The sequence below is a fragment of the Stegostoma tigrinum genome, chromosome 7, assembly GCF_030684315.1.
Source record: "Stegostoma tigrinum isolate sSteTig4 chromosome 7, sSteTig4.hap1, whole genome shotgun sequence".
NCBI lineage: Eukaryota > Metazoa > Chordata > Chondrichthyes > Orectolobiformes > Stegostomatidae > Stegostoma > Stegostoma tigrinum.
In genome coordinates this window covers 46027890-46172068 of record NC_081360.1, presented here as the reverse complement: position 1 = coordinate 46172068, position 144179 = coordinate 46027890, and the positions used below count along the sequence as shown (strand labels likewise).

Below are 144179 nucleotides of genomic sequence, written 5' to 3'. Positions count from 1 at the left end.
TTGGTTATTGTTACTTTAAACATGCCTATCACGAACGCCAACGCCGAAAAACGCTTCAGAACGTTGTTTTGTCAGTACATCACCCACTCGCCAAGGAATGTAAAATGTTGACTTTCCAATCCAACGGGAGAAAAAGGACATTCTTATAAAACAATTTTATGTAAGCCGGAGACCAGCTGAGTAGTATTACAAAAAAGAAATATAATGATGCATTTTAACTGGGGTTTAATGTTTGCTAATCCCAAGCATTTCGTACATGTGAGCACAGCAAAAATAGCAAATACTATGCTTACTAATTTGCCCATAGCAGATTACAGAAAGAGCAGCTTTTAAGTTTTAAACGCCAAATAACTCACTGTCGTTGCTCTTAAATGCGGGAAGTTCATAAATCACTGCAGCTGTGCTCGGGGAGAATCCGCGAGATGTTACTTCGAAAATGTTTAAATCATTGGCTTGTGGGTGTTTATGAAATTAACAAATAACATTTAAACAGGGAGCCATTTGTAAACAGGATCGGCTGATCCAGACGGAGAAAGGGCGATGCTACTTGTTCAGAGTGCAAAAAAAACATTCCAAACCATTTCAAATAGCCCAAAAACGGGGAGGGGTGGAGTTGCAAAAAGTTTACATTATCTGTTTATATGCATGTTAAAATCCAGGGACTGTCTGAAAGTGATCCTGTTCTACTTGGCACTGGGCCTCACTGCCAGCTCCTACTGTCCAGGGTGCTGTTCAGGCCACAGCTTGTATTCATTCTTCCACACCGTAGAGCCTTGCGATGATTGTCACATTTCCAAAGATTAATTGATTTGTCGTTTATTACTCCACGCTACACATATGTAGGCAGAAATCTAGAATTGAGTGTTCTTTTCTTCTCAGGACTAAAACCACCCACCAAGTGATGCAGAATGTTTTGTAACAGTACAGTACACTTGCTATCTTCTAGAAATGACTTTGCATTACTTTACAGTATAAACATGGCCTGGAGACCGCAGGGAAATGCTGCCTACACCTTTATATATTTTATTTCAGAATCATTCAGAAAGCCAGTGCTATTTTCCACCCCTGTCATTGGTTAAGGCGATCATGTGACGATAAAATCAGCCTCATCTCAACATCGTGTCTGTGTATTCAATAGACATAGTTTAATAATAGCACGGTCCCTCAGCGTTTGTAATCAGTACATTTTATAAATATACATTTTCAAAGAAACTATCAAATAAGCAATTTTCTACCGATTCTGCCCGGGCAGAAATGAACAACGGGTTTGAGAGAGAGGTTGGTTTTATCAATAGTGAACCATCGCTTGCCGAGTGTCTGACATCCTTTCCTCCTGTTGGCGAGACATTTCAAAGTTCATCAATCAAGAACTCGACGCTTTCACATTCGACACTGATTCCTCCTCCTTTTGAGCAGAGCTTCAGAAGCTTGGACCATGGTAACACAAAACAAAATGAGAAAACGCACACTTCAAAAAGCATTGGTCGGGCCACGTTAGGAGACAAACCTCTGGAATATCCGTGGATGAGAGAAAAGAAAAGCCACAAGAAAAAAACTGTCCAAGCAACGGGATCATTCTCATCTTGTTCTTCTAATGAAGGTCAGGTCCATCATATGTTTCCTTACTTTTTTGGGGAGGGGGAGCGGGGATGGTGGTCATGTTTGGTGAGCAGCGTTTTTTTTTATATAAAGGATTATATTTGAAGCAGTAATAAACGATTCGTTGACTGAAAGATGTCAGGCCTGAAAAATGCCAAAAAACTCCAACTATATTCAAAATGTAAACAGTGTCTGCTGGAGCCTACAGAACTCTTAGTATTCTGTGAGTATCAATGACCTGCACATCAGCAAATTCCAGACATCTGTATCTGTTTTCTGCTGCCCTACTGGGCCATTTTCTGCTGGAAGCCTTTTGTGTCTAGGAGGCGGCCATTTTATGTTCCTGGATTATTCGCAAAGATTTGTGATAACTTATCGAAACTTTCCCCTCCTCACTACAGAAAATGAAGAGCTTAATGAGCCGGACAACGGGAGTCCTTTTGACAGCTCCAGGAGACTACGAACCACTTACACAAACACTCAGTTGTTGGAGCTGGAAAAGGAATTTCATTATAATCGCTACCTTTGTAGACCACGGAGGGTAGAAATCGCAGCTCTTCTCGATCTAACAGAAAGGCAAGTCAAAGTCTGGTTTCAGAACAGACGCATGAAACACAAAAGACAAACTCGATTCAAACAAAGCCAAAACGCCGATTCAAAGCGCCATTTTCCTAACAGTGTTAATCAGAGTGGGTTTTCCACAAGAAGCTTTGCTGAGACACCTGTAAATAAAACTTTGCATTCGTTAGAGAGTGACAAAAATGCTGAGCCATATCTTAGCGATTCTGCTCATCAAGATACATTAAGCGATATCAGCAGTGACCTGTTCAGTGTTATTGGCACTTCTCTGATCTGCACTGAGGAAACCCATAGTCATTACTTCCCACAGAGCTCAGATGAAACTGACTCCCTGCTACCTATGCTGAAAAACTGCTCGGCTGGAACGAGTCCTAGCAGTCCAGAGAGTTTCAGCATCCCATCTCTGGAGGATTTAGACAAAATTACAATCGAATCACGTTTAGATCTAATAGAAGAATTACCTCAACTGTCTTTGTTGGAAAACGAGGACACACTAGTTGTTCCATCCAACCTGTTTGACGTTATAAGTGACAATTTTAACTCAAACGATTTTCAAGAATTGCAGTTTTAGATCGACATCCCCTTCACGCACACATAAGTCTGTTGATATTCTTTAACACCGATATTTGTAAGAGCTGTATTACTAAAATGGAAAGTCATGGCACATGCCTACTGATCCTAAACTTTAAGGATCTCCCACTCGTGTCTGCATTCTGTTATGTAACCAATGTAACAAGTCCTGAGAAATTCCATGAAATGCAAAAAATAAAGTATTTTCAGTATTTTATTTTAAATAAGGTGAATATTTCAAGTATCTGCAATTTTTCAAAAACTGGAGTCCGTTTGTCTTTACAATACATTTTATAAGATAGCTTTGTGTAAGGATAAGAATTAACGTGGAAATATGCAAGTAAAAGTAAACATCCGGGCACTGCTGATTGCTCTCAATTTAATGGTTGAATTGCCTTCGTCCAAAGTTCCAATCAGCAATATTCCTAGAAAATAAAACAAAAAGATAATCAGCAACCAAACAACATAAGTGATAATAGTGATAACTGAATAAAACCGATTGCTCATGTCAAAATATAATTATTTCTATGGAGATATTGGTCGTTAAGGAAAATGCATTATTAAGTTATAGATCATCTTCCACGATTTCCCAATAACGCCCGTAACTATTTAATGTTTTAAGAAAATAGTTTTGAAAAACAATAAGATTACATTCCTCAATCTACACCATAGATTTTATTTAAATTTAAACACTGAAATAAATTGAAATATTTAATTAGTTGATATGGAAATCGAAAGGGAGGCCAACAGGGCTGATTATTCACACACGGAAAAATCAAGTTGATCATTATTCAGAAGCTCAGTCATTACAGAATGAGAAGAAACTGGTGCTGATCACAGGTCCACCATGGATGTGGTAATTCGGCAGTGGTATAAACCCGTGAAAGACGCCATTTTGTTCGGTCGAGTCAAATCTGGGAGCTGAATAGATCAATGCGTTGATATTTTATTTCGGAGAACTGTAAGGAAGAAAATATCTATACTTATGGCGTTCGAATAAGGACAGGTTGGCGAGCCCTCTGATATTATAACCACATCGTAAAACATAACAACTCGAGTAAAGGCCGCTTGAAATAAGCATATTTGCTATTTGATTCTCCTTGGATTTTATTTAGAGGTTCACAATAGGTTATCACTAGTTGTGCAATATAATTAAGACCCAAAACAATTCAACTACATTTTGATAGGATATCTGGGTAAAATTGTCAGGTGCCGGAGGATATTTAAGAACAAGCACACATTGGTGGAAGATTTAGTAATATTTAGTTTATATTTACAAGATGGCATGTACTTCATCATGGAGAAAGATCCGAATGAGTAAATAACTAACTGTAGCAACTGAATACAGTTCAGTGTAATATGTTGCAGCAGATCTATCCTACTAAACAATTGGCTGCAATTTGATCTAAAAGTTCTTTTATTTTTAAACCACTTAGAAATCGAATTCACGGTGCGATGAAATCTGTTGAGCATGTTATTGCCTATAAATGACATATAGAAAAGAAATAAAATGCATCACAATTTAACCCAGAAATTCACAAGTTACTGCGAAGGCAAGATGCAACTTATCTTCCTGTTTCATTAAAGGGAATACGTATGCTTTTCAACCGTTTACTTAAGTCTATTTGCAGCATCAGGAAACAAAGAATAACACTCTATTTTGAAAGAAGTATCTCTGAATCGTTCACACACCTACGCAATTTGTGTTAGCAGGTTTTTGTTGATTGTGACAGACAAAGATGTGCATCAAAACGCCCACGTTCCATATTTGTAATGCCCAATAAATATTTAATTTTTGAAGTTCTTGCTTTATCTACTTTATTTTCAGAGAAAATAGCGTAGTGCGAACATTAAGTGTCTGCTTTGTTAACAGGAGACAAGACAGCGCGCTTAATGTTTAAAGGCTAGAAGAGTCCTCACGAGGTTGTTTCGTATTTCAAGATTTGCTGTCGCAATATTAAAGTTCCAAAGTTTGTATTAGGTTCGGTTATTTATACGGAGACCTTAAATGCATGTTAGTTCGTATTTTCGCTCGGATAGTATCATTGGAATTATACGTCCAGAGTATTTTGATTTAAATTTGTGTAAGAAAAATCCAGGTCTCGCTTTGAATGCTGTACCAAAAATAAGGAACGATTTTCTATTCAGCTATTTATACTAGTCGGACTCCTTGCAGCTTCACCTCTGCATTCTAAGACCGGTCAATCAAGTTATAAGCTCATGTAGTTCTTTCTGAAACTTCATGTGTTGTATCATGGTGCCATTATAGCGAGGTCATGCCTTCCCGATTCAATCATAATAACAAGTAATATTTGACCCTGCATAAATTATGACGTTCATGGCATTTCTATTAATACCAAAATATTACACGTTTTCCAAATATTTGAAACATTTAGCCCTAAAGGAAGGGTGGGTTTTGTGTTTGTTGTTTCTAGTAATAACCAGCAGCTCTCCAGGAACACTTGAGTAAAGGATCACGTGGTAGCAAGATCAGTCATCACATTTCATGTTTATGTGAACAACTGCCTGATATATTTACAGCCAATATTTCCGTTCATTTTGCAAAAGTGATAGCTGCAAAGGTACATTTGTAAATAAAAAGGAAAGCTCATTTGGAATTTGAAACAACGCACTAACAAACAGGGAGTTTTGCTGGAAGACTTGCAGCTCTGTCTGGATGCATAGCTGTCAGTGGGGTATTGTTAAGAGTTCATCAATCATGAAATCTGCACTTTTCCCTCGACAGCAGTTCCTCCCTCTTTAAAGCAAGCCAAGGCCAGCTGGGATCCCTCCAACAACCGCTGCCAAGGCGGACAAATGCAAAAGCGAATCACACACCAGTCTAATCACACCACAGACGATACCTCCTGTATGACTAACCTTCGAGAAATCTGGAGTCTAACAGCGATCCCTCGTTACTGCTCGTTAAAGAGGGTAAAACATTTCAAGGGCACCAGAAATCTTGGCTCAGCTGTGAATGCTATGTGTGCTTAAAATATTGTCACGTCTGACTGCATTTGTGGTATTGGGTCATCTACGTTAACCTTTTAAAACATGTCACTAATAGATGTGTTTTCATAGGAATCCCTAATGTATAAAACCTTGTACGTTATATTTTATTTACAACCCCATTTTTACTCTGGTCGATCCACAGACCAGTTAATGGAGAGCTAATCTAGTTGCTTGCACAGTAGGCCCAGTGCAATATCTATATTTTTTGAATGTACGTCTGTGCCGTTGCTCGACAACGGTTCAGCCTTCTTTACGAATTTAGAACGGCTAACATCACCTACCCCAAAACAAATGCAGAAACGGCAGGCAGTTCAAAACAATCTTGACATTCGCGTCCAGTTTTGAAAAATTGCAAAACAGCCCCGGTACTCTTCTCAACATTTGATTTTGAGTCCGACCCTGTCACTTGCAGAGATCGAAGGCCATCGTCATCACCAACATTACTGAGGACCACCACCCGCGCTTCACCTCCCCCAACCGTCCCCTAGGTCCTGGTCAACATACTACAGGGCTAAAATAGAAACTGACCTTATGAAAAGTCAGGTTCCAAGCAGGATAGTGTGCAAAACTTCACATATAGATAGTGCACAAATTGCTGCATTAAATAGCCCTGAGAAACTACAGGCTAATCCCAGCGTCTATTTGTAAGACATTTGCCGCAGAATCTTAGGCCAGGTATTGCTAGCACAGCCAGGTCCAGTTTTGCTCCAGATTCTTGATGATCTAACATGTAAATCTATGACGTTTTACTGATGTGAGTATAAGAAAGTATCGTACTGTATAAATGCAGAAATAAATACCTTCTGATTTGGGAATAGTTCCTCACTCTACTGCAATGACTCCACACATTCTGCTAAAGCAAGTCGGCAATATTCTTTTGACCTTTACACAAGGCCATCTTCAATCATACACCCCCTCCCCAACAATTTAAACCAGATCATCTACTTTTAGAGCTGATTGCACCTCGAAGAATAGTCGAGTGCTTACAGAAGTTATCACATATACGAATGAGACACTGTCCATTCTTTTCGAAAACATTTTTGTGCGATGAACTTAATTCACTATTAAATTACTAAATAATCAGTTAAATGACACGGAAGTATTGCGTAAAACTGTCAAAAGACAACAATTTTCTAATCAACTTCTTTCATTAGTTCAACGTGGAGCACTTGAAACTTCAGAAGAGGTTTTGGAAACTGAAGTGGGTTGATTTTGCATTTATAAATTCTACGTAAGCAAACACAGCGAGAATTCATAAAGCGTTGTAATTTTCCGATTACAAACTATAACGTGTTAAATATGTAAGTTCGCATACGGAAAGAATCATCTCGACGTTTTCTTTATTCGTTTAGTAATTTTATGTTCTGCTGCTAGGCGGATTGTTTAAGATTGCGACACTAGCAAAATGAATAGGTATTTCATGGACTTTACTATTCCAGGCAGTAGCTCAGTTAAGTGCCCACTAATAATTAATATCATATTTGGAAGGAATTCATTACATACCAATAGTTATAACAAAGTTTTATACTTTCTGCTAATTTCTACTGTTAAGAAATCTAGCAAGTAGGGCTCGATATCAGTCAACAGCGATTAAACAAAAACATAATTCGTGCAATGACCAGTTTTTAAAATATATTGCTTTTAACACGTTATTCGAAAAAAAATAAAATTTATAATCCTGCACATATCTTTTAAAGTAAAAACTGCAAAGTTATGTGAACAAAATAAGACAAATGAAGTCAATGAGAATGCACGATGCATATGCTGGGAATGGTCTATGCAGGAATTTGGTCATTTGCAAATCCCATGGCAACTGTATGCTTTCAAAGCCTTTAAACTCACTTCCCCCTGAATTATACATAACACAGCTTTTCAAGATCAGATTAAAACTGCTGATCGCAAAATGAACGAGACAGGTTTTGATAAGATGCACCGGAACAACTCGAGCAACAGAAAAGCAACTGGAACGTAATTTTTCAAACTCTCTCTAAGATTTAATTGCGAGGAAAGCAGAGTGCAATCTCAAATTGATACTCACTTAAAATAAAGCAGAAGGACAAGTGTTCAATTGTAGATACACGGACAGATAGATAGTGTTAATCAAAAAGATGGACAAAACAGACCTGTTATGGTGTAGGGAGATGGGTTTTACGTTCCGAATGTGAAATACCGAATATATATATACACACATTTCCAGTCCTTTCTCTGAGTGAAGAAACTTTTTTTCAAACAACTCTAATTCTATGTTTTACCAAATGAATGAGTTAATGACACGGCACCTAACAAGCTGTTGATATGAATTAGACTGCACACTGCCCCTGGCGATTAAACAGAGCAAGTCATCATGTGCTAAATGCACTCACATCAACTGACACTTGAGTTAGAGCTTCGTTAGTGAGTGTTCTGATACGTAAATGAATGAGTCAAATGCTATCGCGGAAATATACAGGAAAATATTCAGGAACACATTAGCCAAACAACTTAAATATTTAGGTTTATTTGTAGATTTCCCGGAACACTTGCAATTGTTCAGATCGGGACCTCATTTATCGGGCATTGCATTTTGGCCCTAATGAAAGTGACATGTTGCAGTTCATATGATTACACGATTTAACTTTATTCTGCAGTATGTCCATAAGGATGTATATAGTAGGACAAATGACAATCCAGAATGGGCGACATCTAACACTGGGCGGTGAAATAAACAATTCAATCATTAACACGTCTTACCTTTTGTGTCAGTCCTTTTTCTTAAAAATATTGATTCCTGATGTAAATATATTTATAGTATTTTACAATGTTCAGTGTTATTAACGACAATTGACAGCTTGCTGATCGTTAATGAAGGAAGTTCTGTAGTCTGCGTTGTCTAGTTGTTTAAACAGCGTTCAATGGGCCTATGCTAGGATTTGTAAAGCCACGAGTACGCGAGTTAGACAATTGTACTTCAGATCTCTATTCAACACTTCGAACTTTTACCGATATCATAAACGTCATTTAATGTAACTGTGTTCTTCAAGGACCTGATTATTATGTCAGTTACTATGATTTTAGAGAGAAAATAGCACCTAACAAAAGAAACAAGGCCGTTTGCTGGCGGTGCATTCTAAACTGTACACCAAGGGACAGAGGCAGTGCAATACCATAAACTCAACTTCAGAAACCATTGAAACACTCATTTGCTTTACTATTTTCATAGACTTTTCGTTCTTGTTTTCCCGGTGCTGTAACTATAGTGGTTAATTCCTTGGAGCCAAGGACATGCAATCCCCTGTCACAATTGTACCCTGCTTTAGTGATCGCTGTAACGTAAACTAGCGAAGTCTATTGACAGAAGACGGCGTGCTTCACTGTAAACGCCACGATCACGCAACTGAAGCCTATCATTATTCTGCAGCGGTTACACTTCGCCCACACAAACGAGTGTCTTACCTTAGGACCGGCTATGGGAGATCGTCCGCTGAAAAAGTAAGGCTAGTGAACGCCTCTGCGGTCTGTGCTGATGATGTGATCTCAATGGAAGGTGAGCATTGAAGAGTCCACTCCTCTCGGTGGATCAGCAAGGAACTACGGACGCCATGGCATCGCTCCGGTGACGGCCGCTCTGATTGGGTGGCTGGAACCACGTGCTTGTCTTGCTCTATATTAGGAATATTTACTTCCTTTGCGGAGGAAGTGAAAGATCTGCTATGGTGATCAGGGATAGACAGCAATCAGCTAGAGCTAAGCATCTAATTCTGCTGTAGCACATCATTGGAAGAATGAACTCTTACTTAGAATACATTCCCAGTTCAGACATTCTGACGTTTTCTCCGAAGTTCTGCCACAGTAATTCTCCAGCAGTCTCCCTGCAGCAGTGCTCCGGACAAGGTCGGTATGTTTCAACTGAGTCAGTAGACGATCCATCTCCCACCCAACATCACCCTCATCCATCGATGCCTGCTACTCTCGAACTTTCCTATGACTCCTTTCCATCTGCAGATATTCACTTCTTATCTCAGAGTAACGTCGCCTATGACTTTCCTTGTGCCGTTAACCAGGATCAGGATGACACTGGGGAAATGCTCCCATACATCACCTCTGTTTACTCAGGAAGCGCGTCTTTTCCGCTCACTGCGCGCCAACACGAATACAACAATGTCTTTGTTGAGCAGGAAAAACATCAAACCTATGGCAAGGAATTCCAAAACTCTTACCCTGTACGTGATCAGAGTCTATCGACGTCTCAGAGCAGCTACCAAAGGTCGGAATCTTCCACAGGGCGGAGGATCGCTGCAGCAAATACCTTTGAATGGATGAAAGTGAAGCGAAATCCTCCAAAAGCAGGTCAGTAATCTTGCAAACCTAGAACTGAAGGTGCAAACGAAATCTATACGCCTTCTAAAGTTCTCCAAACAGCAATTTTGTATTAATCCTTTCATAGACAGAAACTCGCAATGTTAATAAGTGACCTGCAAGTGTAAACTACTGTTTAAATAATTTCACCTAATGTCTTTCCATTCTCAATTTTATGATCCCTATTAAATGTGTTTGGGCAATAACATGGATAATATCGATGCCACTTTCAGGGTGTGTGTGAGAGTAATGCTGTGAGGAGAATAAGCTAACCAACTTCTCTGTGCTCTCCCAACAGAAGATAGAGCCTAACTATTGTGTGCCTTTTTGTAGCTAAAGCAACTGACTATGGGATCACCAGCTCACCCAGCACCGCCCGTACAAACTTTACCACCAAACAGTTGACCGAACTGGAGAAGGAATTTCATTTTAATAAATACTTGACACGAGCCAGACGGGTGGAAATCGCGAATGTACTACAACTTAGTGAAACCCAGGTGAAGATCTGGTTCCAGAACAGGAGGATGAAACAAAAGAAAAGGGAGAGAGAAGGCTTTCTTGCCAATTTGGCTACTGTGAACTCTTCTCAGAATTCACCTTCTACAGAAAGTTCGGATAAATCGGACACCATCTCTCCCCTGCCTTCCCCATCAACAAAGAGTGCATCAGAAAATCTAAACTTTGTTGAACCGAAGCAAATGCTTTCAGGAATTGGGCCTTAACTTTCAACATACTTTTGGCCGAAAATGTTGGAATCGTTTAGCACCTGACCAAAGTTTTCACCTTTATTCTATTACAATACCGGCAGGTGATGCAGACTGGGTTGTTTGTCTATATTGGTTTGAGGTGATTAAGGTCTGTAAAAATATTAAACTAAGCTCAAGGGTTTGGCCAAAGTTTTCACTTTGACATGCAATGTGTATCAACACAATTGGCATTAACAGTTACGTGCAAAGGCGGAACACAATCTGTCACTCAACTAGTGTGAAAAGACTTTCTTTTCTTAATACGTTTGCACAGCCTTTATAAAGTCTCAAGAAAAGCAAGGTTCCCCACAATGCACCAGGTTTCCCTCATATGCTGCCTTGCTGAGATTTCTATTTGCGCAAAGGAAATTGTTTACATGGACTGTATTTTTTATTGATTTATGTGTGATGACATTGACGAATGTAATGTAGCATGTTCGACATAGCTCCTCAATGAGAGGAGTTTGCACAATTATGCCTCAGGTTGAAAGGTTGCGTTTGCTGCAATGTAACACTGTGCCTATGTAGCATTCTTTCACTGGTAAATATGTTACTTAGCTACTCTACCTCCGTGTTACTTACCATTGTGTATTAAAGACTGGTTATGTTGTATTCAGCTGTATAATGATCTAATTTAATTTTTTTAATTTAATCTCTTAAATGTTGGCCAGTTTCAGTAATTTTGATTGTACGATACAATGTCCAATGGTAGGAATGTGTAAAAGCTTGGAATAAAATATATCAGAATATATGAATCACTCGGAAATCTCTCGCATTTTCTGTACAGAAATTGGACTCAGGAGTTTGGTCAGGATATTTGCTTTGATCTGGAACGTGGATCAGGACACATTTATCTGTGCAGTGCAAAGGTGAACCAAAGTGGTTGACTCAACCAGTGTAAAGTCAGCTTCATAGACTGGTGCAGAAGACAAGCAAGAAGGACACTTCCTGTTTTCGGTTTACTCTTGATTATTCTCTATCATTTTAGTTCAATCAACAATAATTTTACGATTCTATGATTTTATGATTCCTGTCATCAATGTACAGTTGATTGTCTAAAATCGAAATGAGGGACTTCAATTTTTATCTTTTATTGTCATTTTTTGTTACTTCTGTTAAATCAAAAATAATGTTTGAAGAATATACTTAGCGTCAGGTCTCCTCTCCGGAGCCAGGAAGAATGGGCCTTTACATTATTAACGAGTTATAATGAGTCCATTTGGAATACACATCTTTACTCAGCAACTTTCTACAAAATGATCGATACGAGAGGCAAAACATTCATTCAGCTTCCTAATCAGTTGAACAAAAGATGTTCGTATTCGAGAGGTGTGTGCTCAGTGTTGAATTGTTTTGCAACTATAGCTAACGAGCTAAATCTTAAACATAACGTTTGGGGCATAAACATGAAGTACCTCTTATTGGCCTTGGACAAGGTAATGAATCACACTGTGATGGTGTTGCAATTGACTTTAGGAAACAAATGAGAATCTATATAATTCCATAAAGACAACCAAAATACACCAACGGCTGTTCAATCATAAACATCGCGATTATACAATGTGTCAAAATTGCAATACCAGTTAAAAATGACTTCCCATATTAAAACTATAACAGTTGTTTTTGAACGATCATTCCTTCTGATGACTTTCAATATTGCAATAATATCTCTAGTTTACAAACTAACTGAGAGCTGAACGTGGTGATTTATGTACTGATTTAAGACTTGACTAATGTTGAATTTAGCACAGCGATTTAATCAGCCAAATGAACTTTTGCTTCGCATCACCCTGATTGTTTAGTTCTTACTTACAATAGTAATATAACAATTTCACGCAAACATTTATTGAGTAAATGGCTGTGAAAAGAAATGGCAAAAGACCATACTTGTAAAGTATTGAGTTCGGGATTCCTCAAAGTGGTCTGCAGTTAGACAGCAGAATAAAACGATAAAAGTCAACCATGTTTTAAAATATGTATATTGCGTAAAAACGAGCTTTACATAGCATCGTTACGAACAATACAAATAAAATATATATCTTCAGGCTACTTGTTGTTTTTACGAAAAAAGCATTCTTTTTGTAAGGCAGGGAAAGGGCACCACTAATGATAGAAGACGAACCGCTTGAATCTTGATAATCGCTTGGGTTTAGACGTTTGCTTTTCTGCTTTTATGTATCACTACAAACTGGAGAATCACAATGCAGAATGTCAGCACATATTTCAGATCAACTTCAAGTTGTAGAACTCACCAAAGGAGAGCAACTCAAATGATCATGCCGATATTTTTCTCTCAAACGTTTGTGCCATTTGGTCCTAACAACTTAGTGTTAATTACTGTTCCACTAAAACAACACACAGCACTCGCCGAGAAGCGGTAGTTCAAAGAATTGCTGAAGTCGTAAAATTTACAATGGTCTCCTTGGGAATCAGCTCGGATATCTTTGATATGGAATCCACGATTCTTTGATGGTGGCGTGCAGAGGACAACGTACTCCACTGTGCCTAGAGAGAGAAAGAAGTGTTTTATTTAAAACCTAATTGCACATGATGTTTATTTTGTTTTTAGATAGTGACACATACTTCACGCAAGCCAGGAGACCGGTTTAAAAACTGGACATTTTCGAGAGTATGAATAAGTAATGCTAGGTTACGCCTTGGGAAATGGCACATCCTGGTGCGATTGCATGTTATAAACTTGCAGGTCTTTTGTCTTGTCCCTTGCTGTTAGGCGCCTATTGTTCGCTTTTATGTTATCATACCTCTGATCCCAGTAGTGATTATTCCCCAAAGCCCCTAAAGACGTGGGGGGATGCCAGGGATTTTATTATCACAATACAAAAACTGTTCGTAACTGTGACTGTTTTGTAAGGGTCACAATAGTCGTTTGCACTTGTTTGATATCCAGTTTTACTTCTGCCCTGAGCGGAAGGACTATTCAATATTTACTCTGCCTGAAAGGGGTTGTGGAAGGGTGAGCCATGGCAGGCATCCCACCGATCCCACCCCCCAGCACCAGGTTCACTGAAAGTTCATGAGAGAAACCAAAACGATTAGATCGATGCTTCGTGTCCTGCCATTTCTATTGAGATCAACATATTAGCAAAAATGTTTCAATATCAAGCATGAAATAACCGTATGAGTTTTTCACAACAATTGGCTTTAACTGTTTGAAGTAATAAACTAAGGCAATACACACATCTTGTGTTCAGATGGTATTAAAGTTCAAAGTTCATTGTAGCACTGCATGCATGAATACTTAATGTTTCTTTATGATTGACGAACAATTAATATGCCACAAAACCTACGCTGTTCATGGCAAATAATAAGGAGGCGCCACTTACGGGCATTGGCTGATACCCGTTATATAGTTTTATTTGTTCTTTATAACATTTTTAAAGCATACATATTTAAAAATTAACTAAGTTGGTTGATAGATCAACTTCTACGTTTTCTTTATGGAATAATAAAAATATATACGTGTATGATATGTGTTGAAGCAGGAAACATATCCTTTTTGTTTGACTTCAGTGACATTTTTACCCGGTGTTGCATAGAAAGCATGCTGCGGAAAATGAAGTTCTACCCTCCAGACTGTAAAAGCATTCGTAAAATCATTCGATGGCAGAATTCTCCGTTTTGTTTAAAATGCGCCAGTTTACCGGAGAAATCTCTAACGAATATCACCATCAGCTGGGCCTTTCGAGTGCTTCCAGCTTGTTCGAATAGGCCGTTATGATGCAGAGTGGTAGCGTTTCATTGGCCCTCTCCTGATTTAACACGCGGCTTATCCACATGCTGAATGTTGACGAGTAACGTTTGTCTCTGTTTATTTTGTTATTTATTTACATTGTAGCTGTCACCGGATTAAGGCACTCTTTGAATAATTCGTTATTGCATCGTGCTCCCAAGCGAGCACTTCCACGTACATTCACATTAAGTAAATTCAGAAAACCGGAAATTCAACTTCTTGACACAAAATCAAATGATAAACTAGTAAGTGTTCGAGAAATTATATAATTAAATAGGTTAAAAACTGACGTGTACGCTTTCAATCCTGATAGCAAACTGAGAAATTCCAATCCCACCAATTCCGCGTTACCTATCACACCAGTCTGTAGGCTACAGTTGATGACAAGACAGAATGAAAGCATTTCATCATCTTGTTTTACATCATACAAATGTATCGAATCGCAGTGCCTAGCACGGTGTTAGTTCACAGTTATACAACGTAAAAGATGCAAAGAGAACTGCTCTTGATACGACGCTTATTATCACCGATCATTCCCCTTTTCAACACAGTAGTCACCTTGTGTTTATAATAGAACTGACAACGGAACTGTTGACACCATCAACATGTTGTGGTTCGTGCATTTATTGGTTTTACAATGACTAGATTGACAATTGTCCAATTTCAATGTTTCCAGACCATTTCAGTTAATTTAACAGTTTGCTTTAGACTAGCTGCTCCGTCTTTGGCATCGCTTCTTCAAGTAAAAAATGTCAACCAATAAGTAGCTAGAAGTGAACTTTCACCAATTAACTCGATATCAATTAATTTCAAATGAAGTTGTGCCAGACTTTAGCCAGTTAGGTTTATGAAAGAGATTCTGCAAGCAGAACGTGTCCTCAATCTATACTTGATCAGAAAAATCAGAAATCCGCTACTGCACATTGTCACATTAACGCTGTTCCTTATGAAACCATTTTCGTCCATGTGTTTCGTCAAGTCACTCCATTTCGCCCTTTGAAACATGCGTTCGTATCCATGGGACTTGCAAGAATCATCCCTTGACATGGTGTATATTTTGCGTCGAGAATTGGGTTAGAAGCGCACTTTGCTCGCTCTGCAAATGGTTACTAAAAAAAATCTATCGCCATTCCTTCTGGTCGTCGGCTATTAAATTTTAGATTCGTTGTCCAGACACTAACCGCTAAGAAAATGACTAGTTAATCTGTCAGGACTGCGACAAGCTTCATTTGTTATCCGCTGGTTCCGTTGTAGCAAGAGTTACTTGCAGTATCTGCTGTTGCTGGGGCTAGTTAAGATGCGGTATGACCAGAAATGGTACAGTAAAAATGAACATCTCGCATTAAAATTCAAAGTAGTTCAACCTAAAGGCGTGTACGAACAAACACAGTCCTTACTGAGCAGAATCTGTTAACTCTGGTTTGATAGACTAAATGAGTCATTGTGTCAAATCAGCATATTTAATAATTAATTAAATCCGATAAATCTGAAGAACCTAGAACAAATAACACAGAGTAGAAACACTGATCACTTTTCTAAACTTGCGGAAGTTAGTAAGTAATGCTTGGCAAAGTAGGTATATTCAGCACAAACACTTTCTACCGGAAGTGCTTGGATTTTATAAAGCAATATTTTGAATCAAGTACATTGCAATCAGTATAGATTAATCTAAATGTGGCCTGCATCAATGAGTGCATCTTAAGTATGTTGCTCCCAGCAATCAGTGAACTGACTGTTAAACACAAAATAGCATTCCCATTCACATTCCCATTCTCCTTTTGCAGAGTCGAATGCTTTAAACTTCGATATGCCAGTGGCTTGGCGACACAAACCTCTTGATCAATACGCTTTACAAAGTCGTCAGAAAATCACTGTATGCCTTGTATATGATACAAAATCCCAAACCTTTATTTAACAGGAACTCATAAGGTTACAAAGCTTCTGCGTGATCTTTGCAGATTTTAAACGTAATGGAATAATGGGAATTCCTTACGTGATCCAACCTAAAGGAACCATTGTGAAATTCGATCATAATACTACAAGAGACACTGCCCTTCGTCTAATCCCTGGCCTGTTATGATTTCCGCCAAAATGCCCGAGTGCACAGTTAAATCTGTAAAATGATTCCGGGAACAATCATGAGCGAAATGATAGTTTAGTGTCGAGAACAGAATTTTTTTTGAGTAAAGGGAGTGAACAATATCCGATCTATTTGGCATTTTATAAACAGATTTAAATCAGCTTCCTTGACTCCTTTCTGTGCAAGTAATGGCGAACGTTTGCTTGTTTGAATAATCATAATACAATTCAATTCCAAACTGATAGACATGAAACAATTACTTGTAGTTACTCGATTCCCATTTGAGGTATACAAATTATTTTGATTTATGTACTTAGAATTAAATGAGGTGTTACCTCAACTACAATACAAGCAGTCTTAGATAATCCATAATTTTGGTCACTGTCAACGGTCTTTCCTTTCTGAGTCATATTAAAATAAAATAACCAAGATGCAGCAACTTGTCAATTTATATTCCAAACATCGTATATTCCGTGAAACCTGCAAAGTTATATGGGGCGTGTAGATTCAGTTGATTAGGCACTGACCTCTGGCACCTTAACTCAAATTCAATGCTGACAGATTAGTGGGCTTGGAAGGGCCACTGCTAACGAGGTTGGGCACTCTCTATTCAATATCCAGTTGGCATAATCTGTGGCACCAAACTGTCTCTTGTGCTCCTGAGATGCTGCTTGGCCTGCTGTGTTCATCCAGCTCCACACTTTGGTATCTAATTCGGCACTAACTGGCAGCTCACTAACAGCGGCCAAGTACGTCGTGTGGAAAATGGAGAAACGTGCATGTCTCTGTGACAAAGCATGATATCGAGATCAAATAAAGCTAAGCTTTCTATACGACCTGGAAGTGTTTGAAGATAATACCGGATGCCTAAAGTGGAAACAATTTAATCCCCAAAGTAAATATAGATTTTAAGTAGTATTTGTATCGGGTCCAGATTATTAAAATGACTGTTAATTACTATTGTAAAGGTAATGTTCAGCAGCTGATTTTTTTTTGTTGTTCATAACCATTTTGCAGTTTCTTACAATTTAGTGATTACGGAAAAACAGACGCAATACACAGCAGAACACAAGAATCAAAAGGAGGCCCATAGCATCCGCCCGGCTTGCAGAATGGGGCAAAGAACAGTATTCCAACTCTAATCAGCGTTTTGAGCAGTGTTTGCACCGATAGTTCAATGTCTATGTATGTCTAAATTATATCGAAGATAATTTAGCTTACGCGTATTTTTCTGGAAGAAAAGTCACTGGATAATTCTGGGTAATTTTCCGTTTTATATCCACAATGAGCTGGCTTGCTAAATTTTTAAACCGTACAATAGTTGGGGAGATTCTTTTTTAAACGCATGAGGCCCGTTTTAAATTGAATATTGAGAAATCATAGTAGTAACAACTAAAAGGGTTCGTAACAGGATTGTGCGGCTGCTTTTTTGGCCATACATTTCTGTTATATTAAACAAGGCGGTAGGGTTAGGTTTAGGGCTAGGATGCAATTAGTTAATGCCACATTAAATCACATTCTTTCACCAGGATTCATCGGTGACTGGCCGTGATGTGTCCCCAGTATTGTTGCAGTTAGAGAAATGCTTGCTTGCATATGAGGAAGCGGCCCATAGGGTTACAACAATGGAATTGGATGAAGGTACGGTTGACCTGCTGCTTAGTCGAAAGCTCTCCTGCAACTGTATCCCTAACCGTGGTCATGCATCTTTCATTACAACGGAATCGCGTGGCTTACTTATTCGTTAAAACAAGTTACATACAAACATCTTGGTCGACGTTTAAACATTATGTTCTGGTTACCAAATAAATTATACATTTAATTCAGTATTGGAGACAGAAGAATTATGGCTTAAAACTCGCTGCAGGACATCTGAGCGTATAACACAGGCTGCAGCGCCTGTAATAAGATAAGAATTAGGCTGCTTTTATTTCCGAGATGTTCAACTAAACGTTCTGTATCCTCTCAGATATACCCAAAAAGTCCCACGGCACAGCTCAAGGAAGAGCAGGGGAGGTCTCCAGTATTTGCTAATACTTATCAACCTACAAAACTAAAAACAGACATGTGGAGGCCGAACAGAAAGCCACATCATCTGGCTGCTCTTCCTGGGATCTTGCCGTGCGCCAATTAATTGCTGCCTTTCCCAACATCACAGCAACGACTACAAGTTATTTAGCTGCGCAACACTTTGAGAAACCCTAAGCTCAGGAAGGTTGAATAGGTGCAAGTTATTTCTTTCTTATCAAGGTTACAGCATATAATTGGAAAGAAAAATAGTCATACTATGTAAACATCTTAAATTATCAGCAATAACTTCAACTCCCTTCCTTATTAAGTTAAAACTGGTCAGCAGTGTAATTTATTCGAAGCAAGATAAGTGTGAACGGGTACACCATCTTACACTGTCTACTTCAATTCAGCAACTGTGTATATAGCCAGTATCCAATGATTCTACAGGCAATCTGTTCATGTGTTGGCTTTATTCATTTCGATTCGCAAATAGTAAATGGAGCATCTTTCGAACAGATCCCCTTATAAATGTTCCTGTAGAATTACTAAAGTTTGACACCCCGCATCTGCAATTATTAACAAGACTGGCTCCATCCATTTTCTGTATATACAGAAAGTATAGACCTCCTTCCTAAGTAATTATCTAAGATTAAATCTCACGCAAAGAAACAGCGCGAAGTATTATTTATGTTTACTTAGCCTTGCGATAAAAAAGGTTCAATTTAATAATCAAGTCTTCAAATTATTACCGCCATATATTCTTATGATTATGGTGATATGTTTTATATTTCAATAAAGAGCATAAACTAAACTAATATTTGTATAAACAGCAGAGTCGTAAAAAAAGTAAAAAGAGTAGCGGTCCCCAGTTGTACGCTATACTTCGCAAACTTCTACAATTCTGAAAGTATTTAGGGAACCACAGTCAAAGCCACCCCAGTGGACCAAGTGGAAAACAAACCTGTATTTCTTTCAACTGCTATTATCCACGTGACTTGTTTAAACATATAACTGATAGGTACTAGCTCTTGAACAGGTATCTTGACGGGGTATACGAACAGCTGCATTGGATACAAGAATATTGCCAGTTCAAAAATAACTCGTATGCATTACTGAAACACACCAATCTTCACCAACAGTCTTGGCTTACTATTTGTTCCTGGAATTTTCTCACTTTTGAGGATTATCAGGCAGTTACTAGGGTCAGAGAGAAAATATGAATGAATTATTGCACCACAAGAATTTGAAATTTTGATTCCAAAACGTGCAATTTGTGTTCTCATTGTTACAAGACTTTCTGCTCTACATTGGAGTTCCACCCAAATCATGTGGTCTGTTCACATGTAAGAAAGCAAAGGCTGATCCAGCTTGGCTCACAAATGATGAATGTCCTATGGCTTCATGGTGAAAAAAATGTACATAAATATTGTTGTCTTCTTTGTTGATATGTTTATTGATTTTTCTTATTGCACATCCAGATCATTTAAACGGTTATGGAGATAATATTGTTTAACATTTAATTAATTCTACTTCAATTGCATTTCAACATGTACGAATGACACAGCAGCTGAAATATATATCTCACCTCCAAGTGTCACACATTATGATCTATAAACAAATGTGTACCAAAAACAACTGAAGTAAATGCTATTTCTTTGGTCAAAAAGTAAAGAATTCATACAGATCATATGTTGTTTTATCCATAATTCACCGTGGCATCCTGATCACAAACATTATATCACATCTGCAAAACATCTAAATATGCTTTTCTGAAATTGCAAGGCTAAGTGTTAGGTCTAGTTGTTATCTTGCACCATGTTCATTTATTAGGTGTGTTTTATTTTAGAGAAAATGTTTCAAAATTTCAGTCAGACCAATACGTATACACATGCACATTTATCATTTACAACAGCATGAATATTAAATATCCACATCAGATTCCACAGATATTCAAAAGGAAAACTAGTACGTGTGATTTCCTTTTTTAGAGAAGTTCTTTATTGCAGCTAGCACTGTAATATTGAACCCGCAAAGGCTCATGGTCTACCACTCTCACTATTGAATGCAACATCATCCCTCACTTGAATAATGACAGAATACTGAAGATGCTGGGAATCTGAAACAAACACAGAATGCTAGAGAAACTCAGCAGGTCTGGCTGCATCTGTAGAGAGAGAAACAGAGTGAACATTTCAAGTGCTGTATGACTTCTTCAGAACTGGAATCATATTGTGCAGTGTGTTTGGCACATATGTGACTGGTATGTGGTGCAGGTGTAACAGCATGGTGATGTACAGCAACATGTCCACTCCCTGACTAGTCACTACTGGAAACCATATCAACCTTCCTGACTTTGTCTCTGTAATAAAAAGGCAAGTCAGGATGGAGGAACTGGGAGCTTTTAAGTTTCAACTGAGAGCACAAAGGACAAAAAGTCAAGTAAGGAAAAGCACTGAAGTAGGAACAAAATGAGAGACTGCTATGGGGTGAGCAAGGATCCCTGAAATACACCAGGATGAAACTATGAAATGGGTATCTGTCCCCCAATGCTAATTTTCCTGGCAACACGACATGTGCCAATGCATTCCAAGATGCAACACTAACATGTAGACCATACTGTAATTGATTTGAAAATGTGTAATAAGGATAAAGTGAGACTGGTTATGCATCAGATGTCAAGATGCATGGAAGGGGCACATGCAGTAGCTGACAATGGAGCGTGCCTGAGATTTTGATGCTTGGTGAAAGAGATGGAGTGCTGGAGGAGCAAGTGGGGAGCTGAAGTCTCCAGGTAACTACTCTGGCTTTCATGTCTGGAATTGTCACCATCTAGTCTCTATCCGGCAATGTGTGGAAATGAGAAATTGCACACAAATGACACAACATTAACAAATAATGAGACATTAATGCATGCAAATATGACTCTCACTTCTTACTAGTGAGAATCCTGTCTTGCCATCCAAGACAAGGTTGGGAAATGGGGCGTTTTTTTGACATTGAAAAGCTTCACACTGATCATCTCACAGATTTTCCAACTCTTTTACCTTGGCTCATACTGTTCAGAGACATTATATCTTCTAACTTTTTTTTGTGATCAAATTGTTTTTGTTACGTTACTGCATCATCTTATTGTTAGAATATTATGCACTAATGTAAATGGATCTAGAAATATGCCTCTGTAAATCTTAAAAGAAAATTTGTTATCATACATTTACCTCATAGGGTTAAAATCTTATATCTCACACACTATCATACACAGAAAAATTAGACAACAGATGATTAAAGATAAAATGCTCACAATCTGGAATTATTTCAGTTTCTTTCATAGTAGTTCTTAGTTTCTTAGATAAACCAACATTTTTGCTTTAATGGAGGTCTTGTAAAAGCAGAGGGCTCTCGTTTCCTCTAAAAGCAAGGGTTCACATACTTGAATTGTTAGAAGGTTAGATTAATTTTGAGTAACATTTTGACAGGGTGTTAGCGTGAGTCTGACTTCCACTTTCAAACTGCATTTCATTTCTTTGTGTAGTGATCTTCACACTGCGTTGATAGCAATTCAGATGGTATTTCAGATGTATCTATCTCATGACAGATTCTGCTTTTTAAAAAAAGGCGGGTAACAGACATGGTTGGCCTATCCATGCGATCTATTACAAGTCCAAAGTCCTTTGCTAAATATTTTCATGCATCAGTCCAGTAAACATCTTGTGTTGTGCTTTTTCACTGCCTGACAATTTCAGACAGCCATGGTCTTGGTGTACAGGGTGAGGAGTCATCATAGAAATGCTGATAAGATCCAAATCCTTACTTGTCTAAAGCACATTGAGATTTATGTCAACATTGTTCAGTGAAGACAAAAGACAAATTATCTAAAAACTAAAAGAACTGTGGATGCTGTAAATCAGAGACAAAAATAGAAATTGTAGGAAAACCTCACCCATTCTGGCAACATCTGTGGAGAGAAATCAAAGTTCATGTTTTGGGTTGAGTGACCATTCCTCAGAACTGGTAAATTATCTGTTCTGTTGATGGCTCATCCTTAAATCATGGGTTGTGTGAATTCAACACGTGGCTGTGATTAGCCATTTTAATCAGACATTTGCTTGCATTTTGGCAATGATGTGGAGGTGCCGGTATTGGACTTTGGTGGATAAAGTTAGAAGTTACATGACACCAGTTATAGCCCAACAGGTTTATTCGAAATCACAAGCTTCAGAAGCCCATCACCTGTCGTGCAACTTCTGATTTCAGGAATGTACTGCAGCTGAAATTGTCAAAATCATGCGACACTTTCATGTGAAAAATACATGCTAAAAAAAAACTATTTTCTAATCAACCTGTTCACAGATATTATTACACAGCTCTGGAATATGTGGGAATTGGACCCAGACCTCCCGGGCTCAAAGGTAGGGATATTACCACAGCACCATACCAGTCATATTAAAGATATTGTTCACATTTGAAAATAGTTTTAACATTTGTAATGTACACCTGCCTGAATGTGACACTATTTTATCTGTAGGAATCATAACACTTTTGTTAAAAGAAAGAAATCTTGGTGATCTGATCTTGCTATCTATTATTAATGTCTGTCAAAATTACTCGGCTTTGACATTTAATTTTTTGAGGTTAATTCAGAGAACTTAGCACAAATGACAGTTCACACTGCATGCCCACAGCAAGCAACTGCTCACCAGACTACTGGGGAAGATTATTTGCATTAAATATCTCAAGCTCAGATTTTTTACAAATGAATTTATGCAAATGTATGCAATGAAACTAAAACTGAGCATGTATAAAAAGGGTCAAGCTTATGTACAGTAAGAACATTAATGTTTTAATCTTTGAATACTACATTTCATTCATGACAGCAGTGAAAGTAGTGACAGCCTCTGTATAAACAGTCTACACAATTCTCCAGTGCACTTCGGTATCAATTCACAGAGGACCATTGTGGTTCCCATGACGTTGTGTCTCACTTCTCTAGAGATCTCCTCCTTTCCACAGATTCTTATGACTTAAATGTACCGCTTGCTGTTGAAATCCCCAGTGGATTTGAACTCATATCAGAAAACTCCCTAGGATTTGGCAACAAATTAGGCACTGCAATGAAATATGACAAAAAGAAATGAGGAATATTCGAAAACAACACACTGGTATAGTTAAAACTCCTTTGCTGGGACTTTGGTTCACAATAAAGCTATCATGCTAAAATCATTTCTTCATTTCTTCCTCAGGAAAAGTAGATATATATTACATAATGGGGTTCATAACATTATAATATTTGGGGACTGTAACTTTAAGTTTAGAGCAAATGAAGGAGGTTATATGACCTGTTCTGAAGTCTGCCTGTGAATAAGTCTGTGTGGTTTAATAGTTAGTGATCAAAGGAAGACTTAGATTGATTTTCTGAGAAGAAAGTGCACAACATGTATGCTGTGGTTGGTTCACTTGCCGAGCTGGTTCCTTAGTCCGCAGACATTTTGTTACCCCGTTGGGTAACATCATCAGTGCAACCTCCAATGAAGCACTGTTGTGTTTTCCCACCTGATATTTGAACTCCGGGGTCCATTGGATTTGATTACCTCATTTCCAGTTTTCCTTCGCAGTGATGTAAATGTGGGATCTCGTTCTATGTGTTTGTTGATGGCCTTCTTGGTGGACAACAGGCCTCTAGGATTTCCCATGTTTGTCTCTGTTCGGTCTCTCTTAGGATGCTGGAATTGTCCTAATTGAACTGGTAGTTCTCTTTACCTGTGTGAATAGAGATGAGTGGGTGTTAGTCATGTCTTTTGTTGTTAGTCGGTGTTCATGTACTTATATGGCCTATTTTTTTCCTGTCTGTCCAATGTAATGTTTGTCACAGTCCTTGCATGGAATTTTGTATATTACGTTGGTTCTGTCCATAGTGGATAAGGGGTCTTTGGTTTGAGTTAGCAGTTGGCATAGGGTTGATGTAGGTTTGTACGCTACTCTGATGCCCAATGGCCATAGGATTCTTGTGGTTAGTTCGGATATGTTGTTGTTGTATGAATGTGTTCGGGCATGCAGTGTCTTCCTGTTGTTGTTCGTGTGATAGGTATCATTCAATCCAGTTGTTCAGGTATGTGTTGTCCTGAAATAATTGGTGGAGTACTCTTCTTCTTTTTGGCATAGTGCCGGGTTGCTACAGTGTGTTGTCACTCAAATAAATAACCCACTTCATTTGTAAGTTACTGTTGAAATTTAGTACTTGGTCAGTGTGTGTGGCTTTTCCGTATAGCTTCATCAGGAATGCCCGGTTGGCCCTGTGTTCTATCATCATGTCCAGGAATGGGAGGTGTTCGTTCTTTTCCTCTTCATTGGTGAATTTGATACCAGTGAGAGTGTTGTTTATTAGTTGGTATGTCTCCTCTAGTTTGGTCCGTTTGATGATGACAAAGTGTCGTCCACGTATTGGATCCATAGTTTGAGGTGGATTGTGGAAGGGCCGTGCTTTTGAGTCTCTGCATCATCGCTTCTGCTATTAGCCTGGGATTAGGTGACCCCGTGGGGTCTGTTCGTAGATTTGGCCATTAAAGGTAAAGTGGGTTGTGAGGTATGGATCCAATAGTTTCAGCATGTTGTCTGTGTAGATGGTGTCACTCTGGTCTCTGATGAAGGTCTAGGCCCGAAACGTCAGCTTTTGTGGTCCTAAGATGCTGCTTGGCCTGCTGTGTTCATCCAGCTCCACACTTTGTAATCTCGTCACTCTGGTCTCGTTCTTTTAGAAGCATTGCTCGTGCTTCTCTTGACAGTGGTATGTCAATCGATGTGAAAAGGGCAGTAACGTCAAATGACACCGTGGTCTTGTCATCGTCTATTCGTACATCCTTGAGGGATTTCAGGAACTCCTGGTCTGAGTGGATTGAGCGGGGTGACTTCCTGATGAGGTGCTTTAGTCTTTGTTGCAACTCCTTGGCTAACCTATATGTCGGTGTGCCTGGAAGGGAGACTATGGGTCTGAGGGGTATATTGCAGGGGGGGGGGGGGTTGTTTGTCCCTTCTGGTTTCATTTCTAGGTTGCCTGTTTTGCTGATTTGTCCAGTCTGTTTGAGTCTCTTTAGTGTGTTGATGAATTTATTACCCAGTTGCGGTGCCGGGTCTATTGGCACCTGCCTGGTACATGTTTCTTTCGGCAAGGACTGTCAGTGCTTTAGTGAGGTAGTCCCATTTGTTTAGTATTACTGTCATGCACTCTTTGTCTGCTGGTAGTAATATGACATTTTTGTCTTTTTTTTCAGTCCTGCTAGGGCCTTCCTTTCTGATGCATTGAGAGTGTCAAGTTCACTCCTTCCAGACAGTGTCAGAATTACTGTCTGTCTTATGGCTTGTTGTGTTTCCCCATTGATGCTGTTGGTCTTCAGTATGGCTTCTAGTGTAAATTCTGTGGTGTTAATGTCTCTGAGATTGTAGTTGAGTCCACTTATTAGAACAGCTTTCTATGTGTCTGTTAGTTTCCTGACTGAGAGGTTTCTCATTTAAGTGTCTGACCTATGGTAATCCCTTTGGTGGGTTAGTTTGGTTAGTTTTTCTCATAGCATCTGTCTTTTCTTGGTTCTTGTTACCTGATGACTGATGTTAATGCCTCGTTCTAAGTCTGTTGTCCAGTCTACTTTGGTAGTGTTTAGGTTTTTGGCACGTAATTCCTCTATCATATCTATGGAGCCGGTTGTGTGCATCATTGAGCATTACCTTCACCATCCTGTGGCCATTGTGTTCTGCTGTCCTATATGCATGTGGATTAATGATGGGGTTTTGTATCGTACACTGTGTGGTAACACCTGGTTCCTGAGGCATCCATGTAGGAAGTAGAGTTTTTTGTTGGTAGCACTCTATCGTTTGGCATAGTTTTTCCCATTTCCGGGCCAATTTGAGCGGACAACGCCCGCAGGTCTCTAAGGTTCTTGAGTAGGTTTGTAGCTTGGGTTGTGGATGCTATGGTCGGTTTGCTTGCCAAACTGGTTCGTTTCATTACCCTGCTGGGTATTATCATCAGTGCAGTCTCCAATGAAGCGCTGTTTTGTTTTCTCGCCTGGTAGTTAAATTCCAGGGTCCGTTGGATTTAATCACCTCCTTACAAGAGTACATGAACACCAACTAGCAAAAAAAGACATGACCAACACTCATTCATCTCCATTCACACAGATAAGGAGAACCACTAGTTCAATTGGGACAACACCAAGATCCTAGGGCAGGCCAACCAGAGACAAGTATGGGAATTCTGAGAGGCCTGCTTCCCCACTAAGAAGGTCATCAACAAACACATAGAATTAGACCCTATATATACACCACTGCGAAGGAAAACTGGTAATGAAGTAAGCAAATCCAACGGACACCAGAGTTTAAATATCAGGCAGGAAAACACAACAGCACTTCATCGGAGTCTAAACTGATGATGTTAGCCAGCAGGGTAATGAACTGTCTGGGAACTAACGAATCAGCTTGGTGAGCAAATCAAATTTGTAGCTCAGCAAACCTGAGCTACAAAGCTACTCAAGAACCTTAAACAACAGGTATGCATGGAGACAATAGCAGCAGAAGAGTAGACTCTGAGTCTCTCGAAGTCCCCTAAAGGTGTTATATGATCAGTTTGGAGATAAATATCAGTAATACTGAAAATTGCCTGTTCATGTGGAAGCTGAAAAGAAGTTTCCATGCGACATCCAATTTGCATTCTCACTTAGTCATAAGGTTAACGTTTTTCATGTAGCCATTGGTAGCCATCAGGTTTCAGGCTTCCCTACAATGTTTATCACAGATAGAGAGACAGAATCTGTGGGGGCACCAAAGTGAGATCTCTGCCTGCAAGCTCCCTCCACTGGATACAGGAAGAAGTCAGTCTCAATGAGTTTGGGTAATGTGCTTCCTCTTGCCGTCCTACCTACTTCTGTGTCAGTCACAAATTGGTGATGGTTCATTTACTCTCCTTATCCAAGACATTATATATCTTGCAAAAATAATCATGGCTCCGTCACTGATCACTGTGGCACTTCACCGTTACAGGTTGTACCCTGAAAATACGCCCTCATTCCAAGTCTCTATGGGTTAACCAATCCTCTACCCATGCTAATACCTGCAATACCATGGGTCCGGAAGTAACTTTATGTGTGGAACCTTAGCAAATACTTTCTCAAAATCCAAATAAAATGTATCCACTGCTTCCCTTTTATCTATCTTGATTGTTAGCACCTCAAAGAATTCTAGGAAATTTGTTAAGCGTGATTTCATCTTCATGAAGCCATGCCGACTCTACTTTGTGTTCCATATTTCTAAATGCACTGCTATTACATCATTCATAACAGAATTTGAACATTTTCCCAATAACAGATATTAAGCTAACTAGTCTATAGTTATCTGGTTTTCTGACTCCTTCTCTCTTTAAATAAAGGTGTTACATTGGTCGTTTTCTAATCCCTAGAAGTTTTCCAGAATCTAAGGATTCTTAGATTACTAAAAGCGCATCAACTATCTCGGTGGCTTATTCCTTTAACATCTCAGAATACATTCCATCAGACCCAGGGCACTCATTGGTCTTTAGCCTGATTAATTTCCCAAACACCTTTTCTTCAGTGATATTATTGCATTATTTCTTCCGTTCATTGATTATTTAGTAATTTTGGAATGGTATTACTGTCTTCTATTGTGAAGACTGCTGCAAACTATTAATGTGACTCTGCCAGTTCTTGGTTCTCCGAATTATTTCTGCAGCCTCGTTGCTCATTGTCTAGGAGGCCTTTGGTCCCTTTGGCTTCCCTAATTCTCTTTATGCACTTACAGTCTTGCTGCCCATCTTGACACTATTTGCAAGTTTATTTTTGCTTGCTTCATTTTTTGCTGTCCTTTAAAACTTCCCCGATCTTCTCAATTACCACTAATCTTTGCCAGCTTTTTTTAATTTGATGCTATCCTTAACTTTGTTAATTAACCATGATAGGCTCACACCAACTTAAAACGTGTCTTCCTTGTTAGAACATATCTTTGTTGTAAGCTATGAGCTATTTTCTAAACGTGTCAGTTGTTGTTTCTCCACTACTGTAGATGCTAAAATCCTTTTCCAATCCATTCCAGCCAACTGCCCTTATTATTTTTTTAATTACTCTTATTTAAGCTTAGTACAGTTGTTTCAGATCCAAGTTCCTCCCTCTCAAAATGAATGCTAAATTCTGCCGTTTTATACTCACTGTTTCCCAGATTATCATGTATTCTCAGTTAATTTATTACGTTTGCATCATTGCACATTATCAGATTCAAAATAGCCTGATCCCTGATTGGATCAACAACATCTTATCCTTAGAAACTGTCTCTCATTATCTCTCGATTTAATCACTGTCCCACTGTATAGCTCCTGTTAGATGACATAAAGGCTACTCCTACCATTGTGTTCTTTCCCATTTTATTTCTTAGCTCCCATCATATGGATTCTATATCTTCTGACTGAAGGCCATTCCTTGCTGTTTCATGTATTGTGTCCTGTAACACTGCTATCCACCACCCTGTCCTTCCTGTCAGTCCTTTCAAAAAGTCACATACTCCATAATATTTCATTCCCAGTTTCATCTGTTTGTAAACATATCTCAAAACTAACGCGCTATACAAATTTAAGGCATTTTCCACCAAAATTAATTACATTCTTTGTCAATCAAGTTCCTGTACTTTCAATTGAGACCTTTGATCATGTGGAATGCAAATAACATTACAAATTCCTTTTCACATAATCATAAAGCAGTAAAGGAGGCCATTTGGTTCATTGTGCCTTCCTGGTTCACTTAGCACATATATGCACATTCCTCCCTATGAAGTAAATATTCAATTTTCTTTAAAACTTAATCTTGAACCTGCTTCCACCAGCCCTTCTGCAACGTAGATAATAACAACTCAGTGCATAAAAAAGATCCCCTCCCCAACTTCAGCCCTTTCATTTCCCTACCCCGAGCACAAATTTTTTAACCAATTCTCATAAATTAGTATCTTCTGTTTTCCATATTCTTGTACACCTCAACTAAATCTCTTCTCATCCTTTTAACAGTTGTTGGTGTGTTGTTACTAATGCAGTTGCTTATTGGAGTAAATGTTGTTGAACAATTATAAGAATTGTATGAGAAAACTGACACATTTCTACAAAAAGACTGGATTGCTAAAATAAAATTGGGAACATTTGTGCTAGCCTAACTTATATTGCCACTCTCTTTACTTCCCCTTTCTTTGTCAGCATTGTCGCACTACATAGTGGCTTTCTTTTATTAAACAAAAGCTCTATGTCTGCAGGAGATGGTTCAAATTTCTGTGAAATAGCTGGCAACTCAGTTATGAAAATGTATACATACCATAAGCTCTGGAAAAAAAATAAAACACATAGATTAGACTAGCAACATATACTTGGTTTAATCCTGTCAATAGCACTAAGAATATCACACCTTGCTTTGGAGTCGTGGAAAAAAACTGATAACCTCTTTAACTTTTTATATGATACATTATGAGGCTTCTCTAAATTAACTTAGCCTCATATTGCAGCCACCTCATCCATTACTCTTTTATCATCTCAAATGTAATAAACTCTGGGATATTAACACCTTCTTTTTACCCACAGCCACCTTGTATTGCTTCATTTAATATCTACCATGACAGCCGTGACATCTAAAATACAACTATAGATTATATTTTCTGTAGTTATTTTTATTTGATATTTTCATTGATCTCCTAAAATAGAAATTGGCTAGCTATTGTTCAGGTGCCGAAGTTATTGGTAATTATGTTTACGTTCTTTGAATCATATTGCATATCTAAACCAATGATATGATAATCTATTGATTTTGGAATTAATCTTACTATTGCAATTCTGTTGTCAAATTTTGAGAGACAGCATGTAATAAGTTTTAAAATAATGGGAAATAATTACTCGCTGTCAATAAATGTTATTTGAAATTAAGATTTTCCTAAAGATATTAAAACTGAAATGGGTATATTTTTCAGCATTGCAAATGATTTATTAATTTCTAACTATATCATTTAAGGCCAAAATGCTTGCACTCAGTCAATTATTCAGTATCCAGGCTGTGTACTTTTAACGGGTGATTTTAAAATCAATATGTTAGGCTGACAAATAGAAACAAAGCAATATTACAGTTTTCAAGCAATTTGATCAAAAAGGAAATATAAACATGATAATATCTGTAATGTTACTGTATGTAGCTAAAGAAATCAAATGTGAACTTGCACTGATTATATTGCACTTTGTGGGAATATTCAAAGTATATTTTATTTATAACTTATTTGTATTTCATATTTTCCAAACAAAACCATTGAAAATTTTGAAATCAGTTTAATAATGAGGTTTTGAATTTACGATCTGGGCTATGGTTTCTTGAACATATTGTAATTTGTGGAAATTAGTTAAAAATATTTTGGCAAATTGAGTCTCAATTTGAAAATGATGTGCTTTGAGGCTACAAAATGTGGGGAGAGTATTGAAGGAGATATTATGGAAGTGATCGATTATTGATTGAGATTGGGAAAGAGTAAACAGAAATGGAGTAATGTAAGCCCTAAAAATGTATGCAAGATTCTTTCCTCAAACATTATATTTGAATGCCTACAACAGAAAAAAAAATTGTTGGATCAAATTATGAAAAATACAGCAAATGTATAGTGTGGTTGTGATTCCTAAATTTGCTAAACATAGGAAGAAAGATTTAATAACCGACAAGAGAACTTTCAAGAAGTTCATTAAGCTAAAGATTAGTGCAGTAGTGGGATCTATATTCAAGGATCGTGATGGAAACAAGGCGGCAAAAAAAGGGGAAAAATTATATTTCTGAGTTCTTTTGCACAGTGATGTTTACAGGCAAACTACAGAATGACCAATATAAAAGCTATTCCAAAAGGGAGAAAAAAAGCTAATTCAGCATTTATTGCACAGTTTAACGTAGGTGGTAAGGATGATGCAGGTGTCTTTAGTTAAACATGAAATTACCAAATATCTAGATGAATAGAAAATAACTGGAAGGAGCCAACTTGGTTTTGCAAAAGATTTCCTGAACATATTTTGATTATCTATAACACTTAGAAAGGAATTTACCAGATTTCTTTCTGGTTTAATTAGCTTTGAATCTAATTTGCTACATATCTCAAAAGACCACATGGTACCTCCAAACTAAGCAGCCTTCCGTCCAGATGAATAAGAATGACAACTATATGAGATATGTCGGATGGACTAGCTGGTTGTTTCTTGTCCAATTATTTCAAAGTTTGCATTGCTCATTATGACTGACATCAATTTAGATATGGTGGAGGAAATATGTCCAGCACATCTGGTGATCTGGTGGACACAGACTTGTAAAAATCCTTTGATATGAGGAAGGACATTCTTGGGGAAGAGTATGGCTTGGAAAGAAGCAATTTGGCCCTTGATGGATAAACTTGCTTTGCTTGGAAGAGGCAAGTGAATCCCATCTCAGTTCTGTAGGTCTAGTTCCTTTGAATGTTCATTTAATTTCCTTTTGAAGTCACTGATTGCTTTCAGTTGAACTTCTTGTGGACAGTGAGTTGTGGGGCATTCCCACTCAGTTCAAAAAGTTCCTCCTCCCATTAGTCCAGCCTTTCTTGACCAACAATCTTTAATCTGTGTTTGCAGTTTTCGTTCCTTCAATAGAGACAGTCTTTTCTTACCTAACTTGTTTAAATCTGTCATAATCTTGAACATTTCTATCAAATCTCCCCTCAATTTCCTTTCCCTCATCTACTTTTTTCCAACCTAATCTTGTAACTAAAATTTCTCATTCTTGAAACCATAAATTTCTTCAGTACCCTCTGAAGGATTCTCATATTCTTCCTAAAGCATGAGACCATAACTCGATGCAACACCCACCATTGGGACTTAATCAGGGCTTTATAAAGATTCAGCACAACTTCACGTTGTTTGTACACAATTTATGAAACCTGTAAATTTTCTTCATTTTTGATTGTGGACTGAAATTGGAAAAAAGACTGTTTAATAAATGAAGGATTATCAAAGGTATTAAAAAAGTTACCATGATCGAGTGCTGTTTGCACTGCTTTATGTTCAAGCAGTTGAGGGAAGACTAGATCCAGACAAACAGGAGCCAAGATGTTTGTACAAATGGAAATTCAGCCAGCAACAGATAGCTGATTGCATTGGATAACGGTGACCCTAAAAAAGGCCTTCTGCTTGCCTATAACAATGTGATTGGTTCTCAGGTAGCTATATGGCTTATAGGTGCGAATGTTTGCATCAGAAGCCATCAGATCTCTGATAAGGAAGTAGCTGTACTTTCTCTGCATTAAAAAGCATCTCAAGCTTGAAGGAAGTCGATTTATTTCTCCTCAATTGTTGCTGAAAGCTTTAAAAATCAACAAATCAGAGGCTTTTTAAGTGTGTACCAGTGCCTTGTGCCTCCCGCAAGCAAGTGAAAGTGCTTGAAGAGGGAAGGTCAAGAAGCAACAAGCTCTGACAATCTTAATTATCCAGTTGTAGCTGATTTGTCAGCTGTTGAACTGAATTGTTGCTTATGCTTGATAAAATTGCTTGATGGTGGGAACACATTGGGGAACCAGCCCTTGCTGTTTTGCTGCCATCTCTGCTATTATCTTCCCCATCACCTCTCCACCCTTAACCCCATCTCTACAGGGCCGGCATGACTTTGCCTAATGTTTTAGGTTTGTGATACTTTGTGAAACCTGAAACATTGCCTATGTTTATCTTTCCATCGAAGCTACTAGATTTGTTAGGCATTTTCAGTATTTTCTCCCTTTATTTCAGATTGCCAGAACATTTTGCTTTTGCATCAAATTAATGTTTTAGTTAATTCAGAAGAATGGCAGTGGAAATAGGATAATTTATTTGAAGAACTGACTTTGTCAAAAAGCAGAACACATGCTTATAAGTATAGCTTTTATTTGTGCCACTTTACAAAATCCAGAAATTGGCTAAATTCTACGCATTTGAGATTATATTTTCTTGCATTTTTTCCTCTTCATTAAGAGGCAGATCCAGTCAAAACAATGCGCAATTGGGCTTGAGTAAAAGGCAAATATTGAACTTTAAAAATTTACCAATAGAAGTGCCTACAAAACAAAATAGGATCAACAACAACTGTATTAAATACATAAATAAACAAGTGTTAAACGTGTATTTTGAATTCCCTCAGCTTGCAATATTAACGCAGCAATATCACACTATGTGTAATATGGCAAACACCAGCAGGAACATCTTACAGCAAAAAAAACAGTATGGCTTTCTAATTTCAAAAGTGTTTCAGGCAGAAGAGCAATTGGTGGTGAAGTGCACTTACCACATTTTTTGCTTCAAAGTAAAATTACAATGAACACCAAAATGCTGTAAAATGCTTTGAACATGCAAAAAAATTAAAAGGGAACTGCTTCTCCACATATACTGGCACCATTCACTTACTGCCAGTTCTCATGTGCCCTTTTAGAAATGTATTAATCATAACTGTCAAAAATATATCTTTGGTGGGCTTTTGGTTTGTTGTTCCAGAATAATAGAAATGATAGAATGCTATTGGCTAGTCCTGCAGTTTAGGCTTATGTCCAATTTCAGTCAGATACCAATTTTTTAAATGTTGCAGCGTGAAGAATGAGGATTTACTTTTAATAGAAAGAAATTGCTGAAAAGTAATCACTATACAGTGACAGACCTTTCAAATTAAATGCAGCAATAGTCAGTCACCTTCTAACAGTGATTTTAGCCACTGACTTTATTTTTGGGCCACTGTTCAGCTGTACATACATTTTTGAGTTGTTGATGCTTTTGAAGGTGTTTCTGATTTTGGATGCTGCTAGGTTATCTGCTTGAACTGTCATATTTCATACCAATGTACACCACTCAAGATGGCCATCTTCATTTCAAATCTTAGCACACAATGGCTGTTCACAAAAGTTAGATACTTCCAGCTCCATAACATATCACAAAAAAAAGTCACAGAAGAAAACAGGAAGGGATGATATTGTATCAATAACAGCCACCAAGGAAAGGGAATATGGATTAGCATATTTTGTCAGAAAACAATCATAATTAAAGTGCATCAATAAGGCCAAAAATACAAAGTAGAATGAACCCATTCAGCCTATCGAGTCTGCTCTGCCATTTGATCATGGCTGATATTTCTCAAACCCATTCTCCTGCCTTCTCCCCGTAACTCTTGATCCCTTTACTAATTAAGAATCTATCTATTGCTTGATCTAAAGATACTCTAAAGACTTGGACTCCACAGCCTTCTGTGGCAATAAGTTCCACACATTCACCCCACTCTGACTGATGAAATTCCTTCTCACCTCAGTTCTAAAGGATTGCTGTTTCACTCTGAGCCTGTGCAGCCTGGTCTTCGTCTCTGGGGGAAACATCTTCTCCACGTCCACTGTCTCCAGGCTTCTCAGTATTCTGTAAGTTTCAATGAGGTCCCCTCATATCCTTCTAAACTCCATCAAGTACTGACCCAGGATCCTCAACTGTTGCTCATATAACAAGGTCTTCGCCCCAGGGTCATTCTTGCAAACTTCCTTCAGACCTCCTTTTAAGCCAGTACATCCTTCCTTAGATATGGGATTCAAAACTGTTCAGAAAATCTCTGCTCTTGTATTCCAGTCCTCTCAAAAATACTAACATTGCTTTTGCCTTCCTTACTGCCAACTGAATCTACATGTTAATTTTAAGAGAATCCTGAACTAGGATTCCCAAGTCCCTTTGTGCTTCAAACTTACAAAACTTCTCCCCATTTAGAAAATAGTCTATGTCTCTATTCTTCTAACCAAAGTGCATAACCTCACACTTTTCCACATTGTATTTCATCTGCCACTCTTTACCCACCCTCCTAGCCTCTGCTTCTGCTGCCTCCTGCTTCCTCGACACTACCTATCTTTATGTCATATACAAATTTAGCAACAATGCCCTCAGTTCCTTCGATCAGACTATTAATGTAAAACGTGAACAGTTGTGGTCCCAACACTGAGAACTGCAGGACTACACTCATCACCGTCCCTATCCTGAAAAGGGCTCTTTTATTGGCACTCTGCCTTCTGCCTGTTAGTTAATTCACTATCCAGGCCAGTAACCTGCCCCTAACACCATGAGTTTTTACCTTATTCAACAGTTTTCTGTGTGGATCCTGTCAAAGGCCTTCAGAAAATCAAAACAGATCACATTCACTGGATTTCCACTGTCTAACTTGTTCATTATCTCCTCAAAGAATTCTAACAGATTTGTCAGGCATTGCCTCCCCTTGAAAAAGCCATACTGACTCAGTCCTGTTCTGCACATCCAAATACTCTACAATCTCATCCTTAATAATGGACCCTAAAGGCTCACCAATGACTGGGGTCAGCCTAACTGGCCTATAATTTTCCATCTTCTGCTTCCCTCTCTTCTTAAACAGGGTGTTACGTCAGCCATTTTACAATCCTCTGGGTTCATCCCTAGCTCCAGTAATTCCTGAAAGATCACCATCAATGTCTCTACAATCTTATCAGGTATTTCCTTCAGAACTGTGGGGCGTGGTCCATCTGGTCTAGGTGATGTACCTAGCTTCAGACATTTCAGCTTTTCCAGCATCTTCTCCTTAGTGATGGCCACTATATTCTCCTCTGCCCCCAACTGTCTTGAAATTCTGGTATCTTACTGGTGTCTTCTGCTGCGAAGACTGATGCAAAATACCTATTTAGTTCTTCCACTATTTCTTTGTTCTCCATTACTACTTCTCTAGCATCATTTTCAAAATGTCCAATAGCCACTCTTGCCTCTCGCTTACCTTTCATAAATTAAAAATATTCTTGCAAAATTTGTTTATATTACTAGCTAGCTTATTCTTCTTCTACTTAATTTTTAGTTCTTCTTAGCTGGACTTTCAAGCCTTCCCTCTAATCTTCATCACATTGTATGCCATTTTGATGCTTTTATGCTGTCGCTGACCTCCTTTACCTGCCATGGTTGCTTTCTTCTCCTCTTAGTATGTTTCTTCTTCCTTGGGATGATTTTCTGCTGTGCCTCTCAAATTACCCCTAGAAACTCCTGCCACTACTCCATCATTTTCTCTGTATGAGGTTGTTGCACATATTGGAACCAATGACATAAGAAGAGATAAGGACGAGGTTCTGAGGACAGATTATAGGAAATTAAGCAGGAGGTTAAAAGTAAAGAGAGAGCAATGTATTATAAACCAGTTGGCCTGACATTGGTGGTATGAAAAATGTTACAGTTCACTATAAAAGGTTTAATAGCAGAACACTTAGAAAATAGTGACTGTACTGGACAGAGTCAGCATGGATTTGTAAAAGGGAAATCATGCTTGATAAAATTTAGGATTTTTTTGAGAACCTAACTAGTCGAGTCAATGAAGTAAAGCCAATGGAAGTGGTTTACTTGGGTTTTCAGAAGGCTTCCAATAAGGTCCCATGTAGAAGATTAGCAACTAAAATTAAAGAGCATCAGATTTTCATAGTATACTGGCAAGAATAAGGAACTGGTTGGCAGACAGGAAATAAACAGTAGGAATGAATAGGTCTTTTTCTGAGTAACAGGCAGCGCCTAGTGGGATACTGCAGGGATCAGTGCTTGGATTCCTGTTACTCACAATATATTTTAATTATTTAGATGAAGGAACTAAATGTAATACTTCCAAGTTTGCAAAAGACACAAGGCTGGGACGGTGAACTGAAGGAACGATGCAGAGATGCTTTAGCGTGATTTGGATGAATTCAGCAATTGGACAAATGCATGGCAGATAATGTCTAATGTGGATAAATGTGAGGTTATCTACTGGAATAGCAAAAATGAGAAGGCAGATTATTACCTGAATAGTGATTAGATTGGGAAAAGGGGTAATGCAACAACGGCTGGATGTCCTTATATGGCAGTCACTGAAAAATGCACGCAAGTGCAGTAGTCAGTGAAGAAGGCAAATGGTATATTGGTCATGATAGTGAGAAGATTCAAGTACAGGAAGAGGGATGTCTTGCTGCAATTGCTCAGGCCCATGGTGAAACCAAACCTGGACTAGTGTATGAAGTTTTACTTTCTTTATCTGAGGAACTGAATGGCAGAACAGGTTTGAAGGGCTTAATGGCCTATTTCTGCTGCTATTTTCTCTGTTTCCAATGCTGACTAAGCCTTCAGTTGCTTAAGGCCAAACCCTGAAATATCTTCCCTATACATCTCGACTTCATTTTCATCCTTTAAGTTGCCCTTGAAACCAACCCTTTGAAGAAGCTTTCGAAATAATGTCTCCTCTTTTTTTTGTGTCATGAATGGGATGTTTCACTATGTTCATTCAGTACGCTACAGAAACTTGTGGTAGCTGTTCCTGCATTACAACAGTAATTACACTTACAACGTAATCTGTTGGCTATAAAGTGTTTTGAGATGGCTGTGATTGAGATTGGCGCTTTAAGAATGCAGTTGTTCCTCTCAACCGTTGGTGTTTCCAGCAGTCTTGGCTCCAAGCACTCGAACTCCTACCCCAATCTTCTTCTTCTGCTCCTCCACAAAACAGGCCACATTGCCCAAGCGTTTATACTCAAGCGTTCTGCTGCTTTGAATTCAGCACAAGTCCCCAACGCAACAGTTCCAAGAACAACCGCAGATGTCGCACGTGCGCATCACCGATGGACCTAAACAGGAAATGACGCAAGACCGTCGGAAGTGAGTGGTTGCTGTGGTTGACATTGTCTCTGTAAGAGTTTGAAGCCTCTCCCCGGCCCAGGAGAGCAACCGTTTTGTGCCATGTCAGTAGCAACAGATATGTTTGTCTGCCAGATGGCAGGTAAGACTTCAGAGCTGCTTCGTGTTATTATAGCGGGGTTAGCTTGGTCCCTGCTGGAGAGAGCAACAGGTTACCCGGGGAGGGGGTTCGGGATGGGGATTGGGCACTGCTGGCCCAGTGAGATTCTCAATTTGACCTACCTTGGATCAGTTGCCGCCTCTATTTTTATTACGCACTTACATTAGGTTGTAAAACCCATGCATGTATTCTTTGAGTAACAATAGCTTAACTTTTTAAATAGTGTCTGCGGTGCTTTGGTCATCAAGCTTTTTTCTTGGCCTGCTGTGTTCATCCAGCCTCACATTTTATTATCTTGGAATCTCCAGCATCTGCAGTTCCCATTATCTCTGTAACATTTCTGTTGTTTTGAGGATCGCGAGTTGTTTTCCACCGTACGAGTTTGAAGATGACTGAATAAATCAATCGGATTATTTCTAATTTTGAGTTTTACTGTAAATACTACGTTGTTCACAGTTCAGCTGCAAACAGTTCAAAGCTTGAAAAAAAACTCTGCCTGAGTAACCTCTCGGCCAATTCAAAATATAGACTATTTAGACTGCAGTTACATGACTTCGTTTGAATCTTTGTAACATTAAAGTCGTATGGGACAACGCATGCTTTGAACATGAGGTTCCCACTCTTAGTTCGGGCACATGATTCAAATTATCTGATGATTCTGGTGCATTAAATTACCAAATATCTGTTACTTATATTTTTAAAGTACTGAAATACTTTAAATGATCATGAATAGACTGTATAACTGCATGTTAAATTTGTGCATTTTCTGTGCATTAGGTAGTTCATAATAGAACATAGAACATAGAACAGTACAGCACAGAACAGGCCCTTCAGCCCACAATGTTGTGCCGACCATTGATCCTCATGTATGCACCCTCAAATTTCTGTGACCATGTACATGTCCAGCAGTCTCTTAAATGACCCCAATGACCTTGCTTCCACAACTGCTGCTGGCAACGCATTCCATGCTCTCTCAACTCTCTGCGTAAAGAACCTGCCTCTGACATCCCCTCTATACTTTCCACCAACCAGCTTAAAACTATGACCCCTCGTGCTAGCCATTTCTGCCCTGGGATAATCTATAATGATAATCTATATTGATTATCATATAGCTACTGTATCAATTAAGATATAGAATGACAGTGTGAAAGAAAATATTGCAAGTGATAAATCTGAAATAAAAACAGTCCTGGAAATGCTTAACAGGTCTGGGAGTATCTGTGGAAAGGAGTTAGCATTTTAGGTAAATTCCTAATGGGAACTGTCTTAAAATCACATTTTAATACTTAAAATTGTAATTGCAATCCATTTTAATTGTGATGAAAAGACAAAGTATTACTCATCTATCTTGTGGAAAGTGTGTCTACTAATGTTTTGATAAGTTTATTCAGTCTTTAATTTCATACATATTAATTGTGGCAAAACCCAAGCATCATAAATCAATCTCTCCAAATAAATGAGCCTTTTTAGATATCTCATTGAATCCCATCTAACCATAGCAACTACTCACCGGGGTTCCTTTGACATTACCTTCCAAACCTATGACTTCTACCCACTTAGAAGTAAGAGGTCAGCAGATGCATTTGCACTCTACTTTGTGAAAATTGCTGAGCTAATCATATGTTATCCTAGCTTTTTAAAACAAATTTATTCATGGGTTCTGGGTGTTGCTGTCTCAGCCATTCCTAATTGCCCTTGAGATGGTGGTGCTGAGTTGCCTCTTTGAACTGGTGCATTCTGTTTGATGTAGATAAACCCACAATGTCATTAGGAACAGAGTTCTGGATTTTGATCCAGCAACGCAGAAGGAATGGCAGTATTTTCCAAGTGAGGATGGTGAGTGGCTTGGAGAGGAACTTGCAGGAGAAGTTGTTTCCGTGTATCTGTTGCTCTTGTCCATTTAGATTGTGGTTGCCATGGGTTGGCGAAGTGTTGGCTAAGGATCCTTTGTGAATTTCTACAGTGCATGTTGTAGATGGTGCACAACTGGCAGTGTGTGTCAGTGGTCAAGGGATTGAATTTTTGTGGGAGTGGTGCTCATCAAGTAGATTACCTTGCCTGAGATGCTGTAAAGCTGTTTGAGTGTTATTGGATCAAGTAGGCGCATATTTCATCACACCTGTTTTGTGGCTTGTAGATGATTGTCAGGATATGGGGAGTTGAGGCCTGAGTTACACACTGCAGGATTCTGAGCCTCTGACTTGCTTTTGTTACCACCAGATATCTATTGCTAAATGAAAACTGAAAGAACTGTAGATGTTGTAAATCAGGAACAAAAACAATAGTTGCTGGAAGCTCAGCAGGTCCAGCAGCATCTGTGAAGAAAAAGATCTCGAGTTTTAGATCTGGTGACCCTTCTTCAGAACAATTATTTTGCTAGGCCAGTACAGTTTCTGGTCAGTGGTAACTCCAGGATATTGATGGGGGATTCAGCAATGGTAATGCCGTTGAATGTTGAGGGATGATTGTTAGATTCTGTCTTGTTGGAGATGGTTCTTGCTTGGTATCTCTGTGGCATATACATAAATTACAACTTTCAGCCCAAACCTGGATATTTTCCAGATCTTGCAGTATTTCAATTTGGACTGCTTCGGTATCTGATTAATGAATGGTGTTTATAAAGGACTTTATAGAGGTCTAGTTAGGCCCCATTTAGAATACTGTGTCCAATTCTGCGCCCCACACCTCAGTAAGGACATACTGGTGCTGGAGCGTGTCCAGCGGAGGTTCACGTGGATGATCCCTGGAATGGTAGATTTAACATACGATGAACGGCTGAAGATCCTGGGATTGTATTCGTTAGAGTTTAGAAGGTTGAGGGGAGATCTGATAGAAACTTACAAGATAATGTATGGCTTAGAAAGGGTGGACGCTGGGAAGTTGTTTCTGTTAGGCAGGGAGACTAGGACCCGTGGGCACAGCCGTAGAATTAGAGGGGGTAAATTTAAAACAGAAATGAGGAGACATTTCTTCAGCCAGAGAGTGGTGGGCCTGTGGAATTCATTGCCACAGAGTGCTGTGGAGGCCGGGACGTTAAATGTCTTCAAGGCGGAGATTGATAAATTCTTGACCTCACAAGGAATCAAGGGCTACAGGGAGAGTGCAGGGAAGTGGAGTTGAAATGCCCATCAGCCATGATTAAATGGCGGAGTGGACTCGATGGGCCAAATGGCCTTACTTCCACTCCTATGTCTTATGGTGTTAAACATTGTGCACTCATTGTCAATTGTCTGCACTCTGACCTCAAGATGGAAGGGAGGTCATTGATGAAGCAGCTGAAAATGCATGGACTGAAGTTATTATTTGGAGGAACTCCTTCAGAGATGCCCTCATGCTGAGTTGACTGACCTCCAACAGCCACAACCATTTTCCTTTCTGATAAGTATGACTCCAACCAATGGGTATTTTTCTGCTAATTTCCATTGACTCTAGCTTTGCTGGACCTCCTTTGTGCCACACCTTGTCTGATGTAGCCTTGACGTCGAGCCCTGTCACTCTAAACTCACCTCCAAAATTCTGCTCCTTTGTCCATGTTTGAACAAAGGCTATAATGAGGTCAGGAACTGGGGCTGTGAGGCTTTGGTGGAACCCAAACTGAGCATTAGTGAACAGGTTATTGCTGAGCAAGCGCTGCTTGATTGCATTGTTGATGACGGCTTTCAAGAATTTGCTGATGACTGAGAGTAAACTCTTGGGACAATAACTGGCCAGGCCAGATTGTTGTCCTCCTTATGTACAGGACGTACCTGGGCAATTATCCACATTGTTGGGTAGATGCCAATGCAGTAGCTGTACTGGAGTAACTTGGCTAAGAATGCAACAAATTCTGGAGCAAAAGGACCTGTAGCATTAGCAGCATCCAGTGCCTCCAGCTGTTTCTTCATATCTCATGGAGTGAATTGAATCAGTTGAAGACTGACTTATGATAGTGAGAACCTGTGGATAAAACTGAGGTCAATCAACTGTAGCTCTGAGTGGAACTGTAAAGCTGTTGTTCACTGTCCCTGGATCAAACTCAAGGACCTCCCATCCTAACAGAACTGCTGGTCTCTCGGCCTTCCAAGGGTAACCGCGGTTGAAGACTGCCGCTCAGCGCCACTCCAGGATAATTAGGAATGGGCAATAAGTGCTGTGATGCCCACATCCCATGAACAAATTAAAACAAATTACATAGATCATACATCCATGAAAGTAACCATTGTGGTTAAAGGATTACTAGGATTGCTCATTTGATTTAAGTTACCAGTGTAGGTTCTTTCCTGATATCTGAGTGAATTTCCAATTTCCGTTATGGCAACAATGCTAAATCAAATATCATATTATCTTCAGATGAATGTGATGGAAGACATAATATATCTCCTTGCACACAAGGTTTTACATGCCATTAACATCCCAAAAACAAGGTTAAATGTTGCTATAATCGTTCACAGGGAGATCTCCCAAGAACCTGGAGTGTTCTTGACATTTAACTTTCTATTTAGCCATTGAGCATTGAGTTGGGGGCATAAAGGGATAAAATGAAGTCCTTTGCTGAGCACAGATCATTCAACATCAGAGAGGGGAAAATATGGTAAAAACACAGCCATGAGTAGGATTAAAATCTGAAAGGGCGGGTGGAAAAATCCAGAGGGACTTGGTAACTGAGTGTCTTTGGACCTTGCATGCATTAGCACTAAAAGGAAGGGAAAATGTTTCTTGTTAGAATATGAAATGAGATGAACCATGAAGTGGAGTTGGGACCAGGACCCTTCTGAGATAGTTTGGGAAGAGAATGTGAATGTGATTGCCTGGCACTGAATGTGGATCTCAGGATATAGTGGGAACAGCTGTCTGAGGATCATTGCATGTCTTGGATGTACCTGTAAACTTGGCTGAATTCAAAATTTGATGGGTAGAACTTAAGTTGGAATCCATGTGAGGTACGGCAGAGCCTGAGACAGAAACTGTGAGAAATGTAACGTGAAGGGGATCTTTAATAAACACTAGGAGGGACGTAGATAATAGGGAAGGTGAATAAACTTCAAGATTAAATAAAAACCCCATCAGTGATTAGGAGGGGCATCCCACACTCCAGTGAAAGCTTGACAACCCTATTAATGGAATCATACATTTTTGGCTAATGTCTCAAATACATCTATCACAATCCCTGAGTATATCTTGATCGACGAGAGTTGGTGTTATTGTGCCTGCACTCTGTGATGTGGAAATACTGCAGTGATTAGATCCTGTGGTCTCATAACATCAGATTAAACATGGACAAGAAACCCTCCTGTTAATTACTATATACTTTATTATAATATATACCTTCTAGCTGATAAAATGGTGCTCCTTTATGCTGGGCAAGGTCAAAAATCACATTACACCATGTTATAATCCAACAAGTTTGTCTGAAAATTTGTGTTTTCAAATAAACCTGGTGTTGTGTGATTTTTTGACCTTGTCCACCCCAGTCCAACACTGGCATCTCTACATTATGCTGGATACTAAGTGTGTAAATGCAGTTGACATAATAGCAACGTAACAAACCAAGCTAACTGATAGACGTAGCTGCCAGGCTGTCTCTCTGGTAGATAGTTTGAGAACCAACATTGAGAAGTCTACTTGACCACTTCCTTCCCAATCTCATTGTCGCAGGTTCAAAAGCCTTCCTTCTGTCAGAATGTCAATGTGGTGATGTTCACTTAAAATTTCACCATGTTCAGGACCATTCTCGACTACTTTGATACTGAAGTGTCCAAATGCAACAAGACCTGGACAATATCCAGGTTTAGGCTGATAATTGTTAAGTAACATTCACACAGCACAAGTGCCAAGCAATGACTATCTACAACCAGAGAGAATCTAATCATTTACCTTGATATTCAATGGTATTAGCATCATGGCCTGAACAGTCAACATTCTGGCAACCAGCCATGTGAATACTTTGGCAACAAGAACAGGTCAGAGGCTAGGAATTCTGCGCAGAGTAGCTTCCTGATTTATTTCCAAGCTCTGCGAAACCTGGTCATCATTTACATTTGACATGCGAAACTTCAATTATGAAGATGGATTGACAAATTTGGGACTGTTCTCCTTAGAAAAGAGAAGACTGAGAGACTTGGTGGAGGTTTTCAAAATTATGAACATTTCCTTCCTGCTCATAAAAAGAACAAGACTGAGTGGGCATAGATTTAAAGTGGTGTGAAAATGAAGCAAAGGAGATATGAGAACTATGGAAATGTGATGAAGGCAGGTTCGATTGAGGCTTTTAAAAGGGCTTTGGACTTTTTTGGGATAGTAACCATATTCAGGGATATAGAGAAAAGGCACTAGATAATAGAGCTAGACTAGTTAGTACAGCTGGTGCAGGCATGATGGTTTGAATGGACTTTGGCACTATAGTAAGTTTCTGATTCTGTGGTGGAGGCAGGTTCAAGAGGGCATTGGTTGATTTTTTGGACAGAAGTAATGTGCGAGGTTTTTAGGGGAAAGAAGCAGAAATTGGCACTAGATAATGATTCTTGTTTGAAGAACCAGTGGGCCAAGTGGCCATATTTTGTGATCTTGTGAAGTCAGGAGTATGATAGCATATATTCTCCGCCTGCCTGAATGAGCTATGCTTCAACAGTGCTCAAGAGGCTTAACACCCCATGCAGTGTGAAGACCTATGATTATTTGGATTTAGTCACCACCGTCAACATTCACACACAGCTTCACTGACGCAGGACACAATTGCAGCAGTGCATACTATCTGCAAGATACATTGTAGCAACTCACCACGCCTCCTGCAACAATATTCCTCAAACCTGCGACCTGTATCACATGGCAGGGCAAGAGAAAATGACGTATGGCTGTGACATCATCCGCAAGTTTTCCTCAAAGCTATAGACCATCCTGACTTGGAACTATGTTATTGCTCCTTCAGTATTGCTAGGTGAAAGTATTGGAACTCCCTTCCTAATAGTATTGTGGGTGTTGTTGACTATGAGACTTCAAGAATCCACTGACCGTTGCCTTTTCAAGGAAAACGAGGGATGGACAAGAAATGCCAGGGGTGCACATATCCCATGAATGAATTTTAGAAACAAAAATAACCACCATAATTCTCATGGGACACAATTTCACATGTTCATGTCAAGGATACTCTGTTGCATTGCGTGAAGCTACCATTGTGTTCAATGATACAAGTACTGAACAGGTCTAACATTTCAAAATTTGAACATTCATGAGCTGTGTGGCATCAGAAGCAACAAAATTAGATTCCACCACAAGCTGTAACTTCATGATCATGCATAGTGCTTTGTTTGCCTTTACTGTCAAACCAATGGATCACACCAGAAAGGAAACTTTTTCGAGCACATTCACGCACTGATTCAGATGTGGTTGCTGTATTGGAGCAGAAACTTGCAAGGTGCCAATTGAAAATAAGATAAATTTAAAGAAACCTTTTCATGTTGTAATTGAGACATAGTCCAGTAATTGGAAGCCCTTGCCAATAATCCAGTTAACACGATTTCAGAACTTATCTTCATAATTTGATAATTCGATTTTGTCACTTATAAAAATACTGGCAAAAAAAAACTGGGTCAGAGTGAGCACAAAGCTGTTAATTACTGTTAAAATGCACTTAATTAATTGGTATTCTTGTATGGAAAGAATTCTGTTCAGGGTAAATTAATTAATTATAATCAAACTGATACTGTTGCAGTCATCCAAGTAATAAGGCTAGCACTATCCTGGATCAAACGAGCTTGATAATATGAAGACACCCAGTAAATAACCATGGTCTCAGGTTAAAATCTTGTGCCTCAAAGACAGCTGTAAATACTACACATCTAGACAGTATATTCCTTTCATCTTCCTTTAGTACTGGACACTATTTGTTTTAACTTTTGTGCCTGTAAGAATGCTTGACACTATTTGTCTTACGATTAGCTGATAATGAAATTATGCTGTTTTTCACTGATGAAGTCCTTGCATATGATTTCTTACTGCTACACTGGAAACTGGTTAACAACGTTTTGACTGGAGAGTTTATTGCCTCGCTCTGAAAAGGACATAAATTTTGTGACCAACCAGAGAGGTTGAAAAGACGAGCCAATTCACCTTTTGTCACCTGGTTTTATTTTTACTCATTCATGGAATGAGGGCGTCCCTGGCTAAGCTAGCATTTCTCTCTAATTGCCTGGAGGTCAATTAAGAGTCAACCACATTGTTGTGGGGCTGGAGTTACATGTATGCTGGACTAGATAAGGATAGTGGTTCCTTTCTCTAAAGGACATTAGTGAACCAGATGGGTTTTTCTGACAATCGGCAATGGATTCATAGTCGCCATTAGATTCTTAATTGCAGACTTGCTTATCGAATTCAAATTCCACCATTTGTCATATTGGGTAATATCGTGTTTTTAATCAAAGTTTTAATAGAAACAGAATTTTTTAAAAATTGAAATAAAATGAAATTTCTTCTTCCATTACATCATACTGTTGTCAATTTACTTTTCCTTCCTTCTCTCCTCTATGATTATGGTGAGACAATGAACTAGTAGTATTATTGTTCGTAGATTATTAATCAATAAACTCAGCTAATGTTCTGGGCACCTGGGTTCAAATCCTGCCATGGATGAATTTGAATTCGATAAATAATCTGGAATTAGGGGCCTGATGGTAACCATGAAGCCTGTGTCAATTGTTGGAAAAACGCATCTGGTTCATTAATGACCTTTAGGGAAGGAAATATGTGATCCTGATATGGTCTGGTCTGGTTAGGGTGATACCGTGGCTCAGTGGTTAGCACTGCAGCCTCACAGCACCAGGGACCCAGGTTCGATTCCAGCTCAGGCAACTGCCTGTGTGGAGTTTGCACATTCTCCCTGTGTCTGCGTGGGTTTCCTCTGGGTGCTCTGGTTTCCTCCCACAGTCCAATGATGTGCCAGCTAGATGGATTGGCTATGCTAAATTGCCTGTAGTGTTCAGGGGGGTGTGTGTTATAAGGGGATGGATCTGGGTGGGATGCTGTAAGGGCCTTGTTGGGCCAAAGGGCCTGTTTCCACACTGTAGGGATTCTGTGCTTCTATGTGTGACTCCAGATCCACAGCAATGTGGTTGACTGTTAACTGCCTTCTGGGCAATGAGGGATGGGCAATAAATGTTGGCCCAGCCAGAGATGCCCACATCCTGTGAATGAATGTTTTTAAAAAAGGGATGCTAGATGAGATATAACCGCCCCCCCCCCCACCCCCCCACCCCCAACATCAAAGACTGGAAATACGAACTGGGAACCTTTTCAGATATTGATTGTTTTAACAGACTAGGCCAAATTTGTTTTTGCTTTTGTAAATGCATCTTCTCTATTTTTTATTACTGGAACAATGGCTAATAATGTAGAAACAGCAATAATGGTTAGATGGCACAAATAGATTGATTTTATGTCATGAACTGAGATTGCCAGCCTAGGCATAAATGTAATGAAGTATCATTTGTATCCAAAAAAAAATTGTAGGCTGATTATATGGTCTGGCTATTGGCATTGTTCCTTTGGCTAGTTATTCTGTTCACTAAACACTACTCAAACAGCAAAGAAAACTGACTTTATATAATTCAGTTTATGAATGTATATTTGTGAGCAACTATATTAGATGTTTATAAATTTGGAGGGAATCTCTTAGCTGCTATCAACTTAGCTTGAACAGGAAAATAGACAAGTGTATGAGTATAATGCTGTATGCAGCTCAACAGCTTCCTGAAATTCACTGTTGCAACACTTAAGACTAGGCAGTATGGTGTAGTGGAGCTATACCAATCAAAATGCTAGTGCCTTTGTATAAAATGGAATTTGGAAGGCCTAATAAATGTTGCTTTATGCCCACTTTTTCTAAAAAAAACCTGATTTAAATTCTGTATTGCAAAAATCAGGTCTTGAAATGTTATAGAGACCTCTATTGGTAAGCAGAAGACCTTGGGGAAATTTCCTTTTATGCTCTAGATGTAGTGAGTTGCAAACAGTAATCCATATGCCATGGAAATATGTAGCCCAAGGATAAATGGAGTTTGATTTTAGTGGAGCTTTTTGTGTCATAAATCACTGTGATAGAAGAAAACAAGTTTGTGTGGCTAAGCTACGTGTAATTTTAGTGTTTCGTTATGTAAGAAATTTTACATCGTGTTCAGTACTTTTAAAATGCATGTTTTGTACAAGACTGTTATTTAAGCCTGAAAATCACAGCTGTAGCTGTCAACTGTGATATTTACTGTTCCATTATTTATTGGCCCTGAACAAACTGTTGAGGCAGATGGTTCAAGCACAGACTGTTTCCTGAATTTAAAACTGTGTTTTTATATTAAATTTTTACTTTTCAGTTTTACCAAAATTTGTGTTTGAATTTGTTCTGCAAATGTTATTTCTAAAGGTATTCCAGTAAATAGAGGCACTGTTTTACTCTATTCTCCATTTGAAACAAAATGTAGCTAAAGTTGTGTATGGTCACTGAAATATGATGCATACTTTTTGAAAATTTGCTCTTGAGCTTCACAGATGACCATGTTTGTATTACTGAATTTGGTTTCGTATTAACTGGCTATAGCTAACAAAAACTTGTTTTAGATAAAATATATTTAGTGTGTGTTTCATGTATTCCTTGTCAGAGCGAAACTTTTTATTCCTCCCAATTTGTTTGTTTGTGACATGTAGAAACTCAATTAATATTTATCCTTGGGTATGGTATTCTAGGAAGTTTTTACATCTTTAATCGCAAAATAAAACCATTGCTGTTGTTTGACAAACCACTGGATTTGTAGCCTTTCTTGAAGTATTTAAGCTTTTATTATTGCTTATTATTTTAAAGGTGACTAATCAGGTTAACCATAATTAGTAGGAAAATATTGTAACAGTTATTTACATTTTCTTAAAAGGCTTTTGTTTTGAAGGTGTCAGAATTTTTAACACAATTTATTTGCTTGAAGTAAATATCAAAGGTAAGCATTATTTCTCAGATTCAGGGAAAAAATCCTGCTAATAAAATGAATACAATAAGTGAAGGCTTTCTGACCTGTAATTACATAGCTAATTTCTGTTCTTACGATTTCAGGCAAGCAAGGAGTGTGTTCGAAAAGTTGGCTTTAGCTAGTGGTACTTGTAGCAAAAAAATGCAGAGTCTGAATTTTATGTTTGGCCAGAGAATCTGGAGAGTTGCCTAGTTTTCAGATGGTTTATGAAGCAGTTTGTATATTGCAAGTGTATGTATGCAGGTGTCACATGAAAATGATATCTCAGAACTATATGGTCCTTCTACTCGATGTCTGTTTCTTCCTAATGATGCTGTAATTTTTATTCACATCTTTGATAACTATCAACTCAGTGACTCTAATACTTACCTGGTCTTTCCCTCTCTGAAAATTGCAGCTTCTCTCAAAGCTTTGCCCATTTTCTTGCTTCCTGAGATCTCTTGATTTTGTTATTTGATGTTCACGAGGGCCCATTAGTTCTGTGTGCTCCAATGAACATAGCAAGAACTAGGAGCTGGCAATTCAGCCTCTTGAGCCTGCCCCACCATTTGATACGATCATGGCTGAGCTCATCTTGACCTCACCTACACTTCCCTGCTCATTCCCCATCACCCTTCAACCCCATAACTAATTATAAATCCATCTGGCTCATCAAATTTACTCGATGTCCCAGCATTCATTACACTCTGGGGTAGTGAATTCCATAGATTCATGACCTTTTGAGAGAGAATTTTTCCTCATCTCTGTTTTAAATCTGCTACTCCTTATCCTAACATTATGCCTTCTATGAAATAACTTGAGGAGCTGTATTCATGCTTTACGTATCTTATTGAACCTCCTTAGCCTTCTGCCTTATGCTGCTCGAACATTCGCCTAGCATTTTCTGCTTCTGACTTTTGTCTTTTAATTACATTTCTATGACCTGCTGCTGTTTTATCCAACTTGCTCTTGTACTTTCATTCTCCCAAAGTCTTTTCACCTTGTATTTATTATTGCTTTCAAACTCCCACTGATAATTTTTATGTTCACCTAATCAACAACTCAAAAAATTGCTAGTTGTGAAGATGATGCAAAGACTTGGCAAAAGAATTTAGATTAAGTAGGTAGGCAAGTGTGAGAAAATGTGAGGTTGTTCATTTTGGCAGGAAGAATATGAAAACAGAATATAATTTAAATGGAAGGAAATCACAGGTGCTACCATACAGAGAGATCTAGGTGTCCTTGTACATCATTGACAAAAAGTGTGCAGGTACAGCAAGTAATTGGGAAACAAATGTAATATTGGTATTTATTGCAAGGGGGATGAAGTACAATAGTAAACAAGTCCTTCTACAACTGAATAGGGTATTGGTGAGACCATGTTTGAAGTATTATGTTTAAATTTTGGTTGCCTTGCTTGAGCAGGGATATACTTTCACTGAAAGCAGTGCAGAACAGGTAGGCTCGGCTGAGGTAACACTGTGTGAAGCTGGATGAACACGGCAGGCCAAGCAGCATCAGAGGAGCAGAAAAGCTTGACGTTTCAGGTCGGGACCCTTCTTCAGAAAAGGTTAGTTAGGCTGATTCCTGGGATGAAGGAGCTGTCTTATGAAGAAAGGTTGAGCAGGTGAGGCTTATTTCATGGTAGTTCAGAATAATGATCTTATTGAAACATAAGAGACTCTGAAACCGATTTGACAGGATAAATGCTGAATGAATGTTTCCCCAAATTGGTAGGTAAGAACATGGGATGCAGTTTAAAAAGAAAGGGTCTTCCATTTGAGACAGGTGAGAACTTGCTTCTGAGTGTTGCTGTTTATCTTAGATAGCCATTGACACTGGTTTCGTAGATTTGAAGCTGAGTTCAAAAGAATTATTTTTATCAGAATGGTATTGTGATTGTAGATGTAATCAGGAAAATGGAGCAGTGGCCACAATCAGATCGCTCATGATCATCTTGAATGGTGGAGCTGGATGGAAGTGTCATATGACCAACTACTACTTTATTTGATTTAATGATTGGATTAACTTAGTTCACAGTTGATATCAAGATAATAAAATGTGAGGCTGGATGAACACAGCAGGCCAAGCAGCATCTCAGGAGATGCTGCTTGGCCTGCTGTGTTCATCCAGCCTCACATTTTATTATCTTGGATTCTCCAGCATTTGCAGTTCCCATTATCTCTCACAGTTGATATCAAACTGTTTTTGTCATGTCAACTGGATAGGCTAATTGCTAGGAAACATTATAAATTTGTAGTGAGGCAAAAATCATTACCATATTTAAATGACTTGTTTTATCACTTCCAAGGATCAGTGAGCTCTTTCAGTGATTGAGGTCATACAGTATATTGTACAGCAAGGACTCATGATCAAGTAGATGAATGACAATGAGATAACAAGGTGTAGAGCTGGATGAACACAGCAGGCCAAGCAGCATCAGAGGAGCAGGAGGGCTGATGTTTCGGACCTAGACCCTTCTTCAGAAATTTCTGAAGAAGGGTCTAGGCCCGAAACGTCAGCTCTCCTGCTCCTCTGATGCTGCTTGGCCTGCTGTGTTCATCCAGCTCTCCACCTTGTCATCTCAGATTCTCCAGCATCGGCAGTTCCTACTATCTTATATGAATGACAATGTTCACTATCATTCGTGACTCCTCGGATATTGAAGCAATACACGTTCAAATGCAATGAGATCTAGACAATCTCCAGTATGGGCTAACAAGTGGCAAGTAACATCTGTGCCACACAAATGCCAGGCCATGACCACCACCAATATGAAACACTCTAACTACCCCTTTACATTCAATGGTGTTACCATCATTGAATCCCCCAATATCAACACCTTGGTGGTATCATTGACCAGAAACTCAGCTGGACTCACTACATAAGCACAGTGGCTACAAGAGCAGGTCAGAGACTAGAAATGCTGTAGCGAGTAACTAACCTCCTGACTCCCTAAAGTCTGTCCACAATCTACAAGGCAAAAGTCAGGTGTGTGATGAAATACTCCTCGCATGCTTGGATAGGTATAGCCCCAACAACACTCAAGAAGCTTGTCACAACCCAGGACAAAGCAGATCACTTGATTAGCACTACACCCATAAGCACTACTCCCTCCATCACCAATGCTGTGTGCTGCAGTATGTACTGTCTGCGAGATTCACTGTAAAAATTTACCAGAGATTCTCATACAGTGCCTTCCAAACCCATGACCACTTCCGTAGGATGGACAAGGGCAGCAGATAGATGGGAACATCACCACCTTCAAGCTTCCTTCCAAGCCATTCATCATCTTGACTTGGAAATATATCACTGCTCCTTCATTGTCACTGGGTCAAAATCATGGAATGCCCTCCGTAATGGCACTGTGGGCCAACCTGCAGCAGGTGGACTGCAGCAGTTAAAGAAGGCAGCTCACTACCACCTTCTCAAGGGAAATTGGGGATGGGCGATAAATGCTGACAGCCAGTGATGCGTTCATCCCACAAGTGAATAAATTTTAAAAAAGCAAAGTTGGTTTGCAGGTGCAGCAGGTAGTTAAGAATGTAACTGGAATATAGTCCTTCATGACTGGAGGGATGGAGTTTAAAAACAGGGAGGTTATGCTGCAGACGTACAGGGTCCTGTTGAAGCCACACCTTGAGTAAACTGTATGTTTTTGGTCTCCATTTTTGAGAAAGGATGTTATGGCACTGGAGGGGGTGCAGAGGAGGTTCATTAGGTTGATTCCAGAGATGAGAGGATTGTTTTACGAGGAGGCGAATGAGTATACTTGGAGTATACTCATCGGAATTTAGAAAAATGAGGAGGGATTATACAGAAACATATAAAAATATGAAGAGAGTAGATTAGAGAAAAGCAGGGAAGTTGTTTCCACTGGTGGGTGAAGTTAGAACCAGGGAACACAGCCTCAAAATAAGGGGGAGCAGATTTAGGACTGAGTTGAAGAGGAACTTGTTCACCCAAAGGTATGTGAGTCAGTAAAATTCCCTGCCCAGTGAAGCATTTGAGTTTACCTCATTGCTTTAAAAAAAATTCAAAACTAGATTTTTGAACAGTGAAGCAATTGAGGGTTATGATAAGTGGAGCTGAGTCCACGAGGTGATCAGCTGTTATCTTACGGAATGGCAGAGCAGACATGAGGGGCCAGATGGCCTACTCCTGCACCTATTTCTTGTGTTTGTAGCACGTTTTTGTAATAAAATGATGCTGCTAGTTCTCCTCAGAAGTTAGTTCTACTGTTTTAAATTCAGACATGGTTCTCTATGCCTCTACATTTCATTTCATAGATTTTTTTTGTTGTTACAGCTGCAGAACCTTGGCCAGAAAATGCAACACTGTATCAACCCTTGAAAGGTAGGTGTTGCATTTTGGAATCAAATCTTTTAATACTTTGTATTGTATCACTTTTTTGTTTTTCCAACTAATTGTGTTATTGAATCAAAGATTCAGTGCATGTCATGGAAAGTTTTAATACTTGATGGTATTTCATCCTTTTAAGAAAATTTTACTGACGTGTGCCTGTCAAATAAACAACATACATGAAATCTCTACTTTATGATTTATTATTCAGCTAGTGTAAATAGCTTATTGTGAAATGATATGCTAGGAAACCCTATTGATAGGTTTACCAACAGTTGGGAAATGATTTGTAGGTCTATCAGATATTTAAATGTGGTTCTCATTAAAAAAAACATAAAATGCTTCACATTGGTAGAGACAGTTCAGTTTTCCTTTCGCAGCTCTTCATATATCATCAGCTCATGTTACGGCCCCCATTTGGGGCACAGCAGCCTGCTCCAGTTGTCAGTAGACTGCAAAGTAATGAAGACTAATGGGTTGCTGCCCCAGTCCTCTAAACCAAGGAATTTTTATTGCAGTGAACTTGTCATCTTTCTTTCTTCTGACAGAGTGAAATGTTTTATAATGTTAGCTTCAAATAGCTTTTTAGAATGCAATTGGAGACTTTTCTTGCTTTGGGTAAGCAATGCTAAAAGATTATTGTGTACTCATGGTCTGATTCAAGTGATAGAAAGAAATTTTATCTGTCTTTTTTGTCCTCTGATTATGCAGGTGAACAGATTTTGCTGTCAGACAATGCTTCCTGTCTTGCTGTTCAGGTAGGAATGTAAGCATGACGTTCTTCATATTAAAGATCAACTAATCAGATTGGATTCTTAATCAGTTTGAGAGAAAATACATATTCTGGTATAAAAACTTCTTTGAAACTCTAATGCTTATTTGCCTGAAAAACCTGTTGGCAGAGGATTGTCTCAGAAAATAAATGCACACGGAAAGTGGTGACCTGGGGATCACTAGGAAAGCTGGATTACCAAATTTAGATATTGTAATTTTTGTTTTTTTGAATGTCGTTGGCTCTGAAAAGTTATGGAAAAACTTATATAAGGAAAGAAAAATGCATAGGCTATTGATGGTCACTACGAGATGACTGGTAAATATTTTTAATCAACCTGTTCAGAAATGTTATGACACAGCTGGAGCAGGTGGGATTTGAACTCCAGGCCTACTGCTATTCAAATTATTGTGGATATCTAATTGTGGAAAAATTTGTCTTTTGTGATAGGTTATTTGCTTGACAGGGCTGTCAAATTTAATTCAATATTTTCGACACCTTCCTTTTTTCATAGGATTTTAATTTCGAAACAGAAGAAGGATGAGGCTTTTTTTTTCATTGAGTTGTGAGGAAGAGAAGTTCACTGTGAAAGAAAAGTGGAAGCACATGCAATAGGACTTTGAAAAGGGAATTAAATATATACTTGAAAAGGAAAAATTTGTTAGACTGTAGGTAGAAAGTAGAACTCAATTAATTGGACGGCTTTTTCAGAAATGCTGCCATACGCAGAATAGGCCAAACAGTGCTGTATAATTTGAAACATCTCACTTTTTTTTGTATTTTGCAATTGTTGTAAATTGTATAAGTAAGCAGTTATTATGCTTGAGTTTTGCTGGCGGTTTTACTTAAGTTCATTGTCTCATTTTGCTTCTAAATCTGCTTTCCTCATAAATTAGCACACTTCTTAATTCACATCTTTCAAATATATGAATCGGCGCTGCATGTGTTTCTAATAGACTGGACTTGATCAAGAAGCACTCTTATTTTAAATGTTGTGACATTTCCAAAAGGTGGTAGTTTTAACTAAAAAAGTAAGATTAAAGTTGTTTAGAAATTATTCAACCAGTTGTATCATCTGACTACAAATTATTCCTATAGCAATCTTAAATTAAAACAATGTTCAGTGAATTCTGGATTTCAACACATGTCTTTTTTAGTTGATGTTCATTCAGAGGTACAGTTTATTTGTGTGTGAAAAACTCAAAAGTACCAATGAATTTTAGATGATACTGGTTCTTCACTAGGGTTCTCTTAAACTAAGTCCTGTATTGTGGATGAGGACGTAATAAACAATGAGCAATGAAGAAAAGCTATTGCAAGTTACTCATTAATCTGCAATATTGATTTATTTCAGACTGTGCATAAAGTACAGTGAGTTGTAGTTACTTACATTTTACTTGCTAGTTACACAGAAAATGGATACTCGACCCAACAGGGCATGGCCAGAGTTAATGTTTCATATTTTTCTTCTTCCACAGTGCTTCATCTCACACTATCAACATTTCCTTCCTTTTATTTACCAGATTTTTTTCTCCTTCCCATACTTAGCCAACTTCCCATAAGTGTTTCAACATGATTCACCTCAACTACTCCATGGGATAGTAAGCTCCACATTGTAATTACTTTACGATTAAATACATGTCTCGTGAATTTCTTTTTAGAACCATTAATGACTGTTAGTTTTATTTTTTTTGTCCCCTACTTTTTGAACCTCCTTTGGTATTCCAGGCGTTTGTTTTCTGCATCCATGTTATTGCACCACATAAAATTTTGAAGAACTCTTCAGGTCATTCTTTATGAGAAAAGGAAGAGCCTCGTCATTCTTTCCTGATAACTACAATCATTTAATTATGCTAAGTCTTATGAATCTTTTATGCACATTTTCCTATGCCTCTTTAGCCTTTTTGAAATATGGATGCTAGAATTGAACACCATATCATAAGTATGATCTAAACAAGATTCTGCATAGGTTTAACATAACTTTTCTGTTTTTGAATGTCATGAATTTGGAAATGAGCCACAGTGCTTTGTCTGCATATTTTTTAGGCCGTTGTAAACCTCTGATACTTTCAATGGCTTGTGGACTCTATATCCCGTATTTCTTTACTCCATTTAGTCTGGTATTTGCATAAACTCCAACCAAATTGCACCATCTCAGACCTAGTTATTTTGTTTATGTACTTAACAATTGATTTTCCAAGTTGAATTTATGATATAGGAAATATTGCATATAGTAACTGTTTTAAAAAGTATTTCGGCTAAGGCACCATGAAATGTTTATGTAGCTACAGAAAATTCCTCGGTCATTTTGAAACATATGTGAAAAAGGTCGATTCCTGAAGGCATTGTCATCTTCCAGCAGTGCCTTCTCAAAGGCAATTTGTCAATTTATCACAAATAACAGCAATAAATTATGATCTGGAATGCGAATCATAGTGTTCTCTTAGAATTAGTCTTTCATTACTTTACCTAAAATACATGAACTCTTCTTTACAATCTAAATTTGTAGTTTTTGGTTTGTAAGCATTCATACTTCTGCATAGGATTACCACTTCTCTCTCTGCCAACATTCCACCTAAAATATTTAATGGGGTAGTTATTAACCCCACTCTTTAACAGTTGCATTGTCAAGGTGTGGGTGCAGGAGTGGTGATAAGTGGGTTGGAACTAAAGCCACAAAACATGATCTTGCTCACCATTTCTTTACAGCAGTGCATGAATGACTTTTTATACCCCTGTGATTTCCAGATTTTCTCTCAGCTGGTACATTTCTGTTTTCTTCCTGCCTGCCTTTAAATATTAAGGATAATGACTCTTGCATGCATCCAACATTGACATAGAAACTGTCTGGCTATCTGATTCTCATCTTAATGTTGCTGACGTCCAGGATCCATTTCTTTGCTTGATTTCTAGCTGCTGATTCAACCAGCTTTCTTAGTTCCAGTGATAGATTTGGATGAGGTCAATCCTTCCAACTACAATCTATGCCCCTGTAACTGATTTTAAAATGCCTTTACTATATTTATCCTGCAGAGTAATGTTAAATCAGTAGCAGGACCTTAACCGAAGTTGGAAGGAAAGGTTGTCACTTGGATAACTCAATTCTGGATGAATGAAGTAAATAGCTATATTATAAAGAACACGCCTCACTTCGGAAACTGTTTAATTGGCTGTAAAGAACTTTTGGATGCTTCAAGATAATGAAAGATGGTAAATAAATCTATAATAAATCAGTTCTTTGCTATTAGTCTTAGGGAGTATTAATTTGGTCGTAATGTTGCATTCAGTGTCTTGACCAATTGTTTTAAGAGGAAATGTTGATGAGAGAATATTTCAAATATAAAACAAGCACTAATCTCTCTATTTTTAAGTCCTAAACATATATTCAGGGTGACCAATAAAACAAAACTACTTAAGACAGAGTTAAAAGACAATCCTGTACTGATGGGTGCACCATGGAGTTGGGTGCAGTCCACTCCCTGAAGACTTTTAGTCATGCCCCACTGCTTGCTGCAGGTGCACTAGATTTGGCATGAATGCGGCTGCCACATATTACAGCATGGTCGATCAACAGCAGCTCCCATACCAGCCCTGGGCATTGACAATGGACAGGCATTAGTTTGGTGGCTTTGCACAGCGAATATGTGTCTTTGCTTTAGGGACAGGGTCATGATTGGTCCTTTTACTCTGCGGGGGCCAGGTTAAGAGGGCCTGGGTGTTGACGGTGGGGAAATTCAGTGATGGTCATGTTGTTGGATGTTGAAGGATGATGGTTAGATTCTCTGTTGCTGGAAGTAGTAATGTCTTGGCACTTGAATGGCGCAAATGTTACAGGGCATCTGTCAGTCCACATGTGGATATTGGCCAGGTTGTGCTGCATTTGAACATGGACTGCTTTAGTATCTGAATGGTACTGCAAATTGTACAATCATCAATGAACATCCTCACTTCTGACCTTATGATGGAGGGAAGGTCATTGATGAAACAACTGAGGATAGTTGAACCTCCGACACTAACCTGAAGAACTCTGCAGCAATTCCCTGGAATTGACCCCAGCAACAACCACCTTCCTTGATGTCAGATGTGATTCCAGCAAGCGGAGAGATTTCCCCACGATTCACATTGACTTCAGTTTTGATGGAGCTTCTTGATACCGCAATCAGTCAAACATAGCTTTGATTTCAAGCACAGTCACTCTCGACCTCATCTCGTCAATTGAGCTCATATTTGGAGCAAGGTTGTGATGAGATTGGGAGCTGAGTAACACTGGCAGATCCCAAACTGAATGTTGGAAAACGGGTTGTTGCTAAGCAAGTGCTGCTTGACAGCACTGTGATGACACCTTTCATTTTTTTTCATGCTGGAGAGTAGACAGATGGGACAGTAATTGGCTAGGTTGGATTTGTCATGCTTTTTGTGTACAGAACATATCTGGGCAACGTTCTGCCTTGTGATGTAGAGGCCAGAGTTTCAGGAGTATGTTAGGGATTGTTTTCTACAGTAATATGTTGTGGAGCCAACTAGTGGACACATATTTTATATCTAGTATTATGCAATGAAAAAGAGCTAATTAAAAACCTTGTAAGATAACCTGCAGGGAGAATTACAACAATATGATAGAATTTCATTTGAAAGTGAGATTGTTCATTCTGAAGCAGGGGTACTAAATTTGAAAAAGGGAAATAATGAAGGCATAAAGCACAAATTGGCTGTCACAGCTTGAGAAAACACATTAAAAGACAGGGGTCTACACAGGCAATGGATAATTTTTCAAGAACTAATACACCATGCATTCTTTCAATCTATGTATTCTTTTAAAGTGCAAAAACAAAAAAAAATTGGTTGTGTATTTAACAAACGAAGTTCAGGATTGTATGAGATCAAAAGAAAAGACCTATAAAGTTGCCAGAAACAGCAATAATTCAGAGGATTAGGAGGTTTATTGAATTAAACAAAAGAAGAAACAAGAAACTGGATGTGAGTTTGCTCGCTGAGCTGGAAGGTTAGTTTTCAGACGTTTCGTCACCATTCTGGGTAACATCATCAGTGAGCCTCCATTGAAGCACTGGTGTTATGTCCCGCTTTCTATTTATATGTTTAGGTTTCCTTGGGTTGGTGATGTCACTTCCTGCTCTTTTTCTCAGAGGATGGTAGATTGATTTGAAGCCAATGTGTTTGTTGATGGAGTTCCGGTTGGAATGCCATGCTTCTAGGAATTCTCGTGAGTGTCTCTGTTTGGCTTGTCCTAGGATGGATGTGTTGTCCCAGTCAAAGTGGTGTCCTTTGTCATCTGTATGTAAGGATACTAGTGATAGTGGGTCATGTCATTTTGTGGCTAGTTGATGTTCATGTATCCTGGTGACCAGCTTTCTGCCTTTTTGTCCATATAGTGTTTGTCACAGTTAGTGCAAGGTATTTTGTAGATGACGTTCGTTTTGCTTGTTGTCTGTACAGGGTCTTTTAAGTTCATTAGCTGCTGTTTTAGTGCGTTGGTGGGTTTGTGGGCTACCCTGATGCCAAGAGGTCCGAGTAGAGCAAACAGTCAATGGGGAACTTCAAACCAGCGTCTACAGGAAAACAACACATACGGACCAAATACTGAACTACAGGAGCAACCATCCCAACACCCACAAACGAAGCTGCATTAGAACATTATTACAACAAGCCACCACACACTGCAGGACAGAGGAACTACGAAGAGCAGAAGAAAATCACCTTTACAGTGTATTCAAAAAGAACGGGTACCCAATGAACACAGTCCGCCGATTTCTCAGCAAACAAACCCAAACAAACAGACAAAACGGGCCCAGAAACCATAACCACTCTCCCCTACATCAAAGACATTTCTGAAATGACTGCCAGACTACTCGGACCTCTTGGCATCAGGGTAGCCCACAAACCTGCCAATGCACTAAAACAGCAGCTAATGAACTTAAAAGACCCTGTACAGACAACAAGCAAAACGAACGTCATCTACAAAATACCTTGCAAGAACTGTGACAAACACTACATTGGACAAACAGGCAGAAAGCTGGCCACCAGGATACATGAACATCAACTAGCCACAAAACGACATGACCCACTATCACTAGTATCCTTACATACAGATGAGGAAGGACACCACTTTGATTGGGACAACACATCCATCCTAGGACAAGCCAAACAGAGACACGCACGAGAATTCCTACAAGCATGGCATTCCAACCGGAACTCCATCAACAAACACATTGATTTGGAGCCTATCTACCATCCTCGGAGAAAAAGAACAGGAAATGACATGACCAACCCAAGGAAACCTAAACAAATAAATAGAAAGCAGGACATAACACCAGTGCTTCATCGGAGGCTCACTGATGATGTTACCTAGAATGGTGATGAAACGCCTGAAAACTAACCTTCCAGCTCAGCAAGCAAACTCACATTCAGAAACTCAACCTGAACTACAAATCTTCTCAAAACTCGCAAAGAAGAAACTAATAAGGACAAGTTGATTAGAATATAAATGCAAACAACCTTTTTAAAAAAACATAAAAGTAGTCTGTAAAAGATTCTGTACAGACATTAAAAAGAATTTTTGGTTAAAACAAATGTGGGTTCATGACTGCCAGAGCCAGGAGAACTCAAAACAGGAACAAAGAAATTGCAGAGAAATCAAATGATTAGTGTGTATTTGCCTTCACTGCGGAAGATCCGTAATCTCTCAGAACAGAAACCCAAGTGGCTAGAAAGAATGAGTAGAAGGCAATCAGCCTTAGTAAGAAGATTGTACTGGAGAAATGTGTGGGACTGTGTTTGCGGGAGTGTCTATCTCAGACAGTTCCCCAGCAGCAACCGTACCAGGAAGATCCAACATGCAGTAATAGTCAATGCTGCGGATGGCCAAGGAGTACTCAACCTGTATGCCTTTGTTGTCAACTGTCAACATCCCGTGGGTTACCATTGAACAGAAACTGAACTGAACTAGTCATATAAATACTGTGGCTAAAAGAGCAGGTTAGAGGCTTGGAATCTTGCAATGAGTAACTCACCTGCCTCCCTAAAGGCTGCCCACCATCTACAAAGCACAGGTCAGGAATGTGTTGGAATACTCCCCAGTTGCCTGGACAAGTGCAATTCCAACAACACTTAGGAAGCCTGACACTATCCAGGACAGAGCATCCTGCTGGATTAGAACCACATCCACAAATACTCATTCCCTCCACCACTAACGCTCAGTAACAGAGTGTACCATCTACAATATGCACTGCAGAAATTCCCCAAGGTTCCTTAGACACCATCTTCCAAACCCATAGCTATGAAGGGCAAGGGGACTAGATACATGCGGACTCCATCCCCTGCATGTTCCCATCCAGGCCACATACCACCCTGACTTGGAAATATATTGCTGTTCCTTCAGTTTTGCTGGGTCAAAATCCTGGAACTTCCTCCTTTAACAGCATTACAGGTCTACCTTCAGCAAATTGACTGCAGAACTTCAAGAAAGTAGTTCAAAACCACTTTCACAATGACAACTAAGGATGGGCAATAAATACCAATGATTTCTACATCCCATGGATGAATAAAGAAAACCCAGTCTAAGTGTATTTTAAATTTTCCCAAGATAACTGTGTAGCCTGTGCTAGCTGCTTCTCTCATCTCCTGATTAATACCATCTGCCACACTACCACTACTCTTTGGTGGTCTATAAATAACTCCAACCAATGTCTGCAGCTCTTGTTTCTTAGTTCCACCCAAACAGATTCTGCACATTGTTCCTCAGATTTGTGGTTCTCCATAACTAATGTACTGATCCCATCCCTCTATTATCGGAGCAAATTCGCTTTCTTTTCCTTCTTTTGTATCTTTCCTGTATATCAATTATCTTTGAATATTCAGTTCTCAGTGCAGCCTTGTTTTTAAAGGCAATGATATGATACCCATGTATCTCTATTTGTGCCTTTAGATCATCTCCCTTGTTACGAATGCTGCATGGACTCAGGTAGAGTGTCCTTAACTTTGTCTTTTTAATATCCTTCCACTTTGAAGCATACTCTGTAATTGATTCTTTTCCTCCTGTCTAGACTCCTGAGCTTTTCAACTTCCTGCTGCAAACTTTACTCCCTTCCAATTTGGGTTACCCCCTCAGGTTCCCATCCCTGACTAGTTTAAATCCACCCCAATAGCACTAACAAGTCTCCCCACAAGGATAGCAATACCAGTTCCATTAACTTGTCCAGGTTATAGAAGTCTCGCCTGCCCCAGAATTGGCCCAGATTCCTCAGAAATTCTATGACTTTCCTCCTGTTATACTTCTTGGCCACATATTCAATTGAATAAATCCTGTTGTTGTGCTTATTTGCAAGTGGCTGTAGGAGTAATCTTAAAAGTTATGCTCTCCAGGTCCAGCTCTGTAATTTCCCTCCTAACTATCTGAAATCTACCTCTGGGACCTCATCCCTCTTCCTACTTATGTCATTCGTACTGTTGTAGACCACAACTTCTGGCACATTCCACTCACTGAGAAGGATGTCTTGTGGCTACTGTGTGACGTTCTTGACCCTGGCACCAGGAAGGCAGCACACATCCTGGAGACACATTTATGCCACAAATGCCCAACTGATCCCTGTCTATGAAATCTGCTGTAAGTATTGAACTTCCATTGTTCTTCCTCCTCCCAGTACAGCTGAGTCTCCTGTGGTACAATGGACTTGTTTCTGGCTGCTGCCAACCTGTCAGTGGAGGCAGCCAGAAGTTTGTTGGATTGGCTGAATTGCTGCAGGTCCACACCAAGGAGAACCAGAATGCCTGCCTACTGATCTTGTTCATTTCTGAACATGACCATGAAGTATCTCATTGCTGGGACATGGTCTTATCTTGCTATGGGCTTAATAGCTACCAGGTTGGCAACACTCTTACCAGTTGCAGTGGCTTGGGATGTTTCTCCTTTACCCATCTGCATTGCTGTGGCCTCCGATCCCACATTCCCATTGACCTCTGAGCTGGTACGTGGTCTGATGGAATGGAGATATGGTCTGACGTGGCAGGTAAGGGGCAAATCACCCATGGATAACTAAGGAAATAAAGGAGGATATCAAATTGAAAGCAAATGCATACAAAGTGGCAAAGATTAGTGGGAAACTAGGGAACTGGCAAATCTTTAAAGGTCAACAGAAAGCCATGAATAAAGCTGTAAAGAAAAGTAAAATGGATTATGACAGTAAACCAGCTCAGAATATAATAACAGCAAATACATAAAATGAAAAAGTGTGTCTAAGGTAAACATTGGTCCTTTAGAGGTTGGGAAGGGGATTTAATAATGGGAAATTTTGTCAGTTTTCACAGTGGAAGGCGCAAATAACATGATAATAATTGACGACAAAGAGGCTATGGCAAGTGAGGATCTCAAAACTATCATTATCTCTAAAGAGGTAGGATTGGGCAAACTAATGGGGCTAAAGATAGATAAGTCTCCCAGCCCTGATGGAATCTATGCAGGGTACTAAAAGAGTTGGTGGGGGAAAAATAGCAAATGCGCTCGTGGTAATTTACCAAAATTTGTTGCACTCTGGGGTGGTCCTGTCTGATTGGAAAACAGCAAATGTGACGCCACTGTTTAAGAAAGTAGGTAGAAAAAAAGCAGATAACTATAGGCCCATTAGCTTAACTTCTGTAGTGGGGAAAATGCTTGAACCTAAGGTTTTCACCAAGGAGAGGGACATGACAGATGTTGAGGTTAGGGATAGATGTTTGCTTACTCTAGGTCAAGTTGACATAAGGAAGGAGTAAGTGTTGGGTATCCTAAAAGACATTAAGGTGGACAAGTCCCCAGGTCCGGATGGGATCTATCCCAGGAACCTGAGGGAAGAGAGAGAGGAAATAGCGAGGGCTTTAACAGATATCTTTGCAGCATCCTTTAGACACGGGCGAGGTCCTGGAGGACTGGAGACTTGCTAATGTCCCCTTGTTTAAGAAGGGCAGCAAGGATAATTCAGGTAATTATTGACCGGTGAGCCTGACGTCAGTGGTAGGGAAGCTACTGGAGAAGGTACCGAGGGATAGGATCTATTCCCATTTGGAAGAAAATGGGCTTATCAGTGATAGGCGACATGGTTTTGTGTAGGGAAGGTCATGTCTTACCAACTTAATAGAATTCTTTGAGGACGTGCAAAGTTGGTTAAGGGAAAGGCTGTAGATGTCATATACATGGACTTCAGTAAGGCATTTGATAAGGTTCCACATGGCAGGCTGATGGAGAAAGTGAAGTCACATGGGGCCCAGGGTGTGCTAGCTAGATGGATAAAAAACTGGCTCGTCAACAGGAGACAGAGAGTACTAGTAGAAGGGAGTTTCTCAAATTGGAGACCTGTGACCAGTGGTGTTCCACAGGGATCTGTGCTGGGACCACTGTTGTTTGTGATTTTTGTAAATGATTTGGAGGAAGGTGTAGGTGGTCTGATTAGCAAGTTTCAGATGACACTAAGATTGATGGAGTAGCAGATAGTGAAGGGGACTGTCATAGATTACAGCAGAATATAGATAGACTGGAGAGTTGGGCAGATAAATGGCAGATGGAGTTCAATCCGTGCAAATGCGAGGTGATGCATTTTGGACGATCAAATTCAAGGGCGAACTATACGATAAATGGAAAAGTCCTAGGGAAAATTGATGAACAGAGAGATCTGGGTGTTCAGGTCCACTGTTCCCTGAAGGTGACAACGCAGGTCAATAGGGTGGTCAAGAAGGCATATGGCATGCTTTCCTTCATTGGACTGGGTTTTGAGTACAAGAGTTGGCAGGACATGTTGCAGTTGTGTAGGACTTTGGTTCGGCCACATTTGGAGTACTGTGTACAGTTCTGGTCGCCACACAACAAAAAGCATGTGGATGCTTTGGAGAGGGTGCAGAGGAGGTTCACCAGGATGTTGCCTGGTATGGAGGGTGCTAGCTATGAAGAGAGGTTGAGTAGATTAGGATTATTTTCATTAGAAAGACGGAGATTGAGGGGGGGGCCTAATTGAGGTCTACAAAATCATGAGGGGTATAGACAGGGTGAATAGCAAAAAGCTTTTTCCCAGAGTGGGGGACTCAATTACGAGGGGTCATGAGTTCAAAGTGAGAGGAGGAAAGTTCTTTACACAGGGTGGTGGGTGCCTGGAACGCGTTGCCAGCAGAGATGGTAGACGCAGACACGTTAGCGTCTTTAAGATATATTTGGACAGGTACATGGATGGGCAGGGAGCAAATGACACAGACCGTTAGAAAATAGATGACAGGTTAGACAGAGGATCTTGATCAGCGCTTGCTTGGAGAGTCAAAGGGCCTGTTCTTGTGCTGTAATTTTCTTTGTTCTTTATTCTAATTAAGGAAGAACTAGTGAGACATTTGGACGGATATTGTCCCGGGCAGACACAGCATGAGCTCATGAAAGGCAGATCACATTTCACTAATTTACTGGAATTCTTTTGAGGATATTACAAGTATGGTGAGCAACAGGGAACCAATAGATGTGGCATATTTGGATTTTCAGCTGGAATTTGACAAGGTGCGGCACAAAATGCTGTCGCATAAGATAAAGGTCCGTGGCTTTAATGGTAATGTATTAGCATGGATAGAAGATTGGTTAACTAACAGAATGCAAACAGTGGGGATAAATGGCTGTTTTTCTGGTTGGCAGTCAATGGCTAGTGGTGTGCCTCAGGATCAGTGTTGTGACCGCAAATGTTTACAACTCACATGGATGATTGAGAGTTGGAGACGAAGTGTAGTCTATCAAAATTTGCAGTGACACTAAAATGAGTGAGAGAGCACTGAAAGTCTGCAGAGGGATATAGATAAGTGAATGGGCAAGGGTCTGGCAGATGGAGTACAATGTTGGTAAATGTGAGGTCATCCATTTTGGTAGGAGTAACAGCAAAATGGGCTATTATTTAAATGGTAAAAAATGGCAGCATGCTGCTCTGCAGCGTGACCTAGGTTCTCTTATGCATAAATCACACAAAATTGGTTTGCAGGTGCAGCAGATAATTAAGAAGGCAAATGGATTTATTGTCCTTTACTGCTAGAGGGATGTTGTTTAAAAATAGGGAGCTTATGCTGCAGCTGTATAGGGGGCTGGTGAGGCCACACGTGAAATGCTGTATACAGTTTGGTCTCTTGAGAAAGGATGTACAAGCACCGGAGTGGGTACAGAAGAGGTTTACTAGGTTGATTCCAGAGTTGACAGGGTTGTCTTATGAGGAGAAATTGAGTAGACTGGGACTATACTCCATTGGAATTGAGAAGAATGAGAGGGAGCTTTACAGGAACATACAAAATAATGAAGGGAATAGATAAAAGAGAAGCAGGGAGGTTGTTTCTACTAGCAGGTGAAACTAGAACTAGGGGGCATAACCTTAAAAGGGGGAGCAGATTTAGGACTGAGTTGAGGGGTAACTTGTTCACCCTAATGGTTGTGAATCTGTGGAATTCCCTGCCTAATGGAGCAGTTGATGCTATCAGGTTAAATGTTTTTAAAGCAAAGTTAGATTTTTGAGCAATAAAGTAATTAAGGGTTCTGGTGAGCGTGTGGTAAGTGGAGCTGAGTCCCCGAAGAGACTAGCCATGATCTTATTGAATGGCGGAGCAGGCTTGACAAACCAGATGGCCTACTCCTGCCCCTATTTCTTATGTTCTTATATGTGCCATTGGAGTTGACAACAATGATTTAATGTGGCAAGCTTTGTAAGATGCGGTGTGAAAAGTGCTTCACCTCATTGGAATCACCAAACCCGAAGCAAATCGAACAGCGAAAAGTAGTTGACTCTCAAGTTGCGCTCTGAAATGGCCCAGCAACACATTCAGTTATATCAATCGCTATGAAGTCTGAAAGAAGTGAAACTGGACAGGCCTCATGGGATCAACCTAGGCACCAAAAAAGTCAACAGCAGAGAAAGCCCTGTCAATCCTGCAAAATCCTTCTCACTGACATCTGGGGTTCAAAACTGGGGGAGCTCTCTCATAGACAAGTCAAGCACCAACCTGACATGGTCATTTTCATGGCATGATACCAGACAGAAATGTCCCAGGTGCCATCGTCACCTTCTCAGGATATGCCCTGTCTCACCGACAGGACAAATGCATCAGAGGTGGCAGTACTGAGGTATACAGTTGAGAAGGAGTTGGTCTGGGAGTCTGCAACATTGACCGTGGACTCTACGACATCTTAAACAGCAGAAGCAGCAAGTGATCGACTGAGCTAAGCAATCCCACAACCAACAGGTCAGATCTAAGCTCTGCAGCCCTGCCACATCCAGTATGAATGGTGGTGGACAATTAGACAATACATTGGAGGAGGAGTCTCCATAAATATCCCCATCCTCTATGATGGAAGAGCCCAACACAGCAGTGCAAAAGATAAGGCTGAAGTATTTGCACCAATCTTCAGCCAGATGTGCAGAGTGTATGATCCGTTGCAGCTTCCTCCTGTGGTCCCCAACATGACAGATACCAGTCTTCAGCCAGTTCAATTCACTCCATGCATTATCAAGAAATGGTTGGAGGCACTGGATATTGCAAAGGCCTAACAACATTCTGGCAATGGTATGAAAGATTTATGCTCTAGAACTTGCTGCTGTCCTAACCAAGCTCTTCCAGTATAGCTACAATGCTGGCATCTACCCAACAATGTGGAAAATTGCCCAGGCTGGACAAACTCTCTACTGAATGGAGTCATACCTGGCTTGTAGGAAGATTGTTGTGGTTGTTGGAGGTGAAGTCATCTCAGCACCAGGACTCCTCTGCAGGAATTCCTCAGGGCCGTGTCCTACAGCCCAGTGATCCTCAGCTATTACATCAATGACCTTGCCTCCTTCATAAGGTCAGAAATGGGCATGATTGCTAATAATTGCACAGTGTTTAGCACCATTCACGACTCCTCAGATACTGAAGCAGTCTGTGCTGAAACGCAAAAGGATTCGGATGATGTGAGGAATTCATTTTACACTTACGTGAGGAATAAGAGAATGGTCAAAGAAAGAGTAGGGCCGATCAGGGATAGCATAGGGAGCTTGTGTGTGGAGTCTGAGGAGGTAGGGGAAGCCCTAAATGAGTTTTTTGCTTTTGTCTTTACGAAAGAAACGAACTTTGTAGTGAATGAAACCTTTGAAGAGCAGGTGTGCATTGCTGGAATGGATAGAGATAGAGAAAGCTGATGTGCTGAAAATTTTGTCAAACATTAAGATTGACAAGTCGCCAGGCCCGGACCAGATTTGTCTGCGGCTGCTTTGGGAAACGAGAAATGCAATTGCTTCGCCACTTGCGAAGATCTTTGCATCCTCGCTCTCCACTGGAGTCGTACCTGAGGACTGGAGAGAGGCAAATGTAATTCCTCTCTTCAAGAAAGGAAATAGGGAAATCCCCGGCAATTATCGACCAGTAAGTCTCATGTCTGTCGTCTGCAAGGTGTTAGAAAGGATTCTGAGGGATAGGATTTATTGATTGATGGCTTGATTAAATGCAGTCAACACAGCTTTGTGAGGGGCAGGTCATGCCTCACAAACCTTATCTAGTTCTTTGAGGATGTGACTAGAAAAGTTGATGAGGGTCAAGCTGTGGATATGGTGTATATGGACTTCAGCAAGGCATTTGATAAGGTTCCCCATGGTAGGCTCATTCAGAAGGTCAGGAGGAATGGGATACAGGGGAACTTAGCTGTCTGGATACAGAATTGGCTGGCCAACAGAAGGCAGCGAGTGGTAGTAGAAGGAAAATATTCTGCCTGGAAGTCTGTGGTGAGTGGTGTTCCCTTGGGACTCTGCTGTTTGTAATTTTTATTAATGACTTGGATGAGGGGATTGAAGGATGGGTCAGCAAGTTTGCAGACGACACGAAGGTTGGAGGTGTCGTTGACAGTATAGAGGGCTGTTGTAGGCTGCAGCGGGACGTTGACAGGATGCAGAGATGGGCCGAGAGGTGGCAGATGGAGTTCAGCCTGGATAAATGTGAGGTGATGCATTTTGGAAGGTCGAATTTGAAAGCTGAGTACAGGATTAAGGATAGGATTCTTGGCAGTGTGGAGGAACAGAGGGATCTTGGTGTGCAGATACATAGATCCCTTAAAATGGCCACCCAAGTGGACAGGGTTGTTAAGAAAGCATATGGTGTTTTGGCTTTCATTTAACAGGGGGATTGAGTTTGAGTCGTGATATCTATAAAACTTTGGTTAGACCGCACTTGGAATACTGCGTCCAGTTCTGGTCACCCTATTATAGGAAAGATGTGGATGCTTTGGAGAGGGTTCAGAGGAGGTTTACCAAGATGCTGCCTGGACTGGAGGGCTTATCTTATGAAGAGAGGTTGACTGAGCTCAGACTTTTTTCATTGGAGAAAAGGAGGAGGAGAGGGGACCTAACTGAGGTATGCAAGATAATGAGAGGCGTATATAGAGTTGATAGCCAGAGACTATTTCCCACGGCAGAAAAGGCTATCACGAGGGGTCATAGTTTTAAGCTGGTTGGAGGAAACTATAGAGGGGATGTCAGAGGCGGGTTCTTTACACAGAGAGTTGCGAGAGCATGGAATGTGTTGCCAGCAGCAGTTGTGGAAGCAAGGTCGTTAGGGACATTTAAGAGACTGCTGGACATGCATATGGTCACAGAAATTTGAGGGTGCATACATGAGGATCAATGGTCGGCACAACATTGTGGGCTGAAGGGCCTGTTCTGTGCTGTACTGTTCTATGTTCTAGAGCTTGGGCTGACGAGTGGCAAGTAACATTGGTGCCACGCAAATGACAGGCCATACCATCACCAATCAGAAACCGTCTGACCACCGCCCATTGATGTTCAATCGTGTTACGATCACTGAATCTCCTACAATCAACATAGTTGGGGTTACTATTGACCAGAAACACAACTGGACTCACCAAATAAACAGAGTGGCTACAACAGCAGGTCAGAGGCTGGGAATATGGCAGTGAATAACGAACCACCTGACTCTCCTGTCTACCATCTACAAGGCACAAATCAGAAATGTGATTGAATACTCCCCGCTTGCCTGGATTGGTGCAGCTGTAACAACATTCAAGAACCTTGGCACCATCCAGGACAATGCAGTCTGCTTCGTTGGCACTGTATCCATTCCCTCTGTCACTAAAGTTCAGTAGCAGCAATGTGGACTATCTACAAGATGCACGGTAGAAATTCACCAAAGATACTTGGGCAGCACCTTTCAAACTCACAGCAACCTCCATATAGAAGAGCAAGGACAGCAGATTACACATGAACATCACCACCTTCAATTTTCCCTCCAAGCCACACACTGTCCTGAGTTTCAAATATATTGCCATTTCTTCACTGACACTGGGTCAAAGTTGGGCATTTCCTCCCGAACTGTGGATCAACCCGCAGCAGGTGGACTGCAGCGGTTTAAGAAGGCAGCTCATCACTACCTTCTTAAGGGCAACTAGGAGTGGGCAATAAATGCTGGCCAGCCAGCGATGCCCATATCCCACAAATAAATAAGTGTCAGATTCTGTCATTAGATTTTGAAATGAAGGGGGCTGCAAGCTGAAAGAATCAAAAGAGGAATTTGGGGCAAAGTTGTCATCAGCATTCAGCACTGATGAAGTGAAGAATGGAAAACCATAAAAATAATCCAACCTCAAGTGGCGGTTGTATGGAGTAATTTTGGCTGAAGATTGAAAAGTGAAGACTGAAGCTGAAATGTTGTGTACTGGAAGTAGGGACCATAGTAGAGGTAATGGGAGTGTCATTTTGCATGACTGAGAATATATCTATTCTGAATAGATTACATTTTGTGGCAAAGGTGTGAGGGATAGGTTCGCATAGATAGCATTTGGGGTATAGATGGTAAAGTGATAAAACATACGGATTAGGGTTTCAAAACAGGAAAGGCAATAATGAAAGTAAAAGTGGAAGTACAAGGAAGAACTTGACGGTTAACACCACAAATGGCGACATGACACTGAACATTTCATTGAATGGTGTACCAAAACACCACCTCTCCGGATTTAGCTGAAGATGGTAGTTGGGTAGTTGATGAATTTAAAGCCAAAAGGCATGCAGATGATCGTCAGAACGAAGAAAGGGATACCTGTAGTTTTACTGACGTTAATATGGCATAGACTGAAGAAAACAAAAGGTAAGCTTTAGTGTTAAACTCTGATTTTTTTCAAACTGAATCCTCATAGGACATAATCTACCTACAGCATGCTGCACTCACTCCTGTCTGATTTCAGTAGTTAAATAGAATATAGGAAGCTGCTTTGACTGATTCAGAATGTTTTATGCTTGCAAAGCCATGGCCTGTAAATTCCATCTACGAGTGATGAGGAAACAAATCCTAAAATTACTGATGAGTGTACAGTGTCATCATTTATCATTTCTAGACCTAATTTGTAGAACAATAATCAGATTGTTACACCATTTGTATTGTTCATAGGGTAAAATAGATTGATTTTGAAAATGATTATAGCTGGATGGTAAATTACATTCTCAGGATTGAGGAAATTAGTTACCTTGTTTACAAAAGTATTTAATAGAATTAACATCTTAATTTGTGTTAAATTGCAAATGGATCCATTAGACTAATCAAATTAAGAATTCATTCTGACTCAAATGAAGAATGATGCATTTTTTATGTGTAACCACCTTAGTTCAGTTATGCACAGTATAACTAAAATTTAAAACAAGGTTGTAACAGGCCCCAACTGCATTTGGTTGTTTTAAGCTATTGACTGCAAAGGGAAGCATTTAAACAAAGCTATTTTCTGAGTTTGATGAAACATTATACACCTGTCTAAATTAAACATGCAATAAATGAACATAATGTGAAGTGTAATTTTCATTTCACTGTTTAGAATGATTGACAATGTAAGTAGCATGTGAAATTGACAACAGTATTTGAACTTTTTTGGGGGATACATCTTCTGAATTTCCTTCAAATTTTCTTTTCTTTTTCTTTTTTTGTCCCATTTCATTAACTATCACTTTCTGCATCCAATCATTTTGTTCTTGAGCAACTGTTCAGTGAAGAATGCAATCTGAATCTTGCCTTCCCCTCCTGTTAATTAAAAAGACTCATTCAACTTTGATACCGGCACAGGTGATGACAAACATGATAAAACTTGTCATTGTATTTGGACAACATGATGCGTTGAAGCCACTTATTGGATATGCAAATTGTCGGGCTTTGGAGTAGCATTTATTGGATGGTTTTCATGTTTTTGCAACAATCAGTTGTAAGTGCTCTATAAGTGACCACTGTCAAAGGACTATTGTCACAGTTCGTCAAATTTCTGATTTAATTGTTAGAAAGTTCAATATTTTCTCTTTGGTAATTTGGTGAAAACAGTAGGCAAGCACCTTCAGCATCAAAAATTTAAAAAGTTAATGTACATGTATCTGTCTTAACCTCAAGGTGTTTGATTCATACTTGATTCGTAATCATGATCTCAACGTAACTGAGAATTTATTTAAACAGAAGCAGATCACCGGGTAAACTAAATTCTGTGTAAGTGTCCCTAATTCCTGTTGCAGAGGAAAAGCCAAAATGAATCTCAAGCTTTAAATAACTGTCATGTTTATGCTGTGACACTTAGAAATTACATAAGCAGGTGAGACTGATATATTTTTCATTATGCTGAGAAATGTTATTATAGCATAAATTATTTTTTCTAGTAAAACTTTTTTTCTTTTTGCTGGGAAACTTGTGTGTTCTTGTAGAAATAGCAGTGACATCATTGGCTTATAGATGCATGTCATCAAACTTGGGATCTTCAGTTTGCTTGTGTCCCAAGAGGCATCTATCATGTGACAGCAGCTTCCTTGCTGGATTGTGGAGCTAAGTTATGACTTATGATGACTGCTGGGCTCTCTGGAGGGCATCTTTTAGTAATTTTCCTAGGCCAAATGAATTATGATTGCCTGATGATAGAAAAATCATTCTCCTTCCTCATTCATCTAAAGAATTATTTCCCATGGTGTTACTTTTTTGGTTTCCTTTTAATTAACTTCACTAATTATGACAAAAGCAGGGTTCTAGTCATGAGCCAAATTTGGAATTTTAAGAAAAAGTATGTGGCATATAATTTTAAAATAACGCTTAATTAAAAGTAGAAACAGTTCTTTTACCCATAAATTACAAAATGGAAACTATAGTCCAATTCATTGTAAGGTCCAAAGTCTTCTATTTGATCTACTTGTCAGTCAAAATACAGTGATATAAATCGAATCTTACTTGATAAATAGTGATAGGTGAAGCCTCCCTGAAGCAGGAATATTTGCTCATCAGGCTCTTTTAGACAGAATAGGTGTCATTGAGTTTGGCTGATTCAAATGGAACTCCATAGTGTTAACAGAAATCACATATCTCACATACGATATTGAATCAAGGAACCTACAAAAGATTGTTCACCCTGCAGAATTTTATAATGTATTTAAAGGAGAATGCTTTGACTATCTGATGATTGCTTTCTAATATTTGTACTTCGGTCAGTGTGCAGAAGTTTCCTACATCACGTGGCTTTTGTGCATTCTCTGAATAAAAACTAAATGGTTTCAAAGTAATATGTATAACGTTTTGTACAAAACCAGAAAGTGTGCCAAGTACATTCTAGTCCTTTTATACTGTAATTCAGTGTTAGTTGTTACTCATGGCGTGATACAGTCTCTCACCCAAATGTGTAAAATTACAGAATTCTGAAGATGTAAATATTGCAAAGGACAAGGCCATTTGGGCCATTGTGTCTATGCTGACTCCTGATGGAAGTACCAAATTAACCTATTCTTCTGTTCTTCCAACAATACCAGCTGTTACATTTCCTCTTCAAATTATTTGCCCAATTCCCTTTTGAATATTATAACATGAATTTACTTCCATCACCCTTTGCCATATCAATAAGAATATAATTTGTATTCATATATCATATTAAATATGCCATAACACGATACTTCGCAGGATTGTTATAAGACAAAATTTGACATCAGGTTACACCAGAGATGAGGGCTGATGACCAAAAGCTTACTGAAAGTGATAGGTTTTAAGGCAAATCTTATAGAAGGAAAGAGAGGCACAGTGTGTTGGGGAAAGAGTTCCAGAGTTTAGGTTCCTCATGGCTGATTGCACGATTAAAATTAGGGATGTTCAAAAGTACAGATATCTGAGGGTTATAAGGCTGTCAGGGATTGGAGGTGGGAAGACAGACCATGAAGGACTTGTAAAAAGGGACGAAACTAGTTTGTTTTGTAGGACTGAACTTGAGTATTGCTGCAAAAAGGCTAGCATCGTCAAGTAAAAACCGAAAGAACTGCAGATACTGTCATCAGAAACAAAAACAGAAATTGCTGGAAAAGCTCAGCAAATCTGGCAGAATTTTCAAAAAACAAGTTATTCATTCGTTTTGTGGTATGTGGGTGTTGCTTGGCTGGCCAGCATTTATTGCCTGTCCCTAGCTGCCCTTGAGAAGGTGGTGGTGAGTTGCCGCCTTGAACTGCTGTAGTGTTCCTACATATCTGCTGTTCTTGTCCTTCTCGATGGAAGTGTTCGTGGGTTTGGAAGGTGCTGCCTGAGGACCTTTGGTGAATTCCTGCAGTGCATCTTGTATATAGATGCTCAGTAGCAGCAGTGTGTACTGTGATGGAGGGAGTGGATGCTTGTGGATGCAGTGCTTACAGCATCTGTGAAGAGAAATCTGAGTCAACGTTTTGGGTCCAGCGACCCCCCCCCCACCCCCACCCCCCACCCCCCCACCCCCCACCCCCCCCACCCCCCAACCCCCCCCCCCCACCCCCCAACCCCCCACCCCCCCCCCCCCACCCCCCTTTGAGGAGTGTTGTTAAAGTTGTGTGTTTTGGACTCGTCAAGATAATTCCCAAGAATACCAATTCATGGGCCAAACCAACATTTGTGTTGCATGAGAAGAAAATGCTGATTAGTTGACAGATTGATTCTAATTGGAATAGGTGTGCCATGGAAATTGCTCATTAATGATGATTAACAGTTAGCTTTTAGACTTTGTTTAAATTTTAAGCTAGGCAAGTTGACTGTGATTCGTCATGGCATTGTTGAAGGAATAAAAGAGAATGGCTGTTGATACTTTGGTTGAAGCAGGCACAAGATGTACACCTGTCTTTGTGTGTCTGTTTTGCTCTCTCGAGCTTAGACACTAGCAGGTGGAAAGCAATTTGGAACAACAGTAATGATTCACTGATACATTTCTTCTTTGTTTTTTTCTGTCCCTGTACTGATATATGTAGCTTCCAGTACATGTGTGCACCACACTGATCTCAACTAACATTCTAAAATAATTGTCAGCGTAATTCTTCGCTTACCTAGGATTATACAGTACGTGTTGTCCAGTTGCAGAATTACAGTCGCAAGTTTTGCAAGTGTCCGCAGTTGGATGTGGTCAGTACGTTACTTGTTGTGAACAGCTGAAGGGCTCCACTGTTTGGTACGATTCACTAGCCTTTGGATTTAATGGCCTACATACCCGCTGCTTAATTTTATGTACTGCATTACTGACTGGTCTAATAGACAGAGTGTATTTCTGACTTGACAGCAGCGTCCTGTTGGTGGTGAATGTGACTTGTGTTACCATTGCATAGTAACATTGTGAGGCAGCTAGATTCTCCTCTCACACAAAAGTTTGTGTTATCTTACGTTACTGTTCCAGAATAATCTGCAGCAAATTGGACACTGGAACAAACCTGTCAGGAGTTTGTGCGATTATGTGGCAATGAATGATCTGATCAGGCTAGCCACGATCCCATGGAATTTGATGTATCCTATTTCAGCATCAAATTTGCACAAATGATTCGGGTTGTATTCACAAATTTCTGATAAGGCAACTGTCTATCAGCATTAATGGGTGCTTTCTCCACAGCATGTCCATTTGCCAACTAACCAGCACTCTCCTCTCATATATGTCTTAAATGTTGGCTTCCCCTTCCATGGGTATTTTTGAGAATTGTCCTCATGAGTTCAAGGTGAAAAGCTTTGACAACGTGTTCTTTCTCAGCCAGACTCAAGAATTGAACTGTTATCTCTCACGGAACTTCTTAAATGTAAGCTAGTGAGTACAGGGATTGTGAGTGAGCAAAGCTTTCTGCAAGTGCATGGGTGAATGTTTAATTAGTAGATGATTTTATGGTCATGGAAATTGACAGCCATAGTAATTCATATCCTAGTGGTTTGAAGCTAATGTTCAGGTCGAATATGATGTCAAGTTTATCAATAGCATAGTTAAACTTCAGTAATTGGATAGGAAAAACATGGAGTGGATGGTGAGGAAAGAGAATTTGTGATGAGGTTCAAAGATGATTGGCTTTGGTCTTCCTATTATTTTACACTCATCTAGTAGTGGATGATAGAAAAGCGGAATGATCTCTTCAAGACAGTGGATGAGTTGAGAGAGTTGGTGAGCTTCAGCTAGGTTTCATCACTATATATTTGGACATTCCCCAACTTTTCAGATGATCACGATTGGGAGCAAGAGAGAGGGTGAGTTCATGTACATTTGGGAGATGTGTTTGAATAAATTTCAGCAAGAAAATATAGTTTGTTTTAAGAGGAAAAATGAAGGCATTTCTAAAAAGCAATAATTTTCATTAATGAGAAATTAGGGTGAGTCCTTTGAGAGGCGGAGAAAGGAGGAGGGAAGTGTGTATGAGAGGCAGGGAAAGAGCATGTGTACGTGAGGCAGCAAGAAGGTAAGTGTGTGCAGGTCGTACTTGTGAATGGGAGATGGTGAGGGAGAGGGCATTGACAAGAGTGGTAGCAAGGGAGAGGCACGTCAACAGAAGGCAGAGAAAGAGAGCACGGGTAAAGGAGGGAGGGAGCACGCAGGGAGATGGAGCAGAGAGTGCACATTGGAAAGAAGGTGGGAATTTGTGTGTATAGTTTTGTAAGCAGTAATTCACTTTTCTCTATTCCCCTCCCTCCTCTTGCCATACTGGTCCTCCACCTCCCCGCAAAAGGAAATCCTGTCCACAAAGATTAGGAGAGGCAGTGTTATTTAAACTGAACTCCTTAGCATTCCCAGACCTTGCCTGTTGATATTCGTTTAATCTCTATCTAGCTCTATGTTGGCAAAAATTCAGTTAGCTCTGTTGCTTTGCACTTCTTTTTGTCAGTTTTTGCTAATTTCTCATGAATGAAAGAATTGCTTTTTAGAAAAGTCTTCATGTTTCCTGTTAAAGCAAACTATAATCTTGCTGAAATTTTATTCAATTCTCTCTCTCTTTCTCGTGCTCTTGCGTTCCCTCCCTCGCTTCACCTCCCTCCCTCCCTTTCTCCCTCCCCCCCGTCTGTCTCTCTCTGTCTCTCTCTCTCACGCGCGCGCTCTCGCTCTCTCTCTCTACCCCTCCCCACCATTCCACTGTAAGACAGAAATTGATTTGTGGTATTCCAAGTGAAAAGGTTCTTAAATGCTGAATCTATAAGATTCACTTCAGCAACTCACCAAGGCTCCTTTGAGAGCACTTTCAAATATATAATTGTTACCATCTGCAAGGATATGAGCAGCAGATACATGTAGGGGGTGATCACCAACTGCAAGTTCCCTCCAAGCTGCCTACCAACCTGACATGGAATAATATTGCCATTCCTTCATTTCTGGGGTACCCTACCTAACAGCATTCTGAATGTTCTTGCATCGTGTGGACTTCAGCAGCTCAAGAAAAACAGCTCACAATCTCTTTCTTGAAGTCAGTTCAGGAAGATCAGTAAATGCTAGCCTGGCCAGCAATGTCCCCGTCCTGTGAAATAACTAAAAAGAAGTATGCTTTTATTGCTTTCATAACTGATATTTAGCTTGTGAAAGGTATTGCATGAGAAATGGAGAACAACTTAATAATTTTCTGAAACGAGTGGAAAAAGGAATTAATTTCAAATTTAAGTAACTTCTATTGAGCAAACAAGGAAAATCTTTCCTAAAGTATTGAAAACCAATTCCTACATCTCCAACTAGTGACAGCGTCAAGCCCCAGTGTTGAGCTTAATTTGGTTCAGATGAAGATTTAAATGAAGGGCATCACGGTCATTGTTATCGTCATGGAGGTGAACAATTGAATGAAAGGCCCTTCAGTCCCTCAAGTCTGTGCTGGTCAAAACCGGTCTCATTTTCCAACATTAGTGTAGGCAGTTTTGGTATTAGTTTTTAAGTACACTGTGAACTTTTTCTTTCTGATAATCACAAGTCAGGCTGTCCTTTTATACTATAAAAGTTTTACATTGGGACTGGACACAGAATGGAGCACAGTGGAAAGCTGGTCTCTCTTGATCTCTAAGATTTTTATTTAAGTATCCTGATCAACTGTTCAAAGGCAAAATTAAATCAACTTTGGCAGTTCCAAAACAGAATATCGCGCTACATTAAACTATTAGCCTTATTCTACAATACTCTAATATATTGCACCCACTACACAAAGTACTTCACTGTAGTAAAGTTTAACATTTTCTGATGAGATTATCATAAACATGTGGGGAAAATAAAAGGCGGGCTTCTCTTTTTGTGATCTTGTCAATTTAAGATGCACAAGTACACGGGAATATAAATGGTAGACGCATACATTCAGTCTTCTATAATTTCCTTTCTAAAACGTGAGTTTACATGGTAATGATATTGACACCCGTAAATTTGTATTTTAAAAAACTTTCCTTCAGAAGGAAGGAAAAATAATGAAATCATTTTTTGTACAATAAACTTAGATCGGACGTTGCACATTCATTTGGATCAATGTTCAGATGGTTTTCTAATTTGAGCACACAAAAAATGGCCTGAAATGTTGATTACAATCCAGCATCCTTACAATTTTCCACTTTTAGTTGTAACCCAGTGGAATGCATAGCTGCACCACGTATATTGACCTACTTAAAAATGCACATTAACCATGCGAGGAAAGTAAGTCAAGAAAGAATGAGAGCATGCAAGAAAGGTACTGCAAGAATTGTTGGAGGTTGTGATCTTCATGTAGATTGCGCGAATTGATAGAGGTAGTTTGAAGGATGAGCTTGTTGTGAGTATTCTGGATAGCTTAGTAAACCATTATTTTCTGAAATCAACCAGGGAACACTATTCCATCCTTGATGGTGTGTGAAGAGACAAGATGTTTTAGAGACCTCATAGTGACATACTCCCAAGCTAAGAGTGATCATGACATGACATGATAGGATTTTACATTTAGTTTGTGAGAGAAATTTGGACCTAAGGCTATTCTCTTTAACAAAATGCTGGAGCCCATTATTAAGGCGATAGTAGCAGGGCATTTATAAAATCATAATGTAGCCCAGAAGAGTCAACATAGTTTTATGGAAGGAAAATCGTGTTTGTCATTTTTTTAAAGAATTTTATCAAGATGTAACAATTCGAGTGGCTAAGTGGGAACAAGTAGATATAGTATAGAGTTCTGACGACGGGTCACCTGAAATGTTAACTCTCCACAGATGCCGTCAGACCCTACTGAGCTTTTCCAGCAATTTCTGCTGCTTCTGATTTGCAGCATCTGCACTTCTTTAGGTTTTGATTGGGTATGGTATACCTTGATTCCCAGAAGGCATACAAGAAGGTGCCTTGTAAAAGATTCCTTCGGATGTTAAGTGCTAACGGTGTTGGAATGATAGATTAATATGGCTGAATGATTGAATAATCAACAGGTAACACTTACAATAAATGCACCATTTTTAGGTTCATATGCTAACTGTTGGAGTGTCATGGAAACCACTTTGGCAATAATATTTGAAAAGCAAAATATAACTAGGTGGAGAGAGACTATAGCATTCTGTGGTGCAGAGATATCATAGAATCCCTACAGTGTGGAAGGAAGCAGTTCAGTCCATCAAGTTTGCATAAACTCTCCAAACAGCATCCCACCTAAACCCAGTTCCTATCTTATCTCTATAACCCACACTTACCATTGGCTAATCCACCTAACCTGTATATCTTTGGACCGTGGGCGGAAATCAGAGTACCTGGTGGAGACTGATGCAGACACTGGCTGAACATGCAAGCTTCACACAGATAGTCATCCAAGGCAGAATTGAACCTGGGTCCCCGGTGCTGTGACACTGAGCCACTGTCCCGCTCGCTATATCATCACAGATCAGTATCATCCTTGTGCTAGCATCTGAAAAAGTTAGTATGCAGGTGCAACATGTAAGAAGGAAGTCAAATGAATGTCAACTTTATTGCAACAGTGAAGGAGTATAAAAATAGAGAAGCCTTGCCACAACTCTGCAAGACATTTGTACTCTAGATGCAGTCTCACCAGTGCATAGTTCTAGTCTCCTTCCTTAAGGCGAAAGTGCTCGCATTTGAAGTAATTCAGAGAATGTTCACATGGCTAATTTCTAGCATAGATAGGTAATCATACAAGAAAAGTTGAGCTGATTACAATGATGCATGTTGAAGTTCCGTAGAATGAAAAGTGAACATTTGGCAACACTAGATTCTGAGAAGTCTTGATGGGATAGGCGTGAGATTTTTCCTTTTCGGGATGGCCTTTTAAAAAAAGTTTCACTGGTGGGTTGTGGTTTCACTGTCTGGTCAGCATTTATTGCTCATTCCTAGTTGCCCTTGAGAAGGTGATGGTGAGCTGCCGCCTTGAAATGCTGCAGTCCATGTATTATGGGTTGATCCACATGCCCTTATTAGAGGGAATTCCAGGATTGTGATCCATCAGCTGTGAAGGAATGTAGTGTATTTCCAAATCAGGATGTTGAATGGCTTGGCAGGGAACTTTAAGGTGTTGGTGCTCCCCAGTATCTGCTGCTTTTGTCTTTCTAGCTGGAAGTGGTTGTGGGCTTAAAAGGTTCCATCTAAGGATCTTTGAATTTCTGCAGAGCATTTTGTAAATAGAAGCAGCAGTATGTACTGAGTTGGTGGTGGAGGGTGAGGATGCTTGTGGATGTAGTGCCAGTTAAACAGGTTGCTTTGTGCTGGATACTGTCAAGCTTCTTGAGTGTGTTTGAAGCTGCACTCATCCAGACAAGTGGGGAGTATTCCATTACACTCCTTGAACCTTTTTAGCTGATGGACAGGCTTTAGGGAATCAGGAAATGAGTTACTCAGGACGATACTCATAGCCTCTGTTGTGATCTTGTAGTAACTGTTTATGTGGTGAGTCCAGTTGAGTTTCTGGTCAGTGTTAAACCCAAGGATGTTGATAATGGAGGATTCCGTCATCGTAACACTTAAATGTCAAGGGATGGTGGTTAGATTATCTCTTATTGGTAATGGTCAAGGTGAACTCAAAACTGGAATGAACAGTTTAACAAATATCAAGGGATTTCCAATTTAAGATGGAGATGAGTAAGAATATCTTGTTCTCAGAAGATTATTAATGGTTTCAGTTCTCTTCCCAAAGAGCAGTAGAGTTGTGTCATTCTCTTAGAATCTTTTCTATTCAGGGATAAACCAACCATGGCTAATTAAAGAAGTTCAGGAGAGTATTAGGTTGAAAAGAAAAGCATATAAAAGTCAGTGATTTCTGTGAACACTGAGAAAAATTTGGAATCCAGCAAAAGAAGACTAAAAGGGATAATGAAAAGTAGAAAATAAACAATGAGGGCAAACTGGTAAGTTGTTAAAACTGATAATGGGAGCTTCTTTAAATTATATAAAAAAAGGAAGATAGAAGTCAAAGTGAACGTATGCTCCTTAGGGAGACAGTTTTGTGGAGCAAGCAAAAGAGTTGAACAGATATTTCGTATTATTCTTTAAAGAATTTTTTTTTTATGGTGGAAGATACTTCAAACATTCTATTAATAGTAAAAAGAAACAGGGATAAATTAAGTATCATCATCCTTACTAAAGAAAAAATATTAAACAAACTAATAGGCTAAAGGCAGATAAGCGCCATGGCCCTGATGGCTTGCATCCTAGAATCCTAAAAGAGGTAGCTCAAGAGATAGCAGATGCATTGGTTATAATTTTCCAAATTTATTGACTTACTGGAGAAGTACCAGAGGATTGGCAAACTGCTGATGTGACACCCCTATTCAAAAAGTGGGTAACTAAAGAGAGATTAGCCTTGTTGATGGAAAAGTATTAGAAACAATTGTTAAGGAAGCAAAAGCGGAACGTTTGGAAAATGATAATCTAATTGAACAAAGTCAGCATGACTTCACGAAAGGGAAATTGTGTCTTTCAAGGAAGTCTCAACCAGAGTGAATAGAAGGGAGCCAGTAGACATGTTGTATTTGGACTTCAAGAAGACAGTCAACAAGGTACCTTAGAAAAGGTAAAGTCACAAAATAAGAGCCCATGGCAAGGAGGCATATTGGCATATATTACGTAGGTATTGGCATTGGGGTTCTTTTTCAGGTTTCCACAGGGATTGGTGCTGGGAGTGCAACTGTTTACAATATATATTGACAACTTGGAAGAAGGAAGTGAATGTTTTGTAGCCACATTTGCAGACGACAGGAAATTAGGTGGATAGGCAGGTTGTGAGAGGAAGACAAACATTTTACAGAGATGTATTGATTGATTTAGGTAGGTTTGGGAAAAAATGTCAGCAAATGGAGTGAAACCTTGGAAAACGTGAAGTTGTTCATTTTGAAAGGAAGAACAAAAGAACAGAATTTTGTTTAAATGGAGAAAAACTGCAGAAAGCTGCAACACAAAGGTACTTGTGCACAAAACATGGAAAGTTAGCACACGTGCAGAGATTAATCGGGAAGGCTAATGGATGTTGGCCCTTGTTTCAAGGAGGTTGGAGTCTAAGTAGGAAAGTGTAACTTAGACTATACAAGGTGCTGGTTAGAACACATCTGGAGTGCTATAAGCAGTCTTGGTCCCTATATTTAAGGAAAGATATTTCATTGGAGGCAGTAACGAGAAGATTCATTAGGATGATCTCTGATATGGAGGGATGGTCTTATGAACAAAATCCAACAGATTTTGAGTCCACTGATTTGTAGTCGAGAAGAATGAGACGAGATATCTTCAAAACATATAGGATTCTTACAGAGCTTGACAAGGTAAATGCTGAGAGGATGTTTTACTGCATGAGATAGCCTAGGATCTGAGGCTTGAGAATTTTTGGAACTCCTTGCCACAGATAGCTGAGGAGGCAGAGTCCTTGTGTATGTTGAAGGGTGAGACAGATTCTTGGTCACTTGGGGAATAGACTTACAGGGAAAGAGCACAAAAGTGAATGTGCTTGCCATTCAGATCGTTTTCTGTCCTTTTTTTGCTACTAAAGTGGGTAACCTCACATTTATCCACATTGAACGGCCTCTGCCATGCATTTTGTCAGCTCACTCAACTTGTCCAAATCACACTGAAGCATCTCTGCATCCTCGCCCGTGCTAAACCTCCTATCTAGCTTTCTGTTATCAACAAATTTGGAGTAATTGCATTTAGTTCCCTCATCTAAATCTTTGTGAATAGCTGGGATGCTAGCAGTAATCCCTGCGTTATCCCACTTATTTGGAAAATGAGCCATTTATTTTTACTCTTTCCTGTTTATCAACCAGTTTTCTATCCATCTCAGTTCACTATCCCCAACTCCACATGCTTTTACACACTAATCTCTTGTGCAGTAGCCTTCTGAAAGTACAAATAAGCCACATCCACTAGCTCCACCTCTTTAACTCTACTAGTTACGTATGTGATGAATTACAGTGGATTCGTCAGACATGATTTCCCTTTCATAAATCCATGGTGAGTCTATCTGATACTGCCACTATTTTTCAAATGCTCTGCTGTTAAAACTTCTTTAATGGGCATGAGCACTTTTTCCATTACTGCCGTTGGGCTGAGTGGTCTTCAAGTCCCGGTCTTCACTCTACTTCGCTTTTTAAGTAACGGGTTTACAGTAGCGACCATTCAAATTCCATAGGAGCTCTTCCAGAGTTTGTTTCTTTCAGTTCCTCCCTCTTGCTAAACTCTGTGTTCGCCAACGTTTCTGGTATGTTACTTGTATCCTCCTTTATGTATGTATGTACTTAGTTAGTCAGCATTGCTTAGTTCCCTATTATAAATTCCCCTGTTTCTTACTGTAAAGGAACCTACCTTTGCCTTCACCAGTCTTTTTCTCTTCACATACCCACATATTTAATGTTTCCTTTCTTAATCAAACCCTTTGTCCTCTTCTGCTGAATTCTAAACTGCTCCCACAGGTCTGTTGTTTTTACCTGGCCAATTTGTATGCCGCTTGCTTGGATTTAATACTACCTCTAATTTTCCTTGTCAGCCATGGTTTGGTCACCTTTTCCCATTTTACTTTTGTGCCAGACAGAAATGAATTGTTGCAGTTCACCCACGCGCCATGTGAATGTTTTTCATTACCTTTTCACCATCATCCGTCTATATAACATTCCCAAATCTATCATAGCCAAACATGTCTCAAGCATATTTATTTGCAATTTCTCTGTATTAACTCACTTCTGTGTAATTTACTAAACAAATCTTAGTAAGGTTTGTAGAAACCTCAGCACATCACAGTCTCCCCTATAATTTATTTTGTTTTATGAAGTGTGTTATAGCAGGATTCCAGTGTATAATGACTTTGACAAGGACATTTTTGAATGCATTGTAATTACATTTCTGATGCTTAATTCTTCAGTCAGTCCTAAGTTTAGAAACATACAACATTGGAAAAGATCGCAGTGGTCCATCAGATTGATCTCGATCTGAAAAATATTGTACAGAAGTCAATTTTTCATTTCAGTTGACCACTTTTGTTGCTGACCAGGCATTCAGTTTCACCTTGAATTCAGATACACAATTAGTCTCCATCTGCCATTACAATGCTAGTACATTTCATGATTTCAGTACTTGTTTCAAGCAAGTAAATCATAACATTCCGTTTGCCATTGGTCTTTTGAACTTCTGAGTTTTCTCCCTTTTGGACTTTGTAACCATATCAAATTTATTGACCAAAAATTTGCTGGAGTTTTCACATTGAACTGTCATAGAATTCTAGCAAAGTTACACCCACAAACAAGCCAACCCACAGTGCCTGTGCTGGACCAATGTAGGAGAAACAAAGCTAGCTCCGCTCCCTGGTATTTTTTACTATAGCCTTCAACTTTTTCCTCTCCTCTCTTTTGAGATGATTATTTCCCATTTGTTTTTTGAAAGCCGTGATTGAATCTGACTCCACCATACTGTTAGGCAACGTATTCCAAATCCTAACCAGTCAGTGCTAAAAATATTTTTTTCTCATGTCACCGATGGCTGTTTTGCCATTGTCTGAATCTGACTGTACCTACCCCCCTACCCTATCCCTATAACCCTGCATTTCCCATGGCTAATCCACCTAGCCTGCATATCTTTGGACTGTGGGAGCATCCAGAGGAAAGCCACGCAGACAAGGGGAGAATGTTCTTGTGGAATTTGCACAGTGTCACGAGGATGGAAACAAATCTTGGTCTCTGGCACTGTGAGGAGCAATGCTAACACTGAGCCACCGTACTGTACATTTATCCATCTCTCTGTTGCATTGCATATTCCTCTATTTTGTTGTTTGTGACCATGTCTTGCCAGATTATGTAGAGAGAACTTGAGAAATCAAACATATGCTCCACATCACAAAGTAAAGATGCACAGACTACTTTGATTTTACTCCCTGATATGCAAACAGATGCTCTTTGAGAATAAAAAAAGGAAGAGTTTTCATTTTTGCATTATAGAACCAAAGAAACTACTTCCTACTCTGTAGAAACAGCAAATTGACAAATATCTTGAGACTTCCATGCTGGCACTTTAGCCCAGGACCCCATTCTCAGTGTGCCACACTGGGCCAATGCAGTCAGCTGGCTGGCTGGCTGGCAGCATAAATATACCACAGCTCAAACAGTGCTCCTTGGAGCAGCAGCATGTGACGTAATTGTAAAACTTAGCTCAGGCTAGTTACCTTCAATACAGTTTGTTTTCGTATAGAGCACAGAATGGTTGGTGGAAAAATTGAAACATGGTTGAAGATTGTCAGCATTGTGCACTGAGGCAAAGTGGCAACAAATTGTTTGCCTCTTCTATTACACTCCTGTACATCTTTGGGGAGGCACATGCTGCATATGTGCCAAACAAAATAATGATAAATTTGGTTTATGTCAAACCTGTAAAATTCTGTAGGTTTTCTTTTTTCTTTGAGCCAATTTAGAATCACACTTGTTAGAGTTAGTGAAGCGAAAACGTGATAGCACATGCAACCTGTCACTTAAGTGCAACTCTTCACACTTTTAATAGCATATATTACTAGTACCATTCTCAATGATTGTAAAACCAAGTAATTGCAAAGCAACTTTTAAGAGTAAAAGTTGACCTTGGTAAGCTGTTGTTAATGCAACCTGCTGTCTGTATAGCGCTTTAAAATAAGATCAAACAAAATCTCTCTTCCCCACCCCCCCCCCCCCCAGCTGAAAAGAACATTTGAATATCAGAGAATGTTTAAAGTACAGAAGGAAGTCATTCTGCTTGTCATATTTGTTCAGAGTTCCATTATTTTGATAGACAATTAATTTAAGAATATAACTAATCATGATTTATCTTTAGATTTTAGCCAATAATACCATGGGAATTAAGCGTGCGTATTTAGCACAAACTTCAGAAATGAAGTACTTTCAGGCTTGATAAATTTGTCTATTTAGGATTTTGTTGGGGGACAGTGGGGGGAATGTCTATCTAGTTAGTTTAGATCATTTCCAGTTGGATGTACCTGTGCTGGCTAAAGATATGTTCACTGTTTTATTTGTCTACACAATTCTTTTTGTACAGAATCATCAAATTTTATACCTAGTTTTGAAATTTCAGTTTCATGACAAATCATTGCTGTATTTCAGGCATTTCTGCGGATGTGCAATCTACCAGTCCAAGTGGTTTGTAGGGCAAATGCGGAGTACATGTCTCCATCTGGTAAGTCTGGAGCTGACTTAAATTCCTGGAGGAGTTGTTTTATGTGATGCCATGGCAACATGTCTAGTTGTGTAGTTTATAACCAGTACTGGTTACGGGTCTATTTTTCAAATGCTTTTACATTACTCCATCATTTTTAACCTTGCTTGTGTGAGGAATAAATGACTAGAGGTTGCAGTTGTTTGGGAATTTTCATTGAGTGATACGTAAACTGTAACAATACAATGTTATATGTTCCACTGTGAATGTTCAAGCGATTAACTATAAATACTTTTTTTATTAACTGTAAAAACATTTTTTAATAAAACAGATCAGTAGATATCTTTTTCAGCAAAATTCGCTTCACTTCTGGCTGTTTTCTATATAGTTTTAAGAAAAACTAATTAAATGATGGATAAGCTCAAAATACCATAGATTGACACTTGGATCTTAGTGTCTATGCCATGCTCTTGGCCTTTTATTGGGATTTCCTTTGTGCTTGAACACATATGAATAAAAGCTCAGAGATCACTATGTTCAAAGAGACCTGCATTTCTTTTGTGATACACTTATCATATGGATGCAGATGAGGCTTTTGTTCATACGTTTTATCTCATCTATTACCCTCAGGCTGCCTGTGAAGGCAATGAAGAATGAATCTATTCAAAAGAAGCATGACAGACCCTGCTGTTAGTGTGAACTGTATATGAACTGGCCTTAACAGCAGGTTTTGTGCATTTGAGCAAGATACATTTTGAAAAGACAAAGATAAGAAATGAAACAAAGCATAATTGGTGAATGTTTGTGCAAAAACTTGAATTGTTTAAAACAGAACACTGAAGATTTTATGAAGTGTTTACTGTTGAGTGCTTTCAAAAGGAAATCTTAAAATTACCAAAAAGCATGCACAATTCCGTACTAAGATAATAAAATGTGAGGCTGGATGAACACAGCAGGCCAAGCAGCATCTAGGGGCACAAAAGCTGACGTTTCGGGCCTAGACCCTTCATCAGAGAGGGGGATGGGGAGAAGGAACTGGAATAAATAGGGAGAGAGGGGGAGGCGGACCGAAGATGGAGAGTAAAGAAGATAGGTGGAGAGAGTATAGGTGGGGAGGTAGGGAGGGGATAGGTCAGTCCAGGGAAGACGGACAGGTCAAGGAGGTGGGATGAGGGTAGATGGGGGTGCGGCTTGGGGTGGGAGGAAGGGATGGGTGAGAGGAAGAACCGGTTAGGGAGGCAGAGACAGGTTGGACTGGTTTTGGGATGCAGTGGGTGGGGGGGAAGAGCTGGGCTGGTTGTGTGGTGCAGTAGGGGGAGGGGATGAACAGGGCTGGTTTAGGGATGCAGTAGGGGAAGGGGAGATTTTGAAACTGGTGAAGTCCACATTGATACCATATGGCTGTAGAGTTCCCAGGCGGAATATGAGTTGCTGTTCCTGCAACCTTCGGGTGGCGTCATTGTGGCAGTGCAGGAGGCCCATGATGGACATGTCATCTAGAGAATGGGAGGAGGAGTGGAAATGGTTTGCGACTGGGAGGTGCAGTTGTTTGTTGAGAACTGAGCGGAGGTGTTCTGCAAAGCGGTCCCCAAGCCTCCGCTTGGTTTCCCCAATGTAGGGGAAGCCGCACCGGGTACAGTGGATGCAGTATACCACATTGGCAGATGTGCAGGTGAACCTCTGCTTAATGTGGAATGTCATCTTGGGGCTTTGGATAGGGGTGAGGGAGGAGGTGTGGGGACAAGTGTAGCATTTCCTGCGGTTGCAGGGAAAGGTGCCGGGTGTGGTGGGGTTGGAGGGCAGTATGGAGCGAACAAGGGAGTCACGGAGAGAGTGATCTCTCCGGAAAGCAGACAGGGGACGGGATGGAAAAATGTCTTGGGTGGTGGGGTCGGATTGTAAATGGCGGAAGTGTCAGAGGATGATGCGTTGTATCCGGAGGTTGGTAGGGTAGTGTGTGAGAACGAGGGGGATCCTCTTAGGGCGGTTGTGGCGGGGGCGGGGTGTGAGGGATGTGTTGCGGGAAATACGGGAGGCGCGGTCAAGGGCGTTCTCGATCACTGTGGGGGGAAAGTTGCGGTCCTTAAAGAACTTGGACATCTGGGATGTGCGGGAGTGGAATGTCTTATCGTGGGAGCAGATGCGGCGGAGGCGGAGGAATTGGGAATAGGGGATGGAATTTTTGCAGGAGGGTGGGTGGGAGGAGGTGTATTCTAGGTAGCTGTGGGAGTCGGTGGGCTTGAAATGGACATCAGTTACAAGCTGGTTGCCTGAGATGGAGACTGAGAGGTCCAGGAAGGTGACGTTTACCAGGTGCTGGATTAAGGAAGTGAAAACTGGAGGATGCAATTGCTGTAACCATATCTCCAAGTAGTTGATTATTGAACAGTAATAGGTAGAGACCTTCGAACCAATCAGCTGCCCTCCCATTTCAAAAGGGATATCCTACATTGTAAAAAGGGCCCTCAAATATTAGGCTAATTGATATTAAATGTTTTGATAACTTTTAAACCCACTTTAATTACGCATTTACATTTTAAGCCACAATTGTCTCAACCATAGTACAAGTTTACTTGAGTCTTGAGATTAGTGGTTTTGGGCATAATCTAAAGAGTTAATTTGAATGTAGATTTCATACATGCTGCATGTCATGGTAGTTTGGTGTCTCATTGCTCATACAGTTCCCAACAATCGGTTATAACCCCAGATGGCTGTCTGAAAAGTTTTCTTTTGCGGCTGTCTCCCCTGATGTAAAAAGAAAATGTAAAAATAGGTGATAATGGGAACTGCAAATGCTGGAGAATCCAAGATAATAAAATGTGAGGCTGGATGAACACAGCAGGCCAAGCAGCATCCCAGGAGCACAAAAGCTGACGTTTCGGGCCTAGACCCTTCATCAGAGAGGGGGATGAGCTGAGGGTTCTGGAATAAATAGGGAGAGAGGGGGAGGCGGATCGAAGATGGAGAGAAAAGATAGGTGGAGAGGAGAGTATAGATGCGGAGGTAGGGAGGGGATAGGTCAGTCCAGGGAAGACGGATAGGTCAAGGAGGTGGGATGAGGTTAGTAGGTAGCAGATGGAGGTGCGGCTTGGGGTGGGAGGAAGGGATGGGTGAGAGGAAGAACAGGTTAGGGAGGCAGAGACAGGTTGGACTGGTTTTGGGATGCAGTGGGTGGAGGGGAAGAGCTGGGCTGGTTGTGTGGTGCAGTGGGGGGAGGGGACGAACTGGGCTGGTTTTGGGATGCGGTGGGGGAAGGGGACATTTTGAAGCTGGTGAAGTCCACGTTGATACCATTGGGCTGCAGGGTTCCCAAGTGGAATATGAGTTGCTGTTCCTGCAACCTTTGGGCGGCATCATTGTGGCACTGCAGGAGGCCCGTGATGGGCATCCCAAAACCAGCCCAACCTGTCTCTGCCTCCCTAACCTGTTCTTCCTCTCGCCCATCCCTTTCTCCCACCCCAAGCCGCACCTCCATCTCCTACCTACTAACCTCATCCCACCTCCTTGACCTGTCCGTCTTCCCTGGACTGACCTATCCCCTCCCTACCTCCCCACCTATACTCTCCTCTCCACCTATCTTCTTTTCTCTCCATCTTCGGTCCGCCTCCCCCTCTCTCCTTATTTATTCCAGAACCCTCATCCCATCCCCCTCTCTGATGAAGGGTCTAGGCCCGAAATGTCAGCTTTTGTGCTCCTGAGATGCTGCTTGGCCTGCTGTGTTCATCCAGCCTCACATTTTATGATCTTGTAAAAATAGGTGGTCTGCTGCCATATATATTGATACTTGTCTTCAGGAGCATCACTGACCGAAGTCTTGAATACCCGATTCCTGTCTTCACAGTTGGGCGATGATACATTCAAGGGGAAGAATCTAAATTAATGAAAACGATTCCCTCAAATGCTTATTTGTGTCATTAAGGTGTGCAATGTTTTAAGTACTACTGAATCATCCCTACCAGGGACACCCCTGGTTCTACTTGTGTTGAGTTATCTTATTTCTGCTGAGTATATAATACAGTTGTGCCGAAATCTCACAGTTTTATGCGATAAGGAAAGGCAAAAATGGCCAGGCTTCCACTCTGATTTACACTGGTTCATTTCTTCATGTATGATTTGCAGACTAGGACAGCAGTTGGACTTACAGGAATGGAGAGGTAAAGTTGAGAAATTTCTGTTAATGGTACTGCACATGCTAATGATTAACTCCATTGAGGCAGTTTCCCATCACCAAGTCACCCTTTATTTGCACATGGAAAGTCATTAACACTGCTCTGGCTCCCTCAGAGCCAGCTCTGAATGTCAGAATATCTGATGCTCCCCTTTTCATCTGTCAGCCAGGGCTCCCTGATTGGACCACATTAACTGCCAGATTAACCATTAGGAACCAGGACCTTTTGGTATCCAGCAAAAGTGTAGAATGTTTCTTCAAGCCTGCCTTCAAAGTTTGAATTGCTCTTTTGGCCAGGCTATTGGATAATGGATTGTATAGAGCTGTCTTAAATTGTCAATTCCCATTCCAGTTTAGGAAATACTCAAATTCTCTGCTCGTAAATGATGGGTGCTATCTGTGACCAACACCACTGGGAGTTTACATGTCGCAAAAGAGGCATGCAGTTTTTCTATCATTGTTCCCATGTTTGAACTCCATGCCATGCTGCCACTTTGAGTCTACAATGACTAAGAACATTGAGACCATGGAAAGGATCTGCATAGTTGACATGTTATTGAGTGCAGGATTTACCCAACCATTTTCGTGAATATGGGGGAGTTGATGGAGGTAATGTTTTTCCTTGTTAGCAGTTAGGACACTGCCTCACCAACACAGCTATGTCTGCATCCAATCTGGGTCATCAAACATATCATCTTTGTTTTGGATGACCCTGGTGGAGTTCAGCCAGTGTTTGGTGGTGACCTTTGCGAGGGACAATCAATAATGCTCCCCATATTAATATGCACTCCTCTGCTCTGATTTGGTCTCTCCAGGCCCAGAAAGGTTTCAGTTCAGGTTGTAAGGTAACAAGAGCTGGATTAACCCAGCAGGTCAAGCAGCATCACAGGAGCAGGAAAGCTGACATTTCTGGTCTGGACCCTTCTTCAGAAATGGGGAAGGGGAAGGGGATTCTGAAATAAGTAGAGAGAGCAAGAGGGGGAGGTGGAGGGAAGGTAGATAAAGGAGCAGATAGGTGGAGAGGAGATGGACAGGTCAAGGAAGTGGGGATGGAGCCAGTAAAGGTGTGTCGGTGGGGAGTTCGGATGGGGGTTCGTCAGTCAAGGAAAAACGGACAGGTCAAGGAGGCAGGGATGGGGATGGGGCTGGTAAGTTGATGGTGGGGGTTGAGGTGAGAGGAGCGGATGGGTGGGAGAAAAGACGTACAGGCCAAGGAGGTGGGGACGAGCTGGGCTGGCTTTGGGATGAGGTCGGGGGTGGGGAAATTTTGAAGCTTGTGAAGTCTGCATTGATACCATTGGGCTGCAGTGTTCCCCAGTGAAATATGAGGTGCTGTTCCTGCAACCTTTGAGTGGCGTCATTGTGGCGCTGGATGAGGCCTAGGACGGACATGTCATCCAAGGGGTGAACAACATGTCTCTCTATTTATTTCAGAATCCCCTTCCCCTTCCTCTCCCCCATTTCTAAAGAAGGGTCCAGACCTGAAACGTCAGCTTTCCTGCTCCTCTGCTGCTTGGCCTGCTGTTTTCATCCACCTACACCTTGTTATCTCAGATTCTCCAGCATCGGCAGTTCCTACTATCTCAGTTCTGTTTGTGATGGCCCTAATGTTTCCGTCGTAACAAGGTATTTCGGTTTTGCCAGGACTTTCTGCATCCAGAGTCTGATATCGTCGGCTGTGATTGGAAATGTGTCCAGAAAATTTCAAACCATTACAGACCATCCTAGTGGCAGTTCTACCAATGGTGTATCTGCAGTGGGAGATAGCTCCGCGCATCCACATTTGCTACTTGGCCTCCCAGATAGTGTTTGTGCTTGTAATCATACCATCTTTTTTCTGCTCCATGATGATATGGGAGTGGCAATGACAAATGGCTGCACCACCGACCCACTCCCTATTTGGATCAATGTCAAGCAGGGCTGTGTCATTGCCCCAGCATTGTCCTCTATATACCTGGCTGTGATGCTTCACCCCTTGGATGACAATCTCTCCACCAGATTGCAGCTAACATGCAGAACCTGTGGGAAATAATTCAACCTCTGCTGCTCTCAAGCCAAATCCAAAGTCACCCTAACCAGTGTCATTGAGCTGCAGTACACAAATGATGCTTGGGTACGTACAGAGTCAGCATCTTTATGGAGTCATATGAGAGCATGGGTCTCACCTTGAACATCCTTAAGCCAAAAGTCCTTCATCAACCTGGCCTGGCATGATGGATCAAACCCCAATCATCAAGTTTCACAGGGAGGCCTAAGAGAACGTTGACCACTTCCAATAACTTGGAAGTATCCTGTCAACCAAAGCAACTATTGATGAAGAGATCCAGCATCTCCTCCAGTCTGCTAGCACAGCCTTTATCCATCTGAGGAAAAAGGTGTTGGAGAAAACAACATCAGATCTGACACCAAGGTCATGGTTTGCAGAGCTGTGGTTGTTTCTGCCTTCCAATATGGCTCTGAGACATGGATTGTTTACAGCAGACACCTCAAGGCATTAGAGCAGTACCACCAATGCAGCCTGCGCAAGATCATGCAAATCCGCTGGGAAGAAAGATGTGCCAACATCCTCGGCATTGAGGGTCTGACCACCCTTAATTGGTTACAATGGGCTCAGCATGTCATCCACATGACTGACTTGAGACTCCCCAGGCAGGTGCTGTACTCCCTGCTTTGAAATGGCAGACAAGTCCCAGGTGGACAGAGGAAGCACTTAAGGGTATCCCTGAAGGCCTCACTGGCAAAGAGTGACATTTCCACAGACACTTGGGAATCACTAGCCTAAGACTGTCCAAAGTGGAGGAGCAGCATTTGGGAAGGTTTCGAGCACCTTGAGACTTGCCGTTTCGGAGGTGAGAAAAATGGAAGCCAGGCAACAACAGTGTAAGGAGCACACTGCTAAACCAACCCGCCACCTCCCCCTTCCCACAACCACCTTCTGCCCCAAGTGTAACAGAGCCACAGTAGCCACATTGGTCTGTTCACCTACCTATGGGCTCACCCTGAGAGTGGAAGAGAGCCATCCTCATCTGCGAGTGAACACTGATGAATTATACGCAATTAGTATTAAACCCATCGCTGAGGTTGGGCTGAAGCTGTGGACGGTACTGCCTTGTCCTCTTTAAGGAGGCGCAGTAGGGGTTTGTGATCTGTTATTATTACAAATTTACATTCATAAGGGTATTGGTGGAACTTCCTGACTCCAAATATGACTACCAAACATTCTTTCGCTATCTGGTGTTTACGCTGTGTGTTATCAAAAGTCCGAGATGCATACGCTATTGGACATACCTCTCCATTAGGCCACTTATCAGCTAATAGTACCATAATACCATACAGGGAGATGTTGCATGTCGATACCAGATCCGATGTGGAACGATAGTGCGCCAACGTGTTAGAGGATGATAAACAAACAGACTGTTGAGAAAGCTCAGCAGGTCTGGCAGCAGCTGATGAGAAATCAGAGTTAACATTTCGGGTCTGGGTCCTGATTTCTCCCCTCAGATGCTGCCGGACCTGCGCTTTTCCAGCAATCTCTGTTTGCGTCTGATTTACAGCATCTGCACTTCTTTGGTGTTTACCTTAGAGAATGACAACACTTTCTTCATTTTCCTGAAATCTATGGCTTGGTTACATGACCATTTCCAAGGCTGACCCTTTTTTAGGAGTTGACACAATCATGCCTGGATAACTTTCCATGACAGTTCACCAGCCAAAAGAAAAACATAAGCTCTGGTACAGACTTGGGAGCTGGGACACCTTTGAATGCCCTCGCTTCATCATCCAACAGGTGTAATCCAGTCTTATCAACTCTATTGCTCATTCTGGTCACTTGGGGTGCCTGAAGCACACATTTTTCCCTTAGACATATGGCTGCCAGGGAACACCATCTAAAGACAATGTCCAAGTTCTCTAAGTGCTCCTTATTGGTCTTCCCTGTTATTAGCACATCACCTGAATGAATGCTGACCTGAGGTAGACCTTGGAAAACATTTTGCATAATCCACTGAAAAATTGCACAGGCTGGCAACACCGCAAATGGCAGTCACACATATTGGTACAAACCTCTATGGGCATTAATTGTAGCACACTTCTGGGAATCCTCATCTAACTGTAATTGCGAATACGCGTGGCTCATGCCTAGCCTCAAGAAGCCCCCAAAATCAAGCTTAGGCCTGAGCCTTTCACAACAGTCACTGGTAACTGAACCAGCTGCTTCTCAACCAGAATTGGAAGTCATACCCTTAATCCCCAGTATATGTTCTCTGTCTAGCTGACTTATGCATTGGAGCCCAGACTGAATTTTGTTAAGTACTGGTTCTGCAATCACTGAAGCAGCTGCACAGGCCCCCATTAGAATCAGGTGACCATTTAGCTGGTTGCTTATTTTAAATGGTTCTAATTTGGATGTCCACATACTGGGTCTAGTCTTCCCCAGAAATCCTTACCCTTATTCAAAGACAATTGCTGCAAGAGAGTTTCTTTGTGAATATGCTTTACTTTCGACACCACTGAATTAAATCTACAGAGACCGGTATCCCGTCACCAAGACACCCTTTGTTTACATGTGGAAAGTCCTTGACATTGGTTCAGGTCCCTCAGAGCCAGCTCTGTGTTTGAGAATGTCTGACAATCCACTTTTTATTGTCTCAGGGCACTCTGGACATGATTAAAAGCTCCAATCAGGGAACTCCTATTCTGTGATGTCCATCTGGCTGACTACGTTACAATCACTATATTAGAGCCATATTCAAGTGAGATACTAAATTTAAAAATTGAATTTGAAGTTTCTACATAGTGTTTAAAGGAGTAATGCATGATATTTTTCGTTTCTTCTAGATTTATTCTTCTAGCTAATCACCTTTATTTAAGCCCCTTTAACTTGCTTATCCAAACTCTGCATCCCATGTCTTAACCCAAGTCATTCTTGGCTCCTGCTGCCCATCTGCAACACCGCAAATTCAATTCTCATTTCTTCATGAGATCCTTAGTCCTTCATGATGATGTTGCTACAGAGAGAACCAACTAATCTTACAACTTGCCACTCAAACCCTCCTATTCTAAGACTAACCCCATCCAGCATCAGCTGCCTTAGCTCTATATTCTTGAAAACCTTCCCTAAAAGCCTCTCACTGTACATCTCCCCACCCTCCATCTGGAATATTAGGTGCACTGATTTTCTGTAAATATGTTTTCTAGTATGTTACAAAAAGCTAGAATTAATCTCCTAACTATTGAATAATGTATGACGGTTTTAAAGTGAAAATTGATGCCTCCCATAAATGGTAAATTTGCATTTGTTTCATTGACTAGGAGCAGCCAGCTTTCATCTATAGAATTGTGGAATGGTTACACCGGTGAAAAAAATCATTTGGTCTGTTATATCCATGTCAACTCTCGAGAGCTATTTAGCTAATCCCACCAACGTGACTTTCCCTTATCCCCATTGCCCTGCAAATCTTATTTCTCTTGACAATTATCTAATTGCTTTTTAACATCCATGATCGAATTTTCCCACCACCAAATTCTCAGCCAATGCATTCTAAATCCTAACCATACACTGAGTAAAAAAGATTTATGTCATGTTGACATGGTTTTACTGCCATTCACCTTTCAGTTTATCTTGGAAAGACCTACCTAGTTGGTCCCACTCATCTAGCCTTTTCATATATGCTGCAAAATTTTTCTTTTCAAGTGGGGTTGGGGAACAATGAGGTTGGAGGCTGTGGGTGGGAGGTCCCCTGAGGTGATGAGGTCATGAATGGTGTTGGAGATGATGGTTTGGTGCTCGGGGATGGGGTCATGATCAAGGGGGCCGTAGGAGGTGGTGTCGGAGAGTTGGCATTTGGCCTCGGCAATGTAGAGGTCAGTGCGCCATACTACCACTGCGCCACCCTTGTCTGCGAGTTTGATGGTGAGGTTGGGGTTGGAGTGGAGGAGCAAAGGGCTGCCCGTTCTGCAGGGGAGAGGTTGGAGTGGGTGAGAGGGGTGGAGAGGTTGAGGCGGTTAATGTCTCAATGGCAGTTGGAGATAAAGAGGTCGAGGGAGGGTAGGAGGCCTGGGGATGGTGTCCAGGAGGAGGACTTGTGTTGGAAGCGGGCGAAGGGGTCAGTGGAGGGAGGCTTAGGTTCCCGGTTGAAGAAGTAAGCGTGGAGGCAAAGGCGGCGGAAAAACTGCTCTATGTCCAACTGTGACTGGTATTCGTTGATGTGTGGTTGTAGGGGGACAAAGGTGAGCCCCTTGCTTAGGACTGACCGTTCGTCCTCGGTCTGGGGGGATGGTGAAGATGCGGCAGGGCTCAGTGTGGCTGTCTTCTCTGGGGTTGCTGGCTGTGGAGGTTGTGGGTGGAGCGATGAGGTCGTCGGCCGTGGGCCGTGGGCAGGGTTCTGTCGGTGGTGAGAGGAGCGGGGTGGGCGGCAGCAGCTGCGGTGAGGGTGGTGTGTGTGGTGTTGTAACTGGAAGTGGTGGCGGTGACTGCAGCAGCGGTCCTGGAAGTGGTGTGCCTGGCGGTGGCGGATGTGACATCATCGGTGGGGTCTCCGGCCGTGTATCCATGTTTCTTTGTGCCTATGGTTTAGTTGAATTTTACAGACGTTTTATGCACTGTTAGGCCATCATCTCTCTACTTTCTTTAAGCTGAAAGTCAAGTCTCACCAGCTGTCTTGCACCTGGGATCTGGGTTCTAGTTTTAATTCCATTAGCCTTTCTTCTGGGCGAGATAGAAAAGGAAGGGGGTTGGGGGTGGTGTCCATAGTGCTGTTGTGTCAGGGGAATTTTATTAATTCCACTATTCAGTGGAATAGTTAAAATTTAGTTGGCAGGATACCCTTAACCAATCAAAATTTGATGCCAACATATTTTGATAAAGTTGTCTGACTCTGTGTTGTCTCCAGATATGATTTGGAAAGGCTGAGGGACTTGAGGCTGTTTTCATTAGAGAGAAGAAGGTTGAGAGGTGACTTAATTGAGACATATAAAATAATCAGAGGGTTAGATCGGGTGGATAGGGAGAGCCTTTTTCCTAGGATTATGACGGCGAGCACGAGGGGGCATAGCTTTAAATTGAGTGTTGAAAGATATAGGACAGATGTCAGAGGTAGTTTCTTTACTCAGAGAGTAGTAAGGGAATGGAATGCTTTGCCTGCAACGTTAGTAGATTCGCCAACTTTAAGTACATTTAAGTCATCATTGGACAAGCATATGGACGAACATGGAATAGTGTAGGTTAGATGGGCTTCAGATTGGTATGACAGGTCGGCACAACATCGAGGGCTGAAGGGCCTGTACTGTGCTGTAATGTTCTATGTTCTATGTATATTGCATTCCACTCTGGATAATTCTCCCACTCTTCTTTGAAATAATGCCATGAGATCATTTGCATCCAACTAAGTAGGCAGACCAGGCCTGAGTTTAACAATGTCATCTAAAGAGCAGAACCTCCAACAGTAGTGTTTTGAGCTCTGTTCTGGAGTGTCAGCTTTGATTTTTGTACTGAACTCTAGAATGTGACTCTAAATGACCAATGTTTACTTTAGCTACTTTTTGCACACTTATAAAAACTCTCGTAATTTTGTTTATATTCCTGGCCAGTTACCACTCGTGTTTAGAGATAATGGGAACTGCAGATGCTGGAGAATTCCAAGATAATAAAATGTGAGGCTGGATGAACACAGCAGGCCAAGCAGCATCTCAGGAGCACAAAAGCTGACGTTTCGGGCCTAGACCCTTCATCCTCTCTGATGAAGGGTCCAGGCCCGAAATGTCAGCTTTTGTGCTCCTGAGATGCTGCTTGGCCTGCTGTGTTCTTACCACTCGTGGTTAGTTTTTTTGTTGTTAATGTTCTTTTTCTGTCTGGTTTCTAAAACAATCGCAGTCCTCTGGTTTACTACTATCCTTTGCAAATTTGTAAACCTGTTCTTTAATCTATAACTTTCATCAGTGCATTTTTCTTGCTTGAGTATTTTTAATGGAATTTTTTGTGTAACATTTGAATTGTTTCTTTAAATGCATCTCACTTTTTGTGTACTGCCACACTTCTCGTCTATTTATCCACTTGCCCATATTTAGCACTCCTTACATTCAGTGTAATTGGCTTTCTTCTTTAACTCTGGTTTTGGACTGAACTATGTTGCTTTTAAATTTAAAATGGAAGCCCATTGTATTATCTTTCCCAGATTACTAATTAAACCTACCTTATTGTATAATATTAGGTGTAAACTAACTTTATGCCTAAAATAAGAAAGTGATGGAAATAATTCAGTCTAGTAGACCTGTAAAACAAAATAGCTAATATTTTTAGTTGGATGTGACTCAGATGTCTCAGCATCTGTTTTTATTTTAACTTTACGTGTATTTGGTTCCACATTGTATTGTTCTAGAAAAGTCTACAATCAGGTTGCGAACTCATCTTCCAGACTGTCTTTGCCAATTTGATTTGCTTATAAAAAATATGTTCATATTAAATCCCTCATGATTAATACTTTATTGACTGTGTCTGATCTGTGTATTTTCAACATTTTATTTCCTATTGTCAACGTGCAGAATATTTTCCGCCTGTATTAATACATTTGCTTTTAATTGTCTATTAGTTGCTGTTTCATTGACTTAACATGCAGTTCAGCTGAGTTATGGCTTGTAAGCTGTGAATACCTAAGACAATTCAAGAATTTATGGGCAGCATGTGGCTCAGTGGTTAGCACTGCTGCCTGAACCTAGAGACTTAGCTTCAATTTCAGCCTTGGGCAAATGTCTGTGTGGCATTTCCGCACGCTCCCCAAGCCTGCATGGATTCCCTCTGGGTGCTCCGGTTACCTTCTACAGTCCAAAGATATGCAGGGTAGCTGGATTGGCCATGCTAAATTGCCCATAGTGTCCAGAACTCTGTAGGGTAGGTGGATTAGCCAAGGAGAATGCATAGTAACAGGAATAGTGTGGAGGGGAGAGTCTGAGTGGGTTGCTGTTTTGAAGAGTCATTGTGGACTTATGGGCCAAATGGCCTGTTTCCACACTGGAGGGATTTTGTGAATTAGCTCGTCTATGTATTTCATCTATTTGTAGGGAACAAGCAAAAACAGAAATTTCTGGAGAAACTCAGCAGGTCTGGCATCATCTGTCGGGAGAAAGCAGAATTAATCATTCCAGTCTACTGACGTTCCTTCAGGATGTTTTGAGGACTTGCTGAGTTTCTCCAGCTCTTTGTTTTGTATTAGCAAGAAAATACTGTTGGGAAATTAATGGGGTTAAAGGCTGATACACTACCAGGGCTAAAATCTATGGCCGAAAGTATTATAGAAAGTGGTCCTTAGATGTGTCTTCCAAAATTTGTCTCCCAAAGTTCTATAGATTTTAAAGTTCTAACAGATTGGAGGGTGACAAATGTAGCCTCACATTAAAAAGGGAGGGAGGGGGAGAAAAAAAAATTATAGACGAATTAGCCTTACATCAGTAGTGGGGAAATGCTAGAGTCTTATAAAAGATGTGACAGCAGAACACTTGGAAAGCATTGACAGGTTTGGACAAAGTCAGAATTGTTTTATAAAAGGCAAATCATGCTTACCAAATCTTCATGCTAACCAAATCTATGCAGTTTTTTCAAGGATGTTACTAGCAGAATAGAAAAGGAAGTACCAGCGTATGTGGTGTATTTGGATTTTCAGAAGGCTTTTGATAAGAGGTTATTAGACAAAATTAAAACATATGGGTTAGAAGATAAAATATTGGAATGGATTGTGTATTGTTTGACATGTGGGAGACAGAGTAGGAATAAATGCATCTTTGCCTGCCACCCAGAAAATGAGTGACTAGAGGGGATGGCACTAGAATCGTGCTTAGGCCCTAGCATGTTCACAATAAATATGAATGACCTGAATGAGTGAACCAAATGAAGTGTGTTGAAGTTTGCTGAAGACCTAAAATTGGGCAGGGTTGTGAGTTGGAGGGTGGATACAAGGAGGCTGTAAGGTGATTTAGATGAGTCAGTGGGCAAACATGTAGCAGATGCAATGCAGCATGGATAAATGTGCTGTGACACTATGGTGTGAAAAATGGAAAGGCAAAGTGTTATTTAAAAAGTGTGATATAGTGGGAAATATAGATGTGTACACAGATCTAGGTATCCATATACAAAGGGATCCGGGTGTCCTTGTCCACCTGTTACTGAAAGTAGACAGTCAAATGCAGTAGGCAATTTGGAATGCGAATGGTATATTGGACTTCATTGCAAAAGAATTTGAGTTCAGAAGTCAGGATATCTTAACTGCAGTTATAAAGAGCTTTGGTGAGAACACATCTGGAGCATTAAATGCAGTTTCGGTCTTCTTTCACAAAAAAGGAAATATTTTTCAGTGTGGGAGTAAAGCAGAAGTTCACTGGGCTGATCCAGGGATGACATAACAGTCTTATGAGGAAAGATAGTTTGAATAGAGTTATAGACTTATATAAAGTTTAGAAGGATTGGGGGGAGGTTGGGGTGCATGGGATCTGATTGAAATATTTAAAGTTCTAACCAGCCTGGGCGCACACAGTTCAGGGCAGATGTTTATCCTTGTTGGGTAGTCTAGGACCAAAGATCACAGTCTCAGGATATGGGGCAATCCATTTAAGATTGAGATAGGGAAAGATTTCTTCAGTCAAAGAACAAACAGCAGTACAGCACAGGAGCAAGACCTTTAGTACTCCAAAACCTGTGCCGACCAATTTTGCCTTTCCATACTAAAACTGCCTTCACTTACAGGATCCAAACCCCTCTCTTCCCATCCTAATAATGTAGTCTTCCAGGTGCTTCTTGAATGCTGCTATTATGTCTGCTTCCACCACCACCACCTCTGGCAGCATGATCCAGGCAATCACCACCCTTGGTGTGGAAAAACATGCCTTGCACATCTCCTTTGAACTTCTCACCCTCCATACCTTGAACCTGTGTCCCTTATTGATTTTACCGCTCCACCCTGGGGAAAAAGCTGTATTCTTTCCAGCACATCCATGCCATTCACAATCTTTAAAACTATCAAGTTGCCCCTCAACCTCCTGCGTTCCGGTGAAAACAAACCCAGTCTATCCAATCAATCTTCATAGCTAAAATTCCCCATACCAGGCAACATCCTGGTAAACCGTGATAATGGGAACTGCAGATGCTGGAGAATCCAAGATAACAAAGTGTGGAGCTGGATGAACACAGCAGGCCAAGCAGCATCTTAGGAGCACAAAAGCTGACGTTTCGGGCCTAGACCCTTCATCAGAGAACTCTGATGAAGGGTCTAGGCCCGAAACGTCAGCTTTTGTGCTCTTGAGATGCTGCTTGGCCTGCTGTGTTCATCAAGCTCCACACTGTGTTATCCAGATAAACCGTTTCTGTACCCTCTCCAGAGCATCCACTTCCGTCTGGTAGTGTGGTCCCATAGACCTTTTTTACTATATTATCTACCTGCACTGCACCTTCAACGATCTGTGGACCTGCATGCCCAGATCGCTCTGCATATCAATACTCCTAAAGGTTCTGCCATTCGCTGTAGAATTCTCTGCTACAGAAAGATGTCAAGTCATTGAATATATTCAGAAAAGAGATTGATCATTTTTTAGATATTAAATGCGTCAAAGTGTGGAGAGAAATCAGGAATATGACATTGAGGTGGATGATCAGCCATGACCATAGTGTATGGTGGAACAGATTCAAAGACCCAAATGGCCTGCTCCTAGTTCCTACATTTTTGTTTTATGAAATACTGTCCCAGGTTTACTGTGGAATCGAGATTTGGTGACATAACTGCAAATCTTGTTATCTGGTGCACCAGTTTCATCATTGCTCATGTGCTGCAGAGTTTGCTTCATTTCTAATTAGAATATGCCATGGTAAGCTTGTCAAGCTCTCAGTCATTTTTCGATGATCTATGAACTGCAATGTTGTCACATTCACCATTAAGAGTCACTGGAGGGTGTCAGTGAATAGAAACCATAACTTCTTAAATGCATCCCTTTGCAAGTTTTAGATTTCTGTCAGTTCTGCTACAGTGTGCATGATCTATGAATCCCGGCCACCCCCAAGTCACTACATTATAAATGATTAAACAAGCTAACCTTGAATTGTTAACTTGTTTTATTTTATTGAGTGAGACTCAAAATTTGAAATCTTTGTGAACAGCAGCAATTTATATTATGGCATGCTGATGTTTCTCTGAAATATTTTTGGGATATATATATATATATATATATATATGACAAATTACTTAAACTTGATTTCAAATTGTAATTATTATGTGCATTAGCCTAATTGTAAAGTATGTTTGCTTGTTTAAGGCTTTTCTGAGTACTGGAAAGGAAATGGCCTTTTAAATTCTGAAAATTATGTTTTAATTTAAATGAACTCTGGACATACAGTATAGCAGTATGCAAACTGAAAATCGCAGGTGTTCTGATTGGATACTCAAATATCTTAAGTTTCATCTTGGCAACTATAGTCTATTTTTAATACCTGGAAGTTTAAACAGGTGTATAATATTGGTGCAATAAGTCAGGCTCCTGCCAGATCACTTAGACCATTGTTTTAAATCCGTGCAGCATTAATGCTGAAAACTGGGTTAAATAAAGGAAGTTTGTAGTTGCTATTAGTTTTACTGGGGCAGGATTCTGATAATTGCCTAACGTTTTTTGCTGAAGGTAATGATGAGTGGCACAATGGTCACAAGAAAGTAGTGGCAGAAGTAACCTACTCTGTAATTTTAGTTTTCTTTTGCACCCTTGAACAGTGTAGATGTGCTGTTCTAATGGCATAAGTCTCAGAGGAATGTGCTTTGTAATATGATCCTAAGATGTCGGAGCAGAAATCAACTGCTCAACCCATCAGGTCTATTCTGCCATTCAATAGGATTATGATCTGATATCATCCTCAACTCCATCCATATTCCTGCCTTTCCTTCACAATCTGTAACTCTCTTATACAATAAAAATTGGTCTTTTAGCCTTGAATACACTTAACAACATAACTCTCCAATTCTCTTTAGTAAAGAATTCCACAGACTTATATTGGGTGACTCTAACTCTGCGATGAAGCCATCTGGTTCTAGTCCCTCCCAGAAGGAGAAACAACTTATCTACCCTGTCGTCTCATAACTACTAGACTAGGTGGGATTGAGGTTCACAAGGAAGTGGTATGAGAAATCCTTCAGAGGGTGAAGATAGATAAGTCCCCTGGGCCGGATGGGATTTACCCTCGGATCCTCTGGGAAGCCAGGGAGGAGATTGCTGAGCTTTTGGCATTGATCTTTAACTCGTCATTGTCTACAGGAATAGTGCCAGATGACTGGAGGATAGCAAATGTGATTCACCTGTTCAAGAAGGGGAGTAGAGACAATCCTGGTAATTATAGACCCGTGAGCCTTACCTCAGTTGTTGGTAAAGTGTTGGAAAAGGTTATAAGGGATAGGATTTATAATCATCTAGAAAAGAATAAATTGATTAGGGATAGTCAGCAGGGTTTTGTGAAGGGAAGGTCGTGCTTCACAAACCTTATTGAGTTCTTTGAGAAGGTGACCAAACAGGTAGATGAGAGTAAACCGGTTGATGTGGTGTACATGGATTTCAGCAAGGCGTTCGATAGGCTATTGTACAAAATGCGGAAGAATGGAATTGTGGGAGACATAGCACTTTGGATCGGAAATTGGCTTGCTGAAAGAAGACAGAGGGTGGTAGTTGATGGGAAATGTTCATCCTGGAGACCAGTTACTAGTGGTGTACTGCAAGGGTCGGTGTTGGGCCCACTGCTGTTTGTCATTTTTATAAATGACCTGGATGAGGGCGTAGAAGGATGGGTTAGTAAATTTGCAGATGACACTAAGGTCGGTGGAGTTGTGGATAGTGACGAAGGATGCTGTACGTTGTAGAGAGACATAGATAAGCTGCAGAGCTGGGCTGAGCAGTGGCAAATGGAGTTTAATGCAGACAAGTGTGAGGTGATGCACTTTGGTAGGAGTAGTCAGAAGGCAAAGTACAGGGCTAATGGTAAGATTCTTGGTAGTGTAGATGAGCAGAGATATCTCGGTGTCCATGTACACAGATCCTTAAGTTGCCACCCAGGTTGACAGGGCTGTTAAGAAGGCATGCAGTGTTTTAGCTTTTATTAATAGAGGGATCGAGTTCCGGAACCAAGAGGTTATGGTGAAGCTGTACAAAACGCTGGTGCGGCCGCACTTGGAGTATTGTGTACAGTTCTGGTCACCGCATTATAAGAAGGATGTGGAAGCTTTGGAAAGGGTGCAGAGGAGATTTATTAGGATGTTGCCTGGTATGGAGGGAAGGTCTTAGGAGGAAAGGCTGAGGGACTTGAGGCTGTTTTCATCAGAGAGAAGAAGGTTGAGAGGTGACTTAATTGAAACATATAAAATAATCAGAGGGTTAGATAGGGTGGATAGGGAGAGCCTTTTTCCTCGGATGGTGACGGCAAGCACGAGGGGGCATAGCTTTAAATTGAGGGATGAAAGATATAGGACAGATGCCAGAGGTAGTTTCTTTACTCAGAGAGTAGTAAGGGAATGGAACGCTTTGCCTGCAACGGTAGTAGATTCGCCAACTTTAGGTACATTTAAGTCGTCATTGGATAAGCATATGGACGTACATGGAATAGTGTAGGTTAGATGGGCTTGAGATCAGTATGACAGGTCGGCACAACATCAAGGGCCGAAGGGCCTGTACTGTGCTGTAACGTTCTATGTTCTATAACTCTCTTTTCTGTCTTGATAAGGTCACTTCATATTCTTCTAAGCACCACTAAGTACAGGCCTAACCCAATCCTGGTAAATCACCTCTGCACTCTATTCAGTAGCTTGGTTGTAATCAGCACTTTGAGGGGAAAAGCAGAAAAAAGTTTTTTTTTAAACCCCCCCCCCCGCCCCACCCTCGGCCGAGCTGCCATGGGTGGAAATAATTCAAAGGTGTGAGGAAACAAAATACACCAATTTTTTTTCCTCACCAGCACCAATGGGATCGGGGTGTGGCAGTTGATCAGATAATTCTTTGAAGAGGTAACAAGTATGTTAGACCAGGGAAACCCAGTAGATGTTATCTATCTAGACTTCCAAATGGCCTTTGATACAGTCCTTCACGGGAGGCTGCTGAGCAAGGTGAGGGCCCGTGGTGTTTGAGGTGAGCTGCTGGCTTGGAGTGAGGATTGGCTCTCTGACAGAAGGCAGAGAGTTGGTATAAAAGGCTCTTTCTCGGAATGGCAACTGGTGACGAGTGGTGTCGCGCAGGGTTCAGTGTTGGGGCCACAGCTGTTCACCATATATATTAATGATCTGGATGAAGGGACTGGGGACATCTTCCCATTGTTATTTCTTATCTCCGGCCACACACATTCTACATCTTCTGATCCAGGATATTTCTTGCTAATGTATTAATTCCACCTTGTACTCACAAAATTACCCACCACCTTTTGTTCCTGCCTCTCCTTTCGATAAATCATATACCCTTGAAAATTTAGTAATTTCCTACCTCAATAATGGCCCGTGCAAATATTTCTTAAATGTCTATACTTTTTTTTGTATTATTATCTTTAAAAAAATGACAGTGCTTTCTTCCTTGGAGTCATACCTCATTTTAGGCAGTTCTCACCTTCCAGATATACTTCGCTCCTCAGAATTAGTTCATACCTAACTATTTTGTTTCCTCACACCTTTTGACCTATCACCACCCATAGCAATTTTAAGGGGAGACTAATTTTTTTTTTAATCCCTTTCTTTCCAAGTGCTGAATTCTCATTGCTATCCAGTTTCATAACTGTTGCTTATTTTCTGAGATCTCTCCAAGCAACTGTAATTGGTCTCCACAGTTTCTTAAAATGTCTGCAGATTGATGTTGATCGAGTTTTTACTGCCTTCATTTCTTGTCATTATCCAAAAAGGTCCTGAAATTATAAATGTCCCTGAAATCTTTAACATTGATGTGATGAGTGTTCTGTCACAGGGATCAATGTTGAGGCCTCAATTATTTAACATCCTATATCAATGGCTTGGATGAAGGGACCAAATCTATTCTTGCTAAGTTTGCTGATGATGAAAAAAGATAGCTGGAAAATAAATAGTGAAGGAGACATAGTGAATCTACAAAGGGATAGAAACACGTGTAGGTGGACAAAATGTTGGCAGCAGGAGTATAGTGTGGGTAAATGTGAACCTGTCCAGTTTGGCAGGAAGAATAGAGAAGAAACTTAAGATTTGGAACTAATGGAAGGAGATTGTAGAGTTCTTGAGTACAGAAAGATATGGGTGACCTGATGCACGAATGAAAGGTTAGTATGCAGGTGCAGCAAATGATTAGGAAGATAAATAGAATGTTGTTTTGTATTGCAAGGGAAATGGAATATTAAAGGACGATTGTTTTGCCACGTGTAACCAGACATTGCTGAGACCTCATCTCAGGGTCTCATGTACAATTTTAATCTTCTTACTTCAGAGGGGATGTAAATGAGTTAGAAGCAGTTCTGACGGTAGTATTCTGCTCTTGTGGTCAATGTGCAGAGGAACCAACTTTAAATTAAAGTACACCATTTTTGCATATTTTGCATGTTGCTATTGATGGAACATCAAGCAAAATTCTGAAGTTTATTTCAGTGAAAAGGCATTTAACTTATTCAGTCTCTATTTGGCAGTGATCTCGTTTCCTGGACTTTGGGGCCATTTCTCTCATGCAGTTTTTAAGTTGTTGGCCATCGGGGTTTTGTCTATTACTGAAAAGCTGCTCATCAACTTTTCTGAATATTGTGAATAGAACACTATCCAATAATATTCCGCAGACTCTCTCTATAAATTGACTTCGAATTCTGTACTTGTTCATAATTAATAGCTTCAAACCACTGGCAGCAGTGTTTACGCTTCCCCTTTAGACAAGTGAGAATACATTGCTGATGTTTGATTTCAGTGAGGATAGCTGGATAATTGTCCTTGATTAACTTCTACAATATCAAGCTTGATATTATAGATTATAGATACATGGCAAATAGGAGGAAACTGGAATCCCTCAAACCAATTTGTGATCTCCTAGTAGTGGGCTTTTCCATTGTCTCAGTGATCATCTGAACTACATGGATCTACAAGAGTGAATTTGTAATCAATACTAATTTCATCCTAGAAAATTTGCTCGCACCATTAGATTTTTGAACAAGTGGGCTTGACTAAATATAAAATATTTAAGAAGTACATTATTGTAGTGCAAGCTGATTACAAATACACAACGTAAAGTACATTTGAAAATAGAAAACAGATAATAACACTTCCTCCCCCCCCCCCCCCCCCCCCAAGGGTATATAATTGTATTAGCATATCATTTGAAATTGAACTTGTTAACGTACAATTTTGTGTACTACTTTTGTTCTAATGATGTTTTGATGGGTTTTTTTGAGTGATTATTCGAAGTTTTAATCTATTCAAGCCTTTTTGACAATTAACAACCAAAGTAATTTTGATTTCCATAGGCAAGGCTCCCTTTATACATGTTGGTAATCATGTTGTATCAGAACTTGGCCCCATAGTTCAGTTTGCAAAAGCCAAGGTAAGAAAAGTTACTGCTATATTTGTTATTGCAACTGTAAACACCACTTCATCTTTTACTTTTTAGGCAATTGTGCAGGTTTAGCATCTGTCTAAAAAAATATCCATTTCCATATTTAATTTTAGTACTTTTTCTTTAATCTTCAATGTTGTATTGTCCAAAACTGCCATGAGTCATGGGTAATTTTTGGCATTTCAAATCCTCTAAATTTGTGATTAATTAAATATTGGAGTTTAAGTTAATAGAATAACTTTGTTAAAATGAAAATGTGTTTTTTAGTAAAGTAATTATAACATGCAATATACATGTATTAAGACTACTTTGATGTACATTTTTCATGACTCTTGTATTGTGATAATGTGATTAATTAGAAGGAAATTGTTGGTGATGTCAGCTTGACTTATGACCTTATCTCCTGTTGAATCTTGTATCTGTGTAATATGACTCTTTAGGGTCACTCACTAAGTGATGGACTAGATGAAATTCAAAAGGCCGAGATGAAAGCCTACACAGAATTGGTGAATAATATGCTGTTGACAGCAGAGGTATGTTAGATCAAAGAATTATTACTTTATCTTTTGTTCTTTTAATGTAGTGAACCAAGAACAAACATCACAATTGGTATTTTCTGTTCCTTTGATTAATGATTGCAGCTAAAGTTGTCGTGTTTAATATAGTTTTGCAATTTACCATCAGATGTGTGATTAATTCTTGCCTAACTTTTGGTATGTATTTTACCTTACAGCTTTACATACAGTGGTGTGATGATAGTACATCAGCAAAGGTGAGAAATCTGTCAGCATTCACAACAATTTATTTAATGAAATAAGTAGTAATTTTGTGCACGCATCAACGTTGATGGTGTTAGCTCAGCTCTACGGAAATCATTGTATACTTTTGTTCTTTTTCAGAAGTGTTGCATTCACAAATGCTGTGAAACAGAATAATTTTATAAATATTCCAATTAATAATAAATATGTTTTGTTAAGGTCAAGGGGTGCAAACTTGCACCACCTTGAGAGTTTTGATTTATTTGTTCTTGGGATGTGAAAACATTGGTCATTTATTGGCTATCTTTGACTGCCTTTGAACAGTTGGTGATGAGCAGTCTTCAACTGACAAGCTTGTTAAGCCACTTCAGAGAACATTTAAGAGTTACCCACATTATCATGGGTTTGAAGACCGAGATTGGGCAAGCATAATAGATTTTGTTCCCTGATGGACAAGAGAACAAGGGGATTTCTGCGACCATCTAATATTTTTATCATCATTATTATTGAGACTGGCATTTCTCTTCTGGTTTCTTTATAAATTAATGGAATTCAAATTCCTCCATCTGCAATGAACTTTATAGAGTGTGTTTTCTTCTGACCAGTCAAAAGATCAGTCAGCACCTTGCCGATGTAAATCCAGCTGTGCCACAATAATTACACTGTGGGTTCGACATCTGTGCTTCATTGTTTGGATGTTTGCCCAAACAGACCATTCAACAATCGTATTAGGGTTAAATAGAGAATGTGTATAGTTGACAGAGAAAGTTGAAAAAATGAGGCTCCCTGTTCAATTTTTTGTGAGATTTAATTATCAAATCATGAGATTCTATTGGTGCATCTAATGCTAAGAGATTATTAAAAAAATTCAAAATATCTAAGTGGGTGGAAGGATGATTTTTGAAAACAAAACCTCCACATCGCATTCAGAGTGCGAACTTCATGGTGATCTTATAGGTGAAGTGCCAAAATGCATTTAATGAACCTTTGTATTAGATGCAGAAGACAGCAAATTTGATGGGTTTAAAAACATTTTGATTGTGGTTGGAGGTATATTTGTACAATTTATTCATTCAGCTAATCAAGCATCCTTAATATGAATTACCAATGTTTTCTTTCAAACATTTCAAAATGGCGACCATCCACACTCTGATTGGCAGTTCACGTTTTATACTTTGTACGTAAAGCAACTACTGCTTTTTGGAAGATTCTGGTGACTCCAAAGTTCAACTTACACAACACAATCTGGGGTTGTGTTTAATTTTAATGAGAAATTTGTAAGTCTTATGTAGTCACTGTTAGTTCGCACTCTGATACAAAAGATTTTCCTTTATATAATTTACAAAGCATGAAAGCAGCTGACAAGTGAGTAAGGAATACAGAATTTATACTGATAAATGCAGTTTTTTTTTAGAAATGAGACTTGAACTCGGGGTGAAAGGGTGTGAATTCCAGCCCAATCTATTTGAACTGGTACTACTCATACATTTATAGATTCTAAGGCTATCAAGGTTTTGGATGACTTGACTGCTACTATTAAGTGGTCTCTGACACTGTATATTTCTTGATATTTTATATATTGGACAAAATTAAAGACCGTTAATGAACTTTTTTGATGCTTTCAGATAACTCGTTCTAGATATGGTTCACCATATCCTTGGCCTTTAAACCATGTTTTGGCCTATCAGAAACAATGGGAAGTAAGGCGCAAGATGAAGGCAATTGGGTGGGGTGGAAAATCTCTAAAACAGGTCAGGCACTAATATTTTTCCTGTGTTACCATTGTTGTATTTATCACTTGTTCTCTAACTCTCTGCTGATAATACACAAGTTTGTATTGTACGAAACTATTTGCTATTTTTAAAATAAAGTACTTTAAAGTAGAATTAATCTTTTAGATTTATCCTGGAATTCACATGCTGGAGTTTCTTTCCTAACAGTTCATCAGTATGAATGTTCTGATTTTCAGGCCAGCAAGTTGTGGACTTAAATCTGTGTTGTATAATGGAACCTTGCAGAATTCTCGGCACAAACATGCATTGTTATTACTTGGGAAATTTAAACTTCAGATGGGTTGATCATGCTGCCTTGGGTCCTTTTTATAAATGTCTTCGTACCCAAGTCCAGGGTTGGAAACTTTGGCCAGATACCTGAGACTTAACCAGATGTTTACTGAGAAGTATTACATAGTTTAATCTCTAGCATAACTCTGAGATTAACCAGCATAACAGAACTGAGCATAATAGCCGAAATCACCTCCAAATCACGACAACTGGTCTTCAAAACCTATGTCCACTACCTCTTACAACCTACACCCTACACAATCTGACTCAAACTTTTCCATGTACCTATAAAATTCTCAACTGAGTCATTTTTTCACCACTACCATTCCACGCATGCCGCACAGTGGTGCGTTCTCCTGTTGGAAGATTTGTGAACCTTGCCTACTGCCCCAGATGCAAATGCTAATCTGATCAATGAGTAGAAATTTTCCTGTGCAGATACAATGCATCAAGCTTTTCCCTTGAACAGATGCTTTCTGTTTTGCATATACCCTTTAAGACCGACCTGTTTGATCAAATATTGGCCGCCTCTTAATACCTCTTCAAGAGCTCAATGTAGGCTTGGCTGATTTTACATTTGTTTGGGGACGTTTTCTTTACAGTGAAGATTCTATATAAGTGCAAGTTGTTGTTGGACATACATTTGCAAATGCCAGTCATCAAAATGGTTAAATTAATCACACCTGACACTTGCATGAAGCTATTGTTATAAATTCACTCCAACATTGCGACTATTCATTCCCAAACGTATGTTACATTCAGTTAAAATTCAGGAGTGTCAGTTGGCACCAAATCCTACTGTTAGTCGATACCATCAAGTAAATGACAATATCTTGACAAACAAAAATATACTTCATCAAATTGGATGCTACAACCTTAAACTTATTCATGCTTTTCGACTTTATAAAGTGTGCAGTAATAAACTGTTCCTACACTTTGATTAAACACCATTGCCTGTAGCTCTGGCAGCTAATCTACTGTGAAGCTGTTTATTGCCTTGCACACTCTTTCTGACAATTTATTACTTAAAGCTGTAACGTGATTCGCACAATATTAGTCATCACTGTACATTTTCAACATAACAACCTCTAACTTGTACTGTATTGATTTAGCAATTACTTAAGCATTTTTTCATTTGCTAATTGTTGCTGAACAGTGAGAAAGCATTTCAGCATTCTCTAGGTCATCAAATTCATTACCACTTGTGGAGAGAATGTTATCATGTTTTAAATGTGCAGTGCCGTATATTTAACTGGGTTAACTTTAATCTGTGTTCTTTTTATTCATTTTATTTGATCGTGTGATGTGAATGTTGCTGGTAAGATCAACATTTATTGCCCATCCCTAATTGCCCTTGGGAACTTGGTGGAGAGCTGGCTTCTTGAACTGCTACAGTTCTTGTGGATTCTACTTGAATTTTATCTTATTAATTTTCTGTTTGTTCATATTGGCTGTCTCTGCTGACACCAATTCCATTTTAATATCTCAGTTTGAGTTCCTCTTATACAGTTTGTGAATCAGAAAAGTTGGCATATGAGGAGGATTGTTGGTAGAGACAGATGGTGGAGTGGTTACAGACAGAAGGATGCCATCATGCAAGTTTATGATGCATCACCTGAGACTGCTCAGCAGCAATATATAAATAGGGCCAATGACAGCCATTACAGGCCACGGTACTCCTCACCCAGATCTGTGGCCTCTGCCCCGGTGTGGGTGCAGTGCCTCCCTTAACCTCACCACCTGATGTAGGCACAGTGCTTCCCCTAACTACCCTGACATGGGTGCAGTTCATCCTGTAAACCGCCCCCCCCCGCAATAAAGTGGGCACTGTGCTTCCCCTAACCCCCACCCCTCTAATACGAGGATGCAGTGCATCCCCCTTTCAGTGAGTATGACAATGAATTAAGTGGGGACTGTGGTCTGAAAAACATTCCCGTGGTAAACCGATAGAACAGGAGGTTGTATTGATGATGCGCATTTTTAGAGCCGCGCTCGACTCTTGGTTTAGTCTTTGATTAGTGGTAGCATGGTCACCTCTGGGTCAGAAGGTCATGAATTCAAATCCTGCTCCATGGACACGAGTACATAATCTAATGTGAAGCTTCAATGCAGTACTATACTATCACAAGTACTGTCTGTTGGGTGTATTGTTAAATCAAGGCCTTTCTCCTGTCTTGAGAGGAAGTAAGATAAATTATGGCACTACATGAAAAAGAGAAGGAGAGGTTTTTGTGTCCTGGCCAATATTTATCTCTCAAAAGACATTTCTAAAATGGATGATTTGATCATTCTCTTATTTGTGGAATCTTGCTTTGCTGAGTTTGGCTTCTGTGTTTCTGGCACTGGCAAGGTAGGCAGCATTCAGGCCCCAGGTGGCCGTTTCCTCCTTTCTTTCCTTGTCTGTTTTGTGGTCTGTCTTTTTCATTTTCTTCGTCTTCCTTCGGGCAGTGGCGGCGAAGGTGACATCATTGGAGGAGAGCAGTCAGAGTGGAGCTGTTGGTGAGGTGGCAGTTTGGCCTGGCAGCAAAGCCGGGACTTCAGGCTTCGGCACGGTGGCAGTGTGGCATGCCTAGAGTGGGGACTCCAGATGGCAGCTTCAGCAGAGCCAAGGACTCACAGATGTGGTAGCCCTGAGCAGGGACTCCAGGCTTCATCGAAGGATCAACAAAGCCAAGGACGCCTGGAGCGGAGACTCCAGGTTATCAGCATGGTGGTGGTAGCAGGTCCTGGTTGTGATAGGCCTGGAGCCAGGGTCTCCAGGATAGGACCCAATATCAGTGGCCCATCAGCAAGGTGGGCCCAATAACAAAGAGATAGCACCTGAAGTGTGGTGATTCCAGCGTTGGTGGGTCCAGTGCAGGTATCATTGTTCAGCTGGCTTGGCACTCAGGACTCATGGTGTAAGCAGAGGAACTAAGGTGGACATTCTATCAGCTTTATTCTTTCCTCGTATTCTTAAAATATTCATATGACACCAGATTGTAGCAAAGATTGAAGCTTTTTGCTGTAGTTTACTGTGTTGTTCATTGTAGAGTGACAATAAATCATCATTCATTCATAATTCATTATCATTCCTTATTTACAACAATGCTTCAAAAGTACTTCAGTATCTGTAATACACTTGGCATGTTCGTGGATTGTAAACTATTGTTATATAAATGTCAGTTCTTTAAAATAAATTTTCTGTGCACATGCTAGTCAACATCCACAGTAGACTTCTGAGAGATTCTTTGTTAACACATTGGCTTTTCTGGAAAGGCAATTGCAAAATTATGAATCTTTGCATGCAAAGATTTTCTCAACCTGATTCTACTGCACATTTCTGACCAGGGGACACTGCTGTCAAAGAAATGTGCAGCAGTGTCCCCTGGAAAGCTCCACCTGAGTGGATTAGAGTTGGGGAGGGAGGACATTTCCAATTATTATAGCACTAGCTGGCATATTTTGGAAAGTGTTTAATGATCTAGTTTCTTTAACTAAATTAGGTGGGTGAGTTGGAAGGATTTGGAACAATGACTGTTCCACATCTATAAACCCCCTGTTGCTGGCAGGCACCTTAAACGTCAGTTTAGAGCACTTAAGAGTCTATTGTTCTTCAACTCTGGTGTGTTTTGCATCAAAATCTCTCTGCAATTGTCCTCATCCTCAGTAGCCTCCCTCACCCTTACTCTGTTCTCTGTCATGAAATAAATGGGAATTATTGGATTTAAATTTAAATTTTTTCAAAAACACTAGTGTGATGTGCTCCATATAGATCACACTGCCTCTGATGTTCTTGAAAGTTTGCCTTTCAAATTGTTGGAAGGCTATCCGCAGTGCTTTCCTTTCAACTGTGGAGTGCTTTTGGTGTCAAGGATTAAGCCTTCTTTGAAAGAAAAGACTATCTGGACCCTATGTTAACATCATTATCTTGATAAGGTACCTCACAAAAGGTTGAGTCACAAAGTAAGAGCTCATGGTATTGGAGATAGTATATTGGCACGGATATAGAATTGGATCATGTGCATAAAACAGCAAGTGGGGATAAGGGTTTCTTTTTCAGGTTGGCAACACCCAACCAGTGAGTGCCCACAGGGATCATGCTGTAACTGCAACTGTTTACAGTATGTGTTAATGACTTGGAGGAAGGAAGTGAAAAAAATGGAGGCAAATTTGCAGACAACACAGTATTAGGTAGGTTGTGACAAGGATACAAGCAGTATACAGGAAACATTGATCAGTAAGGTAAGTGTGGAAAAAAATTGGCAAGTGGAGTATAATGTGGGAAAATGCAAAGTTGTTTATTTTGGGAGGGAGAATTAAAGAACAGAATATTATTTAAATGGAGAACAAGTGCATAAAACTGCAACACCAAAGGACTTGGGGTCACTTGTGCACAAAACATCGGAAACTTGCACACAGATGCATTGGGTAATCAGGAAGGCAAATGGACTGCTGGCCCTTATTCAAGGGGGTTAGAGTTTAAGTTGGGAAGTCTAGCTGCAACTTGACAACTTTTGTGTTTTATCTGTTTTCTTTGTTTTAGTTTTGGTGTTTCTTTAAGTTCTGGTGAGGGGCAGCTGCAGCAGCAGTATTGGGCTTGTTAAATTTGATGGTTGGCTAAATGGCCTATGTGAGGCAATGGCAGAGGGCCTGACTGGGATTTTTGACGAGTATCCGATGCCCTACTCGTAGACCAAAGGTACATGGACTGAAGGCAAGGTTGAGGCCCAGTGCAGGTGGCGCCTAGATTGAGACTTTGGCCATCCGGGATCCCAGGAGTGAGCCCAATGCATGGTGGAGGTTCCCCCAGCATCTGCAACGATGATGAGCAGAGAAAGCATGCTGAAGACAAGGAGATTGAATACTTGTAGGAAGTGCGGTCCCAGTATGGCTAAGCACTTAAGAAAGATTGTAACTGTTGAACTTTTAGCTTTATTTCTTCATTCTTCAACTTAACACTGCAGTCCTTCTTAGTATTAACTTTTAACTTTTTATGGTATACTATAGTGACTGTAAAGTTAACTTTTAATTTTTGTTTGTTATTTCTTCCTACTTTGTTCTTAAGTTTTTGTACCGAGGTACTTGTAAGATGGTACCGTGTGAGGTGACATTGGAAACTTTTCACTATATTTTTGTTTTTGAGTACATATAACAATAAGGTCTAAATCTAACCACATCTGGAGTACTGTGAACAGTTTTGGTAAACAGGTATATGCTATGTACTGGATATACTTGGGCAATTTTCAAAATTGTCTGGTAGATGAGAGTTTGTAGTTGTACTTGAATAGCTTGGATAGCAAAGTGGCTGGTTCTCCATCACAAATCTTCCAATTGCTGCAATATTGTTAGGGCCCAGAGTTTACTATGTCTTGTTTCTTGACATCTTTGAATGAACTAAATTGGTTGAAGATTAGCATTTGTAATACTGGGGAATTGAGCTGATGGAACATCTACTTGGCACATACAGATAGAGCTCTTCCTCTATGTTCTGTCCTGCAGTATCGTTGGTGCCTATGAACTACTCCCAAGAGTGACCTCTTAACATTTCTGATCTCTCCCCAAACTGATTCTGCACCTTGATCTTTCAATTTAAGATCATCTTTCAGCATTGAACTAACGTTGTCTTTTAATCAATAGGCCTATTCGCAACCTTTTCCTAGCTTCCTGTCATTTCAAGATGTGAAATATGCTTAACAGTCAATCCCTTCCTTGATCACCTCTCAACTGTCTCTGTAATGCTTATCAGGTCATACATATTTCTTTATGTGAAAACAATCCATCTTTTTTCTTACAAATGTTTTCCGAAATCAGATTCATTTTTAAAACCATTTATGCAAGCTCTGGTCCTGCTAATGGTGCCCTATTATGTTTGTATGCTCTGCTCCTTCTAGTCATGCTGTGGTAGTAATTATGCATTTGTTACCCTGCTGTATTGTTGTTTCCCTGTAACTTACTGTGTGTTCTCTAACTTGATTTCTTCCCCCTCATTTTACTGCCCCACTGACATCATTCACCAGAACGTTGCTTATAATGTGGAGATTCCAACAGTCCAGCTACTCCTCTGTCCTATTCTGATGCCAGTACTCTAGGACCTGACCCTGTTTCTCCCATGGCAATGTTTAAGCCACATGTTCATCTCTCTAATCTTAGACACTTGGCTCATGATTCCCAGGCTCTGACCCACTCTAGTAATTGCAGAATGTGTGGGGGTGGACTATGAGTTTTTAATCATATGGAATGCTGATTATGGGAGTTTAGATGTCATTAGTCATACTGAATTGAAGGGGAGATGCTTGGATTTTCTCTTATAGGAGATAGTGCTTGCTCAGTATGTGCGTGGCACTAATGTTACTTGGTTCTCAGTAACTCAAGCCTGAAGATTGTCCAGTTCAGCTGCATGTGGGCACTGATTGCTATATTATCTGAGAAATCACAAATGGAACTAAATTTCAGTGAACATCCATACTTCTGACCTTGATTTGGAGGGAAGGTTGTTGAAAGCTGAATATGGTTGAGAATAAGATACTGTCCTGAAGATCTCCTGCAATGATGTCAGGTAGCTGAGATGATTGGCTTCCAACAACCATGACTACCTTAATTTGCCCTGGGTAAAATTTCACCCAGTGGAAAGTTATCTCCCAATTCAAAATGGCATCAGTTTTACTCTGGCTTCTCAATTCCTCACTTAGTCAAATGCTGCCTTATTGTCAAGGCTAGTCGCTATTACCACACCGCACTAGTGGTAAGAGGAGTGAATCCTTAGGATGCTTCATGGAAGCACCTCCACCTGTAAGTTCTCCTTTCAACCACCAGACTTGGAGCCAAATCGCTGTTGCTTCACTGTTGTTGGGTCAAAATCATGCAACTCCATCCCTAACAGCAATATGAATATCCCTACTCAAGGATTGCAGCAGTTGAAGCAGCTCAGCACCACCTTGCCTTGGGCAATTGCGAATGAACAATAGGTTTTGGCCTAGCAGCAATCCCAATTTCCATAAACAAATAATGGAAAATAATTGTCTTGATATAATGGAAGCAATTATCACAAAATGGAAAAATTTGCTGTCACTGCCTGTTGTTTACTTGCTTTACTAAAGAGCTGATATCGACATTTTGCCCTAAGTATGATTGCAACACTTCTTTTCAGCCTGCAAAATTGACAGTTGTCAGATTAAGAATGGAATACTAAATTTGTTCTAATAAAAATTATCAATTGCAGAGCCATGATGGATTAATGCAGATAACAGGAGCATTCTATTTTAATTTCTAAAATTGAGTGTTGAAAGTAAACAGCTTTTAAAGAAATTTCAAGACACAAGTTTTTTGAAGTTTTGATGCATTACATTTTCAATATAGAATTTGACGGTGGGATATTACCAGCCATGATTTGAGCAGTTTTTGAAATTCAAATAAATCTAACTTCAAAGAATGTTGCATTTATATGAAATGCTGGTGGTACCTCTGATAATAGGAGCTGCAGATGGTGGACAATCCGAGGTAACAAGGTGTAGAGCTGGATGAACACGGCAAGCCGAGCAGGAAAGCTGATCTAGGCCCGAAGCGTCTCTTTCCTGCTCCTAAGATGCTGCTTGGCCTGCTGTGTTCATTCAGCTCTACACCTTGTTATCTCTGGTGGCATCTATCTTGTGTTTACAGTTTTCAACCCAAAAGTAAGAATAATTTGGAGGAGACATTTATTAGGCAGTCCATGCCAGGCTTTAGAAGTATATCATCTAAATTTTAACATTTTTCTTCTGACTGACTGTTAGGTGCTTGAAGATGTGGATCGATGTTGTCAAGCTCTCTCTCAAAGGCTGGGAACCCAACCCTATTTTTTTACTAAACAGTAAGTTGCATTGTAATGATTAGAGATATGATATGAAAAAATGTGTGGTCTTTTTAGACCAGTGATGTATTTGTTTGATTTTTGCATTCCCACTAGTTCCACATGTTTAGACACAAATAGAAAGGAATTCTACCACTGACCTTTATTTCATCAGCAGTGTTAAGAACTTTGGCAAATGAAGCACCCAGAAGCAATGCATTTTGCTATTTGAAGCGCAGCATTCCATATTAAGGATGGCTTTGTTATGCACAGTAGATGTAAGGGACACAGATTTTTTTTCTTCTACATGTAGAGAAGAGGAGCAACTGCCAGTGATCAGAAGACATTATCTTGCATACATTTAAAGTATGCTATTTTGGTATATTTAGTTTATGTTCATTTGGGAAAAATGTAATTAATCTGTTAATGGTATGTTTATTTATAAGGCTGATGTACCTGTATAATAAATTACAGTAATAAAAATTAAGATGGTCTGCATCTGTGAAATCTATAGAGATTGGCTTAATTTAGTTAGGAAATGCCAACAGCATTTTGGGGAACAAGTAGTATGTTAATATCCCTTGCAATGACCTTTTCTTAACCTGCTGCTCATGACAGAATATTGCTACAGGCTTCACTGTTGCCTTTGAAAATAATGGTTAAGTAACCCTTTAACATTTGTGTCATAGGCCAACAGAACTGGATGCACTGGTGTTTGGTCATCTGTTCACCATCCTTACAACTCAACTGACCGATGATGCACTTTGTGAAAAAGTAAAAAATTATGAAAATCTCATCAAGTTTTGCAGAAGGATAGAGCAACACTACTTCGAAGAGCATGATCAAGAGAGTGTTTTGAGTTCAGCATCCAGGTGCTCAAGAGGTTCTTCCATAAAGTAGTTAATTAAGAACAAAGCAAAAGGAGGGAATGATCATTAGAAATAAAGAATTAATATAATATCAAGCTACATAAAAACTGAAGGCTGTTGAAAGAGTTGATTGCCAAGTTGTGTGTGATTAGCACAATTATAGTTCAATCTCCTGTAACATTTTTTCCTGTACGATTATTCAAAGTTCTGCAGACTTAATTGTTAGCCAGATGACCCTGTGCTTTATTTTCTATTTTTAATATAAATTTAATGACAACTAGATGGAATTGTGTCTGTTGAAAACCAATTAAAGAGTAATTGGAAAACGCTAAATGTTCTCTTTGATCTTAGTGCTTTTAAATATGAGCAAACACAGTGCCTCCTGATTATCCCCCACAAGCACAGAAGGGTACAATTTGCATTACACAATAGAGGATTACTACGTTAGCTGTTCTAGTCTCAACTGGTAATCTGCTCTGTTTGGGCTTTAACATGTAAGAATTGAAAGAAGATCCTTGCTTTACAAGGCGATTAGCCCCTTTTTCGTATAAACATTCATGGGATTGCTTCCTCTAGAAATGAGCCTGAAAGTGGGTCACCTCACTTGGAAGTAGCTTGCTTGTCCAAGTGCAGCCAACAGAGCAATGTCCCGATTAACTGGTTTGTATACATTTGGTCAAAATGTTCCTTTAATTTATGACAGATTTGCTTGACCTGGATAAAATCTGACAAAGTATAAAATATAACATAAAACGATATTTATTTTATTGAAATGTTTAAAATGTACCTTTATAATTAAATTTTCCTTCATCTAGATTGACTGGTTGTGGCAAACCTTGGTCTGCAGGTGTATCTAAGATTAAAATTACATTAATGCTCCGCTTTTCATGACCTCCACACACCAAACCACACCAGGATTATTGTAAGCAGTTTCGGTCTCCTTATCTAGGAAAAGGTATGCTTGCTATCAAGGAATGTGGCAAAGGCTCACCAGACTGAATCCTGGTATTGCGGCTTCATCTCATCACATGAGAAGAGACTGGGTCAACTAGACCTATATTCACTGGAGTTTAGAAGAATAAGTTGGGAGGGTGGGGAAGGGATCTCATTGAAATGTATAATGTTTTGACAGGGCTGGACCGATCTGATGCAGAAATGATGCTTCCCCTAGCAGGGGAATTCAGACAAGAGGTCATTGTCTCAAGGTACACTGTAGGCCATTCAGACCAAAACAAGAAATGTCTTCTCTCCGAGAGTGGTGAGCTTGTGAAATGCTCTATGACAGAAGAGTACATATTTAAGGAAGGAATAGATTTCCAGAAGCTAAAGAGGTATGGATAAAGAATGTATAGTATTTGAGGTGGAAGATCTGCCATGATTATTGTGATTGAAGGAGCAGGTTTGATTGAATGCCTCCTCCTACCCCTATGCGTCTACATTTCTATCACAGTGCTCTGCCACTAAATATGTATTTTGGAATGCATTCATTGTTATAATATTGTAAAAATGCTACAAGTTATGCAAGCCAAGTTGCAAATATAGTAAAAGACCGTATAATCAATTTTTATTGTGCAATAACTATTGGTCCAGAATAATTTTTAATTTATCTTCAAAGTAATGTGGTAGGATCTTTTCATGTAAATGAGAGAGTAGAAAGGACTCAAAACTGTCTCATCCAAGAAGTGGTGTCTCTGACACTGCAGAGCTGCTGAAACTTTATTCTTATGTTCAAGTCCTGGAGTGGAATTTGAGTTATAATGTTGTGACTCTGCTATGAGAGGGCTACCAACTAAGCTGAGGCTGACATTTTAGTTTAGTTCAGACATTCTATATACAGGACTGGAATAGGCCACTTATTCCCGCAACCTATTCCCCAATTTGGTGAGAGTATGGCTGATCTGCAACCTGACTATTGTTTCTATATCCTTTAATACCTTTGGCTAACAAGGATGTCGCATCAGTTGTCATTTATGAAGAGAGTTTCAAGCCTCTATTGTCCTTTGTTTGAAGTGATTTCCTAATTCTGTCTTGTAGAATCTGACTCTAATTTTGTCATAGACTGACCAACTAACTGGGAATAGATTCTCCCAATCTATCCTATCTGTACCTTTAACATCTTGTATAAATCACTTCAATGACCCATTAACCTTCTAAATTCCATGGACTCTAAACCTAGTTTGTTTAATTACTCCTTGTGGCTTAAGTGTTGGAGTCCAGATATCATTCTAATATGTATTACATTCTCAAAGGTCACTACGTCGTTCTCAAAAGAATATGCATTTTGGACAGTTAACCAAATGAATACAATGAAAATATGTTCATGAATATTTCCTCCAAGTATGATATCCAGACCTGTTATCCTAATTCCCCATTCGCTAACAGTTCAATATTTTTCCTGTCATTGACCTTCACAGTGTCTACTTGTGCAGAATACGAAAATAAATGCCGACGCAATAAATGCATCAAACTTAATTTGTGCATGATATCATTCCATATCATTATATGAACTAATTAGCCTTGTATTATTTTAGTGCCTGCCTTTTATGTTAATTTACCTGTTCCAGGGCTTTTCAGGGCCTGCAGCATGGTGGTTGGAAAGTTGTTAACTTTCAACACTGAAAATTGGCTTTGGACAACATGCTTGGGTAACTCTGGGCCAAGAATTCTAGACTCCGGACTGCAGACTTCACACGAAGCCATCACCAGCTGATGGAGTGGTAACAGTGACAGAACAACAACTTCACATTCTATAAAGCCACTGCCACTGCCTGCTGTCATACCATATAAGAACTAGGAGCAGGAATAGGCCACCTGGCCCCTCGAGCCTGCCCTGCCATTTAATAAGATGGCATCTGGTCTTCTTGAGACTCAGCTCCACTTACCCTCCCACTCACCATAACCCTTAATTCCTTTCCTGTTCAAAGGCCTTGCCTTAAAAACATTCAGCGAGGTAGATTCAACCACTTCACCAGGCAGGGAATTCCACAGATTCACACCCCTTTGAAGAAATTCCTCCTGACCTCAGTCCTACATCTGCTTCTCTTTATTTTGAAGCGATGCCCTCTAGTCCTAGTTTCACCTGCTAGCGGAAACAACCTCCCTGCCTCCACCTTTATCTATTCCCTTCATAATCTTAGATGTTTCTATAAGACCTCCTCTCATTCTTCTGAATTCCAATGAGTATAATCCCAGTTTACTCTGTCTCTCCTCATAATCTAAACTTCCCAACTCCGGAATCAACCGAGTGAATCTCCTCGGCGCCCCCTCCAGTGCCAGTATATCTCTTAAGCAAGGAGACCAAAACTACAAACAGTACCCCAGGTGTGGCCTCACCAGGACCCTATACAGCTGCAGCATAGCTTCCCTGTTTTTAAATGCCATCCCTCGAGCAATGGCAGACAAAATTCCATTTGCCTTTTTAATTACCTGCTGCACCTGCAAACCCACCTTCAGCGATTCACGCACAAGGACCCCCAAGTCCCTCTGATCAGCAGCATGCTACAATTTTTTACCATTTAAAACGTAGTCCATTTTGCTGTTATTCCTACCAAAATGGATGACCTCACATGCAAATACTATCTCCATACTATACTCCAGATTACACATTATGCCACCATCTGAGCTGACAGCAATGAGTATGAAATCAGCTCTTGGTGCTTTATCTTCATCTCCACAACTCCTTCCACTCTCTCTTCTGGATGCATTTCTCAAATATCTGAGTTCAACAAGATTATGTGGTGAAGAGGTGCATGCTTACACTATCTGCAATTTGTAAATCAGAAGAGTGTGCAGGATGAAGTGGAGGCAGGCAAGGAATCAGGTGTGAAAATGCCATCACTTCAATGGTTTTGCCCATTACCTCAGTGCCATAGGGATTAGGGTGTAGATTAGTACTTTTACTGCTCTGATGTCTCAAGTGGAATGCCACCTTTTCCTGAAAGAGAGAAGGAAATCTTAGCAACTGTGGTACAATTTGTTTTACCTATTGTGCGCAATGCTGTGGTTAAAGATCTGTCAGTCTGTGAAAGCTAAGAGATGTGGAAATGAAGTTTGCAGCAGAGCTAAATGTCATAAGCAAGCATATGATTGTCAGACATGAGCCATGACGGAGAGAAAAAGTTGTTTGGTGAGTGGGGTTTAGTTTCTCAGCAGTGTTGATATTAGTACTGTAGTTGGTAGGATATGACTTTTGAAGCTGTGTTCACTAACCTTAAAGTTATTGAAATAGTCATGATGCTGTCTTCGCTTGATCCATTTACTTTCTGCACTCAACGTGTGACTGAATGATCATTTGACCGTGAAGATGCAGGGTGTTTCAACTCTCCGCTCCCAAGATCTCCACTACAGGGTCTGAAAATTTTAACTCTCTCACGTCGCACCATTCTTTAGTGTTTTCCAGAAAGAAGTGACCTCACCAGTGACTTCCATCAGCTGCAATAGTCACATTGCAGCTTCTCCTTCAGTGGTACAGGCTAGCTTTAATTGTTGCTAGTCAGTCACAATAACCAACAATGCTGAAATTCTTTAAAACAGTGAGCTGAGTTGGCATGCTGCCTATATTGCAGTTAATACACATGGTTGAGAGAACAATCGGATGTAGTCCCAATGAGGTTCCGTCCTCACCTCGCATGTTACTTTGAGCATGAATCTTAACTAAATTTTTACTGAAGGCTTCTTTAATGTTATATTGCCTTTATTGTATAAAGAAGTGATTGTGTTGAAAACCCAGATCTGTATCATACTTTATGCACATATAGATGGATTTATTGCACTGTTTGTTTTGTGCAATCTTAATATTTTCTAACATATTTTGGTATGTTCAATGAGTTGTGATTAGATTTCCTACACAAAATCTCAGGTTCTGCTTCAGTATAAAGCACTGGTATTATTTGAAGATTAAGCTAACCTTGTCGCAATGATACCCCATTTCTTCCCGGTTCTAGATAGTTCCACAAAATTGAAAATTTAATCTTAAGTGTTTTAAAACCCACAGAATATAGTAAACATCTAACTGTTCCAACAACCCATCTTTGAAAACCAAAAAAACTGCAGATGCTGTAAATCAGGAACAAAAACAAAGTTGCTGGAAAAGCTCAGCAGGTCTGGCAGCATTTGTGAAGGAGAAAGCAGAGTTAATTTTTTGGGTCCGAGGACCCCCTCTGAGGAAGGGTCACCAGATCCGAAACGTTACCTCTGTTTTCTCCTTCACAGATGCTGCCAGACCAACCCATCTTTAAACATGTATTCTGGAATCTTGGCTGTCTATAACAAGTTTTAATGGAGCCAGTGTAACGATTGGTCAATATTGGTTTGTTTCACTATCTAACTTAGCAAATGTTAATATTTAAGAACTAAATTGCTAACGTTTTGATGGGAAACTGTTTGCAGTGCGAACTGACAGAATGAATACACAACAGAATTTTGTAAGTCTTTCTTTCTCACTATTCCATCTCAATGTTTGCTGATATTTGAATTATAAATAATGCAACTGGCATGTTTTGAATTGAGATTGCAAATCCACCACAGGGCAGTGTGATTATTTTTGAATATTTGGAAAGAAAACTTCAAAAAGAACAAAAGTGATGACACAAAGTCAGGAACAAAGAAGTGGGTAAACAAAAGCCTGCGTAGTTTGCACAGCTTATGATAGCTTTATACTAATTGAGCAAAGAATGTTGCTTTTATAAAATAACAAAAGTATTCATTCTAACTGTGCCAAAATTTGTCTGGTAGGTGTTAACGTGTATTTTACTGTATCTTTTGCATTCTAGAATTGAAATAAGCCTACAGTGAGCTGATGTTGCACATCGTGGCAGGATGTTTAACGAAAACAATAATGCAAAACACATTTTAATCACAGTTCAAAAACCAAGAGTGAAACTAAATGTCAAATCCCATAATTTTATCAAAAATATGGTGTTCAATTTGTTAAAAGCACAATATTCAGGTATTTTAAACTTTTTGAAATATGCAGGCTTTACATTACAATTAATTACTCAAGCACTGAATAGCTTGAAATAAGATGCATTTCAAACACTATAATATCCTTTTGTAGCTGTGTACTGATCAAGGTTCATGACTAACATGGCATAATTGATAATTATGGTTCTCTAGTGCAGCACTTTGTAGAATTTTGTATGATAGAGATTTTTCAATGGACCATCAGCCAGATACGCAAACTGATTTTTGACCAAATGATTCAAATGTGCAGTTGGGAGAGGAAAGATAAGGGATGTTCAAATGAAGGCTGCGAGTGATGTTCCTCTAATGATGCCTCTTAGGATCAGCTGGGATACTAGTGTGCGCTTCATTTCCTGCAGTTTCTTCTACAAGCAAGACCACAGCTCCCATGGCTCTCAACAATTATCACCCACTTGTTCTGCAGGTTTTGTTTTTTACATTAGTCTGGTTGAGCAATTCACAGTATTAATCATGGCTGAAGTTGTTATTTATCACCTGCTGGGTGAGAAATAATAATTTTGACACTAGTGGGGCAGCAGGCCAGAGGTAAGGAATTAAGTAAAACATCTAAACACCAGCAAGGATCATTTCTCTGATTAATGATTCACTACAGAGAAAAACTGCTGCTCATTATCTGGTCTTACAAATCCAAACTGGGTTATGTGCTTGAAGAATTGTGTCCATTGCTACTTTCAGATAGTGACAGCTGCTTTCTATAAAAGTTAGATCCTTTCAAAAAGATAAATCCACAAATATAATGTATGGATACTAATAGTCCAGCAGACACATTGTTTTAGTTGGCCAGCAGCAGAAGATTTGTTCAAAAATCTATAAAGTGAAATTACAGTAGAATGCCACCTCCTCACTGAATGTCAGAAGCCATCTTGCTGTGAATACTTCACCCACGTTGGAGCGCAGCTCCTGGAACTGATGAGGTGAAGAGTGCTGCACCACAGCTCTGAGCTGGTAATCACAGAACTGAAGAAACACATACATCATCTGCCACATAGGTTGGCGTTTAAAGTGAAAAACCTTCAGATCATGTACAGTCTTGGACAAATGACAGCCCTGTGTACATTTGTCCCTGTACAATTGCTCAGATCCAACTAGAGGAAAAAGCTCAGTTCAGCTTTTTTATGCTGGCACTGTTACACAAGAGAGGCCGTTTATGTTCTGTGAAAACAATAGTGGAAAGGTACACAATTTGCAAACAGTACATTTAGAGGGTATCACTCGAACAATTAGTACTGATGTGTCAGTATTGGATATTAACAGTGCCATTATAATTTGCAACAATTTGGCAAAGTCTTTCAACTGAGTTAGTTGTAGATTTTCCTTGTTTTTAGAGCTTCGCATATATTGTCCCTTGATAATGCAACATTGGTGGAATAAGATGATGTGGTGATGAAATGTGATGATGTTAACACCAGTTTTGTTTTTCAGTGCTAAACCTCAACTATTCGTTAGAAAGATAATAGCTTAAAAACAAAATGGTTGCTTCTGAATAGATCCAGGTTAAGATTCATTCATTTACTGCTTAAACCTTTGTCTCACTGGTCAACTAAAGGCTATCACAACAGAATCAAGAAGAGCTAAATTTTAAAAAAAACTGAAGTTTTGGAATTATCTAATTTTGTTTGCAAGTCTATTTATTAATCAGTTTACTGGTGCACACAATAACATGATTCACTAAAATGTTTTTGAGTGTTTTCAGTATCTCAAACAATATCACTATTGACTTATTGGAATGAATCATCAATTTCTTCATCAGGAGTAATTTATACTCAACTATAATGAATGAGTACCAAAATTCTATAGACTCTGGAACAGCTCCTATCAATTGGAGGGCAACTACTGTAACCCCACTGTTTAAGAAGAGAAGCAGTGGACAAAATAGTGCAGTATAGACTGTCTAGCTTAACATTGGTAGTGGAACAAATGTTGGAGCCATTATATAAGACGTAATTGCAGAATACGTTTAAGGTAGTGACAAACATTAGGACAGAGTCAGCATCGTTTTAATAAGAGGTATTTGTTGATAGGTTTGCTGGAACTTTTTGAGGATGTAACCAGTGTTTTGGTAAGGGGGAGCCAGTGGATGTGGTTTTCTTGTATTTTCAGAAGGCTTTCGATAAGGAGACATGTTAAAGATTAGCGTGCAGAATTACTGTGGATTGGAGGTGGTGCACTCAGAATGGATTGAGAACTGGTTGGCAGATTGAAAACAGAGTAGGAATAAGTGGGTCTTTTTCTGAATGGCTGCCAGTGACTACTGGGGTATTACTGGGATAAGTGTTTGGACCCCAGCTGTTCACAATGTATATTAATGATTTAAATGTCAAAGCTACGTGTCATATCTGCAAGTCTGCAGATGACACAAAGCTTAGGGAGGAGCATATGCTGTGAGGAGGATGCAGAGATGCTTCACTTTGATTTGGACAATTTGAATGGGCAGTTCTGTGGTGAAGGAAATATAATGTGGGTAAATAGAATATCCTTTATTGTCACATTTACTGAACTGCAAGAGTATGGTGAAAAGTTTTACAGTGTCATCTTATGGCACCACCTTAGGAACAGTATCTTGGTCCAAATCTTGGATACAAAAAGAGGAATAAAGAAAAGCAGTAACATTACAGTGATTCATAATATAGGTTTGAAATAAGCCATAGTTAAAAGGATAGTCATTACAGACAAACAAATTACAAATAAACTTCACATTTCAGTAGCACAGCGCAGGGGCTTCCACACTTGGTCTGACCACCTGTGCCAGACCCAAGTCCAACAACGATTCCTGCTCCAGTCCGCTCCTCACCAGCTCTCACCTGCTCCAAGGTCAGTTTTGTGAGGTTATCTACCTTGGTAGCAAAAACAGGAAGGCAGGTTATTATCTGAATGGCAATAAGTTGGGAAATGGAGCAGTACAATGAGACCAGGGTGTCCTTGTGCACTAATCACTGAGAGTAAGCATGCACTTGCAGCAGCCAGTGAAGAATGCAAATTGTATGTTGGCCTTCATTGTGAGAGGATTCAAGTATGGGAACAGGGACACCATACTGCAGTTGTACAGGGCACACTTGCAGTACTGTATACAGTTTTAGTCTCCTGATCTGAGGAAGGATGTTCTGGTGAAAAAATGTGTAAAAAAGGTTTTTTTTTATTCTATTTCCGGAGCTGGGGAGACACTGGATCAGTTTAGACAGTATTCAATGAAATTTAGAAGAATGGGGGAGAGATTTGACTTAAACTTGTCAAATTCAAAATTATTAGACAGATTAAATGTGGAAATGATCTTCTTGGTGATTGGGGAGTCAAAAGCTATGGATCGCAGTCTAAGGATATGGTGTAAGCATTTTAGGACAGAGATAAGAAATTTCTTCACCCAGAGAGTAGTGAGCCTACAGGATTCTTTGCCACAGAAAGTCATTAAGGTCAAAACATTATTTCCAAGAAGGAATTGTTTATATTTCTTGGACTAAAGGGATCGAAAGATATGTGAAGAACACGGTAATAAGATAACAAAGTGTGGAGCTGGATGAACACAGCAGGCCAAGCAGCATCTCAGGAGCACCATGATCATATTGAATTGTGGAGTAGGCTTAAAGGGCCTACATCTGTTCATAGAATTCCCAGTGTGTAAATAGGCCATTCAGCCCAACAAGTCCATACAGACTCCTCATCTAACCCTTTATTTCCCAAAGCTAGTGCATCTAACCTACACATCCCTGAACACTAAGCAGAATTTAGCAAGGCCAATCCACCTAACCCGCACATCTTTGGACTGTGGAAGGAAACCAGAGCACCCAGCAGAGACCCATACAGACACGGGGAGAATTGTAAACACCACACAGAAAGTTGTCTGAGGCTGGAAGTGAATTTGGGTCTCTGGTGTTGTGAGGCTGCAGTGCTAACCATTGAGCCACTGCGCTGCCTCTGTTCCTATATTTTATGTTTCTATTAAAACATTGAAAATAGTTTGACTATCTTTAGTAAGATTGTAGCCAATTTCTTAAAATTGCCATAGTTGAAATTGGACCTCTATTTTTGAGCCATCTTGTTGATAGTGCTTGAAAGAAATGACATTTAAATGATGTTTTTCTCCGGTAAATCTTACTTTAGTAATACCAAAATTTGTTTTCCCTGTAAAAGTGAATTAATGTTCATGTAATTTTATAAGTTTTAAAAGGGTCCATTAAATGGACTTTTAATGGACACTTTAAAGCTAATTGAATTTGGAAAGCTTTGTATTTGAATCTAATTATGATTAATTTAGATGTACAAGTCTGATTTCTAGTTGTCTTCAGGTTTTGCTGTTTGCTTTGGTTCATTAACTGATTCCTTCCTGAATCAGAACCGCTGACCTCCCCAGTTGAAGACTTCAGTATGTGATCCAGAATGGTACTTGAAAACTGTACTAAAGGAGGACTACAGTGTCAGAGCTTAAGTCATTTGAACGAATGGTGCCACCTGTTCTCTAAGGTGAATCTAAAAGATTGCGTACCTTATTCACCAAGCAGCAGGGGCGGAACACTCTAATGGTTCCTTGTGAATTTTTTAAAATTATCTTTTCTTTGGAGTTGATATTTTCAAAATCAAGCTGTTTGATGATGTTATGAGACACCCATAGAGCAAGTGAGATTTGAACCTGAGCCTCTTGTCTTGGATGCCGATACAGTACCACTGCACTGCATGTCTCCCCAGCCAATGTTATATTTTCCTACTCTGTTTAGAGATGTTATGACACACTCTGGAGCAGGTAGGGACTTGAACCAAAGTTTCCTGACTCTGCAGCAGGGGCATTACCAGCAAGTCACAAGAGCCCCCGAGCCAATTTTTTTTCTCTGATGAGCCTTTCTATTGATATTATCACACACCTCTGATCAGAAGATCAATCTAATTGCAATTTATAGGAACTTGTATGCGAATTGGCTGTTGTGTTTCCAACATTAAAACATTGACTGCACTTCAAAAATACTTAATTGCTTGAGGTCCTGAAAGGTTCTATAATATGCAAATTATTTTTAACTGAAACATTCATGTCTTGACTTATGTGAGATCTAGCACTAGTGATATTGGACAAAGTTGAAGATAACAGGGACTGATAAGAGGTTTTATAATGGGCTGTTAGGTGAGTGGAATTACTGAGTCATTCAGGTCTGCCACAAGCTAAGACACAAGAAATCAGTAACTACTGTCTCCACCAAATCAGGATGAAATATTCAGGATTGATCATGTGCATGGATAATTCCAAATGATGTATGCAATTGGCACAATGACCCAGGCATAAAGGAGCCCAAAAAAAGCCCTTGATGTTTTGAAGGACTTAAAAGAATAACCCAGTAAGAGGTACCCCACGTCAGGAGGTACAACAAAGAAATAGACAAGAGTTCCAGCCTGCCAACTGCCATCTCTCCTCGGTAATAACATGTGGGGCTAGTTACCCCAGGGTAGTGAAAGACTGTGATTTGAGATATCTCTAGTGGTTAAATATGTGTGTTATTTGTTTCAAGTACTTAATAAACTAATTGAGTTTTACAGAGCATCAAGTGTTCCTGCTGTATCTTTGTCTATGTATATACTATTGTCTCTCAGAGATGGACAACAGAGTTTTTAGTATTTCTGGGCGTGCATCGATAAAAAGCAGCCTTAATTTACTCCGACACCAAACCTAGTAAGCTCTGTGGGAAGGAGGAGGTGGACATTTGACAATGAGAAAGACACAAGAAGAACGGCAGAGACACTAAAGAAATTAGCACAAATAGAGAATGGTGGGTCTTGGGGACTGACAGGAGAGGATTTCTCCAACAGTATGTGGCTGGAAAATGGTCGAAGTACTGAGATACTGAGTACCATTGGGATCGGAATGGATAAACTACAAGAATAAGGCAATTGCCTTGAACAATTATGGATCATTTCTAACCAATATTTATTCTGACCAATTTTCATTCATAAAGTCAGGAGGTATGGGATACAGGGTGATTTGGCTGTCTGGATTCAGAATAGGTTGGCTGACAGGAGGTAGAGAGTGGTTGTAGATGGTAAGTATTCTGCCTGGAGGTCAGTGCTGAGTGGTGTCCCATAGGGCTCTATTCTTGGGCCTGTGCTCTTTGTAGTTTTTATAAATGACTTGGATGAGGAGGTTGAGGCGTGGGTTAGTATGTTTGCTGATGACACAAAGGTTGGAGGTGCCATTGATAGTATCGAGGGCTATTGCAGGCTTCGGCAAGACATTGACAGAATGCAGAGCTGGGCTGAGAAATGGCAGATGGAGTTCAACCTGGATAACTGTGAAGTGATGTATTTTGGAAGGCCAAACTTAAATGCTGAATATACGATTAAAGGCAGGATTCTTGGCAGTGTGGAGGAACAGCGGGATCTTGGTGTTCAAGTGCATAGCTCCCTCAAAGTTGCCACCCAGGTGGATAAGGTTGTTAAGAAAGCATATGGTGTTTTGGCTTTCATTAACAGGGGGATTGAGTTTAAGAGCCGCGAGGTTATGCTGCAGCTCTACAAAACCCTGGTGAGTCCACACTTGGAATATTGTGTCCAGTTCTGCTCGCTCTATTATAGGAAAGATGTGGAGGCTTTGGAGAGGGTGCAAAGGAGGTTTACCAGGATGCTGCCTGGACTAGAGGGCTTGTCTTACGAGGAGAGGTTGACTGAGCTTGGGCTTTTCTCTCTGGAGAGAAGGAGGAAGAGAGGTGACCTGATCGAGGTGTACAAGGTAATGAGAGGCATGGATAGAGTCGATAGCCAGAGACTTTTCACCAGGGTAAGATTGACTGCCATGAGAGGTCATAGTTTTAAGCTGTTAGGAGGAAGGTATAGAGGAAACGTCAGAGGGAGGTTCTTCACCCAGAGAGTTGAGAGTGCATGGAATAGTTTGCCAGTGGTAGTCGTGGAAGCGGAGTCATTAGTGACATTTAAGCGACTGCTGGACATGCACATGCACAGCAGTGAATTGAGGGGAATGTAGGTTAGGTTATTTTATTTTTGGATTAGGATTATTCTACGGCACAACATCGTGGGCCGAAGGGCCTGTACCGTGCTGTATTTTTCTATGTTCTGTGTTCTATGACGTGCAACATGTTTCTAGTGAGGCCACAACATACACAGTCCACACTGGGTCCTGGAGCACCTGAGAAATGGATGTTATGCAATCAAATTCATGGATCTCTGTTTCCTAAAGATGTACATACACAATTTTAATGTATTTGCATAAACCGTCAAGAAAATTTAAGATTCGTTAAGGTAGCTAACCCTGGCCCCCAATTTATGTCCATGAGCGAATGTGATGATTCCTCTATGCAGTGTAGTAAATGTCAATGTTGCTAATACCTTGTAAGCACATATGTTTTTCTAGTATTTAGTTATAAGTAGCTTTTCTCTTTGACTCATGCTTTGATAACAAAATTTAAAGCAAAATAATATTTTAAAACAGCACATTGTATTCTAAGTTCATTCTGGAATTATTTGAACCTGACTTAAATTTGCTTTAATTAAATGCTCACTAATAGAAATTAACAAACATTTTCCCCCAGAAAAACATTGAATACTTGCATCATGTATTGATGTTAGGAAGGTGCATTAGAATCAGCTTGGATGAGGCTTCTTAACTGCACTAGCTGATTAGCAGTGACAAGGTAGAGGAAGGGCAGTAAAAAGCTTTCTGCACAACCAATAAGAGCATTTGAAACAAAATCTCAGATTATCAGCAAAATCCATATGGTGTACTCATGTAGGAAACAATTACCGATAAGAATAATTTATGCACTTTTAATTGCCAATCATAAAAAGCTTTCTTAATTTATAAAAGCATCTGTATCCGTTTCAATGCACATTTGAATTCCTGCATCCTGGCCAGAGTGATACAAGGTCATCCTTTGGCATGCTTTAGCTAGCAACCTTGCTAATTACTTCCATTTTACTACTGAATATGAACCACACCTCATTGCTATTGTGGTTAGAGCTTTTACTGAGGTGGCAGTAGCCATTTTCAACCCTGCTGAATCATTACAAAACTGTACTGATTCACTTGGAGCAAATTTTTAATTTTGGGATTTCTGAAGTTCCTTTGTAATTCAATTTGGCACTATCTGCAATTTTTAATGTAAAAAGAGAAATGATTAATATATTAATTCCTTCTCATAATAATTCTGCAAAAGTTTCAGTTAACAATTTGAAACTGTGGCTATCTCTAATTATTTATTTTAATTGGTTGAGAGTCGATGAGTCAGGTCTTTTGGCGTTTGCAGTATATCCTTGAAAACTGTTGCAATTAAGACATTTAGATTCTAACTTGAATTTAGGTAACATTCTCTGCAAAACACTTCATGCCTTTCCACACCAACAAAGTCTAGGTGTGGATTAATGATGAAGGCCTTCTTGACTTAAATAGATCATAAGGTGTATTTCATAGGATGTCGGGTACAAGTGGCCAATTCGACCACCATCACGGAGTTCACTAGCAAGAGTGCGGAGGACTGCGTGCCAAAGAAGTTAATTTGTATGTTCCCCAACTGGAAGCCACAGATGAACCGGGAGTCCATTAGCTACTGAAGACCAGGAGTGCAATGTTCAAGCTAGATGACCCTGACCTTTGCAGGAAATCCAGATATGACCTCCGTATGGCTATTAGAGATGCCAAGAGGCAATACCGGACTAAGTTAGAGACCCAAACTTATCATGGGTACCAGTCATCTGTGGCAAGGCATAAATGACATAATGGGTGACAAAATGAAGCAGAACAGAAGAGCAGACAAAAATACATCTGTCCTTGATGTGTTCAGTATGTTTTACACTCATTTCAAACAGAAAGTCAGTGACCGGTGTCATCTGCCCTAACAGCCCCAGACACACCTGTTCCCTCAGTCACTGCTGCAGACGTCAGATTGGCCTTGAGAGTTGTCACACAGAAAGCGACTAGCTCAGATGGAGGTGCTGGCCGTACGCTCAGATCCTGTGTGGACCAGCTGGAGCAAGTATACACTGACATCTTTGACCTCTCCTTGTTACAATTGAACATTTCCGCACCCCACCCCCTGCTTCAAGAAGACCACCATCAACCTGGTACCAAAGAAAATACATGTAATGTGCCTCAATGTCTATTGCCTGGTGGCTCTGAACTCTGTAATTGTGAAGTGCTTCGAGAGGTCATATCATTTCTAGCCTTATTGACTACAGCTCCACCTTCAACACTATAATCCCAACCAAACTATCTCCAAATTCTGAGACCTAGGTCGCTGCTCCAACCTCTGCAACTGGATCCTCAACTTCCTGACCCACAGACCACAATCAGTGAGGATAAGCAACTGCACCTCCTCCACAACAATCCTCATCAATACCAATGCCCTGCAAGGACTGCATTCAGTCCCCTACTGTACTCCTGCAGACTCATGACTGTGTGGCCAAATTTTCTGTGAGCCCCATCTATTGTAGGCCGGATATCGAACAATGAAACAGAAAAGAGGAGTGCTCGGTATCATGGTGTAAAGATAACAATCTCTCCCTCAACATCAACAAAATTAAAAAGCTGATCATCAACTTCAAGAAGCAAGAAGGAGGGCATGCCCTGATATACATCAATAGAGCTGAGGTGGAGTTGGTCAAGAGTGTCAAATTTTAGGAGTGATGGTAACCAACAATCTGTCCTGGACCACCCATATTGATGTGATGGTCAAGAAGACACAACAACACCCCTTTTTCATCAGGAGGCTAAGAAAATTCGGCACATCCATAAGGACTCCTAAACTTTTACAGATGCACCATAGGAAGCATTCAGTCTGGATGCATCATGGCTTAACATGGCAACTGCTCTGCCCAGGATTGTAAGGAACTACAGAACTATGAACATGGCCCAGTCCATCACACGAGCTAACCTTCCGTCCATTGACTCCATCTACACTTCTTGCTGCCTGGGAAAGGCAGCCAACATCATCAAAGGCACCTCCCACCCTCATTATAATCTCTTCCAACCTGCTCCAACAAGGCAGAAGAAACAAAAGCTTAAACACACATACCAACAGGTTCAAGAACAGCTTGATTCCCGCTGTTGTTAGACTTTTGAATGGACCTCTCAAATTTCAAATTTGATCTTGATCTTGTTTTTTGTGTACCTGCTTTGCAGCTGTAACTATGTATTTTTCGCTCTGTTCAATAAACCTATGATCTTTGAATGTTATGATCTGCATGTACTGAATGCAAAACACAACTTTTCACTGCTCCTAGGTAATAATAAATCAAATCAAATCAGAAATCAAAGTCTGTCCTATGTAGAACATGGAAAGTAGAACAGTACAGCACAGTACAGGCCCTTCAGCCCACAATGTTGTGCTGACCTATTATCCTATTAAGATCAAACTACCCTGGATACCCTTCATCATACTACATCCATGTGCTATCCAAGAGTTGTGTAAATGTCTCTGATGTAACTGACTCCACTACCATTGTTGGCAGCACATTCCCCGCACCCCCCACCACACTCTCTGTAAAGAACCTTTCTCTGACATTTCTCCTACACCTTCCTCCAATCATCTTAAAATTATGTGCCCTCGCAATAGTCATTTCAGCCCTGGGAAAAAGTCTCTAGCTATCCACTCTATCCATGCCTCATCATTTTGTACACCTCTATCAAGCCACCTCTCATCCTTCTTCATTCCAATGAAAAAGAAGCCCTAACTCCCTCAATCTTTCCTCACAAGACCTCCCCTCCATTCCATGCAGCATCCTGATAAATTTCCTCTGTATCCTCTCCAAAACTTCCACATCCCTCCTATAATAAGGCAACCAGAACTCAACACAACATTCCAAGTGTGGTCCAATCAGGAACTTAGAGCTGCAGCATAACCTCATGGCTATTAAACTCCATTCCCCTGCAAATGAAAGCCAACACAACATATACCTTCTTTACAACCCTATCAACTTGGGTGGCAACTTTGAGGGATCTATGGACGTGGACCCTAAGATCCCTCAGCTCTGAAAGACTAATAGTTATACTTATTCTATTACCCTGGCCTACACTTTGTTATTTTTTTAGAGAATTTGATACAATGGATCACACTTGACCTGTTTTATTAGCTGTGAGAATGTGCTTTATTGTGGGAACTCCATCACCTGCAACTTCCTCTTCAAGTCACCTACCATGTGGCTTGCACCTATATCACTATTCCTTCACTGTTGCTGGATCAAAGTTTGGGAAGTCCCCTGCTAACTGCTGCATGTGTGTCTATACCCCAAGGAGTGCATCAGTTCAAGAAGGCAACTAGCCCCCTTCTCCAGGGCCGCTAGTGATAGCCAATAAATACTAGCCCAGTTAGTGATGTGCAGCTTCCACAAAATAATTTTTAAAGTTTTCAATTTCTATATGTTTTCAATATGTAATGGTGCTTCTGCAATCCCTTCACTAACTTATTTAAATATATATGGAAGCATTCTATTGGGACCTGGCATCTTGTACTTTCTCATTTTGATTTATTTCTCAATAATCTTCCTTTTGTATCAATTTGATATCAATCTGGTATCTTGAAAGTGTGCTTAAAGGCTATGGAAGAGTTGAACTCTGTACAAAATTAATCAAACAATTCAAACTATCTGCCTCCCCTGTCTGTCCCAGACAAATAACTATCTTCCAGTTCACATATGGCTGCACTTCCATAATTTTAGCAGTGTAGCCTTTGGCCCCTGTTTCACCACAATGTTTCTGCTGCTGTTGATCTGTTTAACCACACTCTCACCTCCACATTTAATGCCATAGTCTCCAATGGCATCATTGTTTTCTCTCACCCTGGGTTATCTCCCAGAACAGCTCTGTGCTCCCTAAAGCCCAAGATAGTAGGCAGTTGGTTTAGCCATCCATTACCAGATCTGCTTGACTACCAGTCAGGTCCTGCTCTCAGTTACCAAAGCTGCTCATTGTTCCACAATGATTCTGGAAGGCAAATATAACCCCTGGCTTCTGCTGTCTGTTGCACACAATCTTCATAATCTCTTCTCTTTCCCAGTGCTACCCTCACTAACATTAATGCAAGAAATTTATGGAATTGCTTTCTTTCTTGATGCTTGAAGCCATCCTATCAACTGTCTCTGCCATTCACTTCACTGGCTCATCTGACAAGTCTCCTCGGAGGTTCCTCCCTGTCCTATCCATGAAAATTTATTGCTGTCTAGTCTCTCTGCGATTTCCTTTATGCCTTCTTTATGATCACCTTCTCTATAAGATCTACTTCCTTCTCCATTGACCATGTTTCCACCCCACTTCCTTTCCTAATGCCCATGTCAGCTGATGTTATGACTGACTCTTTCCCTCAAATGACTGTGAGCTCGACTTCAAATCTGTTATCATCAGCCAACCCTCAAAAAGGTATTGCTGTCAGCATCCAGTAAAGGATCACTTCATTCAGAACCTCACGTTACTCTCCAAAGTTCTTACTTATCTTGCCACCATTCAAGTCTATGCTCGTCTTTACCAGAACTCCATATTTGAAACCCTCTGATTAAGTATCTACTTCTAGCACAGTCCTAGACATTTCTTATTAAAATCCCAAATGACATACTATTGACTCAATAACAGTTTCTCCTGCTTGGTACTATTCTAACCTATCCATCTACAATCAGAGAATTTCAGTAATGACCTCTCTTCCCATTCATTGTTTGACCTGGACTTCTAAGAAGTTTGATTCCAACCTCTTCCTAATGTTGATGCTGACACAACATGGGATCAATTTCCACAATCCACATTTACATTGATAACATGCAATGCCACCTTTGAACTATGATCCTTACACTGCTTGGACAACATCAGCGTTGAATAAGCTGCGTTTCCATTCTATTAACTACTTGAAAAACTGAAATCTGTGTCCTAGGTTCATATTATAAACTCCATACTGTTCTTACCAATTTCACCTCTCTCCCTATCTCTATTTAGATGGCACCAGGCTGTTTACAGTTCTGAGCTTTCTTTCTTAGGTTTTCAATTCCTTATCATGTCCATCATAAACTATCTCACTCCTCTTGCCCCATGTTGGATGGTCACTTATTCGGCTATCTGGGTTTTTCCACTGGAATTACCACTCTCCGCTTCTGTTTTAACAATCTTCTAAAAGCTCACCTCTGGACAAACTTCTGAAATCTCCTTTGATTCTGTGTTCATTATTATGTGATTACATCTATGCAAATTACCCTGGGGTATTATTCTGAGTTGAAGGGCTATATAGACGTTGTCAACTCACTTGTGAGAAAAGTGGCATATTTGACTAAAACAGTTCAGCCAGTTTAAAATTTCATCCAAAGAAAATGAGTTTTGCAAATTTCAAAGGTTCACAGAAGTTTCCAGCTAATGAGGAAGAATTTGTCCATTGTGCCTGTCATTCTCTGAAACAACCATCCACCTACTCCCATTCCCTTGGCCTTTCTCCATAATCCTTCTACATTTTTCTATTTCAAATATATGTCCATTTCCCATTTAAAAGCTATTATAAATTTTGTGTCTTCTGTAATTCATGCCCGGGGATCAGAAATCCAAGAGAAAGTAAAGCATATGTCTAGTTATTTGGTTATACAGTGTTGAGTATTACTGAATAAAAGATATCTTGTTGAAGCTTTTGTCTTGCATTCATTAGGACAGAATCACAAGAATACCAAATCTCAAAGGAAATGACTTATTTATCCTGCTTGAGAAGAAGTTCCTGACTGGTTGGCAAATGGACTCTTGAATTTTTAAAAGGAAGCGCTCAGAAAACAGCTTTACTTTAATATTCACTAGGCACAAACAATTATGCTCAGAAATACTTGGTTATTAGAAACAAAGAATCAGAGGAGAGGAACAGATGTAGGCTATTGATCCCATCAAATCTGCTCCGTTATTCAATATGATCATGGTTAATTATCTAACTCAGCACCCTGTTCCTACTTTGTTCCCACCACTCTTCGATCCCTTCAGCCTTAAGAACTGTATACAATTTCTCTTTGAAAATAGTCAAAATTTTGGCCTCAACCACTTTCTATGATAGAGAATTCCACAGCATTACCAGTCTCTGGATGCAGAAGTTTCTTCTCATCTTAGTTCTAAATGTTCTACCCGATATCTTTGGATTATAACTTCTGGCTCTGGACTCTTCGGTTTTTGTGAACGTCCATCCTTCATTTACTCTGTCTGGTCCTCTTGAAATTTTATAGTTATCTATGAGATTCCCCATTCATTCTTGTAAATTCCATTGGATATAGTTCTAACCAATCCAGTCTCTCTTCATATGTCAGTCCTTCCATCTGAAGAATTATTCTAGTAAACCTTTGTTGCATTCCTTCCATAGCAGCTCCTTTCTCAGAAAAGGATACCAAAATCAGACACGATACTCAACGTGTAGTCTCACTGTACAATTATAGTAAGATACCCCTGCTCCTGTATTTGAATCTTGTCACAATGAATGCTAACATACCATTTTTCTTCTTCATTGCCGGCTGCACCTGCGTGCTTACCCTCAGTGACTGGTGTACAAGGACACCTAGGTCTTGTTGCACCTCACCCTCTGTCACCGTATCACCATTCAGATAACAATCTCCCTTCCTATTTTTGCTACAAAAGTGGAAAACCTCACATTTGTCCCCATTGTGCTTCCTTTCCCACTCCTAACTTGTTTAAATCATGCTGAAGCATCTCTGCATCCTCCTCACAATTCAGTCTCCTACACAGCTTTGTATTGTCTGCATAGTTACAATTAGATACAATTCCAGAAATGTAAAGATTAACAAAATTTGAAAAACCAAGTTGTAAGTAACTTTACTAGTTCAGCCTGCAAAATTTAGAACAGCCAACTTTCAGTTTATTGTACTGCGTTAGGAAACAAAAGAATGGCAGGAAACAAGGCAATTAACTAAATGGTACCAGTCCACAAAGTAGCTGCATAGACAGGAACTTAACTATTTGCCTGTTGTCCATAGGCCTCTGTTTCCTTGTTTTGCCTTTCTGACAGCTGGCTTTATCTGAAATATTCTTTGTTTGGAGTCTGAATTCATCTGTTGCTGGTGTACTATTATTGACTGAGAGATTCTCAGAGAAAAACTGGCAATGTCAAACGGGATCTCGGCACTGTCCTAATTTAAAGAGTGTCTCACCCCATTATGTTGCAGATCTGCACCTGTGACAATGGAGCATCAAGCTCAGAAAAGCAGTGAAGGAAAATGGATTTCTGAGAGTATTAAATGATGTCTAGATTAATGACCAGGAAATGAGCTATTATCATGAGCTCACAGCTGTATTGCTTTTTAATAGTCTCGATGTTCTTAGTGCATTTTCCTTGAACTTGGAAATCAAACAAGTGCTTCTGCAGCAGCACAATGATGTAGTTGTGAAAAGGAGTACTACGCCCCTTAGTGACACCTCACTATTAACAGCCATTGTACTTCCACAGTCATAAAATTGGCAACATAAATCAATTCTTTATTCTCCTCCATTTACAAAGCTTTGGTGCTCCTTTCCAAATTATGGATTATTTTTTCAGGTGAAGAAAATCAGAAATGATCAAACTTAAATAGGTGTTTTAATTTCTGAAAATCACTTCTGTTGGATGTATATGAAGAGCAGAATGTAACTTAATAAGGCATTTTTTTGGATTAACTAGGATAATAGCCTGTAGAAGAATTGGCAAACAAGGCCACTCAGGAAGACTGGAGTGCTGTTGCCTGCAGTGATGCAACAAAGGCATTTGTGTCCTTAATTAAATACAAATCAGCAATACTTTTAAAATGTACACTATGAAATGTGGCAATGCAATTTTAAAAATCAAAGTAATTTCAGTAGCTTTTGTGACAGCTCAAACTAAAGAAACCATTTAATACAGAACGTGAGATAATGGGAACTGCAGATGCTGGAGAATCCAAGATAATAAAATGTGAGGCTGGATGAACACAGCAGGCCAAGCAGCATCTCAGGAGCACAAAAGCTGACGTTTCGGGCCTAGACCCTTCATCAGAGAGGGGGATGGGGAGAGGGAACTGGAATAAATAGGGAGAGAGGGGGAGGCGGATCGAAGATGGAGAGTAAAGAAGATAGGTGGAGAGAGTATAGGTGGGGAGGTAGGGAGGGGATAGGTCAGTCCAGGGAAGACGGACAGGTCGAGGAGGTGGGATGAGGTTAGTGCGTAGCTGGGGGTGCGGCTTGGGGTGGGAGGAAGGGATGGGTGAGAGGAAGAACAGGTTAGGGAGGCAGAGACAGGCTGGACTGGTTTTGGGATGCAGTGGGTGGGGGGGAAGAGCTGGGCTGGTTGTGTGGTGCAGTGGGGGGAGGGGACGAACTAGGCTGGTTTAGGGATGCAGTAGGGGAAGGGGAGATTTTGAAACTGGTGAAGTCCACATTGATACCATATAGCTGCAGGGTTCCCAGGCGGAATATGAGTTGCTGTTCCTGCAACCTTCGGGTGGCATCATTGTGGCACTGCAGGAGGCCCATGATGGACATGTCATCTAGAGAATGGGAGGGGGAGTGGAAATGGTTTGCGACTGGGAGGTGCAGTTGTTTGTTGCGAACTGAGCGGAGGTGTTCTGCAAAGCGGTCCCCAAGCCTCCGCTTGGTTTCCCCAATGTAGAGGAAGCCGCACCGGGTACAGTGGATGCAGTATACCACATTGGCAGATGTGCAGGTGAACCTCTGCTTAATGTGGAATGTCATCTTGGGGCCTGGGATAGGGGTGAGGGAGGAGGTGTGGGGACAAGTGTAGCATTTCCTGCGGTTGCAGGGGAAGGTGCCGGGTGTGGTGGGGTTGGAGGGCAGTGTGGAGCGAACAAGGGAGTCACGGAGAGAGTGGTCTCTCCGGAAAGCAGACAGGGGAGGGGATGGAAAAATGTCTTGGGTGGTGGGATCGGATTGTAAATGGCGGAAGTGTCGGAGGATGATGCGTTGTATCCGGAGGTTGGTAGGGTGGTGTGTGAGGACGAGGGGGATCCTCTTAGGGCGGTTGTGGCGGGGGAGGGGTGTGAGGGATGTGTTGCGGGAAATACGGGAGACGCAGTCAAGGGCGTTCTCGATCACTGTGGGGGGAAAGTTGCGGTCCTTAAAGAACTTGGACATCTGGGATGTGCGGGAGTGGAATGTCTTATCGTGGGAGCAGATGCGGCGGAGGCGGAGGAATTGCGAATAGGGGATGGAATTTTTGCAGGAGGGTGGGTGGGAGGAGGTGTATTCTAGGTAGCTGTGGGAGTCGTTGGACTTGAAATGGACATCAGTTACAAGCTGGTTGCCTGAGATGGAGACTGAGAGGTCCAGGAAGGTGAGGGATGTGCTGGAGATGGCCCAGGTGAACTGAAGGTTGGGGTGGAAGGTGTTGGTGAAGTGGATGAACTGTTTGAGCTCCTCTGGGGAGCAAGAGGCGGCGCCGATACAATCATCAATGTACCGGAGGAAGAGGTGGGGTTTGGGGCCTGTGTAGGTGCGGAAGAGGGACTGTTCCATGTAAACTACAAAGAGGCAGGCAGAGCTGGGGCCCATGCGGGTGCCCATGGCCACCCACTTAGTCTGTAGGAAGTGGGAGGAGTCAAAAGAGAAGTTGTTGAGTGTGAGGACGAGTTCAGCTAGGCGGATGAGAGTGTCGGTGGAG

General features: G+C 40.2%; 3 protein-coding genes and 1 long non-coding RNA gene across 6 annotated transcripts; 3 read left to right on the top strand and 1 right to left on the bottom strand.

Annotated features, from left to right (window-relative positions):
- Window positions 1–1149: 1149 nt before the first annotated feature.
- Window positions 1150–4521, top strand: LOC125454462 (homeobox protein Hox-A2-like). Its single transcript, XM_048535270.2, has 2 exons — window positions 1150–1600; window positions 2001–4521. Exons 1-2 carry the CDS (start codon window positions 1255–1257, stop codon window positions 2747–2749), a joined length of 1095 nt encoding a protein of 364 aa, XP_048391227.1. The 5' UTR covers window positions 1150–1254; the 3' UTR covers window positions 2750–4521.
- Window positions 2945–9971, bottom strand: LOC125454464 (uncharacterized). Its single transcript, XR_007247999.2, has 2 exons — window positions 9193–9971; window positions 2945–3173 (listed from the first exon to the last, which is right to left on the bottom strand). It is a non-coding gene; the product is annotated as an uncharacterized LOC125454464 (long non-coding RNA).
- On the top strand, window positions 9440–11565 carry LOC125454463 (homeobox protein Hox-A1-like). 2 transcript variants are annotated; one of them, XM_048535272.1, is made up of 3 exons: window positions 9440–9630; window positions 9742–10086; window positions 10429–11565. In XM_048535272.1, the coding sequence occupies exons 1-3, from the start codon at window positions 9522–9524 to the stop codon at window positions 10815–10817; spliced, it is 843 nt and encodes a 280-aa protein (XP_048391229.1). In that variant the 5' UTR covers window positions 9440–9521; the 3' UTR covers window positions 10818–11565. The 2 variants fall into 2 exon arrangements, with proteins under 2 accessions (XP_048391229.1, XP_048391228.1); XM_048535271.1 differs by having other exon boundaries at window positions 9440–10086.
- A 26789-nt stretch (window positions 11566–38354) lies between these two features.
- Window positions 38355–120969, top strand: mtx2 (metaxin 2). Of its 2 annotated transcripts, XM_048533677.2 has the most exons (10): window positions 38355–38496; window positions 53784–53831; window positions 54549–54595; window positions 87376–87448; window positions 109051–109127; window positions 109580–109672; window positions 109873–109911; window positions 111523–111648; window positions 119712–119788; window positions 120457–120969. In XM_048533677.2, exons 1-10 carry the CDS (start codon window positions 38457–38459, stop codon window positions 120665–120667), a joined length of 831 nt encoding a protein of 276 aa, XP_048389634.1. In that variant the 5' UTR covers window positions 38355–38456; the 3' UTR covers window positions 120668–120969. The 2 variants fall into 2 exon arrangements, with proteins under 2 accessions (XP_048389634.1, XP_048389635.1); XM_048533678.2 differs by lacking the exon at window positions 54549–54595 and having other exon boundaries at window positions 38443–38496.
- The last annotated feature ends 23210 nt before the right edge of the window (window positions 120970–144179 follow it).

Coding starts and splice junctions, on each gene's coding strand:
- LOC125454462 (XM_048535270.2), top strand. CDS start 1,255: ATGAACAACGGGTTTGAGAGAGAGGTTGGTTTTATCAATAGTGAACCA. Junction 1,601..2,000: donor ATCTTGTTCTTCTAATGAAG/GTCAGGTCCATC, acceptor TCCTCACTACAG/AAAATGAAGAGCTTAATGAG.
- LOC125454463 (XM_048535271.1), top strand. CDS start 9,522: ATGAACTCTTACTTAGAATACATTCCCAGTTCAGACATTCTGACGTTT. Junction 10,087..10,428: donor GCGAAATCCTCCAAAAGCAG/GTCAGTAATCTT, acceptor GCCTTTTTGTAG/CTAAAGCAACTGACTATGGG.
- mtx2 (XM_048533677.2), top strand. CDS start 38,457: ATGTCAGTAGCAACAGATATGTTTGTCTGCCAGATGGCAG. Junction 38,497..53,783: donor GTTTGTCTGCCAGATGGCAG/GTAAGACTTCAG, acceptor TTGTTGTTACAG/CTGCAGAACCTTGGCCAGAA. Junction 54,596..87,375: donor CTTCCTGTCTTGCTGTTCAG/GTAGGAATGTAA, acceptor GCTGTATTTCAG/GCATTTCTGCGGATGTGCAA.